We start from the raw sequence: 143,244 nt of genomic DNA, 5'->3' as shown, positions 1-143,244 counted from the left end.
CACCCTGGAGCATGAATCTTTTTATCTTTAAATATAATTGGCATTAAACCAAACCATTTAGGACCAGATAAGTACAGCAGCAAAGAATGCTGGTGTATTGCTGTTTGCCTCTTAATTTCATACCATCCAACATCTAAATTGTGTTTGGTCAAACGTTTGCCATATCAAATGTCCTTATGTCAAAGGGCAGAAAGTCCAGAGGTCCTAATCAATGGTTTGGTTGGCTCTCCCTTTGCGCTTGCCTTAAGGCGTCAGCACCAGAGGCTGCCCGATTGCACCCTGCAAGCAATCAATGTTGGCCCATCCTTTAAGAGATTCTGAGGCTGATTTCAATGTTATTTTTGCTGCTGATTTAAGGATTGCTCAACCTTTGACCCACGTCTAGTTTCCTTGGCTATGCACTTGACATTTTTTACAGCTTGTATTGGTGGGAGATGATGTGAGTTTATCGGGAGCAACGGGATATGAGGCATGTGGGCCATAAAAAACAGGTCTAGGATTTTTTTTTATATGAAAGCCTCTTTAAGTAAGGAACTTTGGAAAACCCTGCTGAGAGCAAAAGGATTACACAAAAGGTAAGGGGGTCAGTGGGTCAAGGGATGGCACATCTGACGGTGAGTCAGTTTATTGTAAGTCCAAATTCTACCTGTTTCAACATTTTTCCAGGTGTTTGTTTAATTTCTTAACAGATCCATTCCTATGTGCCTCAGCAACACATGTACTAATATTGGAATGATAATGGGAAAATGGAATTGGTTCCTGCTCTAAAGGATGACACGCACATTTTTAAAGCATTCACTATTGTTGGCACATGACAGGACAGAAACTTTCTTAATTTGCAAGTCTTTATTTTTTAATACATCTTTTTTAATGAAGATTGAAATTGTATGTTCATGCATATTACACGACAACACAATACATTTTGCGCCAAATTCAACACTAATGCCTCTGAAGCCTTTTACTTGTGAGTCCTATTGACTGAATAAACAGCCCAGTCCCCTTCAATTTCTTGACTTGTACTTTTAGAAGTGGCACGCTTCTTTTGTTTTTCGATCCCATTCTACCAAACTCAGTATTATCTCTTTCCCCCTTGTTGTGCACTCCAGCGTAAACTGCTTCAAGGTGCTATTTGCAAACATCGCTCTGAACTACAGCTTTACTTGCTTCTAGGCCTTAATCTTTAATTGGAGCTGAGCATTGTACTCCGGATTTGGCTGCTTTTAGTTGGTTGATTTCTTTTTTGATTTCTGTAACTTTCCAACAGTTTCATTGTGAAATACCATTGTCACAATGTGCTGCAGTGCATGAAAACTTAAAATGAATGGAAGGGAGAAGAGGAAGAGTGAGAGGGAGAGGGAGCGGGGCGGGGGGAAAAGAGAGAGGACAGGAGGGAAGGCAGGAGGGAGGGAGGGAGGTAGAGAGAGATAAAGAGAGAGAAAACAAAGAAAATATGGTATTTGGGGACTATGTGTTTGCATGGAAAAGAGTTTAGGCTTTAAATCAAGTGGAAAGTGGCTCTGTGGCTGGTATCTCAGTCTGTTGATGCTTTGTTGAGTTGCTTGGAGCATGCAAGGAAGGAGACCTGAAGCACTCCCAACCAGGTTGCATGTCTCCAAGTTACTGATATCCCACAGACCTCCTCCCTGTGCCACAAAGTTCTGGGCACTGAGCTCTGCAGTTGTTCCCCACAAGTCGCAAAGCGCCCCAGATTTACTTTCTCAGAGTGGCTAGTTACTGATACCCCACCTCGACCACTGTATTTTCGCTAGATACTTGCTACTGTGGAGTAAGCAGGGCTAAGAGAGAGGGAGAGGGGATGTGCCTATGCAAATCACCTGCCAGGATCCTGCCTGGTACGTCATTCCATCTCACCAGCTGACGTCTGGGCTGCGGCAGGTAATTTGGAGAACAGACATATACGGACAGGCCACAAAGCAAATGCTGGGCTGTTGATTGAGGATCCCTTTAGCCATGTCTCCCTAAGTTACCGAGCTCCAGAAAAATTCCACCCTTAGCTCTCATAGAGAGGTCCTTGGCCGATCGTGGCCGATCAGGGCAGTGAAGGGTCGGGGGTGACTGTACACTGCCTCACCTTTTCACTGCTTTCTACACTGGTAATGCTTTTGCAGAAGTGGCCTGTACAAGTGATTCTGTTCTGCTCTGTGTGAAAGTGACATTTATCCACTGACATTAACCAAACTACTTGCGCTGCTCAACTCACATACATGCAGAGAAATCATTTTATGTTTTTTGGGGAAGGTCTAGAGGGTCCTGCTGATGATTTATTAAGATGTCTGCTACTGTTTCTTTTACATAGAGTCTTCGCAGCCCAGGAATGTTTAAGGCATACGGTATGTCCCTCGCTTACAATGAAAACAGAGGTACATAGGAATGGGTCTGTTAAGAGATTAAACAAAAAGCCTGGGAAATGTCGAAACTGGTAGTATTTGGACTTACAATAAACGGACTCGCAGTCAAATGTGCTATCCGTTGACCCACTGACCCCCTTACCTTTTGTGTAATACTTTTGCTCTCAGTAGGGTTGTCCAAACTTCCCTTCTTAAAGCGGCTTTCTTATAAAAAATCCTAGAACTGCTTTTTGTGGCACACATGCCTCATATCCCGTTGCTCTTGATAAACTCACATCATCTCCCACCAGTACAAGCTGTAAAAGATTTCCAGGGCTTATCCAAGCAAACTAGATTTGGGTCGAAGGTTGACCAATCCTAAAATCAGCAGCAAAGTTAACATTGAAATCAGCCTCAGAATCTCTTAAAGGATGGTCCAACATTTGTTGCTTACAGGGATCAATTGGACAGCCTCTGGAACTGGCGCCATAAGCCACCTCCTGTTCTGCCTTGTCCTTGATACAGCCATGGGCCCACATACACTCAGAGGTACAGAGTTGTTCTCATGTCTATGGGTCTATTGTGATGTTCTCAGGCTTGCATCACCCAGCCATTGTGATGGGGAGGGGGTTGGTGTCATTTTGCAAGCACCCTGGAGCATGAATCTTTAAATATAATTGCCATTAAACCAACCCCTTTAGGACCAGATCAATACAGCAGCAAAGAATGCTTATTCACTGTTGTTTGCCTCTTCATTTCATACCACCCGATATCTAAATGGTGTTTTGACTTTCTGCCCTCTGACATAAGGACATTTGGTATGGCAAACCTTTGACTGGAGGTCCTAATCAATGGTTTGATTGACTCTCCCTTTGCGCTTGCTTCAGCAACACATGTACTAATATTGGAATGATGATGGGAAAATTAAATTGGCCCCTGCTCTAAAGGATGGCACGCACATTCGTAAAGCATTCACTATTTTTGGCACATGACAGGACAGAAACTTTCTTAATTTGCAAGGCTTTATTTTTTTAATACATCTTTTTTTAATGAAGATTGAAATTGTATGTTCATACATATTACACGACAACACAATACATTTTGAGCCAAATTCAACACTAATGCCTCAGGAGCCTTTTACTTGTGAGTCCTATTGACTGAATGAACAGCCCCGTCGCCTTCAATTTCTTGGCTTGCACATTTAGAAGTGGCACGCGTCTTTTGATTTTTTTTATCCCATTTTACCAAACTCAGTATTATCACTTTCCCCCTTGTTGTGCACTCCAGCGTAAACTGCTTTAAGGTGCTATTTGCAAACATCGCTCTGAACTACAGCTTTACTTGCTTCTAGGCCTTAATCTTTAATTGGAGCGGAGCGTTGTACTCCGGATTTGGCTGCTTTTAGTTTGAAAGTTACAGAAATCAAAAAGAAATCAACAAACAGTTTCATTGTGGAATACCATTGTCACAATGTGCTGCAGTGCATGAAAACTTAAAATGAATGGTAGGGAGAGGAAGAGGAAGAGTGAGAGGGAAAGGGAGGTTTGTGGGGGGGAGAAAGAGTGAGGGCGGGAAGGAGGGAGGGTAGGAGGGAGGGGGAGTGAGAGAGACTGAGAGAGAGAAAACAAAGAAAATATGATATTTGGGGGCTATGTGTTTGCATGGAAAAGATTTTAGGCTTTAAATCAAGTGGAAAGGGGCTCATTGGCTGGTATCTCAGCCTGTTGATGCTTTGTTGAGTTGCTTGGAACATGCAAGGAAGAAGACCTGAAGCACTCCCGACCAGGTTGCATGTCTCTACGTTACTGAAATCCCACAGACCTCCTCCCTGTGCCACAACGTTCTGGGCACTGAGCTCTGCAGTTGTTCCCCACAAGTCGCCAAGCGCCCCAGATTTACTTTCTCAGATTGGCTAGTTACTGCTACCCTAACTCGACCACTATATTTTCCCCAGATACTTGCTATTGTGGAGTAAGCAGGGCTAAGACAGAGGGAGAGGGGGTGTGCCTATGCAAATCATCTGCCAGGATCATCCCTGGGACGTCATTCCATCTCACCAGCTGACACCTGGGCAGCAGCAGGTAATTTGGAGAACAGAAATATTCGGACAGGCCACAAAGCAAAGACTGGGCCATTGATTGAGGATCCCTTTAGCCATGTCTCCCTAAGTTACCGAGGTCCAGAAAAACTCCACCCTCAGCTCTCATAGAGAGGTCCTTGGCCGATCGTGGCCGATCAGGGCAGTGAAGGGTCAGGGGTGACTGCACACTGCCTCACCTTTTCACTGCTTTCTACAGCGGTAATGCTTTTGCAGAAGCAGCCTGTACAAGTGATTTTGTTCTGCGCTGTGGGAAAGTAACATTTATCCACTGACATTAACCAAACTACTTGCGCTGTTCAACGCACATACATGCAGAGAAATCATGTTATGTTTTTTGGGGAAGGTCTAGAGTGTCCTGCTGATTATTTATTAAGCTGTACTCTACTCTTGCTTTTACATAGAGTCTTCCCTGCCAGGAATGTTTAAGGCATACTGTATGTCCCTCCCTTACAATGAAAACTCTGTTGAAAACACAGAGGTACATAGGAATGGATCTGTTAAGAAATGAAACAAAAAGCCTGGAAAAATGTCGAAACGGGTAGGATTTGGACTTACAATTAACAGACTCACAGTCAGATGTGCTATCCCTTGATTCACTGACTCCCTTTCCTTTGTGTAATCCTTTTGCTCTCACTAGGGTTTTCCAAAGTGGCTTGCATATAAAAGATCCTAGACCTGCATTTTGTGGCGCACATGCCTCATATCCCATTGCTCTTGATAAACTCACATCATCTCCCACCAATACAAGCTGTAAAAGATTTTCAGGGCTTAGCCAAGCAAACTAGACGTGGGTCGAAGGTTGAGCAATCCTTAAATCAGCAGCAAAGTTAACATTGAAATTAGCCTCAGAATCTCTTAAAGGATGGTCCAACATCTGATGCTTGCAGCGCGCGATGGGCCAGCCTGGGTGCTGACACCTTAAACCATCTCCTGTTGTTGCCTTGTCCTTGATCCAGCCATGGGTCCACATACACTCAGAGGTACAGAGTGTTTCTCATGTCTATGCGTCTGCTGTGATGCTCTCACGCGTGCCTCACCCAGCCATCGTGATGGGGAGGGGGTGTCAATTTGCAAGCACCCTGGAGCATGAATCTTTTTATCTTTAAATATAATTGGCATTAAACCAAACCATTTAGGACCAGATAAGTACAGCAGCAAAGAATGCTGGTGTATTGCTGTTTGCCTCTTAATTTCATACCATCCAACATCTAAATTGTGTTTGGTCAAACGTTTGCCATATCAAATGTCCTTATGTCAAAGGGCAGAAAGTCCAGAGGTCCTAATCAATGGTTTGGTTGGCTCTCCCTTTGCGCTTGCCTTAAGGCGTCAGCACCAGAGGCTGCCCGATTGCACCCTGCAAGCAATCAATGTTGGCCCATCCTTTAAGAGATTCTGAGGCTGATTTCAATGTTATTTTTGCTGCTGATTTAAGGATTGCTCAACCTTTGACCCACGTCTAGTTTCCTTGGCTATGCACTTGACATCTTTTACAGCTTGTATTGGTGGGAGATGATGTGAGTTTATCGGGAGCAACGGGATATGAGGCATGTGGGCCATAAAAAACAGGTCTAGGATTTTTTTTTATATGAAAGCCTCTTTAAGTAAGGAACTTTGGAAAACCCTGCTGAGAGCAAAAGGATTACACAAAAGGTAAGGGGGTCAGTGGGTCAAGGGATGGCACATCTGACGGTGAGTCAGTTTATTGTAAGTCCAAATTCTACCTGTTTCAACATTTTTCCAGGTGTTTGTTTAATTTCTTAACAGATCCATTCCTATGTGCCTCAGCAACACATGTACTAATATTGGAATGATAATGGGAAAATGGAATTGGTTCCTGCTCTAAAGGATGACACGCACATTTTTAAAGCATTCACTATTGTTGGCACATGACAGGACAGAAACTTTCTTAATTTGCAAGTCTTTATTTTTTAATACATCTTTTTTAATGAAGATTGAAATTGTATGTTCATGCATATTACACGACAACACAATACATTTTGCGCCAAATTCAACACTAATGCCTCTGAAGCCTTTTACTTGTGAGTCCTATTGACTGAATAAACAGCCCAGTCCCCTTCAATTTCTTGACTTGTACTTTTAGAAGTGGCACGCTTCTTTTGTTTTTCGATCCCATTCTACCAAACTCAGTATTATCTCTTTCCCCCTTGTTGTGCACTCCAGCGTAAACTGCTTCAAGGTGCTATTTGCAAACATCGCTCTGAACTACAGCTTTACTTGCTTCTAGGCCTTAATCTTTAATTGGAGCTGAGCATTGTACTCCGGATTTGGCTGCTTTTAGTTGGTTGATTTCTTTTTTGATTTCTGTAACTTTCCAACAGTTTCATTGGGAAATACCATTGTCACAATGTGCTGCAGTGCATGAAAACTTAAAATGAATGGAAGGGAGAAGAGGAAGAGTGAGAGGGAGAGGGAGCGGGGCGGGGGGAAAAGAGAGAGGACAGGAGGGAAGGCAGGAGGGAGGGAGGGAGGTAGAGAGAGATAAAGAGAGAGAAAACAAAGAAAATATGGTATTTGGGGACTATGTGTTTGCATGGAAAAGAGTTTAGGCTTTAAATCAAGTGGAAAGTGGCTCTGTGGCTGGTATCTCAGTCTGTTGATGCTTTGTTGAGTTGCTTGGAGCATGCAAGGAAGGAGACCTGAAGCACTCCCAACCAGGTTGCATGTCTCCAAGTTACTGATATCCCACAGACCTCCTCCCTGTGCCACAAAGTTCTGGGCACTGAGCTCTGCAGTTGTTCCCCACAAGTCGCGAAGCGCCCCAGATTTACTTTCTCAGAGTGGCTAGTTACTGATACCCCACCTCGACCACTGTATTTTCCCTAGATACTTGCTACTGTGGAGTAAGCAGGGCTAAGAGAGAGGGAGAGGGGATGTGCCTATGCAAATCACCTGCCAGGATCCTGCCTGGTACGTCATTCCATCTCACCAGCTGACGTCTGGGCTGCGGCAGGTAATTTGAATAACAAACATATACGGACAGGCCAGAAAGCAAATGCTGGGCTGTTGATTGAGGATCCCTTTAGCCATGTCTCCCTAAGTTACCGAGCTCCAGAAAAATTCCACCCTTAGCTCTCATAGAGAGGTCCTTGGCCGATCGTGGCCGATCAGGGCAGTGAAGGGTCGGGGGTGACTGTACACTGCCTCACCTTTTCACTGCTTTCTACACTGGTAATGCTTTTGCAGAAGTGGCCTGTACAAGTGATTCTGTTCTGCGCTGTGTGAAAGTGACATTTATCCACTGACATTAACCAAACTACTTGCGCTGCTCAACTCACATACATGCAGAGAAATCATTTTATGTTTTTTGGGGAAGGTCTAGAGGGTCCTGCTGATGATTTATTAAGATGTCTGCTACTCTTTCTTTTACATAGAGTCTTCGCAGCCCAGGAATGTTTAAGGCATACGGTATGTCCCTCGCTTACAATGAAAACAGAGGTACATAGGAATGGGTCTGTTAAGAGATTAAACAAAAAGCCTGGGAAATGTCGAAACTGGTAGTATTTGGACTTACAATAAACGGACTCGCAGTCAAATGTGCTATCCGTTGACCCACTGACCCCCTTACCTTTTGTGTAATACTTTTGCTCTCAGTAGGGTTGTCCAAACTTCCCTTCTTAAAGCGGCTTTCTTATAAAAAATCCTAGAACTGCTTTTTGTGGCACACATGCCTCATATCCCGTTGCTCTTGATAAACTCACATCATCTCCCACCAGTACAAGCTGTAAAAGATTTCCAGGGCTTATCCAAGCAAACTAGATTTGGGTCGAAGGTTGACCAATCCTAAAATCAGCAGCAAAGTTAACATTGAAATCAGCCTCAGAATCTCTTAAAGGATGGTCCAACATTTGTTGCTTACAGGGATCAATTGGACAGCCTCTGGAACTGGCGCCATAAGCCACCTCCTGTTCTGCCTTGTCCTTGATACAGCCATGGGCCCACATACACTCCGAGGTACAGAGTTGTTCTCATGTCTATGGGTCTATTGTGATGTTCTCAGGCTTGCATCACCCAGCCATTGTGATGGGGAGGGGGTTGGTGTCATTTTGCAAGCACCCTGGAGCATGAATCTTTAAATATAATTGGCATTAAACCACCCCCTTTAGGACCAGATCAATACAGCAGCAAAGAATGCTTATTCACTGTTGTTTGCCTCTTCATTTCATACCACCCGATATCTAAATGGTGTTTTGACTTTCTGCCCTCTGACATAAGGACATTTGGTATGGCAAACCTTTGACTGGAGGTCCTAATCAATGGTTTGATTGACTCTCCCTTTGCGCTTGCTTCAGCAACACATGTACTAATATTGGAATGATAATGGGAAAATTAAATTGGCCCCTGCTCTAAAGGATGGCACGCACATTCGTAAAGCATTCACTATTTTTGGCACATGACAGGACAGAAACTTTCTTAATTTGCAAGGCTTTATTTTTTTAATACATCTTTTTTAATGAAGATTGAAATTGTATGTTCATACATATTACACGACAACACAATACATTTTGAGCCAAATTCAACACTAATGCCTCAGGAGCCTTTTACTTGTGAGTCCTATTGACTGAATGAACAGCCCCGTCGCCTTCAATTTCTTGGCTTGCACATTTAGAAGTGGCACGCGTCTTTTGATTTTTTTTATCCCATTTTACCAAACTCAGTATTATCACTTTCCCCCTTGTTGTGCACTCCAGCGTAAACTGCTTTAAGGTGCTATTTGCAAACATCGCTCTGAACTACAGCTTTACTTGCTTCTAGGCCTTAATCTTTAATTGGAGCGGAGCGTTGTACTCCGGATTTGGCTGCTTTTAGTTTGAAAGTTACAGAAATCAAAAAGAAATCAACAAACAGTTTCATTGTGGAATACCATTGTCACAATGTGCTGCAGTGCATGAAAACTTAAAATGAATGGTAGGGAGAGGAAGAGGAAGAGTGAGAGGGAAAGGGAGGTTTGTGGGGGGGAGAAAGAGTGAGGGCGGGAAGGAGGGAGGGTAGGAGGGAGGGGGAGTGAGAGAGACTGAGAGAGAGAAAACAAAGAAAATATGATATTTGGGGGCTATGTGTTTGCATGGAAAAGATTTTAGGCTTTAAATCAAGTGGAAAGGGGCTCATTGGCTGGTATCTCAGCCTGTTGATGCTTTGTTGAGTTGCTTGGAACATGCAAGGAAGAAGACCTGAAGCACTCCCGACCAGGTTGCATGTCTCTACGTTACTGAAATCCCACAGACCTCCTCCCTGTGCCACAACGTTCTGGGCACTGAGCTCTGCAGTTGTTCCCCACAAGTCGCCAAGCGCCCCAGATTTACTTTCTCAGATTGGCTAGTTACTGCTACCCTAACTCGACCACTATATTTTCCCCAGATACTTGCTATTGTGGAGTAAGCAGGGCTAAGACAGAGGGAGAGGGGGTGTGCCTATGCAAATCATCTGCCAGGATCATCCCTGGGACGTCATTCCATCTCACCAGCTGACACCTGGGCAGCAGCAGGTAATTTGGAGAACAGAAATATTCGGACAGGCCACAAAGCAAAGACTGGGCCATTGATTGAGGATCCCTTTAGCCATGTCTCCCTAAGTTACGGAGGTCCAGAAAAACTCCACCCTCAGCTCTCATAGAGAGGTCCTTGGCCGATCGTGGCCGATCAGGGCAGTGAAGGGTCAGGGGTGACTGCACACTGCCTCACCTTTTCACTGCTTTCTACAGCGGTAATGCTTTTGCAGAAGCAGCCTGTACAAGTGATTTTGTTCTGCGCTGTGGGAAAGTAACATTTATCCACTGACATTAACCAAACTACTTGCGCTGTTCAACGCACATACATGCAGAGAAATCATGTTATGTTTTTTGGGGAAGGTCTAGAGTGTCCTGCTGATTATTTATTAAGCTGTACTCTACTCTTGCTTTTACATAGAGTCTTCCCTGCCAGGAATGTTTAAGGCATACTGTATGTCCCTCCCTTACAATGAAAACTCTGTTGAAAACACAGAGGTACATAGGAATGGATCTGTTAAGAAATGAAACAAAAAGCCTGGAAAAATGTCGAAACGGGTAGGATTTGGACTTACAATTAACGGACTCACAGTCAGATGTGCTATCCCTTGATCCACTGACTCCCTTTCCTTTGTGTAATCCTTTTGCTCTCACTAGGGTTTTCCAAAGTGGCTTGCATATAAAAGATCCTAGACCTGCATTTTGTGGCGCACATGCCTCATATCCCATTGCTCTTGATAAACTCACATCATCTCCCACCAATACAAGCTGTAAAAGATTTTCAGGGCTTAGCCAAGCAAAGTAGACGTGGGTCGAAGGTTGAGCAATCCTTAAATCAGCGGCAAAGTTAACATTGAAATTAGCCTCAGAATCTCTTAAAGGATGGTCCAACATCTGATGCTTGCAGCGCGCGATGGGGCAGCCTGGGTGCTGACACCTTAAACCATCTCCTGTTGTTGCCTTGTGCTTGATCCAGCCATGGGTCCACATACACTCAGAGGTACAGAGTGTTTCTCATGTCTATGCGTCTGCTGTGATGCTCTCACGCGTGCCTCACCCAGCCATCGTGATGGGGAGGGGGTGTCAATTTGCAAGCACCCTGGAGCATGAATCTTTTTATCTTTAAATATAATTGGCATTAAACCAAACCATTTAGGACCAGATAAGTACAGCAGCAAAGAATGCTGGTGTATTGCTGTTTGCCTCTTAATTTCATACCATCCAACATCTAAATTGTGTTTGGTCAAACGTTTGCCATATCAAATGTCCTTATGTCAAAGGGCAGAAAGTCCAGAGGTCCTAATCAATGGTTTGGTTGGCTCTCCCTTTGCGCTTGCCTTAAGGCGTCAGCACCAGAGGCTGCCCGATTGCACCCTGCAAGCAATCAATGTTGGCCCATCCTTTAAGAGATTCTGAGGCTGATTTCAATGTTATTTTTGCTGCTGATTTAAGGATTGCTCAACCTTTGACCCACGTCTAGTTTCCTTGGCTATGCACTTGACATCTTTTACAGCTTGTATTGGTGGGAGATGATGTGAGTTTATCGGGAGCAACGGGATATGAGGCATGTGGGCCATAAAAAACAGGTCTAGGATTTTTTTTTATATGAAAGCCTCTTTAAGTAAGGAACTTTGGAAAACCCTGCTGAGAGCAAAAGGATTACACAAAAGGTAAGGGGGTCAGTGGGTCAAGGGATGGCACATCTGACGGTGAGTCAGTTTATTGTAAGTCCAAATTCTACCTGTTTCAACATTTTTCCAGGTGTTTGTTTAATTTCTTAACAGATCCATTCCTATGTGCCTCAGCAACACATGTACTAATATTGGAATGATAATGGGAAAATGGAATTGGTTCCTGCTCTAAAGGATGACACGCACATTTTTAAAGCATTCACTATTGTTGGCACATGACAGGACAGAAACTTTCTTAATTTGCAAGTCTTTATTTTTTAATACATCTTTTTTAATGAAGATTGAAATTGTATGTTCATGCATATTACACGACAACACAATACATTTTGCGCCAAATTCAACACTAATGCCTCTGAAGCCTTTTACTTGTGAGTCCTATTGACTGAATAAACAGCCCAGTCCCCTTCAATTTCTTGACTTGTACTTTTAGAAGTGGCACGCTTCTTTTGTTTTTCTATCCCATTCTACCAAACTCAGTATTATCTCTTTCCCCCTTGTTGTGCACTCCAGCGTAAACTGCTTCAAGGTGCTATTTGCAAACATCGCTCTGAACTACAGCTTTACTTGCTTCTAGGCCTTAATCTTTAATTGGAGCTGAGCATTGTACTCCGGATTTGGCTGCTTTTAGTTGGTTGATTTCTTTTTTGATTTCTGTAACTTTCCAACAGTTTCATTGGGAAATACCATTGTCACAATGTGCTGCAGTGCATGAAAACTTAAAATGAATGGAAGGGAGAAGAGGAAGAGTGAGAGGGAGAGGGAGCGGGGCGGGGGGAAAAGAGAGAGGACAGGAGGGAAGGCAGGAGGGAGGGAGGGAGGTAGAGAGAGATAAAGAGAGAGAAAACAAAGAAAATATGGTATTTGGGGACTATGTGTTTGCATGGAAAAGAGTTTAGGCTTTAAATCAAGTGGAAAGTGGCTCTGTGGCTGGTATCTCAGTCTGTTGATGCTTTGTTGAGTTGCTTGGAGCATGCAAGGAAGGAGACCTGAAGCACTCCCAACCAGGTTGCATGTCTCCGAGTTACTGATATCCCACAGACCTCCTCCCTGTGCCACAAAGTTCTGGGCACTGAGCTCTGCAGTTGTTCCCCACAAGTCGCGAAGCGCCCCAGATTTACTTTCTCAGAGTGGCTAGTTACTGATACCCCACCTCGACCACTGTATTTTCCCTAGATACTTGCTACTGTGGAGTAAGCAGGGCTAAGAGAGAGGGAGAGGGGATGTGCCTATGCAAATCACCTGCCAGGATCCTGCCTGGTACGTCATTCCATCTCACCAGCTGACGTCTGGGCTGCGGCAGGTAATTTGAATATCAAACATATACGGACAGGCCAGAAAGCAAATGCTGGGCTGTTGATTGAGGATCCCTTTAGCCATGTCTCCCTAAGTTACCGAGCTCCAGAAAAATTCCACCCTTAGCTCTCATAGAGAGGTCCTTGGCCGATCGTGGCCGATCAGGGCAGTGAAGGGTCGGGGGTGACTGTACACTGCCTCACCTTTTCACTGCTTTCTACACTGGTAATGCTTTTGCAGAAGTGGCCTGTACAAGTGATTCTGTTCTGCGCTGTGTGAAAGTGACATTTATCCACTGACATTAACCAAACTACTTGCGCTGCTCAACTCACATACATGCAGAGAAATCATTTTATGTTTTTTGGGGAAGGTCTAGAGGGTCCTGCTGATGATTTATTAAGATGTCTGCTACTCTTTCTTTTACATAGAGTCTTCGCAGCCCAGGAATGTTTAAGGCATACGGTATGTCCCTCGCTTACAATGAAAACAGAGGTACATAGGAATGGGTCTGTTAAGAGATTAAACAAAAAGCCTGGGAAATGTCGAAACTGGTAGTATTTGGACTTACAATAAACGGACTCGCAGTCAAATGTGCTATCCGTTGACCCACTGACCCCCTTACCTTTTGTGTAATACTTTTGCTCTCAGTAGGGTTGTCCAAACTTCCCTTCTTAAAGCGGCTTTCTTATAAAAAATCCTAGAACTGCTTTTTGTGGCACACATGCCTCATATCCCGTTGCTCTTGATAAACTCACATCATCTCCCACCAGTACAAGCTGTAAAAGATTTCCAGGGCTTATCCAAGCAAACTAGATTTGGGTCGAAGGTTGACCAATCCTAAAATCAGCAGCAAAGTTAACATTGAAATCAGCCTCAGAATCTCTTAAAGGATGGTCCAACATTTGTTGCTTACAGGGATCAATTGGACAGCCTCTGGAACTGGCGCCATAAGCCACCTCCTGTTCTGCCTTGTCCTTGATACAGCCATGGGCCCACATACACTCCGAGGTACAGAGTTGTTCTCATGTCTATGGGTCTATTGTGATGTTCTCAGGCTTGCATCACCCAGCCATTGTGATGGGGAGGGGGTTGGTGTCATTTTGCAAGCACCCTGGAGCATGAATCTTTAAATATAATTGGCATTAAACCACCCCCTTTAGGACCAGATCAATACAGCAGCAAAGAATGCTTATTCACTGTTGTTTGCCTCTTCATTTCATACCACCCGATATCTAAATGGTGTTTTGACTTTCTGCCCTCTGACATAAGGACATTTGGTATGGCAAACCTTTGACTGGAGGTCCTAATCAATGGTTTGATTGACTCTCCCTTTGCGCTTGCTTCAGCAACACATGTACTAATATTGGAATGATAATGGGAAAATTAAATTGGCCCCTGCTCTAAAGGATGGCACGCACATTCGTAAAGCATTCACTATTTTTGGCACATGACAGGACAGAAACTTTCTTAATTTGCAAGGCTTTATTTTTTTAATACATCTTTTTTAATGAAGATTGAAATTGTATGTTCATACATATTACACGACAACACAATACATTTTGAGCCAAATTCAACACTAATGCCTCAGGAGCCTTTTACTTGTGAGTCCTATTGACTGAATGAACAGCCCCGTCGCCTTCAATTTCTTGGCTTGCACATTTAGAAGTGGCACGCGTCTTTTGATTTTTTTTATCCCATTTTACCAAACTCAGTATTATCACTTTCCCCCTTGTTGTGCACTCCAGCGTAAACTGCTTTAAGGTGCTATTTGCAAACATCGCTCTGAACTACAGCTTTACTTGCTTCTAGGCCTTAATCTTTAATTGGAGCGGAGCGTTGTACTCCGGATTTGGCTGCTTTTAGTTTGAAAGTTACAGAAATCAAAAAGAAATCAACAAACAGTTTCATTGTGGAATACCATTGTCACAATGTGCTGCAGTGCATGAAAACTTCAAATGAATGGTAGGGAGAGGAAGAGGAAGAGTGAGAGGGAAAAGGAGGTTTGTGGGGGGGAGTAAGAGTGAGGGCGGGAAGGAGGGAGGGTAGGAGGGAGGGGGAGTGAGAGAGACTGAGAGAGAGAAAACAAAGAAAATATGATATTTGGGGGCTATGTGTTTGCATGGAAAAGATTTTAGGCTTTAAATCAAGTGGAAAGGGGCTCATTGGCTGGTATCTCAGCCTGTTGATGCTTTGTTGAGTTGCTTGGAACATGCAAGGAAGAAGACCTGAAGCACTCCCGACCAGGTTGCATGTCTCTACGTTACTGAAATCCCACAGACCTCCTCCCTGTGCCACAACGTTCTGGGCACTGAGCTCTGCAGTTGTTCCCCACAAGTCGCCAAGCGCCCCAGATTTACTTTCTCAGATTGGCTAGTTACTGCTACCCTAACTCGACCACTATATTTTCCCCAGATACTTGCTATTGTGGAGTAAGCAGGGCTAAGACAGAGGGAGAGGGGGTGTGCCTATGCAAATCATCTGCCAGGATCATCCCTGGGACGTCATTCCATCTCACCAGCTGACACCTGGGCAGCAGCAGGTAATTTGGAGAACAGAAATATTCGGACAGGCCACAAAGCAAAGACTGGGCCATTGATTGAGGATCCCTTTAGCCATGTCTCCCTAAGTTACGGAGGTCCAGAAAAACTCCACCCTCAGCTCTCATAGAGAGGTCCTTGGCCGATCGTGGCCGATCAGGGCAGTGAAGGGTCAGGGGTGACTGCACACTGCCTCACCTTTTCACTGCTTTCTACAGCGGTAATGCTTTTGCAGAAGCAGCCTGTACAAGTGATTTTGTTCTGCGCTGTGGGAAAGTAACATTTATCCACTGACATTAACCAAACTACTTGCGCTGTTCAACGCACATACATGCAGAGAAATCATGTTATGTTTTTTGGGGAAGGTCTAGAGTGTCCTGCTGATTATTTATTAAGCTGTACTCTACTCTTGCTTTTACATAGAGTCTTCCCTGCCAGGAATGTTTAAGGCATACTGTATGTCCCTCCCTTACAATGAAAACTCTGTTGAAAACACAGAGGTACATAGGAATGGATCTGTTAAGAAATGAAACAAAAAGCCTGGAAAAATGTCGAAACGGGTAGGATTTGGACTTACAATTAACGGACTCACAGTCAGATGTGCTATCCCTTGATCCACTGACTCCCTTTCCTTTGTGTAATCCTTTTGCTCTCACTAGGGTTTTCCAAAGTGGCTTGCATATAAAAGATCCTAGACCTGCATTTTGTGGCGCACATGCCTCATATCCCATTGCTCTTGATAAACTCACATCATCTCCCACCAATACAAGCTGTAAAAGATTTTCAGGGCTTAGCCAAGCAAAGTAGACGTGGGTCGAAGGTTGAGCAATCCTTAAATCAGCGGCAAAGTTAACATTGAAATTAGCCTCAGAATCTCTTAAAGGATGGTCCAACATCTGATGCTTGCAGCGCGCGATGGGGCAGCCTGGGTGCTGACACCTTAAACCATCTCCTGTTGTTGCCTTGTGCTTGATCCAGCCATGGGTCCACATACACTCAGAGGTACAGAGTGTTTCTCATGTCTATGCGTCTGCTGTGATGCTCTCACGCGTGCCTCACCCAGCCATCGTGATGGGGAGGGGGTGTCAATTTGCAAGCACCCTGGAGCATGAATCTTTTTATCTTTAAATATAATTGGCATTAAACCAAACCATTTAGGACCAGATAAGTACAGCAGCAAAGAATGCTGGTGTATTGCTGTTTGCCTCTTAATTTCATACCATCCAACATCTAAATTGTGTTTGGTCAAACGTTTGCCATATCAAATGTCCTTATGTCAAAGGGCAGAAAGTCCAGAGGTCCTAATCAATGGTTTGGTTGGCTCTCCCTTTGCGCTTGCCTTAAGGCGTCAGCACCAGAGGCTGCCCGATTGCACCCTGCAAGCAATCAATGTTGGCCCATCCTTTAAGAGATTCTGAGGCTGATTTCAATGTTATTTTTGCTGCTGATTTAAGGATTGCTCAACCTTTGACCCACGTCTAGTTTCCTTGGCTATGCACTTGACATCTTTTACAGCTTGTATTGGTGGGAGATGATGTGAGTTTATCGGGAGCAACGGGATATGAGGCATGTGGGCCATAAAAAACAGGTCTAGGATTTTTTTTTATATGAAAGCCTCTTTAAGTAAGGAACTTTGGAAAACCCTGCTGAGAGCAAAAGGATTACACAAAAGGTAAGGGGGTCAGTGGGTCAAGGGATGGCACATCTGACGGTGAGTCAGTTTATTGTAAGTCCAAATTCTACCTGTTTCAACATTTTTCCAGGTGTTTGTTTAATTTCTTAACAGATCCATTCCTATGTGCCTCAGCAACACATGTACTAATATTGGAATGATAATGGGAAAATGGAATTGGTTCCTGCTCTAAAGGATGACACGCACATTTTTAAAGCATTCACTATTGTTGGCACATGACAGGACAGAAACTTTCTTAATTTGCAAGTCTTTATTTTTTAATACATCTTTTTTAATGAAGATTGAAATTGTATGTTCATGCATATTACACGACAACACAATACATTTTGCGCCAAATTCAACACTAATGCCTCTGAAGCCTTTTACTTGTGAGTCCTATTGACTGAATAAACAGCCCAGTCCCCTTCAATTTCTTGACTTGTACTTTTAGAAGTGGCACGCTTCTTTTGTTTTTCTATCCCATTCTACCAAACTCAGTATTATCTCTTTCCCCCTTGTTGTGCACTCCAGCGTAAACTGCTTCAAGGTGCTATTTGCAAACATCGCTCTGAACTACAGCTTTACTTGCTTCTAGGCCTTAATCTTTAATTGGAGCTGAGCATTGTACTCCGGATTTGGCTGCTTTTAGTTGGTTGATTTCTTTTTTGATTTCTGTAACTTTCCAACAGTTTCATTGGGAAATACCATTGTCACAATGTGCTGCAGTGCATGAAAACTTAAAATGAATGGAAGGGAGAAGAGGAAGAGTGAGAGGGAGAGGGAGCGGGGCGGGGGGAAAAGAGAGAGGACAGGAGGGAAGGCAGGAGGGAGGGAGGGAGGTAGAGAGAGATAAAGAGAAAGAAAACAAAGAAAATATGGTATTTGGGGACTATGTGTTTGCATGGAAAAGAGTTTAGGCTTTAAATCAAGTGGAAAGTGGCTCTGTGGCTGGTATCTCAGTCTGTTGATGCTTTGTTGAGTTGCTTGGAGCATGCAAGGAAGGAGACCTGAAGCACTCCCAACCAGGTTGCATGTCTCCGAGTTACTGATATCCCACAGACCTCCTCCCTGTGCCACAAAGTTCTGGGCACTGAGCTCTGCAGTTGTTCCCCACAAGTCGCGAAGCGCCCCAGATTTACTTTCTCAGAGTGGCTAGTTACTGATACCCCACCTCGACCACTGTATTTTCCCTAGATACTTGCTACTGTGGAGTAAGCAGGGCTAAGAGAGAGGGAGAGGGGATGTGCCTATGCAAATCACCTGCCAGGATCCTGCCTGGTACGTCATTCCATCTCACCAGCTGACGTCTGGGCTGCGGCAGGTAATTTGAATAACAAACATATACGGACAGGCCAGAAAGCAAATGCTGGGCTGTTGATTGAGGATCCCTTTAGCCATGTCTCCCTAAGTTACCGAGCTCCAGAAAAATTCCACCCTTAGCTCTCATAGAGAGGTCCTTGGCCGATCGTGGCCGATCAGGGCAGTGAAGGGTCGGGGGTGACTGTACACTGCCTCACCTTTTCACTGCTTTCTACACTGGTAATGCTTTTGCAGAAGTGGCCTGTACAAGTGATTCTGTTCTGCGCTGTGTGAAAGTGACATTTATCCACTGACATTAACCAAACTACTTGCGCTGCTCAACTCACATACATGCAGAGAAATCATTTTATGTTTTTTGGGGAAGGTCTAGAGGGTCCTGCTGATGATTTATTAAGATGTCTGCTACTCTTTCTTTTACATAGAGTCTTCGCAGCCCAGGAATGTTTAAGGCATACGGTATGTCCCTCGCTTACAATGAAAACAGAGGTACATAGGAATGGGTCTGTTAAGAGATTAAACAAAAAGCCTGGGAAATGTCGAAACTGGTAGTATTTGGACTTACAATAAACGGACTCGCAGTCAAATGTGCTATCCGTTGACCCACTGACCCCCTTACCTTTTGTGTAATACTTTTGCTCTCAGTAGGGTTGTCCAAACTTCCCTTCTTAAAGCGGCTTTCTTATAAAAAATCCTAGAACTGCTTTTTGTGGCACACATGCCTCATATCCCGTTGCTCTTGATAAACTCACATCATCTCCCACCAGTACAAGCTGTAAAAGATTTCCAGGGCTTATCCAAGCAAACTAGATTTGGGTCGAAGGTTGACCAATCCTAAAATCAGCAGCAAAGTTAACATTGAAATCCGCCTCAGAATCTCTTAAAGGATGGTCCAACATTTGTTGCTTACAGGGATCAATTGGACAGCCTCTGGAACTGGCGCCATAAGCCACCTCCTGTTCTGCCTTGTCCTTGATACAGCCATGGGCCCACATACACTCAGAGGTACAGAGTTGTTCTCATGTCTATGGGTCTATTGTGATGTTCTCAGGCTTGCATCACCCAGCCATTGTGATGGGGAGGGGGTTGGTGTCATTTTGCAAGCACCCTGGAGCATGAATCTTTAAATATAATTGGCATTAAACCAACCCCTTTAGGACCAGATCAATACAGCAGCAAAGAATGCTTATTCACTGTTGTTTGCCTCTTCATTTCATACCACCCGATATCTAAATGGTGTTTTGACTTTCTGCCCTCTGACATAAGGACATTTGGTATGGCAAACCTTTGACTGGAGGTCCTAATCAATGGTTTGATTGACTCTCCCTTTTGCGCTTGCTTCAGCAACACATGTACTAATATTGGAATGATAATGGGAAAATTAAATTGGCCCCTGCTCTAAAGGATGGCACGCACATTCGTAAAGCATTCACTATTTTTGGCACATGACAGGACAGAAACTTTCTTAATTTGCAAGGCTTTATTTTTTTAATACATCTTTTTTAATGAAGATTGAAATTGTATGTTCATACATATTACACGACAACACAATACATTTTGAGCCAAATTCAACACTAATGCCTCAGGAGCCTTTTACTTGTGAGTCCTATTGACTGAATGAACAGCCCCGTCGCCTTCAATTTCTTGGCTTGCACGTTTAGAAGTGGCACGCGTCTTTTGATTTTTTTTATCCCATTTTACCAAACTCAGTATTATCACTTTCCCCCTTGTTGTGCACTCCAGCGTAAACTGCTTTAAGGTGCTATTTGCAAACATCGCTCTGAACTACAGCTTTACTTGCTTCAGGCCTTAATCTTTAATTGGAGCGGAGCGTTGTACTCCGGATTTGGCTGCTTTTAGTTTGAAAGTTACAGAAATCAAAAAAGAAATCAACAAACAGTTTCATTGTGAAATACCATTGTCACAATGTGCTGCAGTGCATGAAAACTTAAAATGAATGGTAGGGAGAGGAAGAGGAAGAGTGAGAGGGAAAGGGAGGTTTGTGGGGGGGAGAAAGAGTGAGGGCGGGAAGGAGGGAGGGTAGGAGGGAGGGGGAGTGAGAGAGACTGAGAGAGAGAAAACAAAGAAAATATGATATTTGGGGGCTATGTGTTTGCATGGAAAAGATTTTAGGCTTTAAATCAAGTGGAAAGGGGCTCATTGGCTGGTATCTCAGCCTGTTGATGCTTTGTTGAGTTGCTTGGAACATGCAAGGAAGAAGACCTGAAGCACTCCCGACCAGGTTGCATGTCTCTACGTTACTGAAATCCCACAGACCTCCTCCCTGTGCCACAACGTTCTGGGCACTGAGCTCTGCAGTTGTTCCCCACAAGTCGCCAAGCGCCCCAGATTTACTTTCTCAGATTGGCTAGTTACTGCTACCCTAACTCGACCACTATATTTTCCCCAGATACTTGCTATTGTGGAGTAAGCAGGGCTAAGACAGAGGGAGAGGGGGTGTGCCTATGCAAATCATCTGCCAGGATCATCCCTGGGACGTCATTCCATCTCACCAGCTGACACCTGGGCAGCAGCAGGTAATTTGGAGAACAGAAATATTCGGACAGGCCACAAAGCAAAGACTGGGCCATTGATTGAGGATCCCTTTAGCCATGTCTCCCTAAGTTACCGAGGTCCAGAAAAACTCCACCCTCAGCTCTCATAGAGAGGTCCTTGGCCGATCGTGGCCGATCAGGGCAGTGAAGGGTCAGGGGTGACTGCACACTGCCTCACCTTTTCACTGCTTTCTACAGCGGTAATGCTTTTGCAGAAGCAGCCTGTACAAGTGATTTTGTTCTGCGCTGTGGGAAAGTAACATTTATCCACTGACATTAACCAAACTACTTGCGCTGTTCAACGCACATACATGCAGAGAAATCATGTTATGTTTTTTGGGGAAGGTCTAGAGTGTCCTGCTGATTATTTATTAAGCTGTACTCTACTCTTGCTTTTACATAGAGTCTTCCCTGCCAGGAATGTTTAAGGCATACTGTATGTCCCTCCCTTACAATGAAAACTCTGTTGAAAACACAGAGGTACATAGGAATGGATCTGTTAAGAAATGAAACAAAAAGCCTGGAAAAATGTCGAAACGGGTAGGATTTGGACTTACAATTAACGGACTCACAGTCAGATGTGCTATCCCTTGATCCACTGACTCCCTTTCCTTTGTGTAATCCTTTTGCTCTCACTAGGGTTTTCCAAAGTGGCTTGCATATAAAAGATCCTAGACCTGCATTTTGTGGCGCACATGCCTCATATCCCATTGCTCTTGATAAACTCACATCATCTCCCACCAATACAAGCTGTAAAAGATTTTCAGGGCTTAGCCAAGCAAAGTAGACGTGGGTCGAAGGTTGAGCAATCCTTAAATCAGCGGCAAAGTTAACATTGAAATTAGCCTCAGAATCTCTTAAAGGATGGTCCAACATCTGATGCTTGCAGCGCGCGATGGGGCAGCCTGGGTGCTGACACCTTAAACCATCTCCTGTTGTTGCCTTGTGCTTGATCCAGCCATGGGTCCACATACACTCAGAGGTACAGAGTGTTTCTCATGTCTATGCGTCTGCTGTGATGCTCTCACGCGTGCCTCACCCAGCCATCGTGATGGGGAGGGGGTGTCAATTTGCAAGCACCCTGGAGCATGAATCTTTTTATCTTTAAATATAATTGGCATTAAACCAAACCATTTAGGACCAGATAAGTACAGCAGCAAAGAATGCTGGTGTATTGCTGTTTGCCTCTTAATTTCATACCATCCAACATCTAAATTGTGTTTGGTCAAACGTTTGCCATATCAAATGTCCTTATGTCAAAGGGCAGAAAGTCCAGAGGTCCTAATCAATGGTTTGGTTGGCTCTCCCTTTGCGCTTGCCTTAAGGCGTCAGCACCAGAGGCTGCCCGATTGCACCCTGCAAGCAATCAATGTTGGCCCATCCTTTAAGAGATTCTGAGGCTGATTTCAATGTTATTTTTGCTGCTGATTTAAGGATTGCTCAACCTTTGACCCACGTCTAGTTTCCTTGGCTATGCACTTGACATCTTTTACAGCTTGTATTGGTGGGAGATGATGTGAGTTTATCGGGAGCAACGGGATATGAGGCATGTGGGCCATAAAAAACAGGTCTAGGATTTTTTTTTATATGAAAGCCTCTTTAAGTAAGGAACTTTGGAAAACCCTGCTGAGAGCAAAAGGATTACACAAAAGGTAAGGGGGTCAGTGGGTCAAGGGATGGCACATCTGACGGTGAGTCAGTTTATTGTAAGTCCAAATTCTACCTGTTTCAACATTTTTCCAGGTGTTTGTTTAATTTCTTAACAGATCCATTCCTATGTGCCTCAGCAACACATGTACTAATATTGGAATGATAATGGGAAAATGGAATTGGTTCCTGCTCTAAAGGATGACACGCACATTTTTAAAGCATTCACTATTGTTGGCACATGACAGGACAGAAACTTTCTTAATTTGCAAGTCTTTATTTTTTAATACATCTTTTTTAATGAAGATTGAAATTGTATGTTCATGCATATTACACGACAACACAATACATTTTGCGCCAAATTCAACACTAATGCCTCTGAAGCCTTTTACTTGTGAGTCCTATTGACTGAATAAACAGCCCAGTCCCCTTCAATTTCTTGACTTGTACTTTTAGAAGTGGCACGCTTCTTTTGTTTTTCTATCCCATTCTACCAAACTCAGTATTATCTCTTTCCCCCTTGTTGTGCACTCCAGCGTAAACTGCTTCAAGGTGCTATTTGCAAACATCGCTCTGAACTACAGCTTTACTTGCTTCTAGGCCTTAATCTTTAATTGGAGCTGAGCATTGTACTCCGGATTTGGCTGCTTTTAGTTGGTTGATTTCTTTTTTGATTTCTGTAACTTTCCAACAGTTTCATTGGGAAATACCATTGTCACAATGTGCTGCAGTGCATGAAAACTTAAAATGAATGGAAGGGAGAAGAGGAAGAGTGAGAGGGAGAGGGAGCGGGGCGGGGGGAAAAGAGAGAGGACAGGAGGGAAGGCAGGAGGGAGGGAGGGAGGTAGAGAGAGATAAAGAGAAAGAAAACAAAGAAAATATGGTATTTGGGGACTATGTGTTTGCATGGAAAAGAGTTTAGGCTTTAAATCAAGTGGAAAGTGGCTCTGTGGCTGGTATCTCAGTCTGTTGATGCTTTGTTGAGTTGCTTGGAGCATGCAAGGAAGGAGACCTGAAGCACTCCCAACCAGGTTGCATGTCTCCGAGTTACTGATATCCCACAGACCTCCTCCCTGTGCCACAAAGTTCTGGGCACTGAGCTCTGCAGTTGTTCCCCACAAGTCGCGAAGCGCCCCAGATTTACTTTCTCAGAGTGGCTAGTTACTGATACCCCACCTCGACCACTGTATTTTCCCTAGATACTTGCTACTGTGGAGTAAGCAGGGCTAAGAGAGAGGGAGAGGGGATGTGCCTATGCAAATCACCTGCCAGGATCCTGCCTGGTACGTCATTCCATCTCACCAGCTGACGTCTGGGCTGCGGCAGGTAATTTGAATAACAAACATATACGGACAGGCCAGAAAGCAAATGCTGGGCTGTTGATTGAGGATCCCTTTAGCCATGTCTCCCTAAGTTACCGAGCTCCAGAAAAATTCCACCCTTAGCTCTCATAGAGAGGTCCTTGGCCGATCGTGGCCGATCAGGGCAGTGAAGGGTCGGGGGTGACTGTACACTGCCTCACCTTTTCACTGCTTTCTACACTGGTAATGCTTTTGCAGAAGTGGCCTGTACAAGTGATTCTGTTCTGCGCTGTGTGAAAGTGACATTTATCCACTGACATTAACCAAACTACTTGCGCTGCTCAACTCACATACATGCAGAGAAATCATTTTATGTTTTTTGGGGAAGGTCTAGAGGGTCCTGCTGATGATTTATTAAGATGTCTGCTACTCTTTCTTTTACATAGAGTCTTCGCAGCCCAGGAATGTTTAAGGCATACGGTATGTCCCTCGCTTACAATGAAAACAGAGGTACATAGGAATGGGTCTGTTAAGAGATTAAACAAAAAGCCTGGGAAATGTCGAAACTGGTAGTATTTGGACTTACAATAAACGGACTCGCAGTCAAATGTGCTATCCGTTGACCCACTGACCCCCTTACCTTTTGTGTAATACTTTTGCTCTCAGTAGGGTTGTCCAAACTTCCCTTCTTAAAGCGGCTTTCTTATAAAAAATCCTAGAACTGCTTTTTGTGGCACACATGCCTCATATCCCGTTGCTCTTGATAAACTCACATCATCTCCCACCAGTACAAGCTGTAAAAGATTTCCAGGGCTTATCCAAGCAAACTAGATTTGGGTCGAAGGTTGACCAATCCTAAAATCAGCAGCAAAGTTAACATTGAAATCCGCCTCAGAATCTCTTAAAGGATGGTCCAACATTTGTTGCTTACAGGGATCAATTGGACAGCCTCTGGAACTGGCGCCATAAGCCACCTCCTGTTCTGCCTTGTCCTTGATACAGCCATGGGCCCACATACACTCAGAGGTACAGAGTTGTTCTCATGTCTATGGGTCTATTGTGATGTTCTCAGGCTTGCATCACCCAGCCATTGTGATGGGGAGGGGGTTGGTGTCATTTTGCAAGCACCCTGGAGCATGAATCTTTAAATATAATTGGCATTAAACCAACCCCTTTAGGACCAGATCAATACAGCAGCAAAGAATGCTTATTCACTGTTGTTTGCCTCTTCATTTCATACCACCCGATATCTAAATGGTGTTTTGACTTTCTGCCCTCTGACATAAGGACATTTGGTATGGCAAACCTTTGACTGGAGGTCCTAATCAATGGTTTGATTGACTCTCCCTTTGCGCTTGCTTCAGCAACACATGTACTAATATTGGAATGATAATGGGAAAATTAAATTGGCCCCTGCTCTAAAGGATGGCACGCACATTCGTAAAGCATTCACTATTTTTGGCACATGACAGGACAGAAACTTTCTTAATTTGCAAGGCTTTATTTTTTTAATACATCTTTTTTAATGAAGATTGAAATTGTATGTTCATACATATTACACGACAACACAATACATTTTGAGCCAAATTCAACACTAATGCCTCAGGAGCCTTTTACTTGTGAGTCCTATTGACTGAATGAACAGCCCCGTCGCCTTCAATTTCTTGGCTTGCACATTTAGAAGTGGCACGCGTCTTTTGATTTTTTTTATCCCATTTTACCAAACTCAGTATTATCACTTTCCCCCTTGTTGTGCACTCCAGCGTAAACTGCTTTAAGGTGCTATTTGCAAACATCGCTCTGAACTACAGCTTTACTTGCTTCAGGCCTTAATCTTTAATTGGAGCGGAGCGTTGTACTCCGGATTTGGCTGCTTTTAGTTTGAAAGTTACAGAAATCAAAAAAGAAATCAACAAACAGTTTCATTGTGAAATACCATTGTCACAATGTGCTGCAGTGCATGAAAACTTAAAATGAATGGTAGGGAGAGGAAGAGGAAGAGTGAGAGGGAAAGGGAGGTTTGTGGGGGGGAGAAAGAGTGAGGGCGGGAAGGAGGGAGGGTAGGAGGGAGGGGGAGTGAGAGAGACTGAGAGAGAGAAAACAAAGAAAATATGATATTTGGGGGCTATGTGTTTGCATGGAAAAGATTTTAGGCTTTAAATCAAGTGGAAAGGGGCTCATTGGCTGGTATCTCAGCCTGTTGATGCTTTGTTGAGTTGCTTGGAACATGCAAGGAAGAAGACCTGAAGCACTCCCGACCAGGTTGCATGTCTCTACGTTACTGAAATCCCACAGACCTCCTCCCTGTGCCACAACGTTCTGGGCACTGAGCTCTGCAGTTGTTCCCCACAAGTCGCCAAGCGCCCCAGATTTACTTTCTCAGATTGGCTAGTTACTGCTACCCTAACTCGACCACTATATTTTCCCCAGATACTTGCTATTGTGGAGTAAGCAGGGCTAAGACAGAGGGAGAGGGGGTGTGCCTATGCAAATCATCTGCCAGGATCATCCCTGGGACGTCATTCCATCTCACCAGCTGACACCTGGGCAGCAGCAGGTAATTTGGAGAACAGAAATATTCGGACAGGCCACAAAGCAAAGACTGGGCCATTGATTGAGGATCCCTTTAGCCATGTCTCCCTAAGTTACCGAGGTCCAGAAAAACTCCACCCTCAGCTCTCATAGAGAGGTCCTTGGCCGATCGTGGCCGATCAGGGCCGTGAAGGGTCAGGGGTGACTGCACACTGCCTCACCTTTTCACTGCTTTCTACAGCGGTAATGCTTTTGCAGAAGCAGCCTGTACAAGTGATTTTGTTCTGCGCTGTGGGAAAGTAACATTTATCCACTGACATTAACCAAACTACTTGCGCTGTTCAACGCACATACATGCAGAGAAATCATGTTATGTTTTTTGGGGAAGGTCTAGAGTGTCCTGCTGATTATTTATTAAGCTGTACTCTACTCTTGCTTTTACATAGAGTCTTCCCTGCCAGGAATGTTTAAGGCATACTGTATGTCCCTCCCTTACAATGAAAACTCTGTTGAAAACACAGAGGTACATAGGAATGGATCTGTTAAGAAATGAAACAAAAAGCCTGGAAAAATGTCGAAACGGGTAGGATTTGGACTTACAATTAACGGACTCACAGTCAGATGTGCTATCCCTTGATCCACTGACTCCCTTTCCTTTGTGTAATCCTTTTGCTCTCACTAGGGTTTTCCAAAGTGGCTTGCATATAAAAGATCCTAGACCTGCATTTTGTGGCGCACATGCCTCATATCCCATTGCTCTTGATAAACTCACATCATCTCCCACCAATACAAGCTGTAAAAGATTTTCAGGGCTTAGCCAAGCAAAGTAGACGTGGGTCGAAGGTTGAGCAATCCTTAAATCAGCGGCAAAGTTAACATTGAAATTAGCCTCAGAATCTCTTAAAGGATGGTCCAACATCTGATGCTTGCAGCGCGCGATGGGGCAGCCTGGGTGCTGACACCTTAAACCATCTCCTGTTGTTGCCTTGTGCTTGATCCAGCCATGGGTCCACATACACTCAGAGGTACAGAGTGTTTCTCATGTCTATGCGTCTGCTGTGATGCTCTCACGCGTGCCTCACCCAGCCATCGTGATGGGGAGGGGGTGTCAATTTGCAAGCACCCTGGAGCATGAATCTTTTTATCTTTAAATATAATTGGCATTAAACCAAACCATTTAGGACCAGATAAGTACAGCAGCAAAGAATGCTGGTGTATTGCTGTTTGCCTCTTAATTTCATACCATCCAACATCTAAATTGTGTTTGGTCAAACGTTTGCCATATCAAATGTCCTTATGTCAAAGGGCAGAAAGTCCAGAGGTCCTAATCAATGGTTTGGTTGGCTCTCCCTTTGCGCTTGCCTTAAGGCGTCAGCACCAGAGGCTGCCCGATTGCACCCTGCAAGCAATCAATGTTGGCCCATCCTTTAAGAGATTCTGAGGCTGATTTCAATGTTATTTTTGCTGCTGATTTAAGGATTGCTCAACCTTTGACCCACGTCTAGTTTCCTTGGCTATGCACTTGACATCCTTTACAGCTTGTATTGGTGGGAGATGATGTGAGTTTATCGGGAGCAACGGGATATGAGGCATGTGGGCCATAAAAAACAGGTCTAGGATTTTTTTTTATATGAAAGCCTCTTTAAGTAAGGAACTTTGGAAAACCCTGCTGAGAGCAAAAGGATTACACAGAAGGTAAGGGGGTCAGTGGGTCAAGGGATGGCACATCTGACGGTGAGTCAGTTTATTGTAAGTCCAAATTCTACCTGTTTTAACATTTTTCCAGGTGTTTGTTTAATTTCTTAACAGATCCATTCCTATGTGCCTCAGCAACACATGTACTAATATTGGAATGATAATGGGAAAATGGAATTGGTTCCTGCTCTAAAGGATGACACGCACATTTTTAAAGCATTCACTATTGTTGGCACATGACAGGACAGAAACTTTCTTAATTTGCAAGTCTTTATTTTTTAATACATCTTTTTTAATGAAGATTGAAATTGTATGTTCATGCATATTACACGACAACACAATACATTTTGCGCCAAATTCAACACTAATGCCTCTGAAGCCTTTTACTTGTGAGTCCTATTGACTGAATAAACAGCCCAGTCCCATTCAATTTCTTGACTTGTACTTTTAGAAGTGGCACGCTTCTTTTGTTTTTCGATCCCATTCTACCAAACTCAGTATTATCTCTTCCCCCCTTGTTGTGCACTCCAGCGTAAACTGCTTCAAGGTGCTATTTGCAAACATCGCTCTGAACTACAGCTTTACTTGCTTCTAGGCCTTAATCTTTAATTGGAGCTGAGCATTGTACTCCGGATTTGGCTGCTTTTAGTTGGTTGATTTCTTTTTTGATTTCTGTAACTTTCCAACAGTTTCATTGTGAAATACCATTGTCACAATGTGCTGCAGTGCATGAAAACTTAAAATGAATGGAAGGGAGAAGAGGAAGAGTGAGAGGGAGAGGGAGCGGTGCGGGGGGAAAAGAGAGAGGACAGGAGGGAAGGCAGGAGGGAGGGAGGGAGGTAGAGAGAGATAAAGAGAGAGAAAACAAAGAAAATATGGTATTTGGGGACTATGTGTTTGCATGGAAAAGAGTTTAGGCTTTAAATCAAGTGGAAAGTGGCTCTGTGGCTGGTATCTCAGTCTGTTGATGCTTTGTTGAGTTGCTTGGAGCATGCAAGGAAGGAGACCTGAAGCACTCCCAACCAGGTTGCATGTCTCCAAGTTACTGATATCCCACAGACCTCCTCCCTGTGCCACAAAGTTCTGGGCACTGAGCTCTGCAGTTGTTCCCCACAAATCGCGAAGCGCCCCAGATTTACTTTCTCAGAGTGGCTAGTTACTGATACCCCACCTCGACCACTGTATTTTCCCTAGATACTTGCTACTGTGGAGTAAGCAGGGCTAAGAGAGAGGGAGAGGGGATGTGCCTATGCAAATCACCTGCCAGGATCCTGCCTGGTACGTCATTCCATCTCACCAGCTGACGTCTGGGCTGCGGCAGGTAATTTGGAGAACAGACATATACGGACAGGCCACAAAGCAAATGCTGGGCTGTTGATTGAGGATCCCTTTAGCCATGTCTCCCTAAGTTACCGAGCTCCAGAAAAATTCCACCCTTAGCTCTCATAGAGAGGTCCTTGGCCGATCGTGGCCGATCAGGGCAGTGAAGGGTCGGGGGTGACTGTACACTGCCTCACCTTTTCACTGCTTTCTACACTGGTAATGCTTTTGCAGAAGTGGCCTGTACAAGTGATTCTGTTCTGCGCTGTGTGAAAGTGACATTTATCCACTGACATTAACCAAACTACTTGCGCTGCTCAACTCACATACATGCAGAGAAATCATTTTATGTTTTTTGGGGAAGGTCTAGAGGGTCCTGCTGATGATTTATTAAGATGTCTGCTACTCTTTCTTTTACATAGAGTCTTCGCAGCCCAGGAATGTTTAAGGCATACGGTATGTCCCTCGCTTACAATGAAAACAGAGGTACATAGGAATGGGTCTGTTAAGAGATTAAACAAAAAGCCTGGGAAATGTCGAAACTGGTAGTATTTGGACTTACAATAAACGGACTCGCAGTCAAATGTGCTATCCGTTGACCCACTGACCCCCTTACCTTTTGTGTAATACTTTTGCTCTCAGTAGGGTTGTCCAAACTTCCCTTCTTAAAGCGGCTTTCTTATGAAAAATCCTAGAACTGCTTTTTGTGGCACACATGCCTCATATCCCGTTGCTCTTGATAAACTCACATCATCTCCCACCAGTACAAGCTGTAAAAGATTTCCAGGGCTTATCCAAGCAAACTAGATTTGGGTCGAAGGTTGACCAATCCTAAAATCAGCAGCAAAGTTAACATTGAAATCAGCCTCAGAATCTCTTAAAGGATGGTCCAACATTTGTTGCTTACAGGGATCAATTGGACAGCCTCTGGAACTGGCGCCATAAGCCACCTCCTGTTCTGCCTTGTCCTTGATACAGCCATGGGCCCACATACACTCAGAGGTACAGAGTTGTTCTCATGTCTATGGGTCTATTGTGATGTTCTCAGGCTTGCATCACCCAGCCATTGTGATGGGGAGGGGGTTGGTGTCATTTTGCAAGCACCCTGGAGCATGAATCTTTAAATATAATTGGCATTAAACCAACCCCTTTAGGACCAGATCAATACAGCAGCAAAGAATGCTTATTCACTGTTGTTTGCCTCTTCATTTCATACCACCCGATATCTAAATGGTGTTTTGACTTTCTGCCCTCTGACATAAGGACATTTGGTATGGCAAACCTTTGACTGGAGGTCCTAATCAATGGTTTGATTGACTCTCCCTTTGCGCTTGCTTCAGCAACACATGTACTAATATTGGAATGATAATGGGAAAATTAAATTGGCCCCTGCTCTAAAGGATGGCACGCACATTCGTAAAGCATTCACTATTTTTGGCACATGACAGGACAGAAACTTTCTTAATTTGCAAGGCTTTATTTTTTTAATACATCTTTTTTAATGAAGATTGAAATTGTATGTTCATACATATTACACGACAACACAATACATTTTGAGCCAAATTCAACACTAATGCCTCAGGAGCCTTTTACTTGTGAGTCCTATTGACTGAATGAACAGCCCCGTCGCCTTCAATTTCTTGGCTTGCACATTTAGAAGTGGCACGCGTCTTTTGATTTTTTTTATCCCATTTTACCAAACTCAGTATTATCACTTTCCCCCTTGTTGTGCACTCCAGCGTAAACTGCTTTAAGGTGCTATTTGCAAACATCGCTCTGAACTACAGCTTTACTTGCTTCAGGCCTTAATCTTTAATTGGAGCGGAGCGTTGTACTCCGGATTTGGCTGCTTTTAGTTTGAAAGTTACAGAAATCAAAAAAGAAATCAACAAACAGTTTCATTGTGAAATACCATTGTCACAATGTGCTGCAGTGCATGAAAACTTAAAATGAATGGTAGGGAGAGGAAGAGGAAGAGTGAGAGGGAAAGGGAGGTTTGTGGGGGGGAGAAAGAGTGAGGGCGGGAAGGAGGGAGGGTAGGAGGGAGGGGGAGTGAGAGAGACTGAGAGAGAGAAAACAAAGAAAATATGATATTTGGGGGCTATGTGTTTGCTTGGAAAAGATTTTAGGCTTTAAATCAAGTGGAAAGGGGCTCATTGGCTGGTATCTCAGCCTGTTGATGCTTTGTTGAGTTGCTTGGAACATGCAAGGAAGGAGACCTGAAGCACTCCCGACCAGGTTGCATGTCTCTACGTTACTGAAATCCCACAGGCCTCCTCCCTGTGCCACAACGTTCTGGGCACTGAGCTCTGCAGTTGTTCCCCACAGGTCGCCAAGCGCCCCAGATTTACTTTCTCAGATTGGCTAGTTACTGCTACCCTACCTCGGCCACTATATTTTCCCCAGATACTTGCTATTGTGGAGTAAGCAGGGCTAAGACAGAGGGAGAGGGGGTGTGCCTATGCAAATCATCTGCCAGGATCATCCCTGGGACGTCATTCCATCTCACCAGCTGACACCTGGGCAGCAGCAGGTAATTTGGAGAACAGAAATATTCGGACAGGCCACAAAGCAAAGGCTGGGCCGTTGATTGAGGATCCCTTTAGCCATGTCTCCCTAAGTTACCGAGGTCCAGAAAAACTCCAACCTCAGCTCTCATAGAGAGGTCCTTGGCCGATCGTGGCCGATCAGGGCAGTGAAGGGTCAGGGGTGACTGCACACTGCCTCACCTTTTCACTGCTTTCTACAGCGGTAATGCTTTTGCAGAAGCGGCCTGTACAAGTGATTTTGTTCTGCGCTGTGGGAAAGTGACATTTATCCACTGACATTGACCAAACTACTTGCGCTGTTCAACGCACATACATGCAGAGAAATAATGTTATGTTTTTTGGGGAAGGTCTAGAGTGTCCTGCTGATTATTTATTAAGCTGTACTCTACTCTTGCTTTTACATAGAGTCTTCCCTGCCAGGAATGTTTAAGGCATACTGTATGTCCCTCCCTTACAATGAAAACTCTGTTGAAAACACAGAGGTACATAGGAATGGATCTGTTAAGAAATGAAACAAAAAGCCTGGAAAAATGTCGAAACGGGTAGGATTTGGACTTACAATTAACTGACTCACAGTCAGATGTGCTATCCCTTGATCCACTGACTCCCTTTCCTTTGTGTAATCCTTTTGCTCTCACTAGGGTTTTCCAAAGTGGCTTTCATATAAAAGATCCTAGACCTGCATTTTGTGGCGCACATGCCTCATATCCCATTGCTCTTGATAAACTCACATCATCTCCCACCAATACAAGCTGTAAAAGATTTTCAGGGCTTAGCCAAGCAAACTAGACGTGGGTCGAAGGTTGAGCAATCCTTAAATCAGCAGCAAAGTTAACATTGAAATTAGCCTCAGAATCTCTTAAAGGATGGTCCAACATCTGACGTTGGCAGCGCGCGATGGGGCAGCCTGGGTGCTGACACCTTAAACCATCTCCTGTTGTTGCCTTGTCCTTGATCCAGCCATGGGCCCACATACACTCAGAGGTACAGAGTGTTTCTCATGTCTATGCGTCTGCTGTGATGCTCTCACGCGTGCCTCACCCAGCCATCGTGATGGGGAGGGGGTGTCAATTTGCAAGCACCCTGGAGCATGAATCTTTTTATCTTTAAATATAATTGGCATTAAACCAAACCATTTAGGACCAGATCAGTACAGCAGCAAAGAATGCTGGTGTATTGCTGTTTGCCTCTTAATTTCATACCATCCAACATCTAAATTGTGTTTGGTCAAACGTTTGCCATATCAAATGTCCTTATGTCAAAGGGCAGAAAGTCCAGAGGTCCTAATCAATGGTTTGGTTGGCTCTCCCTTTGCGCTTGCCTTAAGGCGTCAGCACCAGAGGCTGCCCGATTGCGCCCTGCAAGCAATCAATGTTGGCCCATCCTTTAAGAGATTCTGAGGCTGATTTCAATGTTATTTTTGCTGCTGATTTAAGGATTGCTCAACCTTTGACCCACGTCTAGTTTCCTTGGCTATGCACTTGACATCTTTTACAGCTTGTATTGGTGGGAGATGATGTGAGTTTATCGGGAGCAACGGGATATGAGGCATGTGGGCCATAAAAAACAGGTCTAGGATTTTTTTTATTATAAGAAAGCCTCTTTAAGTAGGGAACTTTGGAAAACCCTGCTGAGATCAAAAGGATTACACAAAAGGTAAGGGGGTCAGTGGGTCGAGGGATGGCACATCTGACGGTGAGTCAGTTTATTGTAAGTCCAAATTCTACCTGTTTCAACATTTTTCCAGGTGTTTGTTTAATTTCTTAACAGATCCATTCCTATGTGCCTCAGCAACACATGTACTAATATTGGAATGATAATGGGAAAATGGAATTGGTTCCTGCTCTAAAGGAGGACACGCACATTTTTAAAGCATTCACTATTGTTGGCACATGACAGGACAGAAACTTTCTTAATTTGCAAGTCTTTATTTTTTAATACATCTTTTTTAATGAAGATTGAAATTGTATGTTCATGCATATTACACGACAACACAATACATTTTGCGCCAAATTCAACACTAATGCCTCTGAAGCCTTTTACTTGTGAGTCCTATTGACTGAATAAACAGCCCCGTCCCCTTCAATTTCTTGACTTGTACTTTTAGAAGTGGCACGCTTCTTTTGTTTTTTTATCCCATTCTACCAAACTCAGTATTATCTCTTTCCCCCTTGTTGTGCACTCCAGCGTAAACTGCTTCAAGGTGCTATTTGCAAACATCGCTCTGAACTACAGCTTTACTTGCTTCTAGGCCTTAATCTTTAATTGGAGCTGAGCACATTATTCCGGATTTGGCTGCTTTTAGTTGGTTGATTTCTTTTTTGATTTCTGTAACTTTCAAACAGTTTCATTGTGAAATACCATTGTCACAATGTGCTGCAGTGCATGAAAACTTAACATGAATGGAAGGGAGAAGAAGAAGAGTGAGAGGGAGAGGGAGCGGGGCAGGGGAAAAAGAGAGAGGGCAGGAGGGAAGGCAGGAGGGAGGGAGGGAGGCAGAGAGAGATAAAGAGAGAGAAAACAAAGAAAATATGGTATTTGGGGACTATGTGTTTGCATGGAAAAGATTTTAGGCTTTAAATCAAGTGGAAAGTGGCTCTGTGGCTGGTATCTCAGTCTGTTGATGCTTTGTTGAGTTGCTTGGAGCATGCAAGGAAGGAGACCTGAAGCACTCCCAACCAGGTTGCATGTCGCCAAGTTACTGATATCCCACAGACCTCCTCCCTGTGCCACAAAGTTCTGGGCACTGAGCTCTGCAGTTGTTCCCCACAAGTCGCAAAGCGCCCCAGATTTACTTTCTCAGAGTGGCTAGTTACTGATACCCCACCTCGACCACTGTATTTTCCCTAGAAACTTGCTACTGTGGAGTAAGCAGGGCTAAGAGAGAGGGAGAGGGGGTGTGCCTATGCAAATCATCTGCCAGGATCATCCCTGGGACGTCATTCCATCTCACCAGCTGACACCTGGGCAGCAGCAGGTAATTTGGAGAACAGACATATACGGACAGGCCACAAAGCAAATGCTGGGCTGTTGATTGAGGATCCCTTTAGCCATGTCTCCCTAAGTTACCGAGCTCCAGAAAAATTCCACCCTTAGCTCTCATAGAGAGGTCCTTGGCCGATCGTGGCCGATCAGGGCAGTGAAGGGTCAGGGGTGACTATACACTGCCTCACCTTTTCACTGCTTTCTACACTGGTAATGCTTTTGCAGAAGTGGCCTGTACAAGTGATTCTGTTCTGCGCTGTGGGAAATTGACATTTATCCACTGACATTAACCAAACTACTTGCGCTGCTCAACTCACATACATGCAGAGAAATCATTTTATGTTTTTTGGGGAAGGTCTAGAGGGTCCTGCTGATGATTTATTAAGCTGTCTGCTACTCTTTCTTTTACATAGAGTCTTCGCAGCCCAGGAATGTTTAAGGCATACGGTATGTCCCTCGCTTACAATGAAAACAGAGGTACATAGGAATGGGTCTGTTAAGAGATTAAACCAAAAGCCTGGGAAATGTCGAAACTGGTAGTATTTGGACTTACAATAAACGGACTCACAGTCAAATGTGCTATCCGTTGACCCACTGACCCCCTTACCTTTTGTGTAATACTTTTGCTCTCAGTAGGGTTGTCCAAACTTCCCTTCTTAAAGCGGCTTTCTTATAAAAAATCCTAGAACTGCTTTTGTGGCACACATGCCTCATATCCCGTTGCTCTTGATAAACTCACATCATCTCCCACCAGTACAAGCTGTAAAAGATTTCCAGGGCTTATCCAAGCAAACTAGATTTGGGTCGAAGGTTGACCAATCCTAAAATCAGCAGCAAAGTTAACATTGAAATCAGCCTCAGAATCTCTTAAAGGATGGTCCAACATCTGTTGCTTACAGGGATCAATTGGACAGCCTCTGGAACTGGCGCCATAAGCCACCTCCTGTTCTGCCTTGTCCTTGATACAGGCCATGGGCCCACATACACTCAGAGGTACAGAGTTGTTCTCATGTCTATGGGTCTATTGTGATGCTCTCAGGCTTGCATCACCCAGCCATTGTGATGGGGAGGGGGTTGGTGTCATTTTGCAAGCACCCTGGAGCATGAATCTTTAAATATAATTGGCATTAAACCAAACCCTTTAGGACCAGATCAATACAGCAGCAAAGAATGCTTATTCACTGTTGTTTGCCTCTTCATTTCATACCACCCGATATCTAAATGGTGTTTTGACTTTCTGCCCTCTGACATAAGGACATTTGGTATGGCAAACCTTTCACTGGAGGTCCTAATCAATGGTTTGATTGACTCTCCCTTTGCGCTTGCTTCAGCAACACATGTACTAATATTGGAATGATAATGGGAAAATTAAATTGGCCCCTGCTCTAAAGGATGGCACGCACATTCGTAAAGCATTCACTATTTTTGGCACATGACAGGACAGAAACTTTCTTAATTTGCAAGGCTTTATTTTTTTAATACATCTTTTTTAATGAAGATTGAAATTGTATGTTCATACATATTACACGACAACACAATACATTTTGAGCCAAATTCAACACTAATGCCTCAGGAGCCTTTTACTTGTGAGTCCTATTGACTGAATGAACAGCCCCGTCGCCTTCAATTTCTTGGCTTGCACTTTTAGAAGTGGCACGCGTTTTTTGATTTTTTTTATCCCATTTTACCAAACTCAGTATTATCACTTTCCCCCTTGTTGTGCACTCCAGCGTAAACTGCTTTAAAGTGCTATTTGCAAACATCGCTCTGAACTACAGCTTTACTTGCTTCTAGGCCTTAATCTTTAATTGGAGCGGAGCGTTGTACTCTGGATTTGGCTGCTTTTAGTTTGTTGATTTCTTTTTTGATTTCTGTAACTTTCAAACAGTTTCATTGTGAAATACCATTGTCACAATGTGCTGCAGTGCATGAAAACTTAAAATGAATGGTAGGGAGAGGAAGAGGAAGAGTGAGAGGGAGAGGGAGGTGTGTGGGGGGGAGAAAGAGTGAGGGCGGGAAGGAGGGAGAGTAGGAGGGAGGGGGAGTGAGAGAGACTGAGAGAGAGAAAACAAAGAAAATATGATATTTGGGGGCTATGTGTTTGCATGGAAAAGATTTTAGGCTTTAAATCAAGTGGAAAGGGGCTCATTGGCTGGTATCTCAGCCTGTTGATGCTTTGTTGAGTTGCTTGGAACATGCAAGGAAGGAGACCTGAAGCACTCCCGACCAGGTTGCATGTCTCTACGTTACTGAAATCCCACAGGCCTCCTCCCTGTGCCACAACGTTCTGGGCACTGAGCTCTGCAGTTGTTCCCCACAGGTCGCCAAGCGCCCCAGATTTACTTTCTCAGATTGGCTAGTTACTGCTACCCTACCTCGGCCACTATATTTTCCCCAGATACTTGCTATTGTGGAGTAAGCAGGGCTAAGACAGAGGGAGAGGGGGTGTGCCTATGCAAATCATCTGCCAGGATCATCCCTGGGACGTCATTCCATCTCACCAGCTGACACCTGGGCAGCAGCAGGTAATTTGGAGAACAGAAATATTCGGACAGGCCACAAAGCAAAGGCTGGGCCGTTGATTGAGGATCCCTTTAGCCATGTCTCCCTAAGTTACCGAGGTCCAGAAAAACTCCAACCTCAGCTCTCATAGAGAGGTCCTTGGCCGATCGTGGCCGATCAGGGCCGTGAAGGGTCAGGGGTGACTGCACACTGCCTCACCTTTTCACTGCTTTCTACAGCGGTAATGCTTTTGCAGAAGCGGCCTGTACAAGTGATTTTGTTCTGCGCTGTGGGAAAGTGACATTTATCCACTGACATTGACCAAACTACTTGCGCTGTTCAACGCACATACATGCAGAGAAATAATGTTATGTTTTTTGGGGAAGGTCTAGAGTGTCCTGCTGATTATTTATTAAGCTGTACTCTACTCTTGCTTTTACATAGAGTCTTCCCTGCCAGGAATGTTTAAGGCATACTGTATGTCCCTCCCTTACAATGAAAACTCTGTTGAAAACACAGAGGTACATAGGAATGGATCTGTTAAGAAATGAAACAAAAAGCCTGGAAAAATGTCGAAACGGGTAGGATTTGGACTTACAATTAACTGACTCACAGTCAGATGTGCTATCCCTTGATCCACTGACTCCCTTTCCTTTGTGTAATCCTTTTGCTCTCACTAGGGTTTTCCAAAGTGGCTTTCATATAAAAGATCCTAGACCTGCATTTTGTGGCGCACATGCCTCATATCCCATTGCTCTTGATAAACTCACATCATCTCCCACCAATACAAGCTGTAAAAGATTTTCAGGGCTTAGCCAAGCAAACTAGACGTGGGTCGAAGGTTGAGCAATCCTTAAATCAGCAGCAAAGTTAACATTGAAATTAGCCTCAGAATCTCTTAAAGGATGGTCCAACATCTGACGTTGGCAGCGCGCGATGGGGCAGCCTGGGTGCTGACACCTTAAACCATCTCCTGTTGTTGCCTTGTCCTTGATCCAGCCATGGGCCCACATACACTCAGAGGTACAGAGTGTTTCTCATGTCTATGCGTCTGCTGTGATGCTCTCACGCGTGCCTCACCCAGCCATCGTGATGGGGAGGGGGTGTCAATTTGCAAGCACCCTGGAGCATGAATCTTTTTATCTTTAAATATAATTGGCATTAAACCAAACCATTTAGGACCAGATCAGTACAGCAGCAAAGAATGCTGGTGTATTGCTGTTTGCCTCTTAATTTCATACCATCCAACATCTAAATTGTGTTTGGTCAAACGTTTGCCATATCAAATGTCCTTATGTCAAAGGGCAGAAAGTCCAGAGGTCCTAATCAATGGTTTGGTTGGCTCTCCCTTTGCGCTTGCCTTAAGGCGTCAGCACCAGAGGCTGCCCGATTGCGCCCTGCAAGCAATCAATGTTGGCCCATCCTTTAAGAGATTCTGAGGCTGATTTCAATGTTATTTTTGCTGCTGATTTAAGGATTGCTCAACCTTTGACCCACGTCTAGTTTCCTTGGCTATGCACTTGACATCTTTTACAGCTTGTATTGGTGGGAGATGATGTGAGTTTATCGGGAGCAACGGGATATGAGGCATGTGGGCCATAAAAAACAGGTCTAGGATTTTTTTTATTATAAGAAAGCCTCTTTAAGTAGGGAACTTTGGAAAACCCTGCTGAGATCAAAAGGATTACACAAAAGGTAAGGGGGTCAGTGGGTCGAGGGATGGCACATCTGACGGTGAGTCAGTTTATTGTAAGTCCAAATTCTACCTGTTTCAACATTTTTCCAGGTGTTTGTTTAATTTCTTAACAGATCCATTCCTATGTGCCTCAGCAACACATGTACTAATATTGGAATGATAATGGGAAAATGGAATTGGTTCCTGCTCTAAAGGAGGACACGCACATTTTTAAAGCATTCACTATTGTTGGCACATGACAGGACAGAAACTTTCTTAATTTGCAAGTCTTTATTTTTTAATACATCTTTTTTAATGAAGATTGAAATTGTATGTTCATGCATATTACACGACAACACAATACATTTTGCGCCAAATTCAACACTAATGCCTCTGAAGCCTTTTACTTGTGAGTCCTATTGACTGAATAAACAGCCCCGTCCCCTTCAATTTCTTGACTTGTACTTTTAGAAGTGGCACGCTTCTTTTGTTTTTTTATCCCATTCTACCAAACTCAGTATTATCTCTTTCCCCCTTGTTGTGCACTCCAGCGTAAACTGCTTCAAGGTGCTATTTGCAAACATCGCTCTGAACTACAGCTTTACTTGCTTCTAGGCCTTAATCTTTAATTGGAGCTGAGCACATTATTCCGGATTTGGCTGCTTTTAGTTGGTTGATTTCTTTTTTGATTTCTGTAACTTTCAAACAGTTTCATTGTGAAATACCATTGTCACAATGTGCTGCAGTGCATGAAAACTTAACATGAATGGAAGGGAGAAGAAGAAGAGTGAGAGGGAGAGGGAGCGGGGCAGGGGAAAAAGAGAGAGGGCAGGAGGGAAGGCAGGAGGGAGGGAGGGAGGCAGAGAGAGATAAAGAGAGAGAAAACAAAGAAAATATGGTATTTGGGGACTATGTGTTTGCATGGAAAAGATTTTAGGCTTTAAATCAAGTGGAAAGTGGCTCTGTGGCTGGTATCTCAGTCTGTTGATGCTTTGTTGAGTTGCTTGGAGCATGCAAGGAAGGAGACCTGAAGCACTCCCAACCAGGTTGCATGTCGCCAAGTTACTGATATCCCACAGACCTCCTCCCTGTGCCACAAAGTTCTGGGCACTGAGCTCTGCAGTTGTTCCCCACAAGTCGCAAAGCGCCCCAGATTTACTTTCTCAGAGTGGCTAGTTACTGATACCCCACCTCGACCACTGTATTTTCCCTAGAAACTTGCTACTGTGGAGTAAGCAGGGCTAAGAGAGAGGGAGAGGGGGTGTGCCTATGCAAATCATCTGCCAGGATCATCCCTGGGACGTCATTCCATCTCACCAGCTGACACCTGGGCAGCAGCAGGTAATTTGGAGAACAGACATATACGGACAGGCCACAAAGCAAATGCTGGGCTGTTGATTGAGGATCCCTTTAGCCATGTCTCCCTAAGTTACCGAGCTCCAGAAAAATTCCACCCTTAGCTCTCATAGAGAGGTCCTTGGCCGATCGTGGCCGATCAGGGCCGTGAAGGGTCAGGGGTGACTATACACTGCCTCACCTTTTCACTGCTTTCTACACTGGTAATGCTTTTGCAGAAGTGGCCTGTACAAGTGATTCTGTTCTGCGCTGTGGGAAATTGACATTTATCCACTGACATTAACCAAACTACTTGCGCTGCTCAACTCACATACATGCAGAGAAATCATTTTATGTTTTTTGGGGAAGGTCTAGAGGGTCCTGCTGATGATTTATTAAGCTGTCTGCTACTCTTTCTTTTACATAGAGTCTTCGCAGCCCAGGAATGTTGAAGGCATACGGTATGTCCCTCGCTTACAATGAAAACAGAGGTACATAGGAATGGGTCTGTTAAGAGATTAAACCAAAAGCCTGGGAAATGTCGAAACTGGTAGTATTTGGACTTACAATAAACGGACTCACAGTCAAATGTGCTATCCGTTGACCCACTGACCCCCTTACCTTTTGTGTAATACTTTTGCTCTCAGTAGGGTTGTCCAAACTTCCCTTCTTAAAGCGGCTTTCTTATAAAAAATCCTAGAACTGCTTTTGTGGCACACATGCCTCATATCCCGTTGCTCTTGATAAACTCACATCATCTCCCACCAGTACAAGCTGTAAAAGATTTCCAGGGCTTATCCAAGCAAACTAGATTTGGGTCGAAGGTTGACCAATCCTAAAATCAGCAGCAAAGTTAACATTGAAATCAGCCTCAGAATCTCTTAAAGGATGGTCCAACATCTGTTGCTTACAGGGATCAATTGGACAGCCTCTGGAACTGGCGCCATAAGCCACCTCCTGTTCTGCCTTGTCCTTGATACAGGCCATGGGCCCACATACACTCAGAGGTACAGAGTTGTTCTCATGTCTATGGGTCTATTGTGATGCTCTCAGGCTTGCATCACCCAGCCATTGTGATGGGGAGGGGGTTGGTGTCATTTTGCAAGCACCCTGGAGCATGAATCTTTAAATATAATTGGCATTAAACCAAACCCTTTAGGACCAGATCAATACAGCAGCAAAGAATGCTTATTCACTGTTGTTTGCCTCTTCATTTCATACCACCCGATATCTAAATGGTGTTTTGACTTTCTGCCCTCTGACATAAGGACATTTGGTATGGCAAACCTTTCACTGGAGGTCCTAATCAATGGTTTGATTGACTCTCCCTTTGCGCTTGCTTCAGCAACACATGTACTAATATTGGAATGATAATGGGAAAATTAAATTGGCCCCTGCTCTAAAGGATGGCACGCACATTCGTAAAGCATTCACTATTTTTGGCACATGACAGGACAGAAACTTTCTTAATTTGCAAGGCTTTATTTTTTTAATACATCTTTTTTAATGAAGATTGAAATTGTATGTTCATACATATTACACGACAACACAATACATTTTGAGCCAAATTCAACACTAATGCCTCAGGAGCCTTTTACTTGTGAGTCCTATTGACTGAATGAACAGCCCCGTCGCCTTCAATTTCTTGGCTTGCACTTTTAGAAGTGGCACGCGTTTTTTGATTTTTTTTATCCCATTTTACCAAACTCAGTATTATCACTTTCCCCCTTGTTGTGCACTCCAGCGTAAACTGCTTTAAAGTGCTATTTGCAAACATCGCTCTGAACTACAGCTTTACTTGCTTCTAGGCCTTAATCTTTAATTGGAGCGGAGCGTTGTACTCTGGATTTGGCTGCTTTTAGTTTGTTGATTTCTTTTTTGATTTCTGTAACTTTCAAACAGTTTCATTGTGAAATACCATTGTCACAATGTGCTGCAGTGCATGAAAACTTAAAATGAATGGTAGGGAGAGGAAGAGGAAGAGTGAGAGGGAGAGGGAGGTGTGTGGGGGGGAGAAAGAGTGAGGGCGGGAAGGAGGGAGAGTAGGAGGGAGGGGGAGTGAGAGAGACTGAGAGAGAGAAAACAAAGAAAATATGATATTTGGGGGCCATGTGTTTGCATGGAAAAGATTTTAGGCTTTAAATCAAGTGGAAAGGGGCTCATTGGCTGGTATCTCAGCCTGTTGATGCTTTGTTGAGTTGCTTGGAACATGCAAGGAAGGAGACCTGAAGCACTCCCGACCAGGTTGCATGTCTCTACGTTACTGAAATCCCACAGGCCTCCTCCCTGTGCCACAACGTTCTGGGCACTGAGCTCTGCAGTTGTTCCCCACAGGTCGCCAAGCGCCCCAGATTTACTTTCTCAGATTGGCTAGTTACTGCTACCCTACCTCGGCCACTATATTTTCCCCAGATACTTGCTATTGTGGAGTAAGCAGGGCTAAGACAGAGGGAGAGGGGGTGTGCCTATGCAAATCATCTGCCAGGATCATCCCTGGGACGTCATTCCATCTCACCAGCTGACACCTGGGCAGCAGCAGGTAATTTGGAGAACAGAAATATTCGGACAGGCCACAAAGCAAAGGCTGGGCCGTTGATTGAGGATCCCTTTAGCCATGTCTCCCTAAGTTACCGAGGTCCAGAAAAACTCCAACCTCAGCTCTCATAGAGAGGTCCTTGGCCGATCGTGGCCGATCAGGGGTGACTGCACACTGCCTCACCTTTTCACTGCTTTCTACAGCGGTAATGCTTTTGCAGAAGCGGCCTGTACAAGTGATTTTGTTCTGCGCTGTGGGAAAGTGACATTTATCCACTGACATTGACCAAACTACTTGCGCTGTTCAACGCACATACATGCAGAGAAATAATGTTATGTTTTTTGGGGAAGGTCTAGAGTGTCCTGCTGATTATTTATTAAGCTGTACTCTACTCTTGCTTTTACATAGAGTCTTCCCTGCCAGGAATGTTTAAGGCATACTGTATGTCCCTCCCTTACAATGAAAACTCTGTTGAAAACACAGAGGTACATAGGAATGGATCTGTTAAGAAATGAAACAAAAAGCCTGGAAAAATGTCGAAACGGGTAGGATTTGGACTTACAATTAACTGACTCACAGTCAGATGTGCTATCCCTTGATCCACTGACTCCCTTTCCTTTGTGTAATCCTTTTGCTCTCACTAGGGTTTTCCAAAGTGGCTTTCATATAAAAGATCCTAGACCTGCATTTTGTGGCGCACATGCCTCATATCCCATTGCTCTTGATAAACTCACATCATCTCCCACCAATACAAGCTGTAAAAGATTTTCAGGGCTTAGCCAAGCAAACTAGACGTGGGTCGAAGGTTGAGCAATCCTTAAATCAGCAGCAAAGTTAACATTGAAATTAGCCTCAGAATCTCTTAAAGGATGGTCCAACATCTGATGCTTGCAGCGCGCGATGGGGCAGCCTGGGTGCTGACACCTTAAACCATCTCCTGTTGTTGCCTTGTCCTTGATCCAGCCATGGGCCCACATACACTCAGAGGTACAGAGTGTTTCTCATGTCTATGCGTCTGCTGTGATGCTCTCACGCGTGCCTCACCCAGCCATCGTGATGGGGAGGGGGTGTCAATTTGCAAGCACCCTGGAGCATGAATCTTTTTATCTTTAAATATAATTGGCATTAAACCAAACCATTTAGGACCAGATCAGTACAGCAGCAAAGAATGCTGGTGTATTGCTGTTTGCCTCTTAATTTCATACCATCCAACATCTAAATTGTGTTTGGTCAAACGTTTGCCATATCAAATGTCCTTATGTCAAAGGGCAGAAAGTCCAGAGGTCCTAATCAATGGTTTGGTTGGCTCTCCCTTTGCGCTTGCCTTAAGGCGTCAGCACCAGAGGCTGCCCGATTGCGCCCTGCAAGCAATCAATGTTGGCCCATCCTTTAAGAGATTCTGAGGCTGATTTCAATGTTATTTTTGCTGCTGATTTAAGGATTGCTCAACCTTTGACCCACGTCTAGTTTCCTTGGCTATGCACTTGACATCTTTTACAGCTTGTATTGGTGGGAGATGATGTGAGTTTATCGGGAGCAACGGGATATGAGGCATGTGGGCCATAAAAAACAGGTCTAGGATTTTTATTATTATAAGAAAGCCTCTTTAAGTAGGGAACTTTGGAAAACCCTGCTGAGATCAAAAGGATTACACAAAAGGTAAGGGGGTCAGTGGGTCGAGGGATGGCACATCTGACGGTGAGTCAGTTTATTGTAAGTCCAAATTCTACCTGTTTCAACATTTTTCCAGGTGTTTGTTTAATTTCTTAACAGATCCATTCCTATGTGCCTCGGCAACACATGTACTAATATTGGATTGATAATGGGAAAATGGAATTGGTTCCTGCTCTAAAGGATGACACGCACATTTTTAAAGCATTCACTATTGTTGGCACATGACAGGACAGAAACTTTCTTAATTTGCAAGTCTTTATTTTTTAATACATCTTTTTTAATGAAGATTGAAATTGTATGTTCATGCATATTACACGACAACACAATACATTTTGCGCCAAATTCAACACTAATGCCTCTGAAGCCTTTTACTTGTGAGTCCTATTGACTGAATAAACAGCCCCGTCCCCTTCAATTTCTTGACTTGTACTTTTAGAAGTGGCACGCTTCTTTTGTTTTTTTATCCCATTCTACCAAACTCAGTATTATCTCTTTCCCCCTTGTTGTGCACTCCAGCGTAAACTGCTTCAAGGTGCTATTTGCAAACATCGCTCTGAACTACAGCTTTACTTGCTTCTAGGCCTTAATCTTTAATTGGAGCTGAGCACATTATTCCGGATTTGGCTGCTTTTAGTTGGTTGATTTCTTTTTTGACTTCTGTAACTTTCAAACAGTTTCATTGTGAAATACCATTGTCACAATGTGCTGCAGTGCATGAAAACTTAAAATGAATGGAAGGGAGAAGAGGAAGAGTGAGAGGGAGAGGGAGCGGGGCAGGGGAAAAAGAGAGAGGGCAGGAGGGAGGGAGGGAGGTAGAGAGAGATAAAGAGAGAGAAAACAAAGAAAATATGGTATTTGGGGACTATGTGTTTGCATGGAAAAGATTTTAGGCTTTAAATCAAGTGGAAAGTGTCTCTGTGGCTGGTATCTCAGTCTGTTGATGCTTTGTTGAGTTGCTTGGAGCATGCAAGGAAGGAGACCTGAAGCACTCCCAACCAGGTTGCATGTCGCCAAGTTACTGATATCCCACAGACCTCCTCCCTGTGCCACAAAGTTCTGGGCACTGAGCTCTGCAGTTGTTCCCCACAAGTCGCAAAGCGCCCCAGATTTACTTTCTCAGAGTGGCTAGTTACTGATACCCCACCTCGACCACTGTATTTTCCCTAGAAACTTGCTACTGTGGAGTAAGCAGGGCTAAGAGAGAGGGAGAGGGGATGTGCCTATGCAAATCACCTGCCAGGATCCTGGCTGGTAGGTCATTCCATCTCACCAGCTGACGCCTGGGCTGCGGCAGGTAATTTGGAGAACAGACATATACGGGCAGGCCACAAAGCAAATGCTGGGCTGTTGATTTAGGATCCCTTTAGCCATGTCTCCCTAAGTTACCGAGCTCCAGAAAAATTCCACCCTTAGCTCTCATAGAGAGGTCCTTGGCCGATCAGGGCAGTGAAGGGTCGGGGGTGACTGTACACTGCCTCACCTTTTCACTGCTTTCTACAGCGGTAATGCTTTTGCAGAAGTGGCCTGTACAAGTGATTCTGTTCTGCGCTGTGGGAAAGTGACATTTATCCACTGACATTAACCAAACTACTTGCGCTGCTCAACTCACATACATGCAGAGAAATCATTTTATGTTTTTTGGGGAAGGTCTAGAGGGTCCTGCTGATGATTTATTAAGCTGTCTGCTACTCTTTCTTTTACATAGAGTCTTCGCAGCCCAGGAATGTTTAAGGCATACGGTATGTCCCTCGCTTACAATGAAAACAGAGGTACATAGGAATGGGTCTGTTAAGAGATTAAACCAAAAGCCTGGGAAATGTCGAAACTGGTAGTATTTGGACTTACAATAAACGGACTCACAGTCAAATGTGCTATCCGTTGACCCACTGACCCCCTTACCTTTTGTGTAATACTTTTGCTCTCAGCAGGGTTGTCCAAACTTCCCTTCTTAAAGCGGCTTTCTTATAAAAAATCCTAGAACTGCTTTTTGTGGCACACATGCCTCATATCCCGTTGCTCTTGATAAACCCACATCATCTCCCACCAGTACAAGCTGTAAAAGATTTCCAGGGCTTATCCAAGCAAACTAGATTTGGGTCGAAGGTTGACCAATCCTAAAATCAGCAGCAAAGTTAACATTGAAATCAGCCTCAGAATCTCTTAAAGGATGGTCCAACATCTGTTGCTCACAGGGATCAATTGGACAGCCTCTGGAACTGGCGCCATAAGCCACCTCCTGTTCTGCCTTGTCCTTGATACAGGCCATGGGCCCACATACACTCAGAGGTACAGAGTTGTTCTCATGTCTATGGGTCTATTGTGATGCTCTCAGGCTTGCATCACCCAGCCATTGTGATGGGGAGGGGGTTGGTGTCATTTTGCAAGCACCCTGGAGCATGAATCTTTAAATATAATTGGCATTAAACCAAACCCTTTAGGACCAGATCAATACAGCAGCAAAGAATGCTTATTCGCTGTTGTTTGCCTCTTCATTTCATACCACCCGATATCTAAATGGTGTTTTGACTTTCTGCCCTCTGACATAAGGACATTTGGTATGGCAAACCTTTGACTGGAGGTCCTAATCAATGGTTTGATTGACTCTCCCTTTGCGCTTGCTTCAGCAACACATGTACTAATATTGGAATGATAATGGGAAAATTAAATTGGCCCCTGCTCTAAAGGATGGCACGCACATTCGTAAAGCATTCACTATTTTTGGCACATGACAGGACAGAAACTTTCTTAATTTGCAAGGCTTTATTTTTTTAATACATCTTTTTTTAATGAAGATTGAAATTGTATGTTCATACATATTACACGACAACACAATACATTTTGAGCCAAATTCAACACTAATGCCTCAGGAGCCTTTTACTTGTGAGTCCTATTGACTGAATGAACAGCCCCGTCGCCTTCAATTTCTTGGCTTGCACTTTTAGAAGTGGCACGCGTCTTTTGATTTTTTTTATCCCATTTTACCAAACTCAGTATTATCACTTTCCCCCTTGTTGTGCACTCCAGCGTAAACTGCTTTAAGGTGCTATTTGCAAACATCGCTCTGAACTACAGCTTTACTTGCTTCTAGGCCTTAATCTTTAATTGGAGCGGAGCGTTGTACTCTGGATTTGGCTGCTTTTAGTTTGTTGATTTCTTTTTTGATTTCTGTAACTTTCAAACAGTTTCATTGTGAAATACCATTGTCACAATGTGCTGCAGTGCATGAAAACTTAAAATGAATGGTAGGGAGAGGAAGAGGAAGAGTGAGAGGGAGAGGGAGGTGTGTGGGGGGGAGAAAGAGTGAGGGCGGGAAGGAGGGAGAGTAGGAGGGAGGGGGAGTGAGAGAGACTGAGAGAGAGAAAACAAAGAAAATATGATATTTGGGGGCTATGTGTTTGCATGGAAAAGATTTTAGGCTTTAAATCAAGTGGAAAGGGGCTCATTGGCTGGTATCTCAGCCTGTTGATGCTTTGTTGAGTTGCTTGGAACATGCAAGGAAGGAGACCTGAAGCACTCCCAACCAGGTTGCATGTCTCTACGTTACTGAAATCCCACAGACCTCCTCCCTGTGCCACAACGTTCTGGGCACTGAGCTCTGCAGTTGTTCCCCACAGGTCGCCAAGCGCCCCAGATTTACTTTCTCAGGTTGGCTAGTTACTGCTACCCTACCTCGGCCACTATATTTTCCCCAGATACTTGCTATTGTGGAGTAAGCAGGGCTAAGACAGAGGGAGAGGGGGTGTGCCTATGCAAATCATCTGCCAGGATCATCCCTGGGACGTCATTCCATCTCACCAGCTGACACCTGGGCAGCAGCAGGTAATTTGGAGAACAGAAATATTCGGACAGGCCACAAAGCAAAGGCTGGGCCGTTGATTGAGGATCCCTTTAGCCATGTCTCCCTAAGTTACCGAGGTCCAGAAAAACTCCAACCTCAGCTCTCATAGAGAGGTCCTTGGCCGATCGTGGCCGATCAGGGCCGTGAAGGGTCAGGGGTGACTGCACACTGCCTCACCTTTTCACTGCTTTCTACAGCGGTAATGCTTTTGCAGAAGCGGCCTGTACAAGTGATTTTGTTCTGCGCTGTGGGAAAGTGACATTTATCCACTGACATTGACCAAACTACTTGCGCTGTTCAACGCACATACATGCAGAGAAATAATGTTATGTTTTTTGGGGAAGGTCTAGAGTGTCCTGCTGATTATTTATTAAGCTGTACTCTACTCTTGCTTTTACATAGAGTCTTCCCTGCCAGGAATGTTTAAGGCATACTGTATGTCCCTCCCTTACAATGAAAACTCTGTTGAAAACACAGAGGTACATAGGAATGGATCTGTTAAGAAATGAAACAAAAAGCCTGGAAAAATGTCGAAACGGGTAGGATTTGGACTTACAATTAACTGACTCACAGTCAGATGTGCTATCCCTTGATCCACTGACTCCCTTTCCTTTGTGTAATCCTTTTGCTCTCACTAGGGTTTTCCAAAGTGGCTTTCATATAAAAGATCCTAGACCTGCATTTTGTGGCGCACATGCCTCATATCCCATTGCTCTTGATAAACTCACATCATCTCCCACCAATACAAGCTGTAAAAGATTTTCAGGGCTTAGCCAAGCAAACTAGACGTGGGTCGAAGGTTGAGCAATCCTTAAATCAGCAGCAAAGTTAACATTGAAATTAGCCTCAGAATCTCTTAAAGGATGGTCCAACATCTGATGCTTGCAGCGCGCGATGGGGCAGCCTGGGTGCTGACACCTTAAACCATCTCCTGTTGTTGCCTTGTCCTTGATCCAGCCATGGGCCCACATACACTCAGAGGTACAGAGTGTTTCTCATGTCTATGCGTCTGCTGTGATGCTCTCACGCGTGCCTCACCCAGCCATCGTGATGGGGAGGGGGTGTCAATTTGCAAGCACCCTGGAGCATGAATCTTTTTATCTTTAAATATAATTGGCATTAAACCAAACCATTTAGGACCAGATCAGTACAGCAGCAAAGAATGCTGGTGTATTGCTGTTTGCCTCTTAATTTCATACCATCCAACATCTAAATTGTGTTTGGTCAAACGTTTGCCATATCAAATGTCCTTATGTCAAAGGGCAGAAAGTCCAGAGGTCCTAATCAATGGTTTGGTTGGCTCTCCCTTTGCGCTTGCCTTAAGGCGTCAGCACCAGAGGCTGCCCGATTGCGCCCTGCAAGCAATCAATGTTGGCCCATCCTTTAAGAGATTCTGAGGCTGATTTCAATGTTATTTTTGCTGCTGATTTAAGGATTGCTCAACCTTTGACCCACGTCTAGTTTCCTTGGCTATGCACTTGACATCTTTTACAGCTTGTATTGGTGGGAGATGATGTGAGTTTATCGGGAGCAACGGGATATGAGGCATGTGGGCCATAAAAAACAGGTCTAGGATTTTTTTTATTATAAGAAAGCCTCTTTAAGTAGGGAACTTTGGAAAACCCTGCTGAGATCAAAAGGATTACACAAAAGGTAAGGGGGTCAGTGGGTCGAGGGATGGCACATCTGACGGTGAGTCAGTTTATTGTAAGTCCAAAGTCTACCTGTTTCAACATTTTTCCAGGTGTTTGTTTAATTTCTTAACAGATCCATTCCTATGTGCCTCAGCAACACATGTACTAATATTGGAATGATAATGGGAAAATGGAATTGGTTCCTGCTCTAAAGGATGACACGCACATTTTTAAAGCATTCACTATTGTTGGCACATGACAGGACAGAAACTTTCTTAATTTGCAAGTCTTTATTTTTTAATACATCTTTTTTAATGAAGATTGAAATTGTATGTTCATGCATATTACACGACAACACAATACATTTTGCGCCAAATTCAACACTAATGCCTCTGAAGCCTTTTACTTGTGAGTCCTATTGACTGAATAAACAGCCCCGTCCCCTTCAATTTCTTGACTTGTACTTTTAGAAGTGGCACGCTTCTTTTGTTTTTTTATCCCATTCTACCAAACTCAGTATTATCTCTTTCCCCCTTGTTGTGCACTCCAGCGTAAACTGCTTCAAGGTGCTATTTGCAAACATCGCTCTGAACTACAGCTTTACTTGCTTCTAGGCCTTAATCTTTAATTGGAGCTGAGCACATTATTCCGGATTTGGCTGCTTTTAGTTGGTTGATTTCTTTTTTGATTTCTGTAACTTTCAAACAGTTTCATTGTGAAATACCATTGTCACAATGTGCTGCAGTGCATGAAAACTTAAAATGAATGGAAGGGAGAAGAGGAAGAGTGAGAGGGAGAGGGAGCGGGGCAGGGGAAAAAGAGAGAGGGCAGGAGGGAAGGCAGGAGGGAGGGAGGGAGGGAGGCAGAGAGAGATAAAGAGAGAGAAAACAAAGAAAATATGGTATTTGGGGACTATGTGTTTGCATGGAAAAGATTTTAGGCTTTAAATCAAGTGGAAAGTGGCTCTGTGGCTGGTATCTCAGTCTGTTGATGCTTTGTTGAGTTGCTTGGAGCATGCAAGGAAGGAGACCTGAAGCACTCCCAACCAGGTTGCATGTCGCCAAGTTACTGATATCCCACAGACCTCCTCCCTGTGCCACAAAGTTCTGGGCACTGAGCTCTGCAGTTGTTCCCAACAAGTCGCAAAGCGCCCCAGATTTACTTTCTCAGAGTGGCTAGTTACTGATACCCCACCTCGACCACTGTATTTTCCCTAGAAACTTGCTACTGTGGAGTAAGCAGGGCTAAGAGAGAGGGAGAGGGGGTGTGCCTATGCAAATCATCTGCCAGGATCATCCCTGGGACGTCATTCCATCTCACCAGCTGACACCTGGGCAGCAGCAGGTAATTTGGAGAACAGACATATACGGACAGGCCACAAAGCAAATGCTGGGCTGTTGATTGAGGATCCCTTTAGCCACGTCTCCCTAAGTTACCGAGCTCCAGAAAAATTCCACCCTTAGCTCTCATAGAGAGGTCCTTGGCCGATCGTGGCCGATCAGGGCAGTGAAGGGTCGGGGGTGACTGTACACTGCCTCACCTTTTCACTGCTTTCTACACTGGTAATGTTTTTGCAGAAGTGGCCTGTACAAGTGATTCTGTTCTGCGCTGTGGGAAAGTGACATTTATCCACTGACATTAACCAAACTACTTGCGCTGCTCAACTCGCATACATGCAGAGAAATCATTTTATGTTTTTTGGGGAAGGTATAGAGGGTCCTGCTGATGATTTATTAAGATGTCTGCTACTCTTTCTTTTACATAGAGTCTTCGCAGCCCAGGAATGTTTAAGGCATACGGTATGTCCCTCGCTTACAATGAAAACAGAGGTACATAGGAATGGGTCTGTTAAGAGATTAAACCAAAAGCCTGGGAAATGTCGAAACTGGTAGTATTTGGACTTACAATAAACGGACTCACAGTCAAATGTGCTATCCGTTGACCCACTGACCCCCTTACCTTTTGTGTAATACTTTTGCTCTCAGTAGGGTTGTCCAAACTTCCCTTCTTAAAGCGGCTTTCTTATAAAAAATCCTAGAACTGCTTTTGTGGCACACATGCCTCATATCCCGTTGCTCTTGATAAACTCACATCATCTCCCACCAGTACAAGCTGTAAAAGATTTCCAGGGCTTATCCAAGCAAACTAGATTTGGGTCGAAGGTTGACCAATCCTAAAATCAGCAGCAAAGTTAACATTGAAATCAGCCTCAGAATCTCTTAAAGGATGGTCCAACATCTGTTGCTTACAGGGATCAATTGGACAGCCTCTGGAACTGGCGCCATAAGCCATCTCCTGTTCTGCCTTGTCCTTGATACAGGCCATGGGCCCACATACACTCAGAGGTACAGAGTTGTTCTCATGTCTATGGGTCTATTGTGATGCTCTCAGGCTTGCATCACCCAGCCATTGTGATGGGGAGGGGGTTGGTGTCATTTTGCAAGCACCCTGGAGCATGAATCTTTAAATATAATTGGCATTAAACCAAACCCTTTAGGACCAGATCAATACAGCAGCAAAGAATGCTTATTCACTGTTGTTTGCCTCTTCATTTCATACCACCCGATATCTAAATGGTGTTTTGACTTTCTGCCCTCTGACATAAGGACATTTGGTATGGCAAACCTTTCACTGGAGGTCCTAATCAATGGTTTGATTGACTCTCCCTTTGCGCTTGCTTCAGCAACACATGTACTAATATTGGAATGATAATGGGAAAATTAAATTGGCCCCTGCTCTAAAGGATGGCACGCACATTCGTAAAGCATTCACTATTTTTGGCACATGACAGGACAGAAACTTTCTTAATTTGCAAGGCTTTATTTTTTTAATACATCTTTTTTAATGAAGATTGAAATTGTATGTTCATACATATTACACGACAACACAATACATTTTGAGCCAAATTCAACACTAATGCCTCAGGAGCCTTTTACTTGTGAGTCCTATTGACTGAATGAACAGCCCCGTCGCCTTCAATTTCTTGGCTTGCACATTTAGAAGTGGCACGCGTCTTTTGATTTTTTTTATCCCATTTTACCAAACTCAGTATTATCACTTTCCCCCTTGTTGTGCACTCCAGCGTAAACTGCTTTAAGGTGCTATTTGCAAACATCGCTCTGAACTACAGCTTTACTTGCTTCTAGGCCTTAATCTTTAATTGGAGCGGAGCGTTGTACTCTGGATTTGGCTGCTTTTAGTTTGTTGATTTCTTTTTTGATTTCTGTAACTTTCAAACAGTTTCATTGTGAAATACCATTGTCACAATGTGCTGCAGTGCATGAAAACTTAAAATGAATGGTAGGGAGAGGAAGAGGAAGAGTGAGAGGGAGAGGGAGGTGTGTGGGGGGGAGAAAGAGTGAGGGCGGGAAGGAGGGAGAGTAGGAGGGAGGGGGAGTGAGAGAGACTGAGAGAGAGAAAACAAAGAAAATATGATATTTGGGGGCTATGTGTTTGCATGGAAAAGATTTTAGGCTTTAAATCAAGTGGAAAGGGGCTCATTGGCTGGTATCTCAGCCTGTTGATGCTTTGTTGAGTTGCTTGGAACATGCAAGGAAGGAGACCTGAAGCACTCCCGACCAGGTTGCATGTCTCTACGTTACTGAAATCCCACAGACCTCCTCCCTGTGCCACAACGTTCTGGGCACTGAGCTCTGCAGTTGTTCCCCACGGGTCGCCAAGCGCCCCAGATTTACTTTCTCAGATTGGCTAGTTACTGCTACCCTACCTCGGCCACTATATTTTCCCCAGATACTTGCTATTGTGGAGTAAGCAGGGCTAAGACAGAGGGAGAGGGGGTGTGCCTATGCAAATCATCTGTCAGGATCATCCCTGGGACGTCATTCCATCTCACCAGCTGACACCTGGGCAGCAGCAGGTAATTTGGAGAACAGAAATATTCGGACAGGCCACAAAGCAAAGGCTGGGCCGTTGATTGAGGATCCCTTTAGCCATGTCTCCCTAAGTTACCGAGGTCCAGAAAAACTCCAACCTCAGCTCTCATAGAGAGGTCCTTGGCCGATCGTGGCCGATCAGGGGTGACTGCACACTGCCTCACCTTTTCACTGCTTTCTACAGCGGTAATGCTTTTGCAGAAGCGGCCTGTACAAGTGATTTTGTTCTGCGCTGTGGGAAAGTGACATTTATCCACTGACATTGACCAAACTACTTGCGCTGTTCAACGCACATACATGCAGAGAAATAATGTTATGTTTTTTGGGGAAGGTCTAGAGTGTCCTGCTGATTATTTATTAAGCTGTACTCTACTCTTGCTTTTACATAGAGTCTTCCCTGCCAGGAATGTTTAAGGCATACTGTATGTCCCTCCCTTACAATGAAAACTCTGTTGAAAACACAGAGGTACATAGGAATGGATCTGTTAAGAAATGAAACAAAAAGCCTGGAAAAATGTCGAAACGGGTAGGATTTGGACTTACAATTAACTGACTCACAGTCAGATGTGCTATCCCTTGATCCACTGACTCCCTTTCCTTTGTGTAATCCTTTTGCTCTCACTAGGGTTTTCCAAAGTGGCTTTCATATAAAAGATCCTAGACCTGCATTTTGTGGCGCACATGCCTCATATCCCATTGCTCTTGATAAACTCACATCATCTCCCACCAATACAAGCTGTAAAAGATTTTCAGGGCTTAGCCAAGCAAACTAGACGTGGGTCGAAGGTTGAGCAATCCTTAAATCAGCAGCAAAGTTAACATTGAAATTAGCCTCAGAATCTCTTAAAGGATGGTCCAACATCTGATGCTTGCAGCGCGCGATGGGGCAGCCTGGGTGCTGACACCTTAAACCATCTCCTGTTGTTGCCTTGTCCTTGATCCAGCCATGGGCCCACATACACTCAGAGGTACAGAGTGTTTCTCATGTCTATGCGTCTGCTGTGATGCTCTCACGCGTGCCTCACCCAGCCATCGTGATGGGGAGGGGGTGTCAATTTGCAAGCACCCTGGAGCATGAATCTTTTTATCTTTAAATATAATTGGCATTAAACCAAACCATTTAGGACCAGATCAGTACAGCAGCAAAGAATGCTGGTGTATTGCTGTTTGCCTCTTAATTTCATACCATCCAACATCTAAATTGTGTTTGGTCAAACGTTTGCCATATCAAATGTCCTTATGTCAAAGGGCAGAAAGTCCAGAGGTCCTAATCAATGGTTTGGTTGGCTCTCCCTTTGCGCTTGCCTTAAGGCGTCAGCACCAGAGGCTGCCCGATTGCGCCCTGCAAGCAATCAATGTTGGCCCATCCTTTAAGAGATTCTGAGGCTGATTTCAATGTTATTTTTGCTGCTGATTTAAGGATTGCTCAACCTTTGACCCACGTCTAGTTTCCTTGGCTATGCACTTGACATCTTTTACAGCTTGTATTGGTGGGAGATGATGTGAGTTTATCGGGAGCAACGGGATATGAGGCATGTGGGCCATAAAAAACAGGTCTAGGATTTTTATTATTATAAGAAAGCCTCTTTAAGTAGGGAACTTTGGAAAACCCTGCTGAGATCAAAAGGATTACACAAAAGGTAAGGGGGTCAGTGGGTCGAGGGATGGCACATCTGACGGTGAGTCAGTTTATTGTAAGTCCAAATTCTACCTGTTTCAACATTTTTCCAGGTGTTTGTTTAATTTCTTAACAGATCCATTCCTATGTGCCTCGGCAACACATGTACTAATATTGGAATGATAATGGGAAAATGGAATTGGTTCCTGCTCTAAAGGATGACACGCACATTTTTAAAGCATTCACTATTGTTGGCACATGACAGGACAGAAACTTTCTTAATTTGCAAGTCTTTATTTTTTAATACATCTTTTTTAATGAAGATTGAAATTGTATGTTCATGCATATTACACGACAACACAATACATTTTGCGCCAAATTCAACACTAATGCCTCTGAAGCCTTTTACTTGTGAGTCCTATTGACTGAATAAACAGCCCCGTCCCCTTCAATTTCTTGACTTGTACTTTTAGAAGTGGCACGCTTCTTTTGTTTTTTTATCCCATTCTACCAAACTCAGTATTATCTCTTTCCCCCTTGTTGTGCACTCCAGCGTAAACTGCTTCAAGGTGCTATTTGCAAACATCGCTCTGAACTACAGCTTTACTTGCTTCTAGGCCTTAATCTTTAATTGGAGCTGAGCACATTATTCCGGATTTGGCTGCTTTTAGTTGGTTGATTTCTTTTTTGACTTCTGTAACTTTCAAACAGTTTCATTGTGAAATACCATTGTCACAATGTGCTGCAGTGCATGAAAACTTAAAATGAATGGAAGGGAGAAGAGGAAGAGTGAGAGGGAGAGGGAGCGGGGCAGGGGAAAAAGAGAGAGGGCAGGAGGGAGGGAGGGAGGTAGAGAGAGATAAAGAGAGAGAAAACAAAGAAAATATGGTATTTGGGGACTATGTGTTTGCATGGAAAAGATTTTAGGCTTTAAATCAAGTGGAAAGTGTCTCTGTGGCTGGTATCTCAGTCTGTTGATGCTTTGTTGAGTTGCTTGGAGCATGCAAGGAAGGAGACCTGAAGCACTCCCAACCAGGTTGCATGTCGCCAAGTTACTGATATCCCACAGACCTCCTCCCTGTGCCACAAAGTTCTGGGCACTGAGCTCTGCAGTTGTTCCCCACAAGTCGCAAAGCGCCCCAGATTTACTTTCTCAGAGTGGCTAGTTACTGATACCCCACCTCGACCACTGTATTTTCCCTAGAAACTTGCTACTGTGGAGTAAGCAGGGCTAAGAGAGAGGGAGAGGGGATGTGCCTATGCAAATCACCTGCCAGGATCCTGGCTGGTAGGTCATTCCATCTCACCAGCTGACGCCTGGGCTGCGGCAGGTAATTTGGAGAACAGACATATACGGGCAGGCCACAAAGCAAATGCTGGGCTGTTGATTTAGGATCCCTTTAGCCATGTCTCCCTAAGTTACCGAGCTCCAGAAAAATTCCACCCTTAGCTCTCATAGAGAGGTCCTTGGCCGATCAGGGCAGTGAAGGGTCGGGGGTGACTGTACACTGCCTCACCTTTTCACTGCTTTCTACAGCGGTAATGCTTTTGCAGAAGTGGCCTGTACAAGTGATTCTGTTCTGCGCTGTGGGAAAGTGACATTTATCCACTGACATTAACCAAACTACTTGCGCTGCTCAACTCACATACATGCAGAGAAATCATTTTATGTTTTTTGGGGAAGGTCTAGAGGGTCCTGCTGATGATTTATTAAGCTGTCTGCTACTCTTTCTTTTACATAGAGTCTTCGCAGCCCAGGAATGTTTAAGGCATACGGTATGTCCCTCGCTTACAATGAAAACAGAGGTACATAGGAATGGGTCTGTTAAGAGATTAAACAAAAAGCCTGGGAAATGTCGAAACTGGTAGTATTTGGACTTACAATAAACGGACTCACAGTCAAATGTGCTATCCGTTGACCCACTGACCCCCTTACCTTTTGTGTAATACTTTTGCTCTCAGCAGGGTTGTCCAAACTTCCCTTCTTAAAGCGGCTTTCTTATAAAAAATCCTAGAACTGCTTTTTGTGGCACACATGCCTCATATCCCGTTGCTCTTGATAAACCCACATCATCTCCCACCAGTACAAGCTGTAAAAGATTTCCAGGGCTTATCCAAGCAAACTAGATTTGGGTCGAAGGTTGACCAATCCTAAAATCAGCAGCAAAGTTAACATTGAAATCAGCCTCAGAATCTCTTAAAGGATGGTCCAACATCTGTTGCTCACAGGGATCAATTGGACAGCCTCTGGAACTGGCGCCATAAGCCACCTCCTGTTCTGCCTTGTCCTTGATACAGGCCATGGGCCCACATACACTCAGAGGTACAGAGTTGTTCTCATGTCTATGGGTCTATTGTGATGCTCTCAGGCTTGCATCACCCAGCCATTGTGATGGGGAGGGGGTTGGTGTCATTTTGCAAGCACCCTGGAGCATGAATCTTTAAATATAATTGGCATTAAACCAAACCCTTTAGGACCAGATCAATACAGCAGCAAAGAATGCTTATTCGCTGTTGTTTGCCTCTTCATTTCATACCACCCGATATCTAAATGGTGTTTTGACTTTCTGCCCTCTGACATAAGGACATTTGGTATGGCAAACCTTTGACTGGAGGTCCTAATCAATGGTTTGATTGACTCTCCCTTTGCGCTTGCTTCAGCAACACATGTACTAATATTGGAATGATAATGGGAAAATTAAATTGGCCCCTGCTCTAAAGGATGGCACGCACATTCGTAAAGCATTCACTATTTTTGGCACATGACAGGACAGAAACTTTCTTAATTTGCAAGGCTTTATTTTTTTAATACATCTTTTTTTAATGAAGATTGAAATTGTATGTTCATACATATTACACGACAACACAATACATTTTGAGCCAAATTCAACACTAATGCCTCAGGAGCCTTTTACTTGTGAGTCCTATTGACTGAATGAACAGCCCCGTCGCCTTCAATTTCTTGGCTTGCACTTTTAGAAGTGGCACGCGTCTTTTGATTTTTTTTATCCCATTTTACCAAACTCAGTATTATCACTTTCCCCCTTGTTGTGCACTCCAGCGTAAACTGCTTTAAGGTGCTATTTGCAAACATCGCTCTGAACTACAGCTTTACTTGCTTCTAGGCCTTAATCTTTAATTGGAGCGGAGCGTTGTACTCTGGATTTGGCTGCTTTTAGTTTGTTGATTTCTTTTTTGATTTCTGTAACTTTCAAACAGTTTCATTGTGAAATACCATTGTCACAATGTGCTGCAGTGCATGAAAACTTAAAATGAATGGTAGGGAGAGGAAGAGGAAGAGTGAGAGGGAGAGGGAGGTGTGTGGGGGGGAGAAAGAGTGAGGGCGGGAAGGAGGGAGAGTAGGAGGGAGGGGGAGTGAGAGAGACTGAGAGAGAGAAAACAAAGAAAATATGATATTTGGGGGCTATGTGTTTGCATGGAAAAGATTTTAGGCTTTAAATCAAGTGGAAAGGGGCTCATTGGCTGGTATCTCAGCCTGTTGATGCTTTGTTGAGTTGCTTGGAACATGCAAGGAAGGAGACCTGAAGCACTCCCGACCAGGTTGCATGTCTCTACGTTACTGAAATCCCACAGACCTCCTCCCTGTGCCACAACGTTCTGGGCACTGAGCTCTGCAGTTGTTCCCCACAGGTCGCCAAGCGCCCCAGATTTACTTTCTCAGGTTGGCTAGTTACTGCTACCCTACCTCGGCCACTATATTTTCCCCAGATACTTGCTATTGTGGAGTAAGCAGGGCTAAGACAGAGGGAGAGGGGGTGTGCCTATGCAAATCATCTGCCAGGATCATCCCTGGGACGTCATTCCATCTCACCAGCTGACACCTGGGCAGCAGCAGGTAATTTGGAGAACAGAAATATTCGGACAGGCCACAAAGCAAAGGCTGGGCCGTTGATTGAGGATCCCTTTAGCCATGTCTCCCTAAGTTACCGAGGTCCAGAAAAACTCCAACCTCAGCTCTCATAGAGAGGTCCTTGGCCGATCGTGGCCGATCAGGGGTGACTGCACACTGCCTCACCTTTTCACTGCTTTCTACAGCGGTAATGCTTTTGCAGAAGCGGCCTGTACAAGTGATTTTGTTCTGCGCTGTGGGAAAGTGACATTTATCCACTGACATTAACCAAACTACTTGCGCTGTTCAACGCACATACATGCAGAGAAATAATGTTATGTTTTTTGGGGAAGGTCTAGAGTGTCCTGCTGATTATTTATTAAGCTGTACTCTACTCTTGCTTTTACATAGAGTCTTCCCTGCCAGAAATGTTTAAGGCATACTGTATGTCCCTCCCTTACAATGAAAACTCTGTTGAAAACACAGAGGTACATAGGAATGGATCTGTTAAGAAATGAAACAAAAAGCCTGGAAAAATGTCGAAACGGGTAGGATTTGGACTTACAATTAACTGACTCACAGTCAGATGTGCTATCCCTTGATCCACTGACTCCCTTTCCTTTGTGTAATCCTTTTGCTCTCACTAGGGTTTTCCAAAGTGGCTTTCATATAAAAGATCCTAGACCTGCATTTTGTGGCGCACATGCCTCATATCCCATTGCTCTTGATAAACTCACATCATCTCCCACCAATACAAGCTGTAAAAGATTTTCAGGGCTTAGCCAAGCAAACTAGACGTGGGTCGAAGGTTGAGCAATCCTTAAATCAGCAGCAAAGTTAACATTGAAATTAGCCTCAGAATCTCTTAAAGGATGGTCCAACATCTGATGCTTGCAGCGCGCGATGGGGCAGCCTGGGTGCTGACACCTTAAACCATCTCCTGTTGTTGCCTTGTCCTTGATCCAGCCATGGGCCCACATACACTCAGAGGTACAGAGTGTTTCTCATGTCTATGCGTCTGCTGTGATGCTCTCACGCGTGCCTCACCCAGCCATCGTGATGGGGAGGGGGTGTCAATTTGCAAGCACCCTGGAGCATGAATCTTTTTATCTTTAAATATAATTGGCATTAAACCAAACCATTTAGGACCAGATCAGTACAGCAGCAAAGAATGCTGGTGTATTGCTGTTTGCCTCTTAATTTCATACCATCCAACATCTAAATTGTGTTTGGTCAAACGTTTGCCATATCAAATGTCCTTATGTCAAAGGGCAGAAAGTCCAGAGGTCCTAATCAATGGTTTGGTTGGCTCTCCCTTTGCGCTTGCCTTAAGGCGTCAGCACCAGAGGCTGCCCGATTGCGCCCTGCAAGCAATCAATGTTGGCCCATCCTTTAAGAGATTCTGAGGCTGATTTCAATGTTATTTTTGCTGCTGATTTAAGGATTGCTCAACCTTTGACCCACGTCTAGTTTCCTTGGCTATGCACTTGACATCTTTTACAGCTTGTATTGGTGGGAGATGATGTGAGTTTATCGGGAGCAACGGGATATGAGGCATGTGGGCCATAAAAAACAGGTCTAGGATTTTTTTTATTATAAGAAAGCCTCTTTAAGTAGGGAACTTTGGAAAACCCTGCTGAGATCAAAAGGATTACACAAAAGGTAAGGGGGTCAGTGGGTCAAGGGATGGCACATCTGACGGTGAGTCAGTTTATTGTAAGTCCAAATTCTACCTGTTTCAACATTTTTCCAGGTGTTTGTTTAATTTCTTAACAGATCCATTCCTATGTGCCTCAGCAACACATGTACTAATATTGGAATGATAATGGGAAAATGGAATTGGTTCCTGCTCTAAAGGATGACACGCACATTTTTAAAGCATTCACTATTGTTGGCACATGACAGGACAGAAACTTTCTTAATTTGCAAGTCTTTATTTTTCAATACATTTTTTTAATGAAGATTGAAATTGTATGTTCATGCATATTACACGACACCACAATACATTTTGCGCCAAATTCAACACTAATGCCTCTGAAGCCTTTTACTTGTGAGTCCTATTGACTGAATAAACAGCCCCGTCCCCTTCAATTTCTTGACTTGTACTTTTAGAAGTGGCACGCTTCTTTTGTTTTTTTATCCCATTCTACCAAACTCAGTATTATCTCTTTCCCCCTTGTTGTGCACTCCAGCGTAAACTGCTTCAAGGTGCTATTTGCAAACATCGCTCTGAACTACAGCTTTACTTGCTTCTAGGCCTTAATCTTTAATTGGAGCTGAGCACATTATTCCGGATTTGGCTGCTTTTAGTTGGTTGATTTCTTTTTTGATTTCTGTAACTTTCAAACAGTTTCATTGTGAAATACCATTGTCACAATGTGCTGCAGTGCATGAAAACTTAAAATGAATGGAAGGGAGACGAGGAAGAGTGAGAGGGAGAGGGAGCGGGGCAGGGGAAAAAGAGAGAGGGCAGGAGGGAAGGCAGGAGGGAGGGAGGGAGGTAGAGAGAGATAAAGAGAGAGAAAACAAAGAAAATATGCTATTTGGGGACTATGTGTTTGCATGGAAAAGATTTTAGGCTTTAAATCAAGTGGAAAGTGTCTCTGTGGCTGGTATCTCAGTCTGTTGATGCTTTGTTGAGTTGCTTGGAGCATGCAAGGAAGGAGACCTGAAGCACTCCCAACCAGGTTGCATGTCGCCAAGTTACTGATATCCCACAGACCTCCTCCCTGTGCCACAAAGTTCTGGGCACTGAGCTCTGCAGTTGTTCCCCACAAGTCGCAAAGCGCCCCAGATTTACTTTCTCAGAGTGGCTAGTTACTGATACCCCACCTCGACCACTGTATTTTCCCTAGAAACTAGCTACTGTGGAGTAAGCAGGGCTAAGAGAGAGGGAGAGGGGATGTGCCTATGCAAATCACCTGCCAGGATCCTGGCTGGTAGGTCATTCCATCTCACCAGCTGACACCTGGGCTGCGGCAGGTAATTTGGAGAACAGACATATACGGACAGGCCACAAAGCAAATGCTGGGCTGTTGATTTAGGATCCCTTTAGCCATGTCTCCCTAAGTTACCGAGCTCCAGAAAAATTCCACCCTTAGCTCTCATAGAGAGGTCCTTGGCCGATCGTGGCCGATCAGGGCAGTGAAGGGTCGGGGGTGACTGTACACTGCCTCACCTTTTCACTGCTTTCTACAGCGGTAATGCTTTTGCAGAAGTGGCCTGTACAAGTGATTCTGTTCTGCGGGAAAGTGACATTTATCCACTGACATTAACCAAACTACTTGCGCTGCTCAACTCACATACATGCAGAGAAATGATTTTATGTTTTTTGGGGAAGGTCTAGAGGGTCCTGCTGATGATTTATTAAGCTGTCTGCTACTCTTTCTTTTACATAGAGTCTTCGCAGCCCAGGAATGTTTAAGGCATACGGTATGTCCCTCGCTTACAATGAAAACAGAGGTACATAGGAATGGGTCTGTTAAGAGATTAAACAAAAAGCCTGGGAAATGTCGAAACTGGTAGTATTTGGACTTACAATAAACGGACTCACAGTCAAATGTGCTATCCGTTGACCCACTGACCCCCTTACCTTTTGTGTAATACTTTTGCTCTCAGTAGGGTTGTCCAAACTTCCCTTCTTAAAGCGGCTTTCTTATAAAAAATCCTAGAACTGCTTTTTGTGGCACACATGCCTCATATCCCGTTGCTCTTGATAAACCCACATCATCTCCCACCAGTACAAGCTGTAAAAGATTTCCAGGGCTTATCCAAGCAAACTAGATTTGGGTCGAAGGTTGACCAATCCTAAAATCAGCAGCAAAGTTAACATTGAAATCAGCCTCAGAATCTCTTAAAGGATGGTCCAACATCTGTTGCTCACAGGGATCAATTGGACAGCCTCTGGAACTGGCGCCATAAGCCACCCCCTGTTCTGCCTTGTCCTTGATACAGGCCATGGGCCCACATACACTCAGAGGTACAGAGTTGTTCTCATGTCTATGGGTCTATTGTGATGCTCTCAGGCTTGCATCACCCAGCCATTGTGATGGGGAGGGGGTTGGTGTCATTTTGCAAGCACCCTGGAGCATGAATCTTTAAATATAATTGCCATTAAACCAAACCCTTTAGGACCAGATCAATACAGCAGCAAAGAATGCTTATTCGCTGTTGTTTGTCTCTTCATTTCATACCACCCGATATCTAAATGGTGTTTTGACTTTCTGCCCTCTGACATAAGGACATTTGGTATGGCAAACCTTTGACTGGAGGTCCTAATCAATGGTTTGATTGACTCTCCCTTTGCGCTTGCTTCAGCAACACATGTACTAATATTGGAATGATAATGGGAAAATTAAATTGGCCCCTGCTCTAAAGGATGGCACGCACATTCGTAAAGCATTCACTATTTTTGGCACATGACAGGACAGAAACTTTCTTAATTTGCAAGGCTTTATTTTTTTAATACATCTTTTTTAATGAAGATTGAAATTGTATGTTCATACATATTACACGACAACACAATACATTTTGAGCCAAATTCAACACTAATGCCTCAGGAGCCTTTTACTTGTGAGTCCTATTGACTGAATGAACAGCCCCGTCGCCTTCAATTTCTTGGCTTGCACTTTTAGAAGTGGCACGCGTCTTTTGATTTTTTTTATCCCATTTTACCAAACTCAGTATTATCACTTTCCCCCTTGTTGTGCACTCCAGCGTAAACTGCTTTAAGGTGCTATTTGCAAACATCGGTCTGAACTACAGCTTTACTTGCTTCTAGGCCTTAATCTTTAATTGGAGCGGAGCGTTGTACTCTGGATTTGGCTGCTTTTAGTTTGTTGATTTCTTTTTTGATTTCTGTAACTTTCAAACAGTTTCATTGTGAAATACCATTGTCACAATGTGCTGCAGTGCATGAAAACTTAAAATGAATGGTAGGGAGAGGAAGTGGAAGAGTGAGAGGGAGAGGGAGGTGTGTGGGGGGAGAAAGAGTGAGGGCGGGAAGGAGGGAGAGTAGGAGGGAGGGGGAGTGAGAGAGACTGAGAGAGAGAAAACAAAGAAAATATGATATTTGGGGGCTATGTGTTTGCATGGAAAAGATTTTAGGCTTTAAATCAAGTGGAAAGGGGCTCATTGGCTGGTATCTCAGCCTGTTGATGCTTTGTTGAGTTGCTTGGAACATGCAAGGAAGGAGACCTGAAGCACTCCCGACCAGGTTGCATGTCTCTACGTTACTGAAATCCCACAGACCTCCTCCCTGTGCCACAACGTTCTGGGCACTGAGCTCTGCAGTTGTTCCCCACAGGTCGCCAAGCGCCCCAGATTTACTTTCTCAGATTGGCTAGTTACTGCTACCCTACCTCGGCCACTATATTTTCCCCAGATACTTGCTATTGTGGAGTAAGCAGGGCTAAGACAGAGGGAGAGGGGGTGTGCCTATGCAAATCATCTGCCAGGATCATCCCTGGGACGTCATTCCATCTCACCAGCTGACACCTGGGCAGCAGCAGGTAATTTGGAGAACAGAAATATTCGGACAGGCCACAAAGCAAAGGCTGGGCCGTTGATTGAGGATCCCTTTAGCCATGTCTCCCTAAGTTACCGAGGTCCAGAAAAACTCCAACCTCAGCTCTCATAGAGAGGTCCTTGGCCGATCGTGGCCGATCAGGGCCGTGAAGGGTCAGGGGTGACTGCACACTGCCTCACCTTTTCACTGCTTTCTACAGCGGTAATGCTTTTGCAGAAGCGGCCTGTACAAGTGATTTTGTTCTGCGCTGTGGGAAAGTGACATTTATCCACTGACATTGACCAAACTACTTGCGCTGTTCAACGCACATACATGCAGAGAAATAATGTTATGTTTTTTGGGGAAGGTCTAGAGTGTCCTGCTGATTATTTATTAAGCTGTACTCTACTCTTGCTTTTACATAGAGTCTTCCCTGCCAGGAATGTTTAAGGCATACTGTATGTCCCTCCCTTACAATGAAAACTCTGTTGAAAACACAGAGGTACATAGGAATGGATCTGTTAAGAAATGAAACAAAAAGCCTGGAAAAATGTCGAAACGGGTAGGATTTGGACTTACAATTAACTGACTCACAGTCAGATGTGCTATCCCTTGATCCACTGACTCCCTTTCCTTTGTGTAATCCTTTTGCTCTCACTAGGGTTTTCCAAAGTGGCTTTCATATAAAAGATCCTAGACCTGCATTTTGTGGCGCACATGCCTCATATCCCATTGCTCTTGATAAACTCACATCATCTCCCACCAATACAAGCTGTAAAAGATTTTCAGGGCTTAGCCAAGCAAACTAGACGTGGGTCGAAGGTTGAGCAATCCTTAAATCAGCAGCAAAGTTAACATTGAAATTAGCCTCAGAATCTCTTAAAGGATGGTCCAACATCTGACGTTGGCAGCGCGCGATGGGGCAGCCTGGGTGCTGACACCTTAAACCATCTCCTGTTGTTGCCTTGTCCTTGATCCAGCCATGGGCCCACATACACTCAGAGGTACAGAGTGTTCCTCATGTCTATGCGTCTGCTGTGATGCTCTCACGCGTGCCTCACCCAGCCATCGTGATGGGGAGGGGGTGTCAATTTGCAAGCACCCTGGAGCATGAATCTTTTTATCTTTAAATATAATTGGCATTAAACCAAACCATTTAGGACCAGATCAGTACAGCAGCAAAGAATGCTGGTGTATTGCTGTTTGCCTCTTAATTTCATACCATCCAACATCTAAATTGTGTTTGGTCAAACGTTTGCCATATCAAATGTCCTTATGTCAAAGGGCAGAAAGTCCAGAGGTCCTAATCAATGGTTTGGTTGGCTCTCCCTTTGCGCTTGCCTTAAGGCGTCAGCACCAGAGGCTGCCCGATTGCGCCCTGCAAGCAATCAATGTTGGCCCATCCTTTAAGAGATTCTGAGGCTGATTTCAATGTTATTTTTGCTGCTGATTTAAGGATTGCTCAACCTTTGACCCACGTCTAGTTTCCTTGGCTATGCACTTGACATCTTTTACAGCTTGTATTGGTGGGAGATGATGTGAGTTTATCGGGAGCAACGGGATATGAGGCATGTGGGCCATAAAAAACAGGTCTAGGATTTTTTTTATTATAAGAAAGCCTCTTTAAGTAGGGAACTTTGGAAAACCCTGCTGAGATCAAAAGGATTACACAAAAGGTAAGGGGGTCAGTGGGTCGAGGGATGGCACATCTGACGGTGAGTCAGTTTATTGTAAGTCCAAATTCTACCTGTTTCAACATTTTTCCAGGTGTTTGTTTAATTTCTTAACAGATCCATTCCTATGTGCCTCAGCAACACATGTACTAATATTGGAATGATAATGGGAAAATGGAATTGGTTCCTGCTCTAAAGGAGGACACGCACATTTTTAAAGCATTCACTATTGTTGGCACATGACAGGACAGAAACTTTCTTAATTTGCAAGTCTTTATTTTTTAATACATCTTTTTTAATGAAGATTGAAATTGTATGTTCATGCATATTACACGACAACACAATACATTTTGCGCCAAATTCAACACTAATGCCTCTGAAGCCTTTTACTTGTGAGTCCTATTGACTGAATAAACAGCCCCGTCCCCTTCAATTTCTTGACTTGTACTTTTAGAAGTGGCACGCTTCTTTTGTTTTTTTATCCCATTCTACCAAACTCAGTATTATCTCTTTCCCCCTTGTTGTGCACTCCAGCGTAAACTGCTTCAAGGTGCTATTTGCAAACATCGCTCTGAACTACAGCTTTACTTGCTTCTAGGCCTTAATCTTTAATTGGAGCTGAGCACATTATTCCGGATTTGGCTGCTTTTAGTTGGTTGATTTCTTTTTTGATTTCTGTAACTTTCAAACAGTTTCATTGTGAAATACCATTGTCACAATGTGCTGCAGTGCATGAAAACTTAACATGAATGGAAGGGAGAAGAGGAAGAGTGAGAGGGAGAGGGAGCGGGGCAGGGGAAAAAGAGAGAGGGCAGGAGGGAAGGCAGGAGGGAGGGAGGGAGGCAGAGAGAGATAAAGAGAGAGAAAACAAAGAAAATATGGTATTTGGGGACTATGTGTTTGCATGGAAAAGATTTTAGGCTTTAAATCAAGTGGAAAGTGGCTCTGTGGCTGGTATCTCAGTCTGTTGATGCTTTGTTGAGTTGCTTGGAGCATGCAAGGAAGGAGACCTGAAGCACTCCCAACCAGGTTGCATGTCGCCAAGTTACTGATATCCCACAGACCTCCTCCCTGTGCCACAAAGTTCTGGGCACTGAGCTCTGCAGTTGTTCCCCACAAGTCGCAAAGCGCCCCAGATTTACTTTCTCAGAGTGGCTAGTTACTGATACCCCACCTCGACCACTGTATTTTCCCTAGAAACTTGCTACTGTGGAGTAAGCAGGGCTAAGAGAGAGGGAGAGGGGGTGTGCCTATGCAAATCATCTGCCAGGATCATCCCTGGGACGTCATTCCATCTCACCAGCTGACACCTGGGCAGCAGCAGGTAATTTGGAGAACAGACATATACGGACAGGCCACAAAGCAAATGCTGGGCTGTTGATTGAGGATCCCTTTAGCCATGTCTCCCTAAGTTACCGAGCTCCAGAAAAATTCCACCCTTAGCTCTCATAGAGAGGTCCTTGGCCGATCGTGGCCGATCAGGGCAGTGAAGGGTCAGGGGTGACTATACACTGCCTCACCTTTTCACTGCTTTCTACACTGGTAATGCTTTTGCAGAAGTGGCCTGTACAAGTGATTCTGTTCTGCGCTGTGGGAAATTGACATTTATCCACTGACATTAACCAAACTACTTGCGCTGCTCAACTCACATACATGCAGAGAAATCATTTTATGTTTTTTGGGGAAGGTCTAGAGGGTCCTGCTGATGATTTATTAAGCTGTCTGCTACTCTTTCTTTTACATAGAGTCTTCGCAGCCCAGGAATGTTTAAGGCATACGGTATGTCCCTCGCTTACAATGAAAACAGAGGTACATAGGAATGGGTCTGTTAAGAGATTAAACCAAAAGCCTGGGAAATGTCGAAACTGGTAGTATTTGGACTTACAATAAACGGACTCACAGTCAAATGTGCTATCCGTTGACCCACTGACCCCCTTACCTTTTGTGTAATACTTTTGCTCTCAGTAGGGTTGTCCAAACTTCCCTTCTTAAAGCGGCTTTCTTATAAAAAATCCTAGAACTGCTTTTGTGGCACACATGCCTCATATCCCGTTGCTCTTGATAAACTCACATCATCTCCCACCAGTACAAGCTGTAAAAGATTTCCAGGGCTTATCCAAGCAAACTAGATTTGGGTCGAAGGTTGACCAATCCTAAAATCAGCAGCAAAGTTAACATTGAAATCAGCCTCAGAATCTCTTAAAGGATGGTCCAACATCTGTTGCTTACAGGGATCAATTGGACAGCCTCTGGAACTGGCGCCATAAGCCACCTCCTGTTCTGCCTTGTCCTTGATACAGGCCATGGGCCCACATACACTCAGAGGTACAGAGTTGTTCTCATGTCTATGGGTCTATTGTGATGCTCTCAGGCTTGCATCACCCAGCCATTGTGATGGGGAGGGGGTTGGTGTCATTTTGCAAGCACCCTGGAGCATGAATCTTTAAATATAATTGGCATTAAACCAAACCCTTTAGGACCAGATCAATACAGCAGCAAAGAATGCTTATTCACTGTTGTTTGCCTCTTCATTTCATACCACCCGATATCTAAATGGTGTTTTGACTTTCTGCCCTCTGACATAAGGACATTTGGTATGGCAAACCTTTCACTGGAGGTCCTAATCAATGGTTTGATTGACTCTCCCTTTGCGCTTGCTTCAGCAACACATGTACTAATATTGGAATGATAATGGGAAAATTAAATTGGCCCCTGCTCTAAAGGATGGCACGCACATTCGTAAAGCATTCACTATTTTTGGCACATGACAGGACAGAAACTTTCTTAATTTGCAAGGCTTTATTTTTTTAATACATCTTTTTTAATGAAGATTGAAATTGTATGTTCATACATATTACACGACAACACAATACATTTTGAGCCAAATTCAACACTAATGCCTCAGGAGCCTTTTACTTGTGAGTCCTATTGACTGAATGAACAGCCCCGTCGCCTTCAATTTCTTGGCTTGCACTTTTAGAAGTGGCACGCGTTTTTTGATTTTTTTTATCCCATTTTACCAAACTCAGTATTATCACTTTCCCCCTTGTTGTGCACTCCAGCGTAAACTGCTTTAAAGTGCTATTTGCAAACATCGCTCTGAACTACAGCTTTACTTGCTTCTAGGCCTTAATCTTTAATTGGAGCGGAGCGTTGTACTCTGGATTTGGCTGCTTTTAGTTTGTTGATTTCTTTTTTGATTTCTGTAACTTTCAAACAGTTTCATTGTGAAATACCATTGTCACAATGTGCTGCAGTGCATGAAAACTTAAAATGAATGGTAGGGAGAGGAAGAGGAAGAGTGAGAGGGAGAGGGAGGTGTGTGGGGGGGAGAAAGAGTGAGGGCGGGAAGGAGGGAGAGTAGGAGGGAGGGGGAGTGAGAGAGACTGAGAGAGAGAAAACAAAGAAAATATGATATTTGGGGGCTATGTGTTTGCATGGAAAAGATTTTAGGCTTTAAATCAAGTGGAAAGGGGCTCATTGGCTGGTATCTCAGCCTGTTGATGCTTTGTTGAGTTGCTTGGAACATGCAAGGAAGGAGACCTGAAGCACTCCCGACCAGGTTGCATGTCTCTACGTTACTGAAATCCCACAGGCCTCCTCCCTGTGCCACAACGTTCTGGGCACTGAGCTCTGCAGTTGTTCCCCACAGGTCGCCAAGCGCCCCAGATTTACTTTCTCAGATTGGCTAGTTACTGCTACCCTACCTCGGCCACTATATTTTCCCCAGATACTTGCTATTGTGGAGTAAGCAGGGCTAAGACAGAGGGAGAGGGGGTGTGCCTATGCAAATCATCTGCCAGGATCATCCCTGGGACGTCATTCCATCTCACCAGCTGACACCTGGGCAGCAGCAGGTAATTTGGAGAACATAAATATTCGGACAGGCCACAAAGCAAAGGCTGGGCCGTTGATTGAGGATCCCTTTAGCCATGTCTCCCTAAGTTACCGAGGTCCAGAAAAACTCCAACCTCAGCTCTCATAGAGAGGTCCTTGGCCGATCGTGGCCGATCAGGGCCGTGAAGGGTCAGGGGTGACTGCACACTGCCTCACCTTTTCACTGCTTTCTACAGCGGTAATGCTTTTGCAGAAGCGGCCTGTACAAGTGATTTTGTTCTGCGCTGTGGGAAAGTGACATTTATCCACTGACATTGACCAAACTACTTGCGCTGTTCAACGCACATACATGCAGAGAAATAATGTTATGTTTTTTGGGGAAGGTCTAGAGTGTCCTGCTGATTATTTATTAAGCTGTACTCTACTCTTGCTTTTACATAGAGTCTTCCCTGCCAGGAATGTTTAAGGCATACTGTATGTCCCTCCCTTACAATGAAAACTCTGTTGAAAACACAGAGGTACATAGGAATGGATCTGTTAAGAAATGAAACAAAAAGCCTGGAAAAATGTCGAAACGGGTAGGATTTGGACTTACAATTAACTGACTCACAGTCAGATGTGCTATCCCTTGATCCACTGACTCCCTTTCCTTTGTGTAATCCTTTTGCTCTCACTAGGGTTTTCCAAAGTGGCTTTCATATAAAAGATCCTAGACCTGCATTTTGTGGCGCACATGCCTCATATCCCATTGCTCTTGATAAACTCACATCATCTCCCACCAATACAAGCTGTAAAAGATTTTCAGGGCTTAGCCAAGCAAACTAGACGTGGGTCGAAGGTTGAGCAATCCTTAAATCAGCAGCAAAGTTAACATTGAAATTAGCCTCAGAATCTCTTAAAGGATGGTCCAACATCTGATGCTTGCAGCGCGCGATGGGGCAGCCTGGGTGCTGACACCTTAAACCATCTCCTGTTGTTGCCTTGTCCTTGATCCAGCCATGGGCCCACATACACTCAGAGGTACAGAGTGTTTCTCATGTCTATGCGTCTGCTGTGATGCTCTCACGCGTGCCTCACCCAGCCATCGTGATGGGGAGGGGGTGTCAATTTGCAAGCACCCTGGAGCATGAATCTTTTTATCTTTAAATATAATTGGCATTAAACCAAACCATTTAGGACCAGATCAGTACAGCAGCAAAGAATGCTGGTGTATTGCTGTTTGCCTCTTAATTTCATACCATCCAACATCTAAATTGTGTTTGGTCAAACGTTTGCCATATCAAATGTCCTTATGTCAAAGGGCAGAAAGTCCAGAGGTCCTAATCAATGGTTTGGTTGGCTCTCCCTTTGCGCTTGCCTTAAGGCGTCAGCACCAGAGGCTGCCCGATTGCGCCCTGCAAGCAATCAATGTTGGCCCATCCTTTAAGAGATTCTGAGGCTGATTTCAATGTTATTTTTGCTGCTGATTTAAGGATTGCTCAACCTTTGACCCACGTCTAGTTTCCTTGGCTATGCACTTGACATCTTTTACAGCTTGTATTGGTGGGAGATGATGTGAGTTTATCGGGAGCAACGGGATATGAGGCATGTGGGCCATAAAAAACAGGTCTAGGATTTTTTTTATTATAAGAAAGCCTCTTTAAGTAGGGAACTTTGGAAAACCCTGCTGAGATCAAAAGGATTACACAAAAGGTAAGGGGGTCAGTGGGTCGAGGGATGGCACATCTGACGGTGAGTCAGTTTATTGTAAGTCCAAAGTCTACCTGTTTCAACATTTTTCCAGGTGTTTGTTTAATTTCTTAACAGATCCATTCCTATGTGCCTCAGCAACACATGTACTAATATTGGAATGATAATGGGAAAATGGAATTGGTTCCTGCTCTAAAGGATGACACGCACATTTTTAAAGCATTCACTATTGTTGGCACATGACAGGACAGAAACTTTCTTAATTTGCAAGTCTTTATTTTTTAATACATCTTTTTTAATGAAGATTGAAATTGTATGTTCATGCATATTACACGACAACACAATACATTTTGCGCCAAATTCAACACTAATGCCTCTGAAGCCTTTTACTTGTGAGTCCTATTGACTGAATAAACAGCCCCGTCCCCTTCAATTTCTTGACTTGTACTTTTAGAAGTGGCACGCTTCTTTTGTTTTTTTATCCCATTCTACCAAACTCAGTATTATCTCTTTCCCCCTTGTTGTGCACTCCAGCGTAAACTGCTTCAAGGTGCTATTTGCAAACATCGCTCTGAACTACAGCTTTACTTGCTTCTAGGCCTTAATCTTTAATTGGAGCTGAGCACATTATTCCGGATTTGGCTGCTTTTAGTTGGTTGATTTCTTTTTTGATTTCTGTAACTTTCAAACAGTTTCATTGTGAAATACCATTGTCACAATGTGCTGCAGTGCATGAAAACTTAACATGAATGGAAGGGAGAAGAGGAAGAGTGAGAGGGAGAGGGAGCGGGGCAGGGGAAAAAGAGAGAGGGCAGGAGGGAAGGCAGGAGGGAGGGAGGGAGGGAGGCAGAGAGAGATAAAGAGAGAGAAAACAAAGAAAATATGGTATTTGGGGACTATGTGTTTGCATGGAAAAGATTTTAGGCTTTAAATCAAGTGGAAAGTGGCTCTGTGGCTGGTATCTCAGTCTGTTGATGCTTTGTTGAGTTGCTTGGAGCATGCAAGGAAGGAGACCTGAAGCACTCCCAACCAGGTTGCATGTCGCCAAGTTACTGATATCCCACAGACCTCCTCCCTGTGCCACAAAGTTCTGGGCACTGAGCTCTGCAGTTGTTCCCAACAAGTCGCAAAGCGCCCCAGATTTACTTTCTCAGAGTGGCTAGTTACTGATACCCCACCTCGACCACTGTATTTTCCCTAGAAACTTGCTACTGTGGAGTAAGCAGGGCTAAGAGAGAGGGAGAGGGGGTGTGCCTATGCAAATCATCTGCCAGGATCATCCCTGGGACGTCATTCCATCTCACCAGCTGACACCTGGGCAGCAGCAGGTAATTTGGAGAACAGACATATACGGACAGGCCACAAAGCAAATGCTGGGCTGTTGATTGAGGATCCCTTTAGCCACGTCTCCCTAAGTTACCGAGCTCCAGAAAAATTCCACCCTTAGCTCTCATAGAGAGGTCCTTGGCCGATCGTGGCCGATCAGGGCAGTGAAGGGTCGGGGGTGACTGTACACTGCCTCACCTTTTCACTGCTTTCTACACTGGTAATGTTTTTGCAGAAGTGGCCTGTACAAGTGATTCTGTTCTGCGCTGTGGGAAAGTGACATTTATCCACTGACATTAACCAAACTACTTGCGCTGCTCAACTCGCATACATGCAGAGAAATCATTTTATGTTTTTTGGGGAAGGTATAGAGGGTCCTGCTGATGATTTATTAAGATGTCTGCTACTCTTTCTTTTACATAGAGTCTTCGCAGCCCAGGAATGTTTAAGGCATACGGTATGTCCCTCGCTTACAATGAAAACAGAGGTACATAGGAATGGGTCTGTTAAGAGATTAAACCAAAAGCCTGGGAAATGTCGAAACTGGTAGTATTTGGACTTACAATAAACGGACTCACAGTCAAATGTGCTATCCGTTGACCCACTGACCCCCTTACCTTTTGTGTAATACTTTTGCTCTCAGTAGGGTTGTCCAAACTTCCCTTCTTAAAGCGGCTTTCTTATAAAAAATCCTAGAACTGCTTTTGTGGCACACATGCCTCATATCCCGTTGCTCTTGATAAACTCACATCATCTCCCACCAGTACAAGCTGTAAAAGATTTCCAGGGCTTATCCAAGCAAACTAGATTTGGGTCGAAGGTTGACCAATCCTAAAATCAGCAGCAAAGTTAACATTGAAATCAGCCTCAGAATCTCTTAAAGGATGGTCCAACATCTGTTGCTTACAGGGATCAATTGGACAGCCTCTGGAACTGGCGCCATAAGCCATCTCCTGTTCTGCCTTGTCCTTGATACAGGCCATGGGCCCACATACACTCAGAGGTACAGAGTTGTTCTCATGTCTATGGGTCTATTGTGATGCTCTCAGGCTTGCATCACCCAGCCATTGTGATGGGGAGGGGGTTGGTGTCATTTTGCAAGCACCCTGGAGCATGAATCTTTAAATATAATTGGCATTAAACCAAACCCTTTAGGACCAGATCAATACAGCAGCAAAGAATGCTTATTCACTGTTGTTTGCCTCTTCATTTCATACCACCCGATATCTAAATGGTGTTTTGACTTTCTGCCCTCTGACATAAGGACATTTGGTATGGCAAACCTTTCACTGGAGGTCCTAATCAATGGTTTGATTGACTCTCCCTTTGCGCTTGCTTCAGCAACACATGTACTAATATTGGAATGATAATGGGAAAATTAAATTGGCCCCTGCTCTAAAGGATGGCACGCACATTCGTAAAGCATTCACTATTTTTGGCACATGACAGGACAGAAACTTTCTTAATTTGCAAGGCTTTATTTTTTTAATACATCTTTTTTAATGAAGATTGAAATTGTATGTTCATACATATTACACGACAACACAATACATTTTGAGCCAAATTCAACACTAATGCCTCAGGAGCCTTTTACTTGTGAGTCCTATTGACTGAATGAACAGCCCCGTCGCCTTCAATTTCTTGGCTTGCACATTTAGAAGTGGCACGCGTCTTTTGATTTTTTTTATCCCATTTTACCAAACTCAGTATTATCACTTTCCCCCTTGTTGTGCACTCCAGCGTAAACTGCTTTAAGGTGCTATTTGCAAACATCGCTCTGAACTACAGCTTTACTTGCTTCTAGGCCTTAATCTTTAATTGGAGCGGAGCGTTGTACTCTGGATTTGGCTGCTTTTAGTTTGTTGATTTCTTTTTTGATTTCTGTAACTTTCAAACAGTTTCATTGTGAAATACCATTGTCACAATGTGCTGCAGTGCATGAAAACTTAAAATGAATGGTAGGGAGAGGAAGAGGAAGAGTGAGAGGGAGAGGGAGGTGTGTGGGGGGGAGAAAGAGTGAGGGCGGGAAGGAGGGAGAGTAGGAGGGAGGGGGAGTGAGAGAGACTGAGAGAGAGAAAACAAAGAAAATATGATATTTGGGGGCTATGTGTTTGCATGGAAAAGATTTTAGGCTTTAAATCAAGTGGAAAGGGGCTCATTGGCTGGTATCTCAGCCTGTTGATGCTTTGTTGAGTTGCTTGGAACATGCAAGGAAGGAGACCTGAAGCACTCCCGACCAGGTTGCATGTCTCTACGTTACTGAAATCCCACAGACCTCCTCCCTGTGCCACAACGTTCTGGGCACTGAGCTCTGCAGTTGTTCCCCACGGGTCGCCAAGCGCCCCAGATTTACTTTCTCAGATTGGCTAGTTACTGCTACCCTACCTCGGCCACTATATTTTCCCCAGATACTTGCTATTGTGGAGTAAGCAGGGCTAAGACAGAGGGAGAGGGGGTGTGCCTATGCAAATCATCTGTCAGGATCATCCCTGGGACGTCATTCCATCTCACCAGCTGACACCTGGGCAGCAGCAGGTAATTTGGAGAACAGAAATATTCGGACAGGCCACAAAGCAAAGGCTGGGCCGTTGATTGAGGATCCCTTTAGCCATGTCTCCCTAAGTTACCGAGGTCCAGAAAAACTCCAACCTCAGCTCTCATAGAGAGGTCCTTGGCCGATCGTGGCCGATCAGGGGTGACTGCACACTGCCTCACCTTTTCACTGCTTTCTACAGCGGTAATGCTTTTGCAGAAGCGGCCTGTACAAGTGATTTTGTTCTGCGCTGTGGGAAAGTGACATTTATCCACTGACATTGACCAAACTACTTGCGCTGTTCAACGCACATACATGCAGAGAAATAATGTTATGTTTTTTGGGGAAGGTCTAGAGTGTCCTGCTGATTATTTATTAAGCTGTACTCTACTCTTGCTTTTACATAGAGTCTTCCCTGCCAGGAATGTTTAAGGCATACTGTATGTCCCTCCCTTACAATGAAAACTCTGTTGAAAACACAGAGGTACATAGGAATGGATCTGTTAAGAAATGAAACAAAAAGCCTGGAAAAATGTCGAAACGGGTAGGATTTGGACTTACAATTAACTGACTCACAGTCAGATGTGCTATCCCTTGATCCACTGACTCCCTTTCCTTTGTGTAATCCTTTTGCTCTCACTAGGGTTTTCCAAAGTGGCTTTCATATAAAAGATCCTAGACCTGCATTTTGTGGCGCACATGCCTCATATCCCATTGCTCTTGATAAACTCACATCATCTCCCACCAATACAAGCTGTAAAAGATTTTCAGGGCTTAGCCAAGCAAACTAGACGTGGGTCGAAGGTTGAGCAATCCTTAAATCAGCAGCAAAGTTAACATTGAAATTAGCCTCAGAATCTCTTAAAGGATGGTCCAACATCTGATGCTTGCAGCGCGCGATGGGGCAGCCTGGGTGCTGACACCTTAAACCATCTCCTGTTGTTGCCTTGTCCTTGATCCAGCCATGGGCCCACATACACTCAGAGGTACAGAGTGTTTCTCATGTCTATGCGTCTGCTGTGATGCTCTCACGCGTGCCTCACCCAGCCATCGTGATGGGGAGGGGGTGTCAATTTGCAAGCACCCTGGAGCATGAATCTTTTTATCTTTAAATATAATTGGCATTAAACCAAACCATTTAGGACCAGATCAGTACAGCAGCAAAGAATGCTGGTGTATTGCTGTTTGCCTCTTAATTTCATACCATCCAACATCTAAATTGTGTTTGGTCAAACGTTTGCCATATCAAATGTCCTTATGTCAAAGGGCAGAAAGTCCAGAGGTCCTAATCAATGGTTTGGTTGGCTCTCCCTTTGCGCTTGCCTTAAGGCGTCAGCACCAGAGGCTGCCCGATTGCGCCCTGCAAGCAATCAATGTTGGCCCATCCTTTAAGAGATTCTGAGGCTGATTTCAATGTTATTTTTGCTGCTGATTTAAGGATTGCTCAACCTTTGACCCACGTCTAGTTTCCTTGGCTATGCACTTGACATCTTTTACAGCTTGTATTGGTGGGAGATGATGTGAGTTTATCGGGAGCAACGGGATATGAGGCATGTGGGCCATAAAAAACAGGTCTAGGATTTTTATTATTATAAGAAAGCCTCTTTAAGTAGGGAACTTTGGAAAACCCTGCTGAGATCAAAAGGATTACACAAAAGGTAAGGGGGTCAGTGGGTCGAGGGATGGCACATCTGACGGTGAGTCAGTTTATTGTAAGTCCAAATTCTACCTGTTTCAACATTTTTCCAGGTGTTTGTTTAATTTCTTAACAGATCCATTCCTATGTGCCTCGGCAACACATGTACTAATATTGGAATGATAATGGGAAAATGGAATTGGTTCCTGCTCTAAAGGATGACACGCACATTTTTAAAGCATTCACTATTGTTGGCACATGACAGGACAGAAACTTTCTTAATTTGCAAGTCTTTATTTTTTAATACATCTTTTTTAATGAAGATTGAAATTGTATGTTCATGCATATTACACGACAACACAATACATTTTGCGCCAAATTCAACACTAATGCCTCTGAAGCCTTTTACTTGTGAGTCCTATTGACTGAATAAACAGCCCCGTCCCCTTCAATTTCTTGACTTGTACTTTTAGAAGTGGCACGCTTCTTTTGTTTTTTTATCCCATTCTACCAAACTCAGTATTATCTCTTTCCCCCTTGTTGTGCACTCCAGCGTAAACTGCTTCAAGGTGCTATTTGCAAACATCGCTCTGAACTACAGCTTTACTTGCTTCTAGGCCTTAATCTTTAATTGGAGCTGAGCACATTATTCCGGATTTGGCTGCTTTTAGTTGGTTGATTTCTTTTTTGACTTCTGTAACTTTCAAACAGTTTCATTGTGAAATACCATTGTCACAATGTGCTGCAGTGCATGAAAACTTAAAATGAATGGAAGGGAGAAGAGGAAGAGTGAGAGGGAGAGGGAGCGGGGCAGGGGAAAAAGAGAGAGGGCAGGAGGGAGGGAGGGAGGTAGAGAGAGATAAAGAGAGAGAAAACAAAGAAAATATGGTATTTGGGGACTATGTGTTTGCATGGAAAAGATTTTAGGCTTTAAATCAAGTGGAAAGTGTCTCTGTGGCTGGTATCTCAGTCTGTTGATGCTTTGTTGAGTTGCTTGGAGCATGCAAGGAAGGAGACCTGAAGCACTCCCAACCAGGTTGCATGTCGCCAAGTTACTGATATCCCACAGACCTCCTCCCTGTGCCACAAAGTTCTGGGCACTGAGCTCTGCAGTTGTTCCCCACAAGTCGCAAAGCGCCCCAGATTTACTTTCTCAGAGTGGCTAGTTACTGATACCCCACCTCGACCACTGTATTTTCCCTAGAAACTTGCTACTGTGGAGTAAGCAGGGCTAAGAGAGAGGGAGAGGGGATGTGCCTATGCAAATCACCTGCCAGGATCCTGGCTGGTAGGTCATTCCATCTCACCAGCTGACGCCTGGGCTGCGGCAGGTAATTTGGAGAACAGACATATACGGGCAGGCCACAAAGCAAATGCTGGGCTGTTGATTTAGGATCCCTTTAGCCATGTCTCCCTAAGTTACCGAGCTCCAGAAAAATTCCACCCTTAGCTCTCATAGAGAGGTCCTTGGCCGATCAGGGCAGTGAAGGGTCGGGGGTGACTGTACACTGCATCACCTTTTCACTGCTTTCTACAGCGGTAATGCTTTTGCAGAAGTGGCCTGTACAAGTGATTCTGTTCTGCGCTGTGGGAAAGTGACATTTATCCACTGACATTAACCAAACTACTTGCGCTGCTCAACTCACATACATGCAGAGAAATCATTTTATGTTTTTTGGGGAAGGTCTAGAGGGTCCTGCTGATGATTTATTAAGCTGTCTGCTACTCTTTCTTTTACATAGAGTCTTCGCAGCCCAGGAATGTTTAAGGCATACGGTATGTCCCTCGCTTACAATGAAAACAGAGGTACATAGGAATGGGTCTGTTAAGAGATTAAACAAAAAGCCTGGGAAATGTCGAAACTGGTAGTATTTGGACTTACAATAAACGGACTCACAGTCAAATGTGCTATCCGTTGACCCACTGACCCCCTTACCTTTTGTGTAATACTTTTGCTCTCAGCAGGGTTGTCCAAACTTCCCTTCTTAAAGCGGCTTTCTTATAAAAAATCCTAGAACTGCTTTTTGTGGCACACATGCCTCATATCCCGTTGCTCTTGATAAACCCACATCATCTCCCACCAGTACAAGCTGTAAAAGATTTCCAGGGCTTATCCAAGCAAACTAGATTTGGGTCGAAGGTTGACCAATCCTAAAATCAGCAGCAAAGTTAACATTGAAATCAGCCTCAGAATCTCTTAAAGGATGGTCCAACATCTGTTGCTCACAGGGATCAATTGGACAGCCTCTGGAACTGGCGCCATAAGCCACCTCCTGTTCTGCCTTGTCCTTGATACAGGCCATGGGCCCACATACACTCAGAGGTACAGAGTTGTTCTCATGTCTATGGGTCTATTGTGATGCTCTCAGGCTTGCATCACCCAGCCATTGTGATGGGGAGGGGGTTGGTGTCATTTTGCAAGCACCCTGGAGCATGAATCTTTAAATATAATTGGCATTAAACCAAACCCTTTAGGACCAGATCAATACAGCAGCAAAGAATGCTTATTCGCTGTTGTTTGCCTCTTCATTTCATACCACCCGATATCTAAATGGTGTTTTGACTTTCTGCCCTCTGACATAAGGACATTTGGTATGGCAAACCTTTGACTGGAGGTCCTAATCAATGGTTTGATTGACTCTCCCTTTGCGCTTGCTTCAGCAACACATGTACTAATATTGGAATGATAATGGGAAAATTAAATTGGCCCCTGCTCTAAAGGATGGCACGCACATTCGTAAAGCATTCACTATTTTTGGCACATGACAGGACAGAAACTTTCTTAATTTGCAAGGCTTTATTTTTTTAATACATCTTTTTTTAATGAAGATTGAAATTGTATGTTCATACATATTACACGACAACACAATACATTTTGAGCCAAATTCAACACTAATGCCTCAGGAGCCTTTTACTTGTGAGTCCTATTGACTGAATGAACAGCCCCGTCGCCTTCAATTTCTTGGCTTGCACTTTTAGAAGTGGCACGCGTCTTTTGATTTTTTTTATCCCATTTTACCAAACTCAGTATTATCACTTTCCCCCTTGTTGTGCACTCCAGCGTAAACTGCTTTAAGGTGCTATTTGCAAACATCGGTCTGAACTACAGCTTTACTTGCTTCTAGGCCTTAATCTTTAATTGGAGCGGAGCGTTGTACTCTGGATTTGGCTGCTTTTAGTTTGTTGATTTCTTTTTTGATTTCTGTAACTTTCAAACAGTTTCATTGTGAAATACCATTGTCACAATGTGCTGCAGTGCATGAAAACTTAAAATGAATGGTAGGGAGAGGAAGAGGAAGAGTGAGAGGGAGAGGGAGGTGTGTGGGGGGGAGAAAGAGTGAGGGCGGGAAGGAGGGAGAGTAGGAGGGAGGGGGAGTGAGAGAGACTGAGAGAGAGAAAACAAAGAAAATATGATATTTGGGGGCTATGTGTTTGCATGGAAAAGATTTTAGGCTTTAAATCAAGTGGAAAGGGGCTCATTGGCTGGTATCTCAGCCTGTTGATGCTTTGTTGAGTTGCTTGGAACATGCAAGGAAGGAGACCTGAAGCACTCCCGACCAGGTTGCATGTCTCTACGTTACTGAAATCCCACAGACCTCCTCCCTGTGCCACAACGTTCTGGGCACTGAGCTCTGCAGTTGTTCCCCACGGGTCGCCAAGCGCCCCAGATTTACTTTCTCAGATTGGCTAGTTACTGCTACCCTACCTCGGCCACTATATTTTCCCCAGATACTTGCTATTGTGGAGTAAGCAGGGCTAAGACAGAGGGAGAGGGGGTGTGCCTATGCAAATCATCTGTCAGGATCATCCCTGGGACGTCATTCCATCTCACCAGCTGACACCTGGGCAGCAGCAGGTAATTTGGAGAACAGAAATATTCGGACAGGCCACAAAGCAAAGGCTGGGCCGTTGATTGAGGATCCCTTTAGCCATGTCTCCCTAAGTTACCGAGGTCCAGAAAAACTCCAACCTCAGCTCTCATAGAGAGGTCCTTGGCCGATCGTGGCCGATCAGGGCCGTGAAGGGTCAGGGGTGACTGCACACTGCCTCACCTTTTCACTGCTTTCTACAGCGGTAATGCTTTTGCAGAAGCGGCCTGTACAAGTGATTTTGTTCTGCGCTGTGGGAAAGTGACATTTATCCACTGACATTAACCAAACTACTTGCGCTGTTCAACGCACATACATGCAGAGAAATAATGTTATGTTTTTTGGGGAAGGTCTAGAGTGTCCTGCTGATTATTTATTAAGCTGTACTCTACTCTTGCTTTTACATAGAGTCTTCCCTGCCAGGACTGTTTAAGGCATACTGTATGTCCCTCCCTTACAATGAAAACTCTGTTGAAAACACAGAGGTACATAGGAATGGATCTGTTAAGAAATGAAACAAAAAGCCTGGAAAAATGTCGAAACGGGTAGGATTTGGACTTACAATTAACTGACTCACAGTCAGATGTGCTATCCCTTGATCCACTGACTCCCTTTCCTTTGTGTAATCCTTTTGCTCTCACTAGGGTTTTCCAAAGTGGCTTTCATATAAAAGATCCTAGACCTGCATTTTGTGGCGCACATGCCTCATATCCCATTGCTCTTGATAAACTCACATCATCTCCCACCAATACAAGCTGTAAAAGATTTTCAGGGCTTAGCCAAGCAAACTAGACGTGGGTCGAAGGTTGAGCAATCCTTAAATCAGCAGCAAAGTTAACATTGAAATTAGCCTCAGAATCTCTTAAAGGATGGTCCAACATCTGATGCTTGCAGCGCACGATGGGGCAGCCTGGGTGCTGACACCTTAAACCATCTCCTGTTGTTGCCTTGTCCTTGATCCAGCCATGGGCCCACATACACTCAGAGGTACAGAGTGTTTCTCATGTCTATGCGTCTGCTGTGATGCTCTCACGCGTGCCTCACCCAGCCATCGTGATGGGGAGGGGGTGTCAATTTGCAAGCACCCTGGAGCATGAATCTTTTTATCTTTAAATATAATTGGCATTAAACCAAACCATTTAGGACCAGATCAGTACAGCAGCAAAGAATGCTGGTGTATTGCTGTTTGCCTCTTAATTTCATACCATCCAACATCTAAATTGTGTTTGGTCAAACGTTTGCCATATCAAATGTCCTTATGTCAAAGGGCAGAAAGTCCAGAGGTCCTAATCAATGGTTTGGTTGGCTCTCCCTTTGCGCTTGCCTTAAGGCGTCAGCACCAGAGGCTGCCCGATTGCGCCCTGCAAGCAATCAATGTTGGCCCATCCTTTAAGAGATTCTGAGGCTGATTTCAATGTTATTTTTGCTGCTGATTTAAGGATTGCTCAACCTTTGACCCACGTCTAGTTTCCTTGGCTATGCACTTGACATCTTTTACAGCTTGTATTGGTGGGAGATGATGTGAGTTTATCGGGAGCAACGGGATATGAGGCATGTGGGCCATAAAAAACAGGTCTAGGATTTTTTTTATTATAAGAAAGCCTCTTTAAGTAGGGAACTTTGGAAAACCCTGCTGAGATCAAAAGGATTACACAAAAGGTAAGGGGGTCAGTGGGTCAAGGGATGGCACATCTGACGGTGAGTCAGTTTATTGTAAGTCCAAATTCTACCTGTTTCAACATTTTTCCAGGTGTTTGTTTAATTTCTTAACAGATCCATTCCTATGTGCCTCAGCAACACATGTACTAATATTGGAATGATAATGGGAAAATGGAATTGGTTCCTGCTCTAAAGGATGACACGCACATTTTTAAAGCATTCACTATTGTTGGCACATGACAGGACAGAAACTTTCTTAATTTGCAAGTCTTTATTTTTTAATACATCTTTTTTAATGAAGATTGAAATTGTATGTTCATGCATATTACACGACAACACAATACATTTTGCGCCAAATTCAACACTAATGCCTCTGAAGCCTTTTACTTGTGAGTCCTATTGACTGAATAAACAGCCCCGTCCCCTTCAATTTCTTGACTTGTACTTTTAGAAGTGGCACGCTTCTTTTGTTTTTTTATCCCATTCTACCAAACTCAGTATTATCTCTTTCCCCCTTGTTGTGCACTCCAGCGTAAAATGCTTCAAGGTGCTATTTGCAAACATCGCTCTGAACTACAGCTTTACTTGCTTCTAGGCCTTAATCTTTAATTGGAGCTGAGCACATTATTCCGGATTTGGCTGCTTTTAGTTGGTTGATTTCTTTTTTGATTTCTGTAACTTTCAAACAGTTTCATTGTGAAATACCATTGTCACAATGTGCTGCAGTGCATGAAAACTTAAAATGAATGGAAGGGAGAAGAGGAAGAGTGAGAGGGAGAGGGAGCGGGGCAGGGGAAAAAGAGAGAGGGCAGGAGGGAGGGAGGGAGGTAGAGAGAGATGAAGAGAGAGAAAACAAAGAAAATATGCTATTTGGGGACTATGTGTTTGCATGGAAAAGATTTTAGGCTTTAAATCAAGTGGAAAGTGTCTCTGTGGCTGGTATCTCAGTCTGTTGATGCTTTGTTGAGTTGCTTGGAGCATGCAAGGAAGGAGACCTGAAGCACTCCCAACCAGGTTGCATGTCGCCAAGTTACTGATATCCCACAGACCTCCTCCCTGTGCCACAAAGTTCTGGGCACTGAGCTCTGCAGTTGTTCCCCACAAGTCGCAAAGCGCCCCAGATTTACTTTCTCAGAGTGGCTAGTTACTGATACCCCACCTCGACCACTGTATTTTCCCTAGAAACTTGCTACTGTGGAGTAAGCAGGGCTAAGAGAGAGGGAGAGGGGATGTGCTTATGCAAATCACCTGCCAGGATCCTGGCTGGTAGGTCATTCCATCTCACCAGCTGACGCCTGGGCTGCGGCAGGTAATTTGGAGAACAGACATATACGGACAGGCCACAAAGCAAATGCTGGGCTGTTGATTTAGGATCCCTTTAGCCATGTCTCCCTAGGTTACCGAGCTCCAGAAAAATTCCACCCTTAGCTCTCATAGAGAGGTCCTTGGCCGATCGTGGCCGATCAGGGCAGTGAAGGGTCGGGGGTGACTGTACACTGCCTCACCTTTTCACTGCTTTCTACAGCGGTAATGCTTTTGCAGAAGTGGCCTGTACAAGTGATTCTGTTCTGCGCTGTGGGAAAGTGACATTTATCCACTGACATTAACCAAACTACTTGCGCTGCTCAACTCACATACATGCAGAGAAATCATTTTATGTTTTTTGGGGAAGGTCTAGAGGGTCCTGCTGATGATTTATTAAGCTGTCTGCTACTCTTTCTTTTACATAGAGTCTTCGCAGCCCAGGAATGTTTAAGGCATACGGTATGTCCCTCGCTTACAATGAAAACAGAGGTACATAGGAATGGGTCTGTTAAGAGATTAAACAAAAAGCCTGGGAAATGTCGAAACTGGTAGTATTTGGACTTACAATAAACGGACTCACAGTCAAATGTGCTATCCGTTGACCCACTGACCCCCTTACCTTTTGTGTAATACTTTTGCTCTCAGTAGGGTTGTCCAAACTTCCCTTCTTAAAGCGGCTTTCTTATAAAAAATCCTAGAACTGCTTTTTGTGGCACACATGCCTCATATCCCGTTGCTCTTGATAAACCCACATCATCTCCCACCAGTACAAGCTGTAAAAGATTTCCAGGGCTTATCCAAGCAAACTAGATTTGGGTCGAAGGTTGACCAATCCTAAAATCAGCAGCAAAGTTAACATTGAAATCAGCCTCAGAATCTCTTAAAGGATGGTCCAACATCTGTTGCTCACAGGGATCAATTGGACAGCCTCTGGAACTGGCGCCATAAGCCACCTCCTGTTCTGCCTTGTCCTTGATACAGGCCATGGGCCCACATACACTCAGAGGTACAGAGTTGTTCTCATGTCTATGGGTCTATTGTGATGCTCTCAGGCTTGCATCACCCAGCCATTGTGATGGGGAGGGGGTTGGTGTCATTTTGCAAGCACCCTGGAGCATGAATCTTTAAATATAATTGGCATTAAACCAACCCCTTTAGGACCAGATCAATACAGCAGCAAAGAATGCTTATTCACTGTTGTTTGCCTCTTCATTTCATACCACCCGATATCTAAATGGTGTTTTGACTTTCTGCCCTCTGACATAAGGACATTTGGTATGGCAAACCTTTGACTGGAGGTCCTAATCAATGGTTTGATTGACTCTCCCTTTGCGCTTGCTTCAGCAACACATGTACTAATATTGGAATGATAATGGGAAAATTAAATTGGCCCCTGCTCTAAAGGATGGCACGCACATTCGTAAAGCATTCACTATTTTTGGCACATGACAGGACAGAAACTTTCTTAATTTGCAAGGCTTTATTTTTTTAATACATCTTTTTTAATGAAGATTGAAATTGTATGTTCATACATATTACACGACAACACAATACATTTTGAGCCAAATTCAACACTAATGCCTCAGGAGCCTTTTACTTGTGAGTCCTATTGACTGAATGAACAGCCCCGTCGCCTTCAATTTCTTGGCTTGCACTTTTAGAAGTGGCACGCGTCTTTTGATTTTTTTTATCCCATTTTACCAAACTCAGTATTATCACTTTCCCCCTTGTTGTGCACTCCAGCGTAAACTGCTTTAAGGTGCTATTTGCAAACATCGGTCTGAACTACAGCTTTACTTGCTTCTAGGCCTTAATCTTTAATTGGAGCGGAGCGTTGTACTCTGGATTTGGCTGCTTTTAGTTTGTTGATTTCTTTTTTGATTTCTGTAACTTTCAAACAGTTTCATTGTGAAATACCATTGTCACAATGTGCTGTAGTGCATGAAAACTTAAAATGAATGGTAGGGAGAGGAAGAGGAAGAGTGAGAGGGAGAGGGAGGTGTGTGGGGGGGAGAAAGAGTGAGGGCGGGAAGGAGGGAGAGTAGGAGGGAGGGGGAGTGAGAGAGACTGAGAGAGAGAAAACAAAGAAAATATGATATTTGGGGGCTATGTGTTTGCATGGAAAAGATTTTAGGCTTTAAATCAAGTGGAAAGGGGCTCATTGGCTGGTATCTCAGCCTGTTGATGCTTTGTTGAGTTGCTTGGAACATGCAAGGAAGGAGACCTGAAGCACTCCCGACCAGGTTGCATGTCTCTACGTTACTGAAATCCCACAGACCTCCTCCCTGTGCCACAACGTTCTGGGCACTGAGCTCTGCAGTTGTTCCCCACAGGTCGCCAAGCGCCCCAGATTTACTTTCTCAGATTGGCTAGTTACTGCTACCCTACCTCGGCCACTATATTTTCCCCAGATACTTGCTATTGTGGAGTAAGCAGGGCTAAGACAGAGGGAGAGGGGGTGTGCCTATGCAAATCATCTGCCAGGATCATCCCTGGGACGCCATTCCATCTCAACAGCTGACACCTGGGCAGCAGCAGGTAATTTGGAGAACAGAAATATTCGGACAGGCCACAAAGCAAAGGCTGGGCCGTTGATTGAGGATCCCTTTAGCCATGTCTCCCTAAGTTACCGAGGTACAGAAAAACTCCAACCTCAGCTCTCATAGAGAGGTCCTTGGCCGATCGTGGCCGATCAGGGGTGACTGCACACTGCCTCACCTTTTCACTGCTTTCTACAGCGGTAATGCTTTTGCAGAAGCGGCCTGTACAAGTGATTTTGTTCTGCGCTGTGGGAAAGTGACATTTATCCACTGACATTAACCAAACTACTTGCGCTGTTCAACGCACATACATGCAGAGAAATAATGTTATGTTTTTTGGGGAAGGTCTAGAGTGTCCTGCTGATTATTTATTAAGCTGTACTCTACTCTTGCTTTTACATAGAGTCTTCCCTGCCAGGACTGTTTAAGGCATACTGTATGTCCCTCCCTTACAATGAAAACTCTGTTGAAAACACAGAGGTACATAGGAATGGATCTGTTAAGAAATGAAACAAAAAGCCTGGAAAAATGTCGAAACGGGTAGGATTTGGACTTACAATTAACTGACTCACAGTCAGATGTGCTATCCCTTGATCCACTGACTCCCTTTCCTTTGTGTAATCCTTTTGCTCTCACTAGGGTTTTCCAAAGTGGCTTTCATATAAAAGATCCTAGACCTGCATTTTGTGGCGCACATGCCTCATATCCCATTGCTCTTGATAAACTCACATCATCTCCCACCAATACAAGCTGTAAAAGATTTTCAGGGCTTAGCCAAGCAAACTAGACGTGGGTCGAAGGTTGAGCAATCCTTAAATCAGCAGCAAAGTTAACATTGAAATTAGCCTCAGAATCTCTTAAAGGATGGTCCAACATCTGATGCTTGCAGCGCACGATGGGGCAGCCTGGGTGCTGACACCTTAAACCATCTCCTGTTGTTGCCTTGTCCTTGATCCAGCCATGGGCCCACATACACTCAGAGGTACAGAGTGTTTCTCATGTCTATGCGTCTGCTGTGATGCTCTCACGCGTGCCTCACCCAGCCATCGTGATGGGGAGGGGGTGTCAATTTGCAAGCACCCTGGAGCATGAATCTTTTTATCTTTAAATATAATTGGCATTAAACCAAACCATTTAGGACCAGATCAGTACAGCAGCAAAGAATGCTGGTGTATTGCTGTTTGCCTCTTAATTTCATACCATCCAACATCTAAATTGTGTTTGGTCAAACGTTTGCCATATCAAATGTCCTTATGTCAAAGGGCAGAAAGTCCAGAGGTCCTAATCAATGGTTTGGTTGGCTCTCCCTTTGCGCTTGCCTTAAGGCGTCAGCACCAGAGGCTGCCCGATTGCGCCCTGCAAGCAATCAATGTTGGCCCATCCTTTAAGAGATTCTGAGGCTGATTTCAATGTTATTTTTGCTGCTGATTTAAGGATTGCTCAACCTTTGACCCACGTCTAGTTTCCTTGGCTATGCACTTGACATCTTTTACAGCTTGTATTGGTGGGAGATGATGTGAGTTTATCGGGAGCAACGGGATATGAGGCATGTGGGCCATAAAAAACAGGTCTAGGATTTTTTTTATTATAAGAAAGCCTCTTTAAGTAGGGAACTTTGGAAAACCCTGCTGAGATCAAAAGGATTACACAAAAGGTAAGGGGGTCAGTGGGTCAAGGGATGGCACATCTGACGGTGAGTCAGTTTATTGTAAGTCCAAATTCTACCTGTTTCAACATTTTTCCAGGTGTTTGTTTAATTTCTTAACAGATCCATTCCTATGTGCCTCAGCAACACATGTACTAATATTGGAATGATAATGGGAAAATGGAATTGGTTCCTGCTCTAAAGGATGACACGCACATTTTTAAAGCATTCACTATTGTTGGCACATGACAGGACAGAAACTTTCTTAATTTGCAAGTCTTTATTTTTTAATACATCTTTTTTAATGAAGATTGAAATTGTATGTTCATGCATATTACACGACAACACAATACATTTTGCGCCAAATTCAACACTAATGCCTCTGAAGCCTTTTACTTGTGAGTCCTATTGACTGAATAAACAGCCCCGTCCCCTTCAATTTCTTGACTTGTACTTTTAGAAGTGGCACGCTTCTTTTGTTTTTTTATCCCATTCTACCAAACTCAGTATTATCTCTTTCCCCCTTGTTGTGCACTCCAGCGTAAAATGCTTCAAGGTGCTATTTGCAAACATCGCTCTGAACTACAGCTTTACTTGCTTCTAGGCCTTAATCTTTAATTGGAGCTGAGCACATTATTCCGGATTTGGCTGCTTTTAGTTGGTTGATTTCTTTTTTGATTTCTGTAACTTTCAAACAGTTTCATTGTGAAATACCATTGTCACAATGTGCTGCAGTGCATGAAAACTTAAAATGAATGGAAGGGAGAAGAGGAAGAGTGAGAGGGAGAGGGAGCGGGGCAGGGGAAAAAGAGAGAGGGCAGGAGGGAGGGAGGGAGGTAGAGAGAGATGAAGAGAGAGAAAACAAAGAAAATATGCTATTTGGGGACTATGTGTTTGCATGGAAAAGATTTTAGGCTTTAAATCAAGTGGAAAGTGTCTCTGTGGCTGGTATCTCAGTCTGTTGATGCTTTGTTGAGTTGCTTGGAGCATGCAAGGAAGGAGACCTGAAGCACTCCCAACCAGGTTGCATGTCGCCAAGTTACTGATATCCCACAGACCTCCTCCCTGTGCCACAAAGTTCTGGGCACTGAGCTCTGCAGTTGTTCCCCACAAGTCGCAAAGCGCCCCAGATTTACTTTCTCAGAGTGGCTAGTTACTGATACCCCACCTCGACCACTGTATTTTCCCTAGAAACTTGCTACTGTGGAGTAAGCAGGGCTAAGAGAGAGGGAGAGGGGATGTGCCTATGCAAATCACCTGCCAGGATCCTGGCTGGTAGGTCATTCCATCTCACCAGCTGACGCCTGGGCTGCGGCAGGTAATTTGGAGAACAGACATATACGGACAGGCCACAAAGCAAATGCTGGGCTGTTGATTTAGGATCCCTTTAGCCATGTCTCCCTAGGTTACCGAGCTCCAGAAAAATTCCACCCTTAGCTCTCATAGAGAGGTCCTTGGCCGATCGTGGCCGATCAGGGCAGTGAAGGGTCGGGGGTGACTGTACACTGCCTCACCTTTTCACTGCTTTCTACAGCGGTAATGCTTTTGCAGAAGTGGCCTGTACAAGTGATTCTGTTCTGCGCTGTGGGAAAGTGACATTTATCCACTGACATTAACCAAACTACTTGCGCTGCTCAACTCACATACATGCAGAGAAATCATTTTATGTTTTTTGGGGAAGGTCTAGAGGGTCCTGCTGATGATTTATTAAGCTGTCTGCTACTCTTTCTTTTACATAGAGTCTTCGCAGCCCAGGAATGTTTAAGGCATACGGTATGTCCCTCGCTTACAATGAAAACAGAGGTACATAGGAATGGGTCTGTTAAGAGATTAAACAAAAAGCCTGGGAAATGTCGAAACTGGTAGTATTTGGACTTACAATAAACGGACTCACAGTCAAATGTGCTATCCGTTGACCCACTGACCCCCTTACCTTTTGTGTAATACTTTTGCTCTCAGTAGGGTTGTCCAAACTTCCCTTCTTAAAGCGGCTTTCTTATAAAAAATCCTAGAACTGCTTTTTGTGGCACACATGCCTCATATCCCGTTGCTCTTGATAAACCCACATCATCTCCCACCAGTACAAGCTGTAAAAGATTTCCAGGGCTTATCCAAGCAAACTAGATTTGGGTCGAAGGTTGACCAATCCTAAAATCAGCAGCAAAGTTAACATTGAAATCAGCCTCAGAATCTCTTAAAGGATGGTCCAACATCTGTTGCTCACAGGGATCAATTGGACAGCCTCTGGAACTGGCGCCATAAGCCACCTCCTGTTCTGCCTTGTCCTTGATACAGGCCATGGGCCCACATACACTCAGAGGTACAGAGTTGTTCTCATGTCTATGGGTCTATTGTGATGCTCTCAGGCTTGCATCACCCAGCCATTGTGATGGGGAGGGGGTTGGTGTCATTTTGCAAGCACCCTGGAGCATGAATCTTTAAATATAATTGGCATTAAACCAACCCCTTTAGGACCAGATCAATACAGCAGCAAAGAATGCTTATTCACTGTTGTTTGCCTCTTCATTTCATACCACCCGATATCTAAATGGTGTTTTGACTTTCTGCCCTCTGACATAAGGACATTTGGTATGGCAAACCTTTGACTGGAGGTCCTAATCAATGGTTTGATTGACTCTCCCTTTGCGCTTGCTTCAGCAACACATGTACTAATATTGGAATGATAATGGGAAAATTAAATTGGCCCCTGCTCTAAAGGATGGCACGCACATTCGTAAAGCATTCACTATTTTTGGCACATGACAGGACAGAAACTTTCTTAATTTGCAAGGCTTTATTTTTTTAATACATCTTTTTTAATGAAGATTGAAATTGTATGTTCATACATATTACACGACAACACAATACATTTTGAGCCAAATTCAACACTAATGCCTCAGGAGCCTTTTACTTGTGAGTCCTATTGACTGAATGAACAGCCCCGTCGCCTTCAATTTCTTGGCTTGCACTTTTAGAAGTGGCACGCGTCTTTTGATTTTTTTTATCCCATTTTACCAAACTCAGTATTATCACTTTCCCCCTTGTTGTGCACTCCAGCGTAAACTGCTTTAAGGTGCTATTTGCAAACATCGGTCTGAACTACAGCTTTACTTGCTTCTAGGCCTTAATCTTTAATTGGAGCGGAGCGTTGTACTCTGGATTTGGCTGCTTTTAGTTTGTTGATTTCTTTTTTGATTTCTGTAACTTTCAAACAGTTTCATTGTGAAATACCATTGTCACAATGTGCTGCAGTGCATGAAAACTTAAAATGAATGGTAGGGAGAGGAAGAGGAAGAGTGAGAGGGAGAGGGAGGTGTGTGGGGGGGAGAAAGAGTGAGGGCGGGAAGGAGGGAGAGTAGGAGGGAGGGGGAGTGAGAGAGACTGAGAGAGAGAAAACAAAGAAAATATGATATTTGGGGGCTATGTGTTTGCATGGAAAAGATTTTAGGCTTTAAATCAAGTGGAAAGGGGCTCATTGGCTGGTATCTCAGCCTGTTGATGCTTTGTTGAGTTGCTTGGAACATGCAAGGAAGGAGACCTGAAGCACTCCCGACCAGGTTGCATGTCTCTACGTTACTGAAATCCCACAGACCTCCTCCCTGTGCCACAACGTTCTGGGCACTGAGCTCTGCAGTTGTTCCCCACAGGTCGCCAAGCGCCCCAGATTTACTTTCTCAGATTGGCTAGTTACTGCTACCCTACCTCGGCCACTATATTTTCCCCAGATACTTGCTATTGTGGAGTAAGCAGGGCTAAGACAGAGGGAGAGGGGGTGTGCCTATGCAAATCATCTGCCAGGATCATCCCTGGGACGCCATTCCATCTCAACAGCTGACACCTGGGCAGCAGCAGGTAATTTGGAGAACAGAAATATTCGGACAGGCCACAAAGCAAAGGCTGGGCCGTTGATTGAGGATCCCTTTAGCCATGTCTCCCTAAGTTACCGAGGTACAGAAAAACTCCAACCTCAGCTCTCATAGAGAGGTCCTTGGCCGATCGTGGCCGATCAGGGGTGACTGCACACTGCCTCACCTTTTCACTGCTTTCTACAGCGGTAATGCTTTTGCAGAAGCGGCCTGTACAAGTGATTTTGTTCTGCGCTGTGGGAAAGTGACATTTATCCACTGACATTAACCAAACTACTTGCGCTGTTCAACGCACATACATGCAGAGAAATAATGTTATGTTTTTTGGGGAAGGTCTAGAGTGTCCTGCTGATTATTTATTAAGCTGTACTCTACTCTTGCTTTTACATAGAGTCTTCCCTGCCAGGACTGTTTAAGGCATACTGTATGTCCCTCCCTTACAATGAAAACTCTGTTGAAAACACAGAGGTACATAGGAATGGATCTGTTAAGAAATGAAACAAAAAGCCTGGAAAAATGTCGAAACGGGTAGGATTTGGACTTACAATTAACTGACTCACAGTCAGATGTGCTATCCCTTGATCCACTGACTCCCTTTCCTTTGTGTAATCCTTTTGCTCTCACTAGGGTTTTCCAAAGTGGCTTTCATATAAAAGATCCTAGACCTGCATTTTGTGGCGCACATGCCTCATATCCCATTGCTCTTGATAAACTCACATCATCTCCCACCAATACAAGCTGTAAAAGATTTTCAGGGCTTAGCCAAGCAAACTAGACGTGGGTCGAAGGTTGAGCAATCCTTAAATCAGCAGCAAAGTTAACATTGAAATTAGCCTCAGAATCTCTTAAAGGATGGTCCAACATCTGATGCTTGCAGCGCACGATGGGGCAGCCTGGGTGCTGACACCTTAAACCATCTCCTGTTGTTGCCTTGTCCTTGATCCAGCCATGGGCCCACATACACTCAGAGGTACAGAGTGTTTCTCATGTCTATGCGTCTGCTGTGATGCTCTCACGCGTGCCTCACCCAGCCATCGTGATGGGGAGGGGGTGTCAATTTGCAAGCACCCTGGAGCATGAATCTTTTTATCTTTAAATATAATTGGCATTAAACCAAACCATTTAGGACCAGATCAGTACAGCAGCAAAGAATGCTGGTGTATTGCTGTTTGCCTCTTAATTTCATACCATCCAACATCTAAATTGTGTTTGGTCAAACGTTTGCCATATCAAATGTCCTTATGTCAAAGGGCAGAAAGTCCAGAGGTCCTAATCAATGGTTTGGTTGGCTCTCCCTTTGCGCTTGCCTTAAGGCGTCAGCACCAGAGGCTGCCCGATTGCGCCCTGCAAGCAATCAATGTTGGCCCATCCTTTAAGAGATTCTGAGGCTGATTTCAATGTTATTTTTGCTGCTGATTTAAGGATTGCTCAACCTTTGACCCACGTCTAGTTTCCTTGGCTATGCACTTGACATCTTTTACAGCTTGTATTGGTGGGAGATGATGTGAGTTTATCGGGAGCAACGGGATATGAGGCATGTGGGCCATAAAAAACAGGTCTAGGATTTTTTTTATTATAAGAAAGCCTCTTTAAGTAGGGAACTTTGGAAAACCCTGCTGAGATCAAAAGGATTACACAAAAGGTAAGGGGGTCAGTGGGTCAAGGGATGGCACATCTGACGGTGAGTCAGTTTATTGTAAGTCCAAATTCTACCTGTTTCAACATTTTTCCAGGTGTTTGTTTAATTTCTTAACAGATCCATTCCTATGTGCCTCAGCAACACATGTACTAATATTGGAATGATAATGGGAACATGGAATTGGTTCCTGCTCTAAAGGATGACACGCACATTTTTAAAGCATTCACTATTGTTGGCACATGACAGGACAGAAACTTTCTTAATTTGCAAGTCTTTATTTTTTAATACATCTTTTTTAATGAAGATTGAAATTGTATGTTCATGCATATTACACGACAACACAATACATTTTGCGCCAAATTCAACACTAATGCCTCTGAAGCCTTTTACTTGTGAGTCCTATTGACTGAATAAACAGCCCCGTCCCCTTCAATTTCTTGACTTGTACTTTTAGAAGTGGCACGCTTCTTTTGTTTTTTTATCCCATTCTACCAAACTCAGTATTATCTCTTTCCCCCTTGTTGTGCACTCCAGCGTAAAATGCTTCAAGGTGCTATTTGCAAACATCGCTCTGAACTACAGCTTTACTTGCTTCTAGGCCTTAATCTTTAATTGGAGCTGAGCACATTATTCCGGATTTGGCTGCTTTTAGTTGGTTGATTTCTTTTTTGATTTCTGTAACTTTCAAACAGTTTCATTGTGAAATACCATTGTCACAATGTGCTGCAGTGCATGTAAACTTAAAATGAATGGAAGGGAGAAGAGGAAGAGTGAGAGGGAGAGGGAGCGGGGCAGGGGAAAAAGAGAGAGGGCAGGAGGGAGGGAGGGAGGTAGAGAGAGATGAAGAGAGAGAAAACAAAGAAAATATGCTATTTGGGGACTATGTGTTTGCATGGAAAAGATTTTAGGCTTTAAATCAAGTGGAAAGTGTCTCTGTGGCTGGTATCTCAGTCTGTTGATGCTTTGTTGAGTTGCTTGGAGCATGCAAGGAAGGAGACCTGAAGCACTCCCAACCAGGTTGCATGTCGCCAAGTTACTGATATCCCACAGACCTCCTCCCTGTGCCACAAAGTTCTGGGCACTGAGCTCTGCAGTTGTTCCCCACAAGTCGCAAAGCGCCCCAGATTTACTTTCTCAGAGTGGCTAGTTACTGATACCCCACCTCGACCACTGTATTTTCCCTAGAAACTTGCTACTGTGGAGTAAGCAGGGCTAAGAGAGAGGGAGAGGGGATGTGCCTATGCAAATCACCTGCCAGGATCCTGGCTGGTAGGTCATTCCATCTCACCAGCTGACGCCTGGGCTGCGGCAGGTAATTTGGAGAACAGACATATACGGACAGGCCACAAAGCAAATGCTGGGCTGTTGATTTAGGATCCCTTTAGCCATGTCTCCCTAGGTTACCGAGCTCCAGAAAAATTCCACCCTTAGCTCTCATAGAGAGGTCCTTGGCCGATCGTGGCCGATCAGGGCAGTGAAGGGTCGGGGGTGACTGTACACTGCCTCACCTTTTCACTGCTTTCTACAGCGGTAATGCTTTTGCAGAAGTGGCCTGTACAAGTGATTCTGTTCTGCGCTGTGGGAAAGTGACATTTATCCACTGACATTAACCAAACTACTTGCGCTGCTCAACTCACATACATGCAGAGAAATCATTTTATGTTTTTTGGGGAAGGTCTAGAGGGTCCTGCTGATGATTTATTAAGCTGTCTGCTACTCTTTCTTTTACATAGAGTCTTCGCAGCCCAGGAATGTTTAAGGCATACGGTATGTCCCTCGCTTACAATGAAAACAGAGGTACATAGGAATGGGTCTGTTAAGAGATTAAACAAAAAGCCTGGGAAATGTCGAAACTGGTAGTATTTGGACTTACAATAAACGGACTCACAGTCAAATGTGCTATCCGTTGACCCACTGACCCCCTTACCTTTTGTGTAATACTTTTGCTCTCAGTAGGGTTGTCCAAACTTCCCTTCTTAAAGCGGCTTTCTTATAAAAAATCCTAGAACTGCTTTTTGTGGCACACATGCCTCATATCCCGTTGCTCTTGATAAACCCACATCATCTCCCACCAGTACAAGCTGTAAAAGATTTCCAGGGCTTATCCAAGCAAACTAGATTTGGGTCGAAGGTTGACCAATCCTAAAATCAGCAGCAAAGTTAACATTGAAATCAGCCTCAGAATCTCTTAAAGGATGGTCCAACATCTGTTGCTCACAGGGATCAATTGGACAGCCTCTGGAACTGGCGCCATAAGCCACCTCCTGTTCTGCCTTGTCCTTGATACAGGCCATGGGCCCACATACACTCAGAGGTACAGAGTTGTTCTCATGTCTATGGGTCTATTGTGATGCTCTCAGGCTTGCATCACCCAGCCATTGTGATGGGGAGGGGGTTGGTGTCATTTTGCAAGCACCCTGGAGCATGAATCTTTAAATATAATTGGCATTAAACCAACCCCTTTAGGACCAGATCAATACAGCAGCAAAGAATGCTTATTCACTGTTGTTTGCCTCTTCATTTCATACCACCCGATATCTAAATGGTGTTTTGACTTTCTGCCCTCTGACATAAGGACATTTGGTATGGCAAACCTTTGACTGGAGGTCCTAATCAATGGTTTGATTGACTCTCCCTTTGCGCTTGCTTCAGCAACACATGTACTAATATTGGAATGATAATGGGAAAATTAAATTGGCCCCTGCTCTAAAGGATGGCACGCACATTCGTAAAGCATTCACTATTTTTGGCACATGACAGGACAGAAACTTTCTTAATTTGCAAGGCTTTATTTTTTTAATACATCTTTTTTAATGAAGATTGAAATTGTATGTTCATACATATTACACGACAACACAATACATTTTGAGCCAAATTCAACACTAATGCCTCAGGAGCCTTTTACTTGTGAGTCCTATTGACTGAATGAACAGCCCCGTCGCCTTCAATTTCTTGGCTTGCACTTTTAGAAGTGGCACGCGTCTTTTGATTTTTTTTATCCCATTTTACCAAACTCAGTATTATCACTTTCCCCCTTGTTGTGCACTCCAGCGTAAACTGCTTTAAGGTGCTATTTGCAAACATCGGTCTGAACTACAGCTTTACTTGCTTCTAGGCCTTAATCTTTAATTGGAGCGGAGCGTTGTACTCTGGATTTGGCTGCTTTTAGTTTGTTGATTTCTTTTTTGATTTCTGTAACTTTCAAACAGTTTCATTGTGAAATACCATTGTCACAATGTGCTGCAGTGCATGAAAACTTAAAATGAATGGTAGGGAGAGGAAGAGGAAGAGTGAGAGGGAGAGGGAGGTGTGTGGGGGGGAGAAAGAGTGAGGGCGGGAAGGAGGGAGAGTAGGAGGGAGGGGGAGTGAGAGAGACTGAGAGAGAGAAAACAAAGAAAATATGATATTTGGGGGCTATGTGTTTGCATGGAAAAGATTTTAGGCTTTAAATCAAGTGGAAAGGGGCTCATTGGCTGGTATCTCAGCCTGTTGATGCTTTGTTGAGTTGCTTGGAACATGCAAGGAAGGAGACCTGAAGCACTCCCGACCAGGTTGCATGTCTCTACGTTACTGAAATCCCACAGACCTCCTCCCTGTGCCACAACGTTCTGGGCACTGAGCTCTGCAGTTGTTCCCCACAGGTCGCCAAGCGCCCCAGATTTACTTTCTCAGATTGGCTAGTTACTGCTACCCTACCTCGGCCACTATATTTTCCCCAGATACTTGCTATTGTGGAGTAAGCAGGGCTAAGACAGAGGGAGAGGGGGTGTGCCTATGCAAATCATCTGCCAGGATCATCCCTGGGACGCCATTCCATCTCAACAGCTGACACCTGGGCAGCAGCAGGTAATTTGGAGAACAGAAATATTCGGACAGGCCACAAAGCAAAGGCTGGGCCGTTGATTGAGGATCCCTTTAGCCATGTCTCCCTAAGTTACCGAGGTACAGAAAAACTCCAACCTCAGCTCTCATAGAGAGGTCCTTGGCCGATCGTGGCCGATCAGGGGTGACTGCACACTGCCTCACCTTTTCACTGCTTTCTACAGCGGTAATGCTTTTGCAGAAGCGGCCTGTACAAGTGATTTTGTTCTGCGCTGTGGGAAAGTGACATTTATCCACTGACATTAACCAAACTACTTGCGCTGTTCAACGCACATACATGCAGAGAAATAATGTTATGTTTTTTGGGGAAGGTCTAGAGTGTCCTGCTGATTATTTATTAAGCTGTACTCTACTCTTGCTTTTACATAGAGTCTTCCCTGCCAGGAATGTTTAAGGCATACTGTATGTCCCTCCCTTACAATGAAAACTCTGTTGAAAACACAGAGGTACATAGGAATGGATCTGTTAAGAAATGAAACAAAAAGCCTGGAAAAATGTCGAAACGGGTAGGATTTGGACTTACAATTAACTGACTCACAGTCAGATGTGCTATCCCTTGATCCACTGACTCCCTTTCCTTTGTGTAATCCTTTTGCTCTCACTAGGGTTTTCCAAAGTGGCTTTCATATAAAAGATCCTAGACCTGCATTTTGTGGCGCACATGCCTCATATCCCATTGCTCTTGATAAACTCACATCATCTCCCACCAATACAAGCTGTAAAAGATTTTCAGGGCTTAGCCAAGCAAACTAGACGTGGGTCGAAGGTTGAGCAATCCTTAAATCAGCAGCAAAGTTAACATTGAAATTAGCCTCAGAATCTCTTAAAGGATGGTCCAACATCTGATGCTTGCAGCGCACGATGGGGCAGCCTGGGTGCTGACACCTTAAACCATCTCCTGTTGTTGCCTTGTCCTTGATCCAGCCATGGGCCCACATACACTCAGAGGTACAGAGTGTTTCTCATGTCTATGCGTCTGCTGTGATGCTCTCACGCGTGCCTCACCCAGCCATCGTGATGGGGAGGGGGTGTCAATTTGCAAGCACCCTGGAGCATGAATCTTTTTATCTTTAAATATAATTGGCATTAAACCAAACCATTTAGGACCAGATCAGTACAGCAGCAAAGAATGCTGGTGTATTGCTGTTTGCCTCTTAATTTCATACCATCCAACATCTAAATTGTGTTTGGTCAAACGTTTGCCATATCAAATGTCCTTATGTCAAAGGGCAGAAAGTCCAGAGATCCTAATCAATGGTTTGGTTGGCTCTCCCTTTGCGCTTGCCTTAAGGCGTCAGCACCAGAGGCTGCCCGATTGCGCCCTGCAAGCAATCAATGTTGGCCCATCCTTTAAGAGATTCTGAGGCTGATTTCAATGTTATATTTGCTGCTGATTTAAGGATTGCTCAACCTTTGACCCACGTCTAGTTTCCTTGGCTATGCACTTGACATCTTTTACAGCTTGTATTGGTGGGAGATGATGTGAGTTTATCGGGAGCAACGGGATATGAGGCATGTGGGCCATAAAAAACAGGTCTAGGATTTTTTTTATTATAAGAAAGCCTCTTTAAGTAGGGAACTTTGGAAAACCCTGCTGAGATCAAAAGGATTACACAAAAGGTAAGGGGGTCAGTGGGTCAAGGGATGGCACATCTGACGGTGAGTCAGTTTATTGTAAGTCCAAATTCTACCTGTTTCAACATTTTTCCAGGTGTTTGTTTAATTTCTTAACAGATCCATTCCTATGTGCCTCAGCAACACATGTACTAATATTGGAATGATAATGGGAAAATGGAATTGGTTCCTGCTCTAAAGGATGACATGCACATTTTTAAAGCATTCACTATTGTTGGCACATGACAGGACAGAAACTTTCTTAATTTGCAAGTCTTTATTTTTTAATACATCTTTTTTAATGAAGATTGAAATTGTATGTTCATGCATATTACACGACAACACAATACATTTTGCGCCAAATTCAACACTAATGCCTCTGAAGCCTTTTACTTGTGAGTCCTATTGACTGAATAAACAGCCCCGTCCCCTTCAATTTCTTGACTTGTACTTTTAGAAGTGGCACGCTTCTTTTGTTTTTTTATCCCATTCTACCAAACTCAGTATTATCTCTTTCCCCCTTGTTGTGCACTCCAGCGTAAACTGCTTCAAGGTGCTATTTGCAAACATCGCTCTGAACTACAGCTTTACTTGCTTCTAGGCCTTAATCTTTAATTGGAGCTGAGCACATTATTCCGGATTTGGCTGCTTTTAGTTGGTTGATTTCTTTTTTGATTTCTGTAACTTTCAAACAGTTTCATTGTGAAATACCATTGTCACAATGTGCTGCAGTGCATGAAAACTTAAAATGAATGGAAGGGAGAAGAGGAAGAGTGAGAGGGAGAGGGAGCGGGGCAGGGGAAAAAGAGAGAGGGCAGGAGGGAGGGAGGGAGGTAGAGAGAGATGAAGAGAGAGAAAACAAAGAAAATATGCTATTTGGGGACTATGTGTTTGCATGGAAAAGATTTTAGGCTTTAAATCAAGTGGAAAGTGTCTCTGTGGCTGGTATCTCAGTCTGTTGATGCTTTGTTGAGTTGCTTGGAGCATGCAAGGAAGGAGACCTGAAGCACTCCCAACCAGGTTGCATGTCGCCAAGTTACTGATATCCCACAGACCTCCTCCCTGTGCCACAAAGTTCTGGGCACTGAGCTCTGCAGTTGTTCCCCACAAGTCGCAAAGCGCCCCAGATTTACTTTCTCAGAGTGGCTAGTTACTGATACCCCACCTCGACCACTGTATTTTCCCTAGAAACTTGCTACTGTGGAGTAAGCAGGGCTAAGAGAGAGGGAGAGGGGATGTGCCTATGCAAATCACCTGCCAGGATCCTGGCTGGTAGGTCATTCCATCTCACCAGCTGACGCCTGGGCTGCGGCAGGTAATTTGGAGAACAGACATATACGGACAGGCCACAAAGCAAATGCTGGGCTGTTGATTTAGGATCCCTTTAGCCATGTCTCCCTAAGTTACCGAGCTCCAGAAAAATTCCACCCTTAGCTCTCATAGAGAGGTCCTTGGCCGATCGTGGCCGATCAGGGCAGTGAAGGGTCGGGGGTGACTGTACACTGCCTCACCTTTTCACTGCTTTCTACAGCGGTAATGCTTTTGCAGAAGTGGCCTGTACAAGTGATTCTGTTCTGCGCTGTGGGAAAGTGACATTTATCCACTGACATTAACCAAACTACTTGCGCTGCTCAACTCACATACATGCAGAGAAATCATTTTATGTTTTTTGGGGAAGGTCTAGAGGGTCCTGCTGATGATTTATTAAGCTGTCTGCTACTCTTTCTTTTACATAGAGTCTTCGCAGCCCAGGAATGTTTAAGGCATACGGTATGTCCCTCGCTTACAATGAAAACAGAGGTACATAGGAATGGGTCTGTTAAGAGATTAAACAAAAAGCCTGGGAAATGTCGAAACTGGTAGTATTTGGACTTACAATAAACGGACTCACAGTCAAATGTGCTATCCGTTGACCCACTGACCCCCTTACCTTTTGTGTAATACTTTTGCTCTCAGTAGGGTTGTCCAAACTTCCCTTCTTAAAGCGGCTTTCTTATAAAAAATCCTAGAACTGCTTTTTGTGGCACACATGCCTCATATCCCGTTGCTCTTGATAAACCCACATCATCTCCCACCAGTACAAGCTGTAAAAGATTTCCAGGGCTTATCCAAGCAAACTAGATTTGGGTCGAAGGTTGACCAATCCTAAAATCAGCAGCAAAGTTAACATTGAAATCAGCCTCAGAATCTCTTAAAGGATGGTCCAACATCTGTTGCTCACAGGGATCAATTGGACAGCCTCTGGAACTGGCGCCATAAGCCACCTCCTGTTCTGCCTTGTCCTTGATACAGGCCATGGGCCCACATACACTCAGAGGTACAGAGTTGTTCTCATGTCTATGGGTCTATTGTGATGCTCTCAGGCTTGCATCACCCAGCCATTGTGATGGGGAGGGGGTTGGTGTCATTTTGCAAGCACCCTGGAGCATGAATCTTTAAATATAATTGGCATTAAACCAACCCCTTTAGGACCAGATCAATACAGCAGCAAAGAATGCTTATTCACTGTTGTTTGCCTCTTCATTTCATACCACCCGATATCTAAATGGTGTTTTGACTTTCTGCCCTCTGACATAAGGACATTTGGTATGGCAAACCTTTGACTGGAGGTCCTAATCAATGGTTTGATTGACTCTCCCTTTGCGCTTGCTTCAGCAACACATGTACTAATATTGGAATGATAATGGGAAAATTAAATTGGCCCCTGCTCTAAAGGATGGCACGCACATTCGTAAAGCATTCACTATTTTTGGCACATGACAGGACAGAAACTTTCTTAATTTGCAAGGCTTTATTTTTTTAATACATCTTTTTTAATGAAGATTGAAATTGTATGTTCATACATATTACACGACAACACAATACATTTTGAGCCAAATTCAACACTAATGCCTCAGGAGCCTTTTACTTGTGAGTCCTATTGACTGAATGAACAGCCCCGTCGCCTTCAATTTCTTGGCTTGCACTTTTAGAAGTGGCACGCGTCTTTTGATTTTTTTTATCCCATTTTACCAAACTCAGTATTATCACTTTCCCCCTTGTTGTGCACTCCAGCGTAAACTGCTTTAAGGTGCTATTTGCAAACATCGGTCTGAACTACAGCTTTACTTGCTTCTAGGCCTTAATCTTTAATTGGAGCGGAGCGTTGTACTCTGGATTTGGCTGCTTTTAGTTTGTTGATTTCTGTAACTTTCAAACAGTTTCATTGTGAAATACCATTGTCACAATGTGCTGCAGTGCATGAAAACTTAAAATGAATGGTAGGGAGAGGAAGAGGAAGAGTGAGAGGGAGAGGGAGGTGTGTGGGGGGGAGAAAGAGTGAGGGCGGGAAGGAGGGAGAGTAGGAGGGAGGGGGAGTGAGAGAGACTGAGAGAGAGAAAACAAAGAAAATATGATATTTGGGGGCTATGTGTTTGCATGGAAAAGATTTTAGGCTTTAAATCAAGTGGAAAGGGGCTCATTGGCTGGTATCTCAGCCTGTTGATGCTTTGTTGAGTTGCTTGGAACATGCAAGGAAGGAGACCTGAAGCACTCCCGACCAGGTTGCATGTCTCTACGTTACTGAAATCCCACAGACCTCCTCCCTGTGCCACAACGTTCTGGGCACTGAGCTCTGCAGTTGTTCCCCACAGGTCGCCAAGCGCCCCAGATTTACTTTCTCAGATTGGCTAGTTACTGCTACCCTACCTCGGCCACTATATTTTCCCCAGATACTTGCTATTGTGGAGTAAGCAGGGCTAAGACAGAGGGAGAGGGGGTGTGCCTATGCAAATCATCTGCCAGGATCATCCCTGGGACGTCATTCCATCTCACCAGCTGACACCTGGGCAGCAGCAGGTAATTTGGAGAACAGAAATATTCGGACAGGCCACAAAGCAAAGGCTGGGCCGTTGATTGAGGATCCCTTTAGCCATGTCTCCCTAAGTTACCGAGGTCCAGAAAAACTCCAACCTCAGCTCTCATAGAGAGGTCCTTGGCCGATCGTGGCCGATCAGGGCCGTGAAGGGTCAGGGGTGACTGCACACTGCCTCACCTTTTCACTGCTTTCTACAGCGGTAATGCTTTTGCAGAAGCGGCCTGTACAAATGATTTTGTTCTGCGCTGTGGGAAAGTGACATTTATCCACTGACATTAACCAAACTACTTGCGCTGTTCAACGCACATACATGCAGAGAAATAATGTTATGTTTTTTGGGGAAGGTCTAGAGTGTCCTGCTGATTATTTATTAAGCTGTACTCTACTCTTGCTTTTACATAGAGTCTTCCCTGCCAGGACTGTTTAAGGCATACTGTATGTCCCTCCCTTACAATGAAAACTCTGTTGAAAACACAGAGGTACATAGGAATGGATCTGTTAAGAAATGAAACAAAAAGCCTGGAAAAATGTCGAAACGGGTAGGATTTGGACTTACAATTAACTGACTCACAGTCAGATGTGCTATCCCTTGATCCACTGACTCCCTTTCCTTTGTGTAATCCTTTTGCTCTCACTAGGGTTTTCCAAAGTGGCTTTCATATAAAAGATCCTAGACCTGCATTTTGTGGCGCACATGCCTCATATCCCATTGCTCTTGATAAACTCACATCATCTCCCACCAATACAAGCTGTAAAAGATTTTCAGGGCTTAGCCAAGCAAACTAGACGTGGGTCGAAGGTTGAGCAATCCTTAAATCAGCAGCAAAGTTAACATTGAAATTAGCCTCAGAATCTCTTAAAGGATGGTCCAACATCTGATGCTTGCAGCGCACGATGGGGCAGCCTGGGTGCTGACACCTTAAACCATCTCCTGTTGTTGCCTTGTCCTTGATCCAGCCATGGGCCCACATACACTCAGAGGTACAGAGTGTTTCTCATGTCTATGCGTCTGCTGTGATGCTCTCACGCGTGCCTCACCCAGACCATCGCGATGGGGAGGGGGTGTCAATTTGCAAGCACCCTGGAGCATGAATCTTTTTATCTTTAAATATAATTGGCATTAAACCAAACCATTTAGGACCAGATCAGTACAGCAGCAAAGAATGCTGGTGTATTGCTGTTTGCCTCTTAATTTCATACCATCCAACATCTAAATTGTGTTTGGTCAAACGTTTGCCATATCAAATGTCCTTATGTCAAAGGGCAGAAAGTCCAGAGGTCCTAATCAATGGTTTGGTTGGCTCTCCCTTTGCGCTTGCCTTAAGGCGTCAGCACCAGAGGCTGCCCGATTGCGCCCTGCAAGCAATCAATGTTGGCCCATCCTTTAAGAGATTCTGAGGCTGATTTCAATGTTATTTTTGCTGCTGATTTAAGGATTGCTCAACCTTTGACCCACGTCTAGTTTCCTTGGCTATGCACTTGACATCTTTTACAGCTTGTATTGGTGGGAGATGATGTGAGTTTATCGGGAGCAACGGGATATGAGGCATGTGGGCCATAAAAAACAGGTCTAGGATTTTTTTTATTATAAGAAAGCCTCTTTAAGTAGGGAACTTTGGAAAACCCTGCTGAGATCAAAAGGATTACACAAAAGGTAAGGGGGTCAGTGGGTCAAGGGATGGCACATCTGACGGTGAGTCAGTTTATTGTAAGTCCAAATTCTACCTGTTTCAACATTTTTCCAGGTGTTTGTTTAATTTCTTAACAGATCCATTCCTATGTGCCTCAGCAACACATGTACTAATATTGGAATGATAATGGGAAAATGGAATTGGTTCCTGCTCTAAAGGATGACACGCACATTTTTAAAGCATTCACTATTGTTGGCACATGACAGGACAGAAACTTTCTTAATTTGCAAGTCTTTATTTTTTAATACATCTTTTTTAATGAAGATTGAAATTGTATGTTCATGCATATTACACGACAACACAATACATTTTGCGCCAAATTCAACACTAATGCCTCTGAAGCCTTTTACTTGTGAGTCCTATTGACTGAATAAACAGCCCCGTCCCCTTCAATTTCTTGACTTGTACTTTTAGAAGTGGCACGCTTCTTTTGTTTTTTTATCCCATTCTACCAAACTCAGTATTATCTCTTTCCCCCTTGTTGTGCACTCCAGCGTAAAATGCTTCAAGGTGCTATTTGCAAACATCGCTCTGAACTACAGCTTTACTTGCTTCTAGGCCTTAATCTTTAATTGGAGCTGAGCACATTATTCCGGATTTGGCTGCTTTTAGTTGGTTGATTTCTTTTTTGATTTCTGTAACTTTCAAACAGTTTCATTGTGAAATACCATTGTCACAATGTGCTGCAGTGCATGAAAACTTAAAATGAATGGAAGGGAGAAGAGGAAGAGTGAGAGGGAGAGGGAGCGGGGCAGGGGAAAAAGAGAGAGGGCAGGAGGGAAGGCAGGAGGGAGGGAGGGAGGTAGAGAGAGATAAAGAGAGAGAAAACAAAGAAAATATGGTATTTGGGGACTATGTGTTTGCATGGAAAAGAGTTTAGGCTTTAAATCAAGTGGAAAGTGGCTCTGTGGCTGGTATCTCAGTCTGTTGATGCTTTGTTGAGTTGCTTGGAGCATGCAAGGAAGGAGACCTGAAGCACTCCCAACCAGGTTGCATGTCGCCAAGTTACTGATACCCCACAGACCTCCTCCCTGTGCCACAAAGTTCTGGGCACTGAGCTCTGCAGTTGTTCCCCACAAGTCGCAAAGCGCCCCAGATTTACTTTCTCAGAGTGGCTAGTTACTGATACCCCACCTCGACCACTGTATTTTCCCTAGAAACTTGCTACTGTGGAGTAAGCAGGGCTAAGAGAGAGGGAGAGGGGATGTGCCTATGCAAATCACCTGCCAGGATCCTGGCTGGTAGGTCATTCCATCTCACCAGGTGACGCCTGGGCTGCGGCAGGTAATTTGGAGAACAGACATATACGGACAGGCCACAAAGCAAATGCTGGGCTGTTGATTTAGGATCCCTTTAGCCATGTCTCCCTAAGTTACCGAGCTCCAGAAAAATTCCACCCTTAGCTCTCATAGGGAGGTCCATGGCCGATCGTGGCCGATCAGGGCAGTGAAGGGTCGGGGGTGACTGTACACTGCCTCACCTTTTCACTGCTTTCTACAGCGGTAATGCTTTTGCAGAAGTGGCCTGTACAAGTGATTCTGTTCTGCGCTGTGGGAAAGTGACATTTATCCACTGACATTAACCAAACTACTTGCGCTGCTCAACTCACATACATGCAGAGAAATCATTTTATGTTTTTTGGGGAAGGTCTAGAGGGTCCTGCTGATGATTTATTAAGCTGTCTGCTACTCTTTCTTTTACATAGAGTCTTCGCAGCCCAGGAATGTTTAAGGCATACGGTATGTCCCTCGCTTACAATGAAAACAGAGGTACATAGGAATGGGTCTGTTAAGAGATTAAACAAAAAGCCTGGGAAATGTCGAAACTGGTAGTATTTGGACTTACAATAAACGGACTCACAGTCAAATGTGCTATCCGTTGACCCACTGACCCCCTTACCTTTTGTGTAATACTTCTGCTCTCAGTAGGGTTGTCCAAACTTCCCTTCTTAAAGCGGCTTTCTTATAAAAAATCCTAGAACTGCTTTTTGTGGCACACATGCCTCATATCCCGTTGCTCTTGATAAACCCACATCATCTCCCACCAGTACAAGCTGTAAAAGATTTCCAGGGCTTATCCAAGCAAACTAGATTTGGGTCGAAGGTTGACCAATCCTAAAATCAGCAGCAAAGTTAACATTGAAATCAGCCTCAGAATCTCTTAAAGGATGGTCCAACATCTGTTGCTCACAGGGATCAATTGGACAGCCTCTGGAACTGGCGCCATAAGCCACCTCCTGTTCTGCCTTGTCCTTGATACAGGCCATGGGCCCACATACACTCAGAGGTACAGAGTTGTTCTCATGTCTATGGGTCTATTGTGATGCTCTCAGGCTTGCATCACCCAGCCATTGTGATGGGGAGGGGGTTGGTGTCATTTTGCAAGCACCCTGGAGCATGAATCTTTAAATATAATTGGCATTAAACCAAACCCTTTAGGACCAGATAAATACAGCAGCAAAGAATGCTTATTCGCTGTTGTTTGCCTCTTCATTTCATACCACCCGATATCTAAATGGTGTTTTGACTTTCTGCCCTCTGACATAAGGACATTTGGTATGGCAAACCTTTGACTGGAGGTCCTAATCAATGGTTTGATTGACTCTCCCTTTGCGCTTGCTTCAGCAACACATGTACTAATATTGGAATGATAATGGGAAAATTAAATTGGCCCCTGCTCTAAAGGATGGCACGCACATTCGTAAAGCATTCCCTATTTTTGGCACATGACAGGACAGAAACTTTCTTAATTTGCAAGGCTTTATTTTTTTAATACATCTTTTTTAATGAAGATTGAAATTGTATGTTCATACATATTACACGACAACACAATACATTTTGAGCCAAATTCAACACTAATGCCTCAGGAGCCTTTTACTTGTGAGTCCTATTGACTGAATGAACAGCCCCGTCGCCTTCAATTTCTTGGCTTGCACTTTTAGAAGTGGCACGCGTCTTTTGATTTTTTTTATCCCATTTTACCAAACTCAGTATTATCACTTTCCCCCTTGTTGTGCACTCCAGCGTAAACTGCTTTAAGGTGCTATTTGCAAACATCGCTCTGAACTACAGCTTTACTTGCTTCTAGGCCTTAATCTTTAATTGGAGCGGAGCGTTGTACTCTGGATTTGGCTGCTTTTAGTTTGTTGATTTCTTTTTTGATTTCTGTAACTTTCAAACAGTTTCATTGTGAAATACCATTGTCACAATGTGCTGCAGTGCATGAAAACTTAAAATGAATGGTAGGGAGAGGAAGAGGAAGAGTGAGAGGAAGAGGGAGGTGTGTGGGGGGGAGAAAGAGTGAGGGCGGGAAGGAGGGAGAGTAGGAGGGAGGGGGAGTGAGAGAGACTGAGAGAGAGAAAACAAAGAAAATATGATATTTGGGGGCTATGTGTTTGCATGGAAAAGATTTTAGGCTTTAAATCAAGTGGAAAGGGGCTCATTGGCTGGTATCTCAGCCTGTTGATGCTTTGTTGAGTTGCTTGGAACATGCAAGGAAGGAGACCTGAAGCACTCCCGACCAGGTTGCATGTCTCTACGTTACTGAAATCCCACAGACCTCCTCCCTGTGCCACAAGGTTCTGGGCACTGAGCTCTGCAGTTGTTCCCCACAGGTCGCCAAGCGCCCCAGATTTACTTTCTCAGATTGGCTAGTTACTGCTACCCTACCTCGGCCACTATATTTTCCCCAGATACTTGCTATTGTGGAGTAAGCAGGGCTAAGACAGAGGGAGAGGGGGTGTGCCTATGCAAATCATCTGCCAGGATCATCCCTGGGACGTCATTCCATCTCACCAGCTGACACCTGGGCAGCAGCAGGTAATTTGGAGAACAGAAATATTCGGACAGGCCACAAAGCAAAGGCTGGGCCGTTGATTGAGGATCCCTTTAGCCATGTCTCCCTAAGTTACCGAGGTCCAGAAAAACTCCAACCTCAGCTCTCATAGAGAGGTCCTTGGCCGATCGTGGCCGATCAGGGGTGACTGCACACTGCCTCACCTTTTCACTGCTTTCTACAGCGGTAATGCTTTTGCAGAAGCGGCCTGTACAAGTGATTTTGTTCTGCGCTGTGGGAAAGTGACATTTATCCACTGACATTAACCAAACTACTTGCGCTGTTCAACGCACATACATGCAGAGAAATAATGTTATGTTTTTTGGGGAAGGTCTAGAGTGTCCTGCTGATTATTTATTAAGCTGTACTCTACTCTTGCTTTTACATAGAGTCTTCCCTGCCAGGAATGTTTAAGGCATACTGTATGTCCCTCCCTTACAATGAAAACTCTGTTGAAAACACAGAGGTACATAGGAATGGATCTGTTAAGAAATGAAACAAAAAGCCTGGAAAAATGTCGAAACGGGTAGGATTTGGACTTACAATTAACTGACTCACAGTCAGATGTGCTATCCCTTGATCCACTGACTCCCTTTCCTTTGTGTAATCCTTTTGCTCTCACTAGGGTTTTCCAAAGTGGCTTTCATATAAAAGATCCTAGACCTGCATTTTGTGGCGCACATGCCTCATATCCCATTGCTCTTGATAAACTCACATCATCTCCCACCAATACAAGCTGTAAAAGATTTTCAGGGCTTAGCCAAGCAAACTAGACGTGGGTCGAAGGTTGAGCAATCCTTAAATCAGCAGCAAAGTTAACATTGAAATTAGCCTCAGAATCTCTTAAAGGATGGTCCAACATCTGATGCTTGCAGCGCGCGATGGGGCAGCCTGGGTGCTGACACCTTAAACCATCTCCTGTTGTTGCCTTGTCCTTGATCCAGCCATGGGCCCGCATACACTCAGAGGTACAGAGTGTTTCTCATGTCTATGCGTCTGCTGTGATGCTCTCACGCGTGCCTCACCCAGCCATCGTGATGGGGAGGGGGTGTCAATTTGCAAGCACCCTGGAGCATGAATCTTTTTATCTTTAAATATAATTGGCATTAAACCAAACCATTTAGGACCAGATCAGTACAGCAGCAAATAATGCTGGTGTATTGCTGTTTGCCTCTTAATTTCATACCATCCAACATCTAAATTGTGTTTGGTCAAACGTTTGCCATATCAAATGTCCTTATGTCAAAGGGCAGAAAGTCCAGAGGTCCTAATCAATGGTTTGGTTGGCTCTCCCTTTGCGCTTGCCTTAAGGCGTCAGCACCAGAGGCTGCCCGATTGCGCCCTGCAAGCAATCAATGTTGGCCCATCCTTTAAGAGATTCTGAGGCTGATTTCAATGTTATTTTTGCTGCTGATTTAAGGATTGCTCAACCTTTGACCCACGTCTAGTTTCCTTGGCTATGCACTTGACATCTTTTACAGCTTGTATTTGTGGGAGATGATGTGAGTTTATCGGGAGCAACGGGATATGAGGCATGTGGGCCATAAAAAACAGGTCTAGGATTTTTTTTATTATAAGAAAGCCTCTTTAAGTAGGGAACTTTGGAAAACCCTGCTGAGATCAAAAGGATTACACAAAAGGTAAGGGGGTCGGTGGGTCAAGGGATGGCACATCTGACGGTGAGTCAGTTTATTGTAAGTCCAAATTCTACCTGTTTCAACATTTTTCCAGGTGTTTGTTTAATTTCTTAACAGATCCATTCCTACGTGCCTCAGCAACACATGTACTAATATTGGAATGATAATGGGAAAATGGAATTGGTTCCTGCTCTAAAGGATGACACGCACATTTTTAAAGCATTCACTATTGTTGGCACATGACAGGACAGAAACTTTCTTAATTTGCAAGTCTTTATTTTTCAATACATTTTTTTAATGAAGATTGAAATTGTATGTTCATGCATATTACACGACACCACAATACATTTTGCGCCAAATTCAACACTAATGCCTCTGAAGCCTTTTACTTGTGAGTCCTATTGACTGAATAAACAGCCCCGTCCCCTTCAATTTCTTGACTTGTACTTTTAGAAGTGGCACGCTTCTTTTGTTTTTTTATCCCATTCTACCAAACTCAGTATTATCTCTTTCCCCCTTGTTGTGCACTCCAGCGTAAACTGCTTCAAGGTGCTATTTGCAAACATCGCTCTGAACTACAGCTTTACTTGCTTCTAGGCCTTAATCTTTAATTGGAGCTGAGCACATTATTCCGGATTTGGCTGCTTTTAGTTGGTTGATTTCTTTTTTGATTTCTGTAACTTTCAAACAGTTTCATTGTGAAATACCATTGTCACAATGTGCTGCAGTGCATGAAAACTTAAAATGAATGGAAGGGAGAAGAGGAAGAGTGAGAGGGAGAGGGAGCGGGGCAGGGGAAAAAGAGAGAGGGCAGGAGGGAGGGAGGGAGGTAGAGAGAGATGAAGAGAGAGAAAACAAAGAAAATATGCTATTTGGGGACTATGTGTTTGCATGGAAAAGAGTTTAGGCTTTAAATCAAGTGGAAAGTGTCTCTGTGGCTGGTATCTCAGTCTGTTGATGCTTTGTTGAGTTGCTTGGAGCATGCAAGGAAGGAGACCTGAAGCACTCCCAACCAGGTTGCATGTCGCCAAGTTACTGATATCCCACAGACCTCCTCCCTGTGCCACAAAGTTCTGGGCACTGAGCTCTGCAGTTGTTCCCCACAAGTCGCAAAGCGCCCCAGATTTACTTTCTCAGAGTGGCTAGTTACTGATACCCCACCTCGACCACTGTATTTTCCCTAGAAACTTGCTACTGTGGAGTAAGCAGGGCTAAGAGAGAGGGAGAGGGGATGTGCCTATGCAAATCACCTGCCAGGATCCTGGCTGGTAGGTCATTCCATCTCACCAGCTGACGCCTGGGCTGCGGCAGGTAATTTGGAGAACAGACATATACGGACAGGCCACAAAGCAAATGCTGGGCTGTTGATTTAGGATCCCTTTAGCCATGTCTCCCTAAGTTACCGAGCTCCAGAAAAATTCCACCCTTAGCTCTCATAGAGAGGTCCTTGGCCGATCGTGGCCGATCAGGGCAGTGAAGGGTCGGGGGTGACTGTACACTGCCTCACCTTTTCACTGCTTTCTACACTGGTAATGCTTTTGCAGAAGTGGCCTGTACAAGTGATTCTGTTCTGCGCTGTGGGAAAGTGACATTTATCCACTGACATTAACCAAACTACTTGCGCTGCTCAACTCACATACATGCAGAGAAATCATTTTATGTTTTTTGGGGAAGGTATAGAGGGTCCTGCTGATGATTTATTAAGATGTCTGCTACTCTTTCTTTTACATAGAGTCTTCGCAGCCCAGGAATGTTTAAGGCATACGGTATGTCCCTCGCTTACAATGAAAACAGAGGTACATAGGAATGGGTCTGTTAAGGGATTAAACAAAAAGCCTGGGAAATGTCGAAACTGGTAGTATTTGGACTTACAATAAACGGACTCACAGTCAAATGTGCTATCCGTTGACCCACTGACCCCCTTACCTTTTGTGTAATACTTTTGCTCTCAGTAGGGTTGTCCAAACTTCCCTTCTTAAAGCGGCTTTCTTATAAAAAATCCTAGAACTGCTTTTTGTGGCACACATGCCTCATATCCCGTTGCTCTTGATAAACTCACATCATCTCCCACCAGTACAAGCTGTAAAAGATTTCCAGGGCTTATCCAAGCAAACTAGATTTGGGTCGAAGGTTGACCAATCCTAAAATCAGCAGCAAAGTTAACATTGAAATCAGCCTCAGAATCTCTTAAAGGATGGTCCAACATCTGTTGCTCACAGGGATCAATTGGACAGCCTCTGGAACTGGCGCCATAAGCCACCTCCTGTTCTGCCTTGTCGTTGATACAGGCCATGGGCCCACATACACTCAGAGGTACAGAGTTGTTCTCATGTCTATGGGTCTATTGTGATGCTCTCAGGCTTGCATCACCCAGCCATTCTGATGGGGAGGGGGTTGGTGTCATTTTGCAAGCACCCTGGAGCATGAATCTTTAAATATAATTGGCATTAAACCAAACCCTTTAGGACCAGATCAATACAGCAGCAAAGAATGCTTATTCGCTGTTGTTTGCCTCTTCATTTCATACCACCCGATATCTAAATGGTGTTTTGACTTTCTGCCCTCTGACATAAGGACATTTGGTATGGCGAACCTTTGACTGGAGGTCCTAATCAATGGTTTGATTGACTCTCCCTTTGCGCTTGCTTCAGCAACACATGTACTAATATTGGAATGATAATGGGAAAATTAAATTGGCCCCTGCTCTAAAGGATGGCACGCACATTCGTAAGGCATTCCCTATTTTTGGCACATGACAGGACAGAAACTTTCTTAATTTGCAAGGCTTTATTTTTTTAATACATCTTTTTTAATGAAGATTGAAATTGTATGTTCATACATATTACACGACAACACAATACATTTTGAGCCAAATTCAACACTAATGCCTCAGGAGCCTTTTACTTGTGAGTCCTATTGACTGAATGAACAGCCCCGTCGCCTTCAATTTCTTGGCTTGCACTTTTAGAAGTGGCACGCGTCTTTTGATTTTTTTTATCCCATTTTACCAAACTCAGTATTATCACTTTCCCCCTTGTTGTGCACTCCAGCGTAAACTGCTTTAAGGTGCTATTTGCAAACATCGGTCTCAACTACAGCTTTACTTGCTTCTAGGCCTTAATCTTTGATTGGAGCGGGGCGTTGTACTCTGGATTTGGCTGCTTTTAGTTTGTTGATTTCTTTTTTGATTTCTGTAACTTTCAAACAGTTTCATTGTGAAATACCATTGTCACAATGTGCTGCAGTGCATGAAAACTTAAAATGAATGGTAGGGAGAGGAAGAGGAAGAGTGAGAGGGAGAGGGAGAGGGAGGTGTGTGGGGGGGAGAAAGAGTGAGGGCGGGAAGGAGGGAGAGTAGGAGGGAGGGGGAGTGAGAGAGACTGAGAGAGAGAAAACAAAGAAAATATGATATTTGGGGGCTATGTGTTTGCATGGAAAAGATTTTAGGCTTTAAATCAAGTGGAAAGGGGCTCATTGGCTGGTATCTCAGCCTGTTGATGCTTTGTTGAGTTGCTTGGAACATGCAAGGAAGGAGACCTGAAGCACTCCCGACCAGGTTGCATGTCTCTACGTTACTGAAATCCCACAGACCTCCTCCCTGTGCCACAACGTTCTGGGCACTGAGCTCTGCAGTTGTTCCCCACAGGTCGCCAAGCGCCCCAGATTTACTTTCTCAGATTGGCTAGTTACTGCTACCCTACCTCGGCCACTATATTTTCCCCAGATACTTGCTATTGTGGAGTAAGCAGGGCTAAGACAGAGGGAGAGGGGGTGTGCCTATGCAAATCATCTGCCAGGATCATCCCTGGGACGTCATTCCATCTCACCAGCTGACACCTGGGCAGCAGCAGGTAATTTGGAGAACAGAAATATTCGGACAGGCCACAAAGCAAAGGCTGGGCCGTTGATTGAGGATCCCTTTAGCCATGTCTCCCTAAGTTACCGAGGTCCAGAAAAACTCCAACCTCAGCTCTCATAGAGAGGTCCTTGGCCGATCGTGGCCGATCAGGGCCGTGAAGGGTCAGGGGTGACTGCACACTGCCTCACCTTTTCACTGCTTTCTACAGCGGTAATGCTTTTGCAGAAGCGGCCTGTACAAGTGATTTTGTTCTGCGCTGTGGGAAAGTGACATTTATCCACTGACATTAACCAAACTACTTGCGCTGTTCAACGCACATACATGCAGAGAAATAATGTTATGTTTTTTGGGGAAGGTCTAGAGTGTCCTGCTGATTATTTATTAAGCTGTACTCTACTCTTGCTTTTACATAGAGTCTTCCCTGCCAGGAATGTTTAAGGCATACTGTATGTCCCTCCCTTACAATGAAAACTCTGTTGAAAACACAGAGGTACATAGGAATGGATCTGTTAAGAAATGAAACAAAAAGCCTGGAAAAATGTCGAAACGGGTAGGATTTGGACTTACAATTAACTGACTCACAGTCAGATGTGCTATCCCTTGATCCACTGACTCCCTTTCCTTTGTGTAATTCTTTTGCTCTCACTAGGGTTTTCCAAAGTGGCTTTCATATAAAAGATCCTAGACCTGCATTTTGTGGCGCACATGCCTCATATCCCATTGCTCTTGATAAACTCACATCATCTCCCACCAATACAAGCTGTAAAAGATTTTCAGGGCTTAGCCAAGCAAACTAGACGTGGGTCGAAGGTTGAGCAATCCTTAAATCAGCAGCAAAGTTAACATTGAAATTAGCCTCAGAATCTCTTAAAGGATGGTCCAACATCTGATGCTTGCAGCGCGCGATGGGGCAGCCTGGGTGCTGACACCTTAAACCATCTCCTGTTGTTGCCTTGTCCTTGATCCAGCCATGGGCCCACATACACTCAGAGGTACAGAGTGTTTCTCATGTCTATGCGTCTGCTGTGATGCTCTCACGCGTGCCTCACCCAGCCATCGTGATGGGGAGGGGGTGTCAATTTGCAAGCACCCTGGAGCATGACTCTTTTTATCTTTAAATATAATTGGCATTAAACCAAACCATTTAGGACCAGATCAGTACAGCAGCAAAGAATGCTGGTGTATTGCTGTTTGCCTCTTAATTTCATACCATCCAACATCTAAATTGTGTTTGGTCAAACGTTTGCCATATCAAATGTCCTTATGTCAAAGGGCAGAAAGTCCAGAGGTCCTAATCAATGGTTTGGTTGGCTCTCCCTTTGCGCTTGCCTTAAGGCGTCAGCACCAGAGGCTGCCCGATTGCGCCCTGCAAGCAATCAATGTTGGCCCATCCTTTAAGAGATTCTGAGGCTGATTTCAATGTTATTTTTGCTGCTGATTTAAGGATTGCTCAACCTTTGACCCACGTCTAGTTTCCTTGGCTATGCACTTGACATCTTTTACAGCTTGTATTGGTGGGAGATGATGTGAGTTTATCGGGAGCAACGGGATATGAGGCATGTGGGCCATAAAAAACAGGTCTAGGATTTTTTTTATTATAAGAAAGCCTCTTTAAGTAGGGAACTTTGGAAAACCCTGCTGAGATCAAAAGGATTACACAAAAGGTAAGGGGGTCAGTGGGTCAAGGGATGGCACATCTGACGGTGAGTCAGTTTATTGTAAGTCCAAATTCTACCTGTTTCAACATTTTTCCAGGTGTTTGTTTAATTTCTTAACAGATCCATTCCTATGTGCCTCAGCAACACATGTACTAATATTGGAATGATAATGGGAAAATGGAATTGGTTCCTGCTCTAAAGGATGACACGCACATTTTTAAAGCATTCACTATTGTTGGCACATGACAGGACAGAAACTTTCTTAATTTGCAAGTCTTTATTTTTTAATACATCTTTTTTAATGAAGACTGAAATTGTATGTTCATGCATATTACACAACAACACAATACATTTTGCGCCAAATTCAACACTAATGCCTCTGAAGCCTTTTACTTGTGAGTCCTATTGACTGAATAAACAGCCCCGTCCCCTTCAATTTCTTGACTTGTACTTTTAGAAGTGGCACGCTTCTTTTGTTTTTTTATCCCATTCTACCAAACTCAGTATTATCTCTTTCCCCCTTGTTGTGCACTCCAGCGTAAACTGCTTCAAGGTGCTATTTGCAAACATCGCTCTGAACTACAGCTTTACTTGCTTCTAGGCCTTAATCTTTAATTGGAGCTGAGCACATTATTCCGGATTTGGCTGCTTTTAGTTGGTTGATTTCTTTTTTGATTTCTGTAACTTTCAAACAGTTTCATTGTGAAATACCATTGTCACAATGTGCTGCAGTGCATGAAAACTTAAAATGAATGGAAGGGAGAAGAGGAAGAGTGAGAGGGAGAGGGAGCGGGGCAGGGGAAAAAGAGAGAGGGCGGGAGGGAGGTAGAGAGAGATAAAGAGAGAGAAAACAAAGAAAATATGGTATTTGGGGACTATGTGTTTGCATGGAAAAGATTTTAGGCTTTAAATCAAGTGGAAAGTGGCTCTGTGGCTGGTATCTCAGTCTGTTGATGCTTTGTTGAGTTGCTTGGAGCATGCAAGGAAGGAGACCTGAAGCACTCCCAACCAGGTTGCATGTCGCCAAGTTACTGATATCCCACAGACCTCCTCCCTGTGCCACAAAGTTCTGGGCACTGAGCTCTGCAGTTGTTCCCCACAAGTCGCAAAGCGCCCCAGATTTACTTTCTCAAAGTGGCTAGTTACTGATACCCCACCTCGACCACTGTATTTTCCCTAGAAACTTGCTACTGTGGAGTAAGCAGGGCTAAGAGAGAGGGAGAGGGGGTGTGCCTATGCAAATCATCTGCCAGGATCATCCCTGGGACGTCATTCCATCTCACCAGCTGACACCTGGGCAGCAGCAGGTAATTTGGAGAACAGACATATACGGACAGGCCACAAAGCAAATGCTGGGCTGTTGATTGAGGATCCCTTTAGCCATGTCTCCCTAAGTTACCGAGCTCCAGAAAAATTCCACCCTTAGCTCTCATAGAGAGGTCCTTGGCCGATCGTGGCCGATCAGGGCAGTGAAGGGTCGGGGGTGACTGTACACTGCCTCACCTTTTCACTGCTTTCTACACTGGTAATGCTTTTGCAGAAGTGGCCTGTACAAGTGATTCTGTTCTGCGCTGTGGGAAAGTGACATTTATCCACTGACATTAACCAAACTACTTGCGCTGCTCAACTCACATACATGCAGAGAAATCATTTTATGTTTTTTGGGGAAGGTATAGAGGGTCCTGCTGATGATTTATTAAGATGTCTGCTACTCTTTCTTTTACATAGAGTCTTCGCAGCCCAGGAATGTTTAAGGCATACGGTATGTCCCTCGCTTACAATGAAAACAGAGGTACATAGGAATGGGTCTGTTAAGGGATTAAACAAAAAGCCTGGGAAATGTCGAAACTGGTAGTATTTGGACTTACAATAAACGGACTCACAGTCAAATGTGCTATCCGTTGACCCACTGACCCCCTTACCTTTTGTGTAATACTTTTGCTCTCAGTAGGGTTGTCCAAACTTCCCTTCTTAAAGCGGCTTTCTTATAAAAAATCCTAGAACTGCTTTTTGTGGCACACATGCCTCATATCCCGTTGCTCTTGATAAACTCACATCATCTCCCACCAGTACAAGCTGTAAAAGATTTCCAGGGCTTATCCAAGCAAACTAGATTTGGGTCGAAGGTTGACCAATCCTAAAATCAGCAGCAAAGTTAACATTGAAATCAGCCTCAGAATCTCTTAAAGGATGGTCCAACATCTGTTGCTCACAGGGATCAATTGGACAGCCTCTGGAACTGGCGCCATAAGCCACCTCCTGTTCTGCCTTGTCCTTGATACAGGCCATGGGCCCACATACACTCAGAGGTACAGAGTTGTTCTCATGTCTATGGGTCTATTGTGATGCTCTCAGGCTTGCATCACCCAGCCATTGTGATGGGGAGGGGGTTGGTGTCATTTTGCAAGCACCCTGGAGCATGAATCTTTAAATATAATTGGCATTAAACCAAACCCTTTAGGACCAGATCAATACAGCAGCAAAGAATGCTTATTCGCTGTTGTTTGCCTCTTCATTTCATACCACCCGATATCTAAATGGTGTTTTGACTTTCTGCCCTCTGACATAAGGACATTTGGTATGGCAAACCTTTGACTGGAGGTCCTAATCAATGGTTTGATTGACTCTCCCTTTGCGCTTGCTTCAGCAACACATGTACTAATATTGGAATGATAATGGGAAAATTAAATTGGCCCCTGCTCTAAAGGATGGCACGCACATTCGTAAAGCATTCCCTATTTTTGGCACATGACAGGACAGAAACTTTCTTAATTTGCAAGGCTTTATTTTTTTAATACATCTTTTTTAATGAAGATTGAAATTGTATGTTCATACATATTACACGACAACACAATACATTTTGAGCCAAATTCAACACTAATGCCTCAGGAGCCTTTTACTTGTGAGTCCTATTGACTGAATGAACAGCCCCGTCGCCTTCAATTTCTTGGCTTGCACTTTTAGAAGTGGCACGCGTTTTTTGATTTTTTTTATCCCATTTTACCAAACTCAGTATTATCACTTTCCCCCTTGTTGTGCACTCCAGCGTAAACTGCTTTAAGGTGCTATTTGCAAACATCGCTCTGAACTACAGCTTTACTTGCTTCTAGGCCTTAATCTTTAATTGGAGCGGAGCGTTGTACTCTGGATTTGGCTGCTTTTAGTTTGTTGATTTCTTTTTTGATTTCTGTAACTTTCAAACAGTTTCATTGTGAAATACCATTGCCACAATGTGCTGCAGTGCATGAAAACTTAAAATGAATGGTAGGGAGAGGAAGAGTGAGAGGGAGAGGGAGGTGTGTGGGGGGGAGAAAGAGTGAGGGCGGGAAGGAGGGAGAGTAGGAGGGAGGGGGAGTGAGAGAGACTGAGAGAGAGAAAACAAAGAAAATATGATATTTGGGGGCTATGTGTTTGCATGGAAAAGATTTTAGGCTTTAAATCAAGTGGAAAGGGGCTCATTGGCTGGTATCTCAGCCTGTTGATGCTTTGTTGAGTTGCTTGGAACATGCAAGGAAGGAGACCTGAAGCACTCCCGACCAGGTTGCATGTCTCTACGTTACTGAAATCCCACAGACCTCCTCCCTGTGCCACAACGTTCTGGGCACTGAGCTCTGCAGTTGTTCCCCACAGGTCGCCAAGCGCCCCAGATTTACTTTCTCAGATTGGCTAGTTACTGCTACCCTACCTCGGCCACTATATTTTCCCCAGATACTTGCTATTGTGGAGTAAGCAGGGCTAAGACAGAGGGAGAGGGGGTGTGCCTATGCAAATCATCTGCCAGGATCATCCCTGGGACGTCATTCCATCTCACCAGCTGACACCTGGGCAGCAGCAGGTAATTTGGAGAACAGAAATATTCGGACAGGCCACAAAGCAAAGGCTGGGCCGTTGATTGAGGATCCCTTTAGCCATGTCTCCCTAAGTTACCGAGGTCCAGAAAAACTCCACCCTCAGCTCTCATAGAGAGGTCCTTGGCCGATCGTGGCCGATCAGGGGTGACTGCACACTGCCTCACCTTTTCACTGCTTTCTACAGCGGTAATGCTTTTGCAGAAGCGGCCTGTACAAGTGATTTTGTTCTGCGCTGTGGGAAAGTGACATTTATCCACTGACATTAACCAAACTACTTGCGCTGTTCAACGCACATACATGCAGAGAAATAATGTTATGTTTTTTGGGGAAGGTCTAGAGTGTCCTGCTGATTATTTATTAAGCTGTACTCTACTCTTGCTTTTACATAGAGTCTTCCCTGCCAGGAATGTTTAAGGCATACTGTATGTCCCTCCCTTACAATGAAAACTCTGTTGAAAACACAGAGGTACATAGGAATGGATCTGTTAAGAATTGAAACAAAAAGCCTGGAAAAATGTCGAAACGGGTAGGATTTGGACTTACAATTAACTGACTCACAGTCAGATGTGCTATCCCTTGATCCACTGACTCCCTTTCCTTTGTGTAATCCTTTTGCTCTCACTAGGGTTTTCCAAAGTGGCTTTCATATAAAAGATCCTAGACCTGCATTTTGTGGCGCACATGCCTCATATCCCATTGCTCTTGATAAACTCACATCATCTCCCACCAATACAAGCTGTAAAAGATTTTCAGGGCTTAGCCAAGCAAACTAGACGTGGGTCGAAGGTTGAGCAATCCTTAAATCAGCAGCAAAGTTAACATTGAAATTAGCCTCAGAATCTCTTAAAGGATGGTCCAACATCTGATGCTTGCAGGGATCAATTGGACAGCCTCTGGAACTGGCGCCATAAGCCACCTCCTGTTCTGCCTTGTCCTTGATACAGCCATGGGCCCACATACACTCAGAGGTACAGAGTTGTTCTCATGTCTATGGGTCTATTGTGATGCTCTCAGGCTTGCATCACCCAGAACCAAGAGAAGGCCCTCTCGAAGGCTTCCATTTCCAGATGGCTCTCCGGCTGTATCATGCACTTTCACCAGTTGGCAAACCGACCGTTGCGCAGCCGTACGAGAGCCCATTCAACCAGAGCGATCGCTACTACCACGGCATTCCTGTCTGGTGTGCCCCTGCTGGACAAAGGGCTGCTACGTGGAGGTCGACGCACACCTTCACGAGATTCTACTGCGTCGTCCGAGATTGCGCAACCTGTTCGCTTGAAGGTGAGTCTGGTGAAGAGGTAAGAGATGCTTAATGTTGAGTTGTTGAAATGCTTAATGTTGAGCCTTGCCACCTCCGTGGTTGTGCATGTGTGTACTGCTATGTATTCTTGTATTCATGAGCATGTGAATCCATGGCAGACCCCATGCTGGAGAAGGAACAAGTTACTTACCTGTAACTGTTGTTCTCCAGCCTGGCTCTGGCATGGATTCACATGCGAACCCTCCCTCCAACCCCTCTTCTCTTGGTCCTACTGCCACTTTACGTGCTACCAAATCTGAACATGGCTGCTAGAGGAGGGGTTTAGGTAAGTAACTTGTTCCTTCCTTTTCACCTGGCGGGAGTCAAAAACATTGACTCCCCCCTCAGCAGGGAGCTGCGCTCTTGCCACGAGTGGGAGCTTCTGCAGGGTGAAGTGGACAACTTCTTCCTCAGGTGGGGCAGTCCCATTGATGCAGTCACATCAATCTGTTTGCGACGGCGATGAACACTGAGTGCCGGAGGTTCACCATCACCTTCCCCCAGCCGGGGAGCATGGGGAAGGCATTCACCTTCCCTTTGGGAAGGCCTGTTCCTGTATGCATTCCCTCAGTTGCTGCTACTACAAGTCATCAGTCAACTCAAACAGTGCTGGTTCAGAATGATCCTCGTCGCACCAGTGTGGCCGAAGCAAATCTGGTACCCGGACCTTCTCAGCATGTGAGCGTCTCCTCCAGTCAAGCTACCAGTGGTCGTGGATCTTCTCGCCAGGGTAGGAGGCGCAATACTGCACCACGACCCATTATCGCTTAACCTGAAGCCCTGGCTTCTGCAGCATTCCAGTTCAGTGGTTAGGAGCTGCCTGTGGACTGCAGGGAGGTCCTCGCCAAGGCCAGGGCGTCGTGTACTCTGAAGTGTTACAGACACAAATGGAAGCGTTTCGCGACTTGGTGCTGATCACAGAAGATTAACCCTCTGAGGGTCACGCCCCACAAGTCCTTCTAACTTGTCGTTGGCTACGTCAGGGCTGGCGCACGTCGCCGTCCTGGTGCATCTGGCGGCTATCTCCCGCTACACCAGGGCTCCAGGACAGTCTTTGCTTTGGTCGCACCATCTAGTCATGGAGATCATTAGGTAACTGTTCCGATAGTTCCCGCCGGTGAAGGCGCTGCCCCGGTGTGGGAACACAACGTGGTGCAGACTAGGCTCACGGGGCCCCTTTCTAGCCTATGCATAAAGCTCCGCTCAAGTTCCTGTCTTGGAAGACAGGTTTCCTCGTGGCCATTACCTCTGCCAGGAGAGTAGGTGAGATCCATGCCCTGTCCTGCAAGCAGCCTTATTTCACTTTCCACGAGACGAGGGTTGTGCTGCGGATGTACCCCTCCTTCATGGCCAAGTTACCATCCAAATTTCATGTCAACGAACCCTTGGTGTTGCCTGTGTTTTTTCTGACGCCTTCGTTGCCGGCTTAAAAGACTTTGCACTCACTGGATGTGGCTCGAGGGCTGAAGTTTTATGTGGCCCACACGCAGCGTTTCCGGAAGGCATCTCGGCTTTTTGTTAACTTTGGTCCTGTGAACCATCGGAAGGCCTTGTTCAAGGCTTCCATCTACCATTGTCACTAGATGGCATACCAACTGCTGGCTGGCCGTCCGAGAGCCCACTCCACCAGAGCGATCGCTGCGACGACCGCATTCCTGTCTGTTGTGCTCCTGCGAGACATCTGCAGGGCTGCTATGTAGAGGTCTACCCACACCTTCACGAAATTCTACTGCATTGACAGGGATTTCAGAGAGGAGTCCAGAGTCGGCCAAGCAGTGGTACGCAACCTGGTTGCTTGAAGGTGAGGAGGTAAGAGTAAATCCTTCTGTTGAGCCTTGACACATCTCGTGGGCGTGTATGCATGTACTGCTATGTATTCTTTATTCATGTGCATGTGAATGCATGCTAGACCCCATGCTGGAGAAGGAACGAGTTACTTACCTGTAACTGTTGTTCTCCAGCATGGGTCTGGCATGGAATCACATGTGAACCCTCCTGCCCCTCTGGGGCTCTTCTTGGTCATACTGCCACTTTACGTGCTACCAAATCTGAGGATGGCTGCCAGAGAAGGGGCTTAGGGAGAGTGCAGTCGTTGGCTGATGGCAGTATGACCCATAGCTCAGACATTGGTTTATAGGAGAAAGACAGTTTATAAACAAAAGTGAAACTTTTTTTTCTTATACCGAGGATTCCCAGTCCGACGACAGGGAATGAGCATCAGTGCCAGACCCATGTTAGAGAACAACAGTTACAAGTAAGTAACTTGTTCCTTACCCTACTTTCCCCCTTGCTTTTCACACCCTCTACCTAACTCTCTTTCCAGTTACCCTACCTTCCTGTGCCTATCCAATCCAACAGACCCTAACCCTCTATCCCTGAGGGGTTACAGTGTCCTGTGTACTACTATAGTGCAGGTGCCATAACCCTATGGGGATGCACAGGTTTGTGCTGCCCCTGCATAACAAACAGAGCACCTGTGACACCTGGAGACACGGCTTTGTAATGCTAGTGTGTAAAATGTGAGCCAGAATAACATGGCATCGATGCGCAGCCATTTTGAACACTCATCTACCATTACTGCCTACATTGCCCACAGTGGTGGCAAGGATCAAGTTCAAGACCCTCTGCATTGTCCACAAGTCTTTATGGGGCCTGGGACCGCACTACCTACAACTCCCTCTTCCTAAACATGTCACTTCTTGACATGAGTGATACACAGGTTAACGTCATCAATGACGAATATTTACTATAAAGGTGTCATTTGTTTAATGAAACCCTGTGAGATAATGATGATAGACATCTGCTGATGTCCGTTGTCCTCCCTGTTTTAGATAATTGATATTAAAACAGTTATCCTTTTGCCAAATACCTGAGTTGTTTTGATTATTGCTGTTTGAATACAATTCTGCATCCCCATCTATCTCAAGGGTATTGCTATCTCATCTTAAAGGGCTGGAAGGTCCAGTTCACTCTGATGACATGTACATAGTAATGTGAAATTCAAAATTACAATTATAAATATATGTACCTTGATGCACCATTTGCTGTATAGGGGCATTATAAATACCCAATACATTATTGATTAATATGTTCATACTGTCATATGTTACATTTTGGTGGCTATTGTATGCATCCCAATCTTTGAGCCTTACTTTTTCATCTCTTTACACTTAGAGAGAAGTTATCCCCATTGGAGCATTCAGCGTTGGCTTGTGTGGGTGACCTGAATTTCGCACCAACCTCCTGAATGCCATTGTTTCGAAGTTGTCCAAAAATAAAATGTTCTTGCTGACTTTTGCAATCTATTTTCTGTTAATACATATTTCATTGTAAAGAATAAAATGATCAGCGTAAAACTTGATTGCTTCTCTATCACTTTGCTTCTTTGTGTTAACCTTGATCAAATCAGCGTACCTTCAAATGGCCTTCAACTATACAGAATGTGGGCCAATAAAGCAAATGGGGCCTTGTACATCTATGCTTGCTGACAGGAGCATCAAGGTGGGATGGAACATCACATACTGTTCAGTATGAACTCTTTTGCTGTGCCTTGAAACTTCATCCTGGAGAACTACTTGGTAGTGCTAAAAGAAGGTATAAATCATAAGCTATACAGTATATATAATTTGAATCCGTTTTATGACACTCAACATTTTTGACTGGGGTGTATGTCTAGGCAAACAGCCTGACACTCTTGGGCCCCTATTGTTATGTTATTTGGCATTTATATAGCGCTCTATATCATTGGTGTGACCGCCAGGTGCTGGTAGGTTGAACGCCCTCTGGGACCAGAGTCCAGGTCAGTTGAGAGAGTAAGTGTCGTAGGGTGCATGGGTGCACCAGTTATGTGTGGAGCTGATGTAATTGCCTGATGGTAGCTGCATCCTAGCATTAGGTGTGGCGTTGATGATATCAGTTGAATGTGTGCAGTCTGGTGGGTGGACACCCAGACTGGGTTCTGGCTGCGTTAGGCCTGTAGGAAGCTTATGTGTGCAGCTAGGCCGGTTTGTCATGGGATATAGCTGCGTTTTATTAAAGTGATGAGGTGTTTGTGGGATAGTGGTCATATGTGAGCAGCTAGGCCGAATTGATTGAGGGGTATAGGTGCACTCTAATTGCGTAATGGTGTAGAGTAGAGAGTAAGCATACTGATATGATATGATGTTTCATGCAAACGGTGCCTAAGCGCAATGCGCTTCAAAGGCGTTCAATGACAAGGTGGGGAAAGAGGGAGAAAGCAAATACACTTCTTCACATTTGTGCTGTTCATGCCATGTGGATTAGCTACTGCACTCGGTCTAGAGACACCTAGACAGTGCAGGTGCTAGGGCACAGACAGGAGGGCATGCCTGGGAACTATAAACGAGGACGGAAGGGGTTGGGTACACAGCGGTATCGCAGGGGACCGGGGGTAGAGGCAAACGGCAACAGCCTGCAGGGGGCCAGAGGGTACAGAGAGACATCACGGAACCAGAAGGGCAGGGGTTATACAGCGACATCAAGGGTGACCAGAGGGGGCTGGGGGCACACAGCAACAACATGGGACACGAGAGAGGTATGGGGTAGACGGCCATATCTTCGGCGACCAGGCGAGAAGCTGGGGGCATCACACTGGACCAGAGGTTGTTGGAGGGGCAGTGACGAGATGGGAACCAGGGGGTCTGGGCACACAGTGACGACGAGGAAAATAAGGGCGGGTTACACAGCGACAACTGGCGGATAGTAGGTCAAGAAACTCATATCAGTTAAGACTAGTGATCTGACCAATCATGGAGGAAGCGGGTGGGGAAGGCAGGGAGAGGGATTCCCTGAGGCACGGATCACAGATTAATACAATTAAATAGAAAAAACATGCTCGGAGGAGCTTTTAGATGCTTTCCACTCACCTCGCTTTCACAAAGTGATTATTACCCAAAGCAAAGACATTGGGCCTCATTACACGGATGGCGGAGAACCATGGCGCTATTAGCGCCATGGTTCATGCCGGTAAAATACCGGCACCGCCTTGGCGGAAAGGGGAATTACCGCCCCATTCCAAGGTTGACGGGGCGGTAATTCCCCCTTCCACCATTGCCCTTCCCCATTCCCATTTTTGCACCATAGGGCTCAATGGGAATGGGGAAGGCGCTAATTACGGTACCGCAAATTGCGGTACCGTAATTAGCTCCCTCGGTCCCTTTGCGGGTTGGTTTTTAACGCCTGCAAAAAGCAGGCGTTAAATCCCCCAACCCGCAAAGGGACCTCGTAGTAAGGCGGTAAGGATTTACCGGTACCGGTATTTTACCGGTACCAGTAAATTCTTACCGCCATCCGTGTAATGAGGCCCATTGGGTAATAATTTTATTTTCGCTGTGTTGCAACTAACCAACGATCCACGACTATTTGCAGATAAACCTGCCACTCCGTCCATGTTACCAAAATTGAACAAGGTTTATAATTGGCTTATGTTTCCAATCTGTTCACATCCCTTATGGTGTACTAGTGGTTGTGTGATGGTTTAGAAACCGATATTCATCCCTGCACCACTGGTGCACTAGAAGTTGATTTGTCATAGTGTGCCTAATACCCCAAACAGAACGGCTCTCCTAATTGGGTTTATAGCTCTTTGGTGACTATTAGCCAATCAGAGGGGTTGGCTAGCCAACTATGATTCTATGAAGGTCACTTGCCTCGGGCACTAATACAGTTGTGTTCTGCTGAGAGCAGCTAATGATTGTCAGGTAAGGGAGGAGTGCTTCAGTCGGAAAGGGTTTCTAGTACAGAGGCAGTCAGGCACATACGATGTGGCCTTAGGGGATGCAAGGATGGCAGTGAGTGTCTCAAATTGTCCAGATAGCTGCGGTTTTGCGAGATGGGATGTGTAGTGTGCAGTCGGTTGTAGCGTTGGTTTCAGCATGAGTGTAATTGTTTCAGTGAGGGGAGGCGGGACAAGACTTCTCGTCAATGGTGTGATAATTGCACGAGAGGGAAGCCGCACTTCACCTGGTGTGTGATACTTAGCAACACTTAATGCGCCAGGTTCCCATCCAGTCCCCAGGCGGTGTTTGAGCACGAATCCAGAGAACCCACAACCAGCCCTCTGCAAGAATGTTTTATATGTTACTCATACCCTGCTTCAAGTACTCCCAGGGCGTTGAGTAGGGTAAGAAAGTAAGGGGGTGGGGGCTCATTTGGGGGCGTTTCTTGCATGATGTCCATGGTCTAATACCTGATGGGGGTGGCCTACCTACGAACATTTTAAAAATGTGTTGTGATATGCACTTAATTAGCAAGCCACACCAGTCTGCTTGCTACATTCCTTAAAGTATTAGAAATCAATGCTCAATATCATTACTTATTGAACCCTCACAAAAGGGTAGTTGTTTTAGTAGCAGGTTCATTAGCATCCCATTAAGTAGGTTGGGCAACCCTAACTCAAAGGCACTACTTATCTCCTCTGTCGGCCCCTGAAAGGGAGGCCCAGGCAATTCAAGCACTTTCATCTGCAGCACCTAAACAGCTAGTTTTGTTTGCAAAGAGCCTCTCACTCCATCCAGTGCCTTATGAGTGAGAAAGCAGCCGGAGCCAGCCCTGAGCCTTGAAGGGGCAAGCATAAAGGAGAGCAACAGGGGGGCAAGCGTAGAGGAGAGCAACAGGGGGACAGCAGGAGCCTTGAAGGGGCAAGCGTAGAGGAGAGCAACAGGGGGACAGCAGGAGCCTTGAAGGGGCAAGCTTAGAGGAGAGCAACAGGGGGATAGCAGGAGCACCCATGGAGCCTCATAAGGACCTCGACAAGTGCAACCCCGACAAGTGCAACAGGTGAGGCCCCTCCATTAAAGTGAACACACAGAGGAAGATACCGTAGGACATAGCAAGGGAGGGAGGAGGCTCTGGGCCACAGACCAGTTGGCTATACCCAGAGGACTACCTCACAACCCCCACTACACCACCCATCCAGGAGAAAATTGAGGCCAGGAAGGGCCAAGGCACCGCACCTTGTTGGCCCCGGCGAGATCCGATCAAGGGCCCACAAGAGTGACCCCAGACACCCCGGTTCCCCAGAGCAGGATAAAGGAGCTAAGGTGGAGTTTCCAGGGGGGGCAGGCACTCCTAACCAGACAAAATGTGGCAACCACAGGAGAAGAAGCCTCTAATATCAAGAGGAGCACAGCTGATAACCCAGGCGGGGGAGGGGGGGTCGCTGGCAGATGTTGCCCCATAAAAGCGGGGGAAGTAAAGGACTGGGGGCCCTGCAGACCTGGTCCAGGAGAGAGAGACAACCTGCCAGGTATAGCCCTGTGGACCTCCACGAGGAGAGAATCCCCAGGTAGCTCCAGAACAGAGGTCCCACAAAAGGAGGCCCAGGGGAGAAGGAGGGGGACCGACCAGCACCTCATTGCCACAAGATCGGACCTCGAAGACATTACATAGAGGGGTTTCTTCCGCCCCACCCAGAGCCTCGAGGGGTCTGAGAGGCCCAGAACCAGAATAAAAGCACCAGGGAGGCTAACTTTTAAGGCAAAATGAAAGCCCGGGGAGGGCAACCACCACAATAGATAACACCACAGGGGAGGAGGGGGGCTCTTCGAGTTGAAAATAGGCCCAGACAAGCCTGCAAGTTATACAGCTGGGGAAATGAAAGGACTCAATATTTTTTTTAAAACATTTTTTATTGTGTTTGTTTTAAATTTATCTTTACAAAACAATCATCACATTACTAGTAAACATATGTAAACTAAACAAAAACAGCCTTAATACTCTAAAAGAATAAAAGAAAAATGAAAGGACTCCATACCCGCCAATCCACAGCGGATTCGCCGCCAGCTTTTGCTATCACTACCTAAATGATGCAACATAGGGTTAAAAATGATGAGGCACAGCTCCAGTTGCCCGGGAAGGACGGCGCCAAGCCATCATAGGGTTAAGTTGGAACAATTCCTCACAGGCGGCTTTGCAGGGCAGCAGAAAATGCCATTTTACGTGCCGTCAGATTTTGCTTAGGCTGCCGTCAGAATTTGCTTAGGATGCCCAAATGATGCAACATAGGGTTAAAAAGGCTGAGGCACAGCTCCAGTGGCCCAGGAAGGCGGCTTTGCAGGGCAGCAGAAAATGGCATTTTACGTGCCGTCAGACTTTGCTTAGGCTGCCGTCTGATTTTGCAATCGCACCATAAATGATGTAACCTAGGGTACAAAATTGCCACCATAGGGTTAATGCTGCACTGCCCTGCACAACATATGGTTAAAATAGATAATATGCCCTGTGGAAACATGGGGTTAATGTAGCACTGCCCCTGCCCGTGCCCCTGCCCCCGCTGTCCCTGTCCCTGCCCCGTAGACCAGAAAGCATTTTCTGATGGGTAAGCAAAATCCGACGTTACAGTACCGTCGGATTTTGCTTTGCCATTGAAATTCACGCATGCGCAGTAGCAGCCTAAGCATTTTTCGACGATGAGCAGAATTCGACGTTACACCGGCTTCCTTTTACTTCTCCCTGTACTATCTTAACAGAAAACGTGCATAACTACAACTCTCAACCCTTGGGATACACTGTAAGCAGATACTAACGAGAGAGGAGCTACACATCAGCCACGTTTGTTGCTTGGTAGGTGTTAATTCCCCACAAACGTGATTCGGGCCATTAGACTCCTTTTCTCCTAATTCTTATTTTCCTTCTTTAGCACAAACCTCTGGCTACACATAAAACTCTGCTCACCTCCAATCAAGTTGGAATCTCCGTCTGCGTACAGCCTTTGTCCGATTAGAACGCTACTAATCGGAATCCCAGGCACTGTTGGCAATACCATTGCTCTCTTCTTTCATCACTACATTTCCTGCAATCTCCGTTAACACAATTCCTTTCCATCGGCAGCCCGCCTTCGAATACCTGAAAACAGCCTCTGCAGCTTCTATCTGTTGTATATGGCCGCGGGGCCCTCACACACACGCAGACACAAGACCCCCACAAGAAGACACGGGACGCGATGCTGCTTGCTCCGCGTCCCGGCGGGAACTGCCGCACGGGCGCACTTTATTGAACCACGCATGCGCGGGACCGTAACGAGGCCCGCGCATGCGCACTAACACCACTGGGACGTCACATCCCTTTTTAACTTCAACCAAAAACAACGTAAACAGTTCAAACTCACATCACCTTGCACGCCAGGTATTCCGGGCGGCCACATGACCGCCTGAGTCCCACCTTGCCTCATTCAGTCCAGTCACGTGAGTCCAGGACATAGTCCTTGAGGTGCCCGGGCAATCGCCTTTCACGGCGGGTGGGGTACCTTGGTGAGGCGGGGGGCCGAGGAGAATCTTCATGTTCCCGCCTCGATGTTTCCTCATCTTTCCCCCTCTTCGGACCGCCTGTCGGGCCCGCCTGCCCGCTCTCCAGATCTTCTGGCGGACCAGCCTGCCCTGCGCCTTCCTCTGCTGGTCCATTCTCTGCCGGTCTTTCAATGCGTTTGAAGAACGACCGGTTGCGCGTGACTGTCCCTCGGTCGCAGGCTGCCGTCACCATGGTGCCTTTGACGTGTGTTACCTTCCACGGGCGCGGCTCGAAGGGCAAGGACAACTTCCCCTCGGGGTGCCTGTTCCGGACCAATACTGCGTCCCCTACTCGCACCTTCTTTTCCTGCAGGCCCCTTCTTTCATTTTCTTTATCATTGCGCCTGGCCCGTACGTCTCGGACATCATCATCGTCTATTACTCCGGGCAGCCGGCCATCCTCCTCCGGCAACATTCCCCGTGGGCATCGCCCAAATAGTGCCTCGGCTGGGGCCACTCTCGTGGATTGGTGGGGCGTTGTGCGGTATTCCCTGAGAAATTCCACGAGCTTCCTCTCCAGGTCTTCACCGCCGCAGGCGGAGATCCTCAGGACCTTGTTGAGAGTCCTCATCATTCTTTCGGCCTCCCCGTTGGCCCGCGGCCAGAGCGGGGACACCCTGCGATGCCTGATCCCCCTTTCACGGAGGTAGGTCGCGAATTGGCTGCCAGTGAAAGGTGGTCCATTGTCCGAGCACAGGAGGTCTGGGAATCCATGAGTGGCAAACATTTTGTCCAGTGCCTTCGTTGTAAACTCTGTCGCCGTCGAGTGTACCACCTCCACCTCGGGATATCTGGACCATTGGTCCACTGCCACCAGAAAGTACATCCCCCGACCGGTCGAGCCAAAGTCCACATGGACGGTTTCCCACGGACGGCAACTGCGTTCCATCGACCTTATCGGCGGAGCTCTGTCTCCCGGGGCCGCAGCTTGACATGCGATGCACCTCCTTACGAAACTCTCCACTCGCCCCTCCAGGTCCGGGAACCAGACTTTGTTTCTCAGCCGAGCCTTCATTCTGACAATTCCCTGATGTCCAATGTGGGCAAGTTCGAGGATCCTTGACCGCAGTGCTCGCGGGATTACAATTTGCCGCCCTCGAAGAATGAGTCCATCGTCCGCGACTGAGAGCTCATCCTTGACCCTCCAGAGCGCTTGAAGGTCACTCTGCGCCTCCGCTCGCCGGCGGGAGTTGTCCTGCAGCACTTCCCTCCACTCGCTGCTTCTCACGGCATTCCTGACAATGGTGAATACTTCGTCCTTGGAACATTCCGTTGCCATCTCTAGCCTCGATATTGCCATCGGAAGGGACCCTTCCACCACCTGACACAGCAGCCCGTGGCACTCATTCGCACCGATGTCGGTGACAGCGCTCTCCTTGTTGGGATGGCGCGACAGGTAGTCGGCCGGGTTGTTTGTGCCTGGTCGGTATACGAGTTTCACCCCGTACTCCATTAGGGCCAGCATCCACCTCTCGATCCTGGGGGGAGGTTTGGAGGCTCCCCCTGCCAGAATGGGTAGGAGTGGTTTGTGGTCCGTCACCACCACTACGGGTTTGCCCAGTATGTACAAACGGAAATGGCGACAGCCCCACAGGATGGCTAGCGCTTCCCGTTCAATCTGTGAGTATCTCGTTTCCGTGTCCGAGAAGGCCTTACTCGCATACGCGATGGGGCGCATGTCTCCACGTGCATCAGGTTGCATTAGCACCGCCCCCACTCCCACCGGACTAGCGTCCACCACCACCTCGGACTCTACTTTGGGGTTGAAATAGGCCATGGTGTCTCCATCCGACAGAGCATTCTTTAGAGTCTGGAACGCCTCCTGCTCGTTGGCCCCCCATTTCCACTCAGCATCGTTCCTTGTCAGCACCCTGAGTGGCTCCGCCAGCGATGCCAGCCCCTTAATGAAGCGCCCGCAATAAGTTACCATCCCCAGGAAACTCCTCACTTCCGTAGGTGACTGGGGAGCGGGTGCTTCCTTGATGTCCTTCACTTTGGCTGGGTCGGGCGACACACCGGCTGTGTGGAATATAAACCCGAAAAACCCAATGCGGTCTTTGAAGAATTCACATTTTTGCCGATGGAGGCTGAGCCCCAAGTTCTTCAACCTCCGGAGCGTGTCCTCCAACCTCTTCATGTGTTCCCGTTCCGAGTCCGCGAAGACTAAAATGTCGTCGCTCATGTTCAGCACCCCTTTGAGACCAGCCAACGCTCCCCTAATGGTGTTCTGGAAGACTTCGGCGGCTGATGAGATGCCGAAACTCAAACGTTTGAACTGGAAGAGGCCGTCATGCGTTGTGAACGTAGTTATGAACCTAGAGTCCGGGTGTAGTTCGAGCTGGTGGTAGCCCGCTCGTAGGTCTAACTTCGAGAACACTTTCGCCCCCTGAAGCTCTCCGATGATGTCATCCAGAGTGGGTGTAAGGTGCCTCTCCCTCTTAATAGCGGCGTTTGGGAGACGCATGTCCACGCAGATTCTCACGGCCCCTGGTTGCTTTGGCTTGGGGGCCACCACTATCGGGGACACCCAGGGCGTTGGCCCCTCCACTCTCTCAATGATGTCCATCTCCACTAGTGATCGGAGCTCCTCCTCCACTTTCTCCCGCAGGTGAAACGGGATCCTGCGGTGCTTGAGTGCTGTCGGTCTGATCGACTCGTCGATGTGGAGGCGCACTGGGGGTGCTTTGAGTTTCCCAATGCCTTCGAAGATGCTCGAGAACCTGCCCAGCAGTGTTTCAATGTCAATCTGGTATACCCCATATGCAAAATGAACCAGGTTAAGGGCTTCCGACGCCGCGCAGCTGAGAAGTGAGTGGGGACTCACATCCGTAACAAAGAATTTGGCCTTGATGTTCCTGCCCCCTTTTGACACCGGTGACATGAACACACCCTTGAGTGGTAGCGGGGTGTCCCCTCCAAAAGTAAATATCTTCGCCGTGGACATGTCCAGTGGCGGCGGGCCTGGAAGTTTCCGATAGTCTTCCTCAGCCAGCACACACACCGAAGCGCCTGTATCTATCAGTATCTGGGTCGGCACACCCAATATGTCCACCACGCACCTGGGCTGCCTCCTTCTTTTGTTCCCCGAGGCAATGTTAGAGATGAAGAAAACTTCTTCCTCGTCCCCGTCCTCTTCCTCCTCTTCCTCCGCGAGCTGCAGTCTCTGTATCTCCTGTTCGAGGGCAGCAATGTTGCGCTGCCTTCTGAATCCGCCGCCTCTCGCTCTTGCGGAGCCTCTCTGCGTGGCGACAGGGGCCGGTGCGCGGCACATTCGAGCATAGTGCCCCAGACCATTGCATCGCCCGCACGACCTCATCTTGGCGGGGCACTCCTCCACGTGAGGTATATCATATCCACAGTCCGGACAAATCGTCCCAGGCACGGACGGATGCCTGGTCTCCGATGCCTTCGAGGCCCACTTTTCTTTCTGCTTTGTTCTCTTGGATACGGCAAAGGCCTCCTCCCTCACATTTGGCCTGACCGCTGCGTCCCTGCTCGCCCCTCTGTACTCTGCTAGCTCGTACGTCCTCCCACTGTCAAGTATCTGTTGTAGTGACCATCCTGGCTCCCTCAGCACTTGACGTCGCAATTTGCCCGAACTGCAGCCCTGGAGCACCTGGTTTCTTATCATCAGCTCGTCGTTGTCCCAGCGACACGTGCTGGCAATCACTCTGTCTGGCGCAGAACTGATCGAGAGATTCTTCCTCCCTCTGCCTTTCCCTGCAGAAGAGGAATCTTTCGTAGTCGACGTTTGATTGTGGGATGAAGTGGTTCTCCAGTGCAGTCTTGACCGTGTCATACGTGACCACCGGTAGGGCAAATGATTCATAGATTCGCATGACGTCCAGACCAGCTGAATACAGAAGGGTCGCCCTTTTTGCGTCGTCATTCGACGTCCCCGTCGCAGTAAAGTACATTTCCAACTTCTTGACCCATAGGAGCCACCTGGAACCCAGCTTGGACGGGGGTCCCGACATGTCGAACTCCTGCATGGGCAGCAGCGAACCCCGTTGTGTCCTCACCACTCTTGTCGCCACTGCTGCATCGTCCTCACTGCTTGACATTTTCACAGGTCGCACAGGCACCTCTCGGTGTAATAGAGGCCGCTAACCTGGTTGACGCACTGTTCCGCACACCTTCCGCTGTGTCCCGTCACTGGCCGCGTCTCCGGTTCTTCTTTTTTTTTTTTTTCGGGTTGTCCCCAGGTTGCTGGGAACAACAAGAGTTCCAAAAATTGATTTTTTTTTTTTCCGTGGCAGCGCACGAGCACCTGTGCAGGCCGCTACTGCCTTGAAACAACCGAATGTTTTCGTCCTGCGTTCTCGTGCTGCCGGAGACGTGTGTCACACGCCCCCGTTCGTGGGGCGAGCGCTGTGGCGCCGATCCCGCCTCGTCGCCAGATGTTGTATATGGCCGCGGGGCCCTCACACACACGCAGACACAAGACCCACACAAGAAGACACGGGACGCGATGCTGCTTGCTCCGCGTCCCGGCGGGAACTGCCGCACGGGCGCACTTTATTGAACCACGCATGCGCGGGACCGTAACGAGGCCCGCGCATGCGCACTAACACCACTGGGACGTCACACTATCCATTCGAGAGACATCAGCAGGCCGGGAACACCTGGCTTTCCCCCCACGCAGTGCTGGTCATTGGTCCGGCTCTTGGCGGATCCGAGATCCGGCACCAGATGTGTAGCCGGATCTCAGGATCTGGCCAGAGTCAGCCGCCCAAGCCCATGAACCGCGCTGGAAAAAAGAAAGAAGAAAAAAAAGCGTCCGCGACGGCAGCATTGCCGTTTACTGCGGCTTTGGCACTGATGTGTAATGCACAATGCTCACTACATGAACAACTGAAAGGAATCAGTTGTACATGTAGCGAGCATTGTGCTTTACACGGCAGAGCCGCGTAAAAGGCAATGCTGCCCTCGCGGGCGTTTTTTTTTTGGCACAACAAAATGAGCCAGGGCTCATCAAGGGGGCCTGGCTTTTTTTTGGCACAACAAAATGAGCCAGGGCTCATCAAGGGGGCCTGGCCTAACTGCAGGCGTCCTGCTGGCCCATTAGGCCACGCCCCCCTGAAGAGCCCCGGCTCAATGGGCTGCTGGCACCCCTGTCAGGCAGCCTTTTGTAGTGATCAACACTCTGCATTTATTTTCTATTGGGTTGCCTGGCAGGGGACTTAGCCTCGCATATTCAGCCTTAATGGTGGCGCTTCCCCTCGGCAGCTGGGGAGGGGCAGCGTCGTCATTAAGGCTGAAGGGTTGAGGCTGCTGGAAGCTGAGGCCGTTTTCCTAAAGACTGAAACTCACAGAGTTTCAGTCTTCAGGAAAACGGCCTCAGCTTCCAGCGGCCTCAGGTTTCTCTCCACAATGGTGGCACCGGCCCACGGGCATCTCCTGCTTAAAGTGCGGCGCCACCATTATGGCTGAAAGGCATTTTTTTCTGGAGCCTGAAGCTTTCACACACGAGCTAGAGCTTCAGGCTTCGGAAAAAAAATCCTTTTATTGTAGTGGCCGGGGCTGGCAGGGGAGATTAGTGGGCCCCACAGGGCCCCGCCTCAGATTGAAATTTCGGAGCCTGCTGGGGCTGGCCGGTGGTAAAAGGCAATGTTGCCTTTGTGGGCACTTTTTTTTTTAAGTATCTGATCGGATGGCCACTACGAAGCCCCCTCTTGTCCCAACTCCTCCCCCACCCGCACTTGTGGGATCCCCCACCACATTTTTTCCATTTCCACCACTGCCCCCACGAGGGTTTCCCTGGCACCTTCACTCCCCACCTGCTCCACCGGGCGGGGAAGGGAGGGGTTAGGTGAGTCCTCACTTTCCTCGTAGGATTTCCGAAGACAAGGTAGGGATTGTACTGTTGATTCATGTTTAGCCTGTAACCAATGCATCACTACCCTTGCTACTAGATAGATATCTAAGTCTTTCTTAGGGGGTAAACTTAAGAGATAACAGTCACACCATCGCGGAATCACCGCATGTCCAGCTCAACCACCCTTTCCCCGCTCCATGTTGGTAAAGCACGCATCTGCCCAAGATATGGCACCTTCTTCCCGCAGCGTGACAATGTCATGAAGCCACAGACACACCGCACTGTGCCCGCAATGTGGGCCTAGACTGGGGTTAACATGCTGGCCAACCTGAGCATGTCCCAATGGGGCGCCCTGCCTTGCATGTTCAGGCAAGACATTGAATGTATGACATTCCTGCCTGTGATGTCAATGTATTCTGTGTCTAGACAGGATGTCTTGGGGGGAGTGTGGATTCCCCGACTGCTCTTGGGGGAGGAGGCGCCGAGGGAGATGTTTGCAGAGAGAAAGCCTCAGGGTGAGAGAGACTTCGCTGTTCCGTGTTTTATTACAAGGAAGTGGGCGCAGTATTTACGACATGTTACGGTAAAGAGGGGCGAGTGAATCACTCCAGGGACTTTGAACATTGGTTGTGTTTGATGCCACATGGATTAAGAACACACACAGTGCATTGTCCTCCCTGCGCAGGGTCAAAGGTCCACACATAGACATTGTTTTGCAAGGTGGACCCTGAGCTACCTACGTCGGATAGTTTCTTGGAGGCACGCGGAAACCACCCAGCTACTTGCGCATGTACAATACTGATGCGCAGATGTTAAAGTGAGAGTTCTGATTTGACCTGCATTTCAAGGCAATTAAACTGCTAGAACATTTTCGAAGGTCACAGTAGAAAACGGGTAACATTCTGAAGAAAAATGGCTATAAAAGTCTGGTTATACCCTCCAAATAAGGCCACCTGTGAACCATGATATTTGTCGACAGCAGAAGCCCGAGAGGAATCCAAGGTGAAGTGACGAACGTGGGACTGGACTAGGCTATAGGAAAGCAGAGGTGCCTGGAGGCCTGCCAGGCTGGGCACACAGATCTAGGGCCAAGGCCGTTCCTTACACCTACCATACCCTACAGACCCAGGAGTGCAACAAAACCTACATGGAGGGGGGGCTGGGTGCTAACTGTTTATGGGCGGGGCTACTTTCGAAACGGGGCGGGGCAAACTTAGAAGCTCTGCCTCCTCTCTTCTACCCCAAGGGTTGTCTGGTGAGGGGGAGCCCATATATCCTATCCTCACCTGTCCCTCTCCTACAAGCCACCACACCTCCCCACATCCCGCCCTCTACCCACCAGAATCATCTCCTCAGTCTAGCATTACACATAAGCGAACACATATATACACACGCACACACACAATTACACATTCACTCACTCATTTAAACATCCCATTGACGTTCACTCGCTCATTTACATGCGCACCCAGCACCCCATACATCATACATGTGGTGTGTGACCACCCCATGGGCATTGCCCTTTTAATATGGGCAGTGCTATGTGTGGCCCTCCAATGTGTATTGCCCTTTTAAGATTGTTCATGACTGTGTCATGGCCCAAGCTAATTAAAGGAACAACTGCAGGCACCTGCCTCAGAATGGCTGCAGACTCCCAAAGAGGAATGACAGACTCAGTCTCTCATTTAGGCCTGCAGGCCATGAAGCCACTGGGCCCTCGAGCCAGTATGGTGGCAAGGGCTCCATGGTCAGGGTATGGCTCGCCCTGCCCCCATTTAATACCGGGTGTCCCTCGGCAACCTCTTGAGGCACTGGGCCTCCATGGTGCTGGTGTCCTATAGAACACAGGGGGTCGGCTTGATGCTAATGGCCAGACCCCACAACAATGGGGACGAGGGAGATGAACACCTGCATTGAGCCCCATCCACTTCTCTCCCGTCAGTTTCACAAATCAAAAGATTGAAGAAGAGAATGCAGCATCCATCACTGTGAGGAAGGAGGAAGCGGCGGTTTATAGTCATAATGTCGAAAAAAAAATGTCGACAGACAAAAATGTCGAAAAAAAATGTCGAAAATAATAATGTCGACATCCTATACTTATAATGTAAAAAGTCATTTTTTTGGAAAAAAAATGTCGACATTTTTTTTGTTGACATTATGACTATAAACCCTTAAAACTATCAACACCTCACCCAACACCCTCCTGCAACCCCCCCACAACTCCCACCACCACCCTCCCACACCTCATATGCAACATTCTATTTATATATTTATTTATTTATTTATTTATTTATTCAATAAATAAATAACCAAAAAAAGGATCATTTACTATGGAGGGGGTCCCCCCCCAACCCCCCCTCACCCAACACCCCCCTGCCACACCCCCCCAACCACCCTTTCACCCCTCATACTCAACGCATAACAATTATATATTTATTTGTTTATTTAGTCAATAATTAAATAAATAAAAATAGTATCATTTACTATGGGGGGGTCCCCCCCCAACCCCCCCTCACCCAACAACCCCCTGCCACCCCCCACACCCCCCCAACCACCCCTCATACTCAACACATCTTATATATATATATTTATTTATTCTTACAATAAATACAAATTTCGAAAAAAATATCGAAAAATGTCGACATTTTTGTTTGTCGACATTTTTGTTTTTCGACATTTATTTGTCGACATTTTGACTGTCGACATTATGACTGCACACCGGAAGCGGCATCCACCGTTGTGAAATAAGGATGTGTGCATGCATACCCAGCTCCCTGCCAGCAGACCCTCCCTGGCCATGATGGCCCTCTGTGAAGAGGGTGATCATGTGGCCAGGGTGGGGGTCTGCCCACAGCCCCCTGTTCCCCCTGCAGCATCCACCTGGGGGATAAAGTGAGCTGTCCTCAGCTGGGGAAGGAGACACGGCCTCGGCCACAACCTTAACGGTATCCTGCAGGAGGAGAAGGTGTAGGAGCCGAATGTGACATGTGGCACATGCCACAGCGTGCCACCAATCTCTGGACTGGCTGATGTAAAATGTACAGTTTAAGGGGTTTCAAACACATTCAACAAGTGAAAAATACCCTCTCAATCATTGTGGGATTGTTTTATATTAAAACACTTTCAGCAAATGCAAAGTTTAAGCACTTATGCCCGGGACTAGCTGATGGCAAACATACTGTTTAAATGACTTCAAAGACATTAAACAAGTGAATATAAAGCCTCACAACCATTGTGAGATGATAGAAATCAAATTTCAAAAAAATAAAAAACTTAAATCAAATTCTGATAGCTCCCTTGAGCTCACAACCTCATGGACTGCAATCAGAAGTTTTACCATTGCACCAATGCTTTAGATGAAAAATATCTGGTGCTAGTTCTTATGACCTAATCAGAAAGCAGGGCCTGCAAGTCCCTTTTCAGTGTCAATTGTAACGTGGCATGCCACCTACATATTTCTTTATATCTGCTTCACATCCGTTTTTTCATTGCTTCAAAATGACTTCAGGCATCTCACCTCTTAGGCTCTTGTCTTATATATCCTAATTTACAGCAATTGAATGGTTTAAAGCACTTGGAACTCCAGCATGCCACCGCATGTCACCGCTCTCAGGACTAGCTGATGGCAAATTTACTGTTTAAATGAGTTCAAAGACATTAAACAAGTTAATATAAAGCCTCACAAACATTGTGAGATGTTATAAATCAAATTTAATAATAAAAAGCCTGTGCGTCACCTTGCGGCTGCTAGCTGTCTGTCTCCTGTGCATTACACAATATGGCCTGGGTAGAAGTAGAATCCTCTGACAGCAAGTAAAGCAGAGAAGGGCCTTCAAACATTCTGCAGGACCACTCTCAGGGCCAGCTGATGGAGAAAGCAGCATGGGCAGGGGTAGGGCTGTTATCCTATAAGCTGGACTTTCTCCTGGACTGGGTCGCCTTTCCGCAAGGGCTGACAACTGTGAGGCCCAGAGCCTGCAAGAGACAATGGCAGGAGGAACATAAGGCCAGTGGCAAACCACTGTATGACTCATTCAAAGGACACACAAAATAGTGGCATGCTAAGGGAAAGGCGTGATGGAAGGGACAAGGTGACATACCCATAGCTCTCAACTCTAAAGGGCTGACTCCCCCGCCAAGCCTCCTGCGCGCCCATTCATTCATATGGGCGCCTCACCCGCCAAAAACAAAATCAGGTGATTTCACCCGCCTCTGCAAAACAAATGGTTGAGAGCTATGCATACCCCTTAGCCCACAGAAAGACCAAGAGGGTACTGAATTGGATTCCAGCAGCCCTGCAAGTTCTCACTTTTCTGTGAGCTCGGCCACTCCTCAGGAAGGAGAACCATGCAAAAGGCACAATAAGAGCTTTTAGAAATGCAGAGATAGTTCCCTGGTCGACCCCTTTCATTCAGACCTGCTACTCCACCCGAGATCCTTGGAGGGGAAGCCCCCACTTAAGGCCAAAAGGTACTTGAGCAAGCGACTATGTGCGCCTCTAAATAAGGAGGTGAGAGTCTAATTGAAGGCACAATATCCCAGACCTTCTCTGCCGGATAAAGTAACGGACACTCTGGAGGTGGACTCATTCATGGTGAAGCACACCAAGGACCTGAAAAGGGCATTAACCGCTCATGGGTAGCATGCCACGACACGCTCCCCGATTCCATAGGTCCATTGGCCAAGATCATTAAAATGGTGGAAGAGACCAAAGAGGCCCTGCCTATGGATGTGCATATTCTGGCTAATTGGGCACAAAGAGCAGTTTGTTTAATAAGTAATACCAACTGTACGATAGCAGCGGAGTGCAGACGATCGATTTTAGTAAAGATCGACCTGAAACTTAGGAAGTTGGCATCCTCTGAAGCCACTGCAGCAGAAAGGCTTTTGTTTGGAGAAGCTTTTGTCAAACACATGTCCAGATTTGTTAGCACCTTTGCTGCTCTGGACAAAGGTCAGACATCGTTAAAAACAGTATTTGTGCCCTGTGTATCCGCCAGGGCGGCAGAAGCAGAGGCGTCTCCGCCAGCCGCTGAGGAGGCCAGAGGCCCTATAGAGGAAACAGCTGGTGACAACAGGAAGACAGAAGGCTGAATCCTTCCTTACCCTCCCGTGGAAGAGGCAGGCGTTGGGGCTGGCACTGCAGCAGCAGGTTAGAGTACAGTCGTATGCGCACAGCGCAGCAGCAAGCAATGCAATTTCCGCGATAGGTGGTAGGCTAGCGATGCACCTAAGCGCTTGGGAGGAGCTTACCGTGGACTCTTGGGTCGTAGGGACTGTGCAGGGGTGTTGTCTGTAATTTTTAAAGAGCACAGACAAATGAAACTGCAGCAACCTTTTGCAATTTCAGAGTGTTAGGCAGAATCACATGCAGTACCCTTTGGGAACACTGCATGCAATTAAGACTACAAGTGTCAGTACAATTTCACCTTTGGTACAAGCCTGTACGACACAGTTATGTGGTAGCATTGGCTGAGCAGCCAGACTTATCTGAAGAGTTTAAGTGAGCAGTAGAACAAGTTACACAAAGGGACCAACAAATACAGTGGTTCAAACAAACACTTACTCAAGGTTTCTTGGTAAAAGAATATACATTAATTTACCCAGTCAATTAGAAAACATTGCAAAAGCAGCTTAATATCATACACTAATACACCACAATACACAACCAATAAGTTACTGAACTAGTTCCGCTCCCCTGAATAGGAAGCAACATGGCACTTCAGTTACTTTAAAAAGGGGTAAACAGACAAGGTTATAACAAATGCAGCCCAAATACATTCATAGGTAGGGAAAAGGGTTTCAGTTAACTACAACCAGCAATTCAATTTGATAGGTCTGGACAAAAGTCAATGGTTCAGAGTCTTTGTATAGGATAGCATAGTTCTTGTAGATAACGGTTAAGTCTTTGCCACGGTTCTTAGAAGAATTTGGCTAGGCGAAAAGTTAGACGAATGTTTAGGGAAGGACCAGCCTTCAAAGAGGGGAAAGTTGAACAAACTTTCTCTGTGGTCGAAAATATTTCTGGACCGCTTTTGCACAGTGCCTATAAAGTGAAGAAGAGCTGTAGCTGAGGCAGTTGTTCCTGGCAGTTCGAGCAGACCTCGCTGTTCCTGTGCTTCAGTCGTGGGGACAAGAAGGAGGACGTCGGGAGGTTCCTGCACTGCCCAGGGAAGAGGCCACAAGCTTGGATAAACGTCGGTTTAAGGTGTGAGTGCCTTAAAGACCACAAACTGGTATCCTTCTCACTGGCTATCTGGTTTTCCACAGCACTCTGTAGAAAATTCGACCAGGAGGGGACGGTTTTCAGGCGGCTTGTGAGTTGGTTGGTCCCACCAAACTCAAGGGAAGAAGTTAACCTTGAAGGGCTTCTCTGTCGATGGAGTTTTAGGCAATTTGGACCTGCAGCAGGGCTTCACCGATCATCCAGGAGTTGCAGCAGTCTCTTCCTTCAGCTCGTCTTCGGTTCTTTCGTTCCAGTGGTCGACTCTGCTTTCCAAGTCCCAGAGACCTGCTTTTAAACAGTTTTCCCCCATTCATTCCAGCCTGGCTGTCACTCACACAGCAGGGTGGCTGTCCTTGCCGGACAGCCAGCCAGCCAGCCAATCATGCCAG

The 143,244-nt window shown here is 45.2% G+C and overlaps 22 non-coding genes across 22 annotated transcripts; all 22 read left to right on the top strand.

The window, feature by feature from the left end:
* The first annotated feature begins 3,224 nt into the window (after positions 1 to 3,224).
* Positions 3,225 to 3,331, top strand: LOC138570821 (U6 spliceosomal RNA). Its single transcript, XR_011303846.1, has one exon. It is a non-coding gene; the product is annotated as a U6 spliceosomal RNA (small nuclear RNA).
* Positions 3,332 to 8,748: 5,417 nt separating this feature from the next.
* LOC138570522 (U6 spliceosomal RNA) lies at positions 8,749 to 8,855 on the top strand. The gene has a single exon (XR_011303563.1). It is a non-coding gene; the product is annotated as a U6 spliceosomal RNA (small nuclear RNA).
* A 5,416-nt stretch (positions 8,856 to 14,271) lies between these two features.
* On the top strand, positions 14,272 to 14,378 carry LOC138570521 (U6 spliceosomal RNA). The gene has a single exon (XR_011303562.1). It is a non-coding gene; the product is annotated as a U6 spliceosomal RNA (small nuclear RNA).
* A 5,417-nt stretch (positions 14,379 to 19,795) lies between these two features.
* Positions 19,796 to 19,902, top strand: LOC138570520 (U6 spliceosomal RNA). The gene has a single exon (XR_011303561.1). It is a non-coding gene; the product is annotated as a U6 spliceosomal RNA (small nuclear RNA).
* Positions 19,903 to 25,318: 5,416 nt separating this feature from the next.
* On the top strand, positions 25,319 to 25,425 carry LOC138570519 (U6 spliceosomal RNA). The gene has a single exon (XR_011303560.1). It is a non-coding gene; the product is annotated as a U6 spliceosomal RNA (small nuclear RNA).
* A 5,416-nt stretch (positions 25,426 to 30,841) lies between these two features.
* On the top strand, positions 30,842 to 30,948 carry LOC138570518 (U6 spliceosomal RNA). Its single transcript, XR_011303559.1, has one exon. It is a non-coding gene; the product is annotated as a U6 spliceosomal RNA (small nuclear RNA).
* A 5,418-nt stretch (positions 30,949 to 36,366) lies between these two features.
* LOC138570517 (U6 spliceosomal RNA) lies at positions 36,367 to 36,473 on the top strand. Its single transcript, XR_011303558.1, has one exon. It is a non-coding gene; the product is annotated as a U6 spliceosomal RNA (small nuclear RNA).
* Positions 36,474 to 41,892: 5,419 nt separating this feature from the next.
* Positions 41,893 to 41,999, top strand: LOC138570516 (U6 spliceosomal RNA). Its single transcript, XR_011303557.1, has one exon. It is a non-coding gene; the product is annotated as a U6 spliceosomal RNA (small nuclear RNA).
* A 5,382-nt stretch (positions 42,000 to 47,381) lies between these two features.
* On the top strand, positions 47,382 to 47,488 carry LOC138570515 (U6 spliceosomal RNA). Its single transcript, XR_011303556.1, has one exon. It is a non-coding gene; the product is annotated as a U6 spliceosomal RNA (small nuclear RNA).
* Positions 47,489 to 52,912: 5,424 nt separating this feature from the next.
* On the top strand, positions 52,913 to 53,019 carry LOC138570513 (U6 spliceosomal RNA). The gene has a single exon (XR_011303555.1). It is a non-coding gene; the product is annotated as a U6 spliceosomal RNA (small nuclear RNA).
* Positions 53,020 to 58,401: 5,382 nt separating this feature from the next.
* Positions 58,402 to 58,508, top strand: LOC138570511 (U6 spliceosomal RNA). Its single transcript, XR_011303553.1, has one exon. It is a non-coding gene; the product is annotated as a U6 spliceosomal RNA (small nuclear RNA).
* Positions 58,509 to 63,907: 5,399 nt separating this feature from the next.
* Positions 63,908 to 64,014, top strand: LOC138570510 (U6 spliceosomal RNA). Its single transcript, XR_011303552.1, has one exon. It is a non-coding gene; the product is annotated as a U6 spliceosomal RNA (small nuclear RNA).
* Positions 64,015 to 69,432: 5,418 nt separating this feature from the next.
* Positions 69,433 to 69,539, top strand: LOC138570509 (U6 spliceosomal RNA). Its single transcript, XR_011303551.1, has one exon. It is a non-coding gene; the product is annotated as a U6 spliceosomal RNA (small nuclear RNA).
* A 5,423-nt stretch (positions 69,540 to 74,962) lies between these two features.
* LOC138570508 (U6 spliceosomal RNA) lies at positions 74,963 to 75,069 on the top strand. Its single transcript, XR_011303550.1, has one exon. It is a non-coding gene; the product is annotated as a U6 spliceosomal RNA (small nuclear RNA).
* A 5,382-nt stretch (positions 75,070 to 80,451) lies between these two features.
* On the top strand, positions 80,452 to 80,558 carry LOC138570507 (U6 spliceosomal RNA). Its single transcript, XR_011303548.1, has one exon. It is a non-coding gene; the product is annotated as a U6 spliceosomal RNA (small nuclear RNA).
* A 5,409-nt stretch (positions 80,559 to 85,967) lies between these two features.
* LOC138570506 (U6 spliceosomal RNA) lies at positions 85,968 to 86,074 on the top strand. The gene has a single exon (XR_011303547.1). It is a non-coding gene; the product is annotated as a U6 spliceosomal RNA (small nuclear RNA).
* Positions 86,075 to 91,466: 5,392 nt separating this feature from the next.
* Positions 91,467 to 91,573, top strand: LOC138570505 (U6 spliceosomal RNA). The gene has a single exon (XR_011303546.1). It is a non-coding gene; the product is annotated as a U6 spliceosomal RNA (small nuclear RNA).
* A 5,392-nt stretch (positions 91,574 to 96,965) lies between these two features.
* On the top strand, positions 96,966 to 97,072 carry LOC138570504 (U6 spliceosomal RNA). Its single transcript, XR_011303545.1, has one exon. It is a non-coding gene; the product is annotated as a U6 spliceosomal RNA (small nuclear RNA).
* Positions 97,073 to 102,464: 5,392 nt separating this feature from the next.
* LOC138570503 (U6 spliceosomal RNA) lies at positions 102,465 to 102,571 on the top strand. Its single transcript, XR_011303544.1, has one exon. It is a non-coding gene; the product is annotated as a U6 spliceosomal RNA (small nuclear RNA).
* Positions 102,572 to 107,980: 5,409 nt separating this feature from the next.
* Positions 107,981 to 108,087, top strand: LOC138570502 (U6 spliceosomal RNA). Its single transcript, XR_011303543.1, has one exon. It is a non-coding gene; the product is annotated as a U6 spliceosomal RNA (small nuclear RNA).
* A 5,391-nt stretch (positions 108,088 to 113,478) lies between these two features.
* LOC138570499 (U6 spliceosomal RNA) lies at positions 113,479 to 113,585 on the top strand. Its single transcript, XR_011303540.1, has one exon. It is a non-coding gene; the product is annotated as a U6 spliceosomal RNA (small nuclear RNA).
* Positions 113,586 to 118,991: 5,406 nt separating this feature from the next.
* LOC138570500 (U6 spliceosomal RNA) lies at positions 118,992 to 119,098 on the top strand. Its single transcript, XR_011303541.1, has one exon. It is a non-coding gene; the product is annotated as a U6 spliceosomal RNA (small nuclear RNA).
* The last annotated feature ends 24,146 nt before the right edge of the window (positions 119,099 to 143,244 follow it).

This window comes from Ambystoma mexicanum, chromosome 2q, assembly GCF_040938575.1.
Source record: "Ambystoma mexicanum isolate Mex_15411 chromosome 2q, UKY_AmexF1_1, whole genome shotgun sequence".
NCBI lineage: Eukaryota > Metazoa > Chordata > Amphibia > Caudata > Ambystomatidae > Ambystoma > Ambystoma mexicanum.
Note: the sequence above shows the minus strand (reverse complement) of the source record. Positions and strands in the feature narration are given on the sequence as shown.